Here is a 144,179-nt window from a genome sequence, read left to right as displayed (position 1 = left end):
CCATTATAACAATATTTTAAATCAAACTGTAAGGGAGTTAACCCCATAAATCTGAAAATGGGCTAAGCCCTCCGGGAACGACAGTACTTTCTTGATAGGCCAGATTCTGCACCACTGAAATCAAGAAAGATTTTTACTTTCCTGGGAAAAGATATCAGGAATTTATGTTGTCAAAGTTCAGCCCACTGTTTTAAATGACAGCAACGCCAACTGAACATGTTGAGTGCTGTATTATAGGCATTTTCTCTCATCAGTCAAAATATTTTCCTGAGAATTTTAACAAAATGTTCATTAGCTCAGCATAAAGAGGTCCCACTCTTGCCTACATAGGTCCAAATCAGGAGGAGTCCCATTGGACTAACACATCACTGCACACCTGATATATGAAAGGAGAATCGGGTAAAAGAATGAAGCAGGTGTATGTGACTTGCCATTTAATATAAACTACTCCAGGAAATTTCTATTCACCTGAGAGACTTCTCAAACTAAACACCTGTTCACATTATTGTTATTCAGCTGTATTATATGTAGTTGAAAAAAAATCTGTATACATATATATGTGCTTGGCATTTTAAAATACAGTTTCTTTTCCATTTAAAAAGGGATCAGTCTTTCTCACCCATCACAAGAAAGGTTCTTTCATCATCCCAGCCCCAATTTCTGGTGTACAGTATGGGTTTCCCAACCTTGTGGTACTGCAGAAGTGCTCCGTGAATTAGCAGTGTTTGGGAACAGGAAGCAAAGAATGCCAAGAAACCCCAGTCCCAGTTTGGACAATATACCAGCCGAGTAAATCTGGGGCCCAATACAGAAACTTATAAAGATGACCTGAAACTGAGGTCAACATTAATGTAAAGAAGTAATGTCATTAATAAAAATGCATTTAACATTTTATGCTGTGTGTGCTACCTCCATCTGGAACTACTTTATATCACGTGCAAAGGTGCTTCTAGATAAAACCTCACAGAAGTTAATGTGTAGTTACCAACATTATATCATTCTGGTACTACCCTCTCTTTTTTTCTTATAAAGCTGTCAAAATAATATAGTAGATATAAATCTTTGGGTTTGGCCCAGTTTTTGCCTCCTTGCCAAGGCTGCATGAGCAGTGTTCCCTCAACAGCTCTCGACTCCATGATGGGGAAAGCAGAAAATCCCATTCACTATTCTTTCATCACATACCTGCTGTACAGCAACCAAGTGTGAGCTGCTCTATGAGCTCATTCTGAAGCATACCCCACTCTCTGACAGCCATGGTACAGGTTGGATGGGGATGGAGGAACTGGGAGGAGCAAGGGGCTTGACCCCACTTATTCCACGTTTGCTCACCAGTGAATTTAATTTCTTGCCTACCAAAGGACTAATGGCCAATTACTAGCCCAGACTGCCTACACATCTGCCCATAATTGCTATTCCTAAGTCAAAGGTATTTCAGTTTTCCTCTGTTAGATCCCCTGATTCAAAATAAAGCCCTTCGAAAGGCTACCACTCACTCTAAGGAATAACCTTCCCCAGGAAGAACTGTGAAAAGTTCACAAGCAGGGGTGAAGATGAATATATGGAGTGAGGAGAGGGCAGGACTGGAAATCAGACCTCCCACCCACATCAAAAAAAAACCACCCGAAAATCCTCCCACCTCTTACTACACCACCACCCTGTGCCCAAGTAAAGCAGGAAAAATCTAGGCAAATGTAGGAAAATCTCACCTATGCCTTTGTATGTCCCTCTCAAAGACAGGAAAGTTTCTGAACTGGCAGGGAATACATCCACAATTGTTTTTCTCCCAAACGTTAAGGGTTAACATTTAGTAGTAAGACAAACTGGAGGGGCAGACAAACTTGTAAGCAGAAGGCGCCTACTGCAACCTTCGGAGCTATAACATAAAGAGCAGCAGAACTTGCCCAAAAGAGTCTAATGCCAGTTTGAACAAGGGTTTTATGCTGCAGGTCAGACCTGGAGAGGAAGACACTGGCTGATGGAGTTTGGCATACGGGATCTGGAAATGGGAAACTGTCCGACCTTATTTTAGAGCTATGTCCACCGAGAAGGAACTTAGAGCAGCCAGCTCTAGCCATCTACATGCAGGTACCCAGGCTGAGTTGGTTGCCTCTGTATTCATGGAAAGAGAGAGGTGTCTCCAGAGAGCGATTCAGGAAAACACTTAACCACATACTTAACCTTTGAAGTGTGCTTAAACAATATTGAATTCTCTAATTAAAAGCCTGGGTATGTTTCCAGGGTATAGCCATAGTGATGAGAGACAAATCAATGGACACAAAATACTAAAAGCATCAATCTACTGTTCCCTCCTGTTATAAACTATTTGCAAGATTTCTCTTTAGAGCACATGCCTGCAATGCCTTTAGCTAATCTGGCCTACTGCAGAAGTGGAAGCAGGATCAGGTCTGTAAAGAAGTCATCAAATAAGAAAGTCTTCTGATTCAAAGGCTTGTTGGACTTGGTTCCCAAGGGGAAATCCCTGTACACTGATGAGTGGGATTAACAATAGCACTGTCAACTCTTCTTGTAAAGCCTCTACAGTACCTCTAAAATGGTTTACTTGAAACACTATAAACAAGATGGCTCTTTGTGCTCCAAGCAAAAGAAGTGTTTGCTTATGGCGAAGTGTGTGTGTCTCTCTCTCTGATGCTCTTTTGAGTATTTCAAGCTGAAATCCTCTATGCAGTATAATGATTATGTTTCTCAAAGAATTTGAACACACTGCTGGGTATTCTAGGCACCTTAAAAAATAAAAATAGTCCCTTGACAATGTTGTATACTTAATTTCACTACCAAAAAAAAAAAAAAAGATGTATTATGTAAATGCCAAGGCATACTTACAACATTTTATAATCATTATTTAGAGCAGAGGGTGGGAGGTTGTCTTGTCTTTGACAGTTCTCACATTTCTGCAGTCTGAGTAAATGTGAAACAACAGGAAGCTCTGACACCCTGTAAAAAATATAGCATAGCCAATTCTTGTACTTTCATTTTCTTCTGGCCAGTGAGGGTTCATTTTGCCTTGCTTCAGGCATCCAGTCTAGGAATTTATTTAAGCACTCTGGGATACAGTCCATGGAGGAAAATAAGTGTGCTGAAGTGGCCTGAGCCTGTAGTTTTTACACATTATTTTATTTTTCCTTGGGTTGTCATGCTTACAGCAAAATCATTTTCAAATGTGTCCTTTAATTATTACCATTCAGTATTAACAGAAAATAATCTGTGTACACATTTCAGCTTGAAAAAAACCCAAAACAAAACCAGATAACAATGAAATTTCCGCCCAAGGTGCCTTAAAATCTAAAAGTGTATTTGTGTTTCCTTTTTTTTGGAATAAATAGCTACTTGTTATAGGGCCTCACCACCTTCAGAGCAAAGACTGCAAGTTTGCACACCGAATACTAGAAATATGTTTATCTTTCCGAATTTGTAGTAAGGCTTTGGTAGTGCTCCTGGATCTCAAAGCCAATGGTCTGACAGCCACAAAATGACAGTAAAACCTAGTGTGCACAGTAATTCAAAGTAAAAATTCTCTCACTGAGCATTTAATAAAGCACATTAATTTTTATTGTTTGAAAAGGTAGGTGTTTGAGGAATAATGTATGATTGAATGCATAGAAGAGTATCATAGGAATAGCTGTCTTGTGTTATACTACAATCTAGGTTTTATATGTTGAAAGTTCTTATGTCAATGAATATTGCCTTAGGAACTGACCCTGCAGTCAATGAAATCAAACAGTATTTTGTCACTGATTTCAGAAAACCATACTCTAAAAGAGTAGGCATTTCTCAAAGTGAGACTTTTTCTTCTTCCAAATCTTGTAGATAACCTATAGGAAGATGTGGAAGACTGGAATAGCAATCTGTTGAATGCAAAAGTGGAGATGGCTCAAGGGTATAGACAAAGGCACCAGCACTCACCAGCACTCCTTCATATTGGGCTAATCTTGAGCAGTGAGTAATATAGCCAACAGCACTTCCAAAATTTTATCTTTGTCCAACAATCTGTACTCAGTGGTCCATTATTTTCATCCTCCTCACTCAACATAAGAACAAGGAATGTCAATAATTGTTCTCTAAGAAACAGATCATGGAAAGCTCCAACAAACAATACTTTCTGCTATTGTGAGAAACTGGGAAACTTAAATAAATAAATAAAATCAGCTACAGCAGTGTAAAGGCAGTGCTAGCTTTCCATTCGTTTTTAGCAGAGAACTATTTTGAATCAAGGTGCAGTACTGTCCTAAGGGTTTGCTCTGCATTGTGAATGCAGCAAAGTAGTTTGGTTCCTTGAGGTTTAACATTGGGCTAATAAAACCTTAGAAGAATAGAAAAAGAAAGCCCTGCATTGCTTTTACTTCTGGGTTGCCCACAGCTTTGCTGATGACACGCTGCAATGGTTCTATAAAAGTCTTAGTTCCTTTTCCTGCAGGTATCTAAAAACAACACAAACAATATAAACCTTCAGAGAGAATCCATTTCATTTAGACAACAAATTAGCACCTCCTGACATTTTATAACCTGCATATCTGGAAAATTATTTTGCCCTAATGTTGCTGAGATGCATGAATGCATTATGATCTATTCAAATAAACAGTTGCATTTATTTCAGTGCGTAGCACTTCGAGTCTATTCCTTTTGTTCAAAATCTATTCCTTTTACTCAGAATACTGATAATAAATTTAAGATGAGATCACTGACTACACATACATGGTGGGTGCTTTCCAAATACCACAATAGCAGAAGAACAATAGGGTCCTAAAAAAGACAGTGTTTTTAGATTATTAAGTACCAGAAAGTACTGAAAAATGCAAATGAGGGAAAATAGCTAATTCCTCTGGCATGGATAATTGAAACAGAATTATACAAATATTTTTTGTGTTAGACGGAAAACATAATTAAGCCCTAAATGTGAAGCCATCATCCATCCCATCGTCTTATCTGTACTATGAATCTTTTATTAAAAACAATGTAAAGTATGTTACAAACTTAGCCTGGGTGTATTTTCCCCCATAAGTACCTCTCAAAGTTGTCATTTATTTGCTAAACAACACATAATGCTGGGATTTCCTGAGTATTCTGATAAGGTGCCAAATGTATATATATATGTCACATCTTTTAATCAGATTTTTTAAAATTCTGTTAACAACTTCAACTGTTCTACAAAAAATATACCATGAAAAGTTAGGGGATCACCTAACTGGAGAGACTTGGCTTTCATCCCGGCCCATACTTACTCTCAGTCCTGCTCCAGCCCTACTCCGACTTTGGCTTTAAGACTTAGCAGCTCTCTAACAGTCCCCAGGAGGTTTTTCCGTAAGGACCTGCTTGACCCTCACTGTCATTCACTCCTCAATTCCTGTCCCGCTTCTCTTCTGGCTGAATACAAACCCAGCAAGCTGTACCTACAAACCAGCAAAGCCTTTCCCAGGAGAGTGGGAAATGGCTAACAGCATGAAGTGGCCCAGGCAAATATCACCATCCTGCTTCACTTTCTAAACAGTTAAAGCAACAACTTCGTGCTGTTTTCTGCTCCAGCTAGTTAGTGTGTGTGAGCAAACTCCTATTTATATATACATCCTGCTTTGCATGTGCACACGTATGCCTGCACAGACACTTCAACATTTGTTTGTGGGTCCAGTTGTGTTTGCACGTATCTGAGATAGGCAAACAGTTTGAAATGTTTGCCCCTTGACCTTTTCTGCTGAGAATAAGCACGGCTCATCTTAGACAAAAAATCTACTTTTTGGCGGGCTCTAAGTGGCTGGAATAGGCTGATACAGCAAGTATTGCCTTAGTCACTGTAACATCATTTTCATGATGCTATAGAACAGTTCAAAGATGTTTATTGATTAGCATTTATGTAATTAAAGTGGAAACTTCTGTTCTTCAAAGATTGAAAAGTATTTGCTAATGCACTGCTCCAGGGCTACAAGCCTGCAGTCGTTCCAGCAAGGAAACCAGCAAATTGCACAAAACAAAGAGCCAAAGCATGTTAGGACCACACAAGCATACCTTGTTAGGACTGGAACGGGTTACCTTTGTGCCATTCCCATTCTCATTTACAATCATTGCCCCTAGAATGGATTCATGTTGTGCCATTTTCTCCTCTGGCTACAATAAGAATGAAGCTTGCAAATCTCCGTCCCCTCTTTGATTTTGGTGGTCCTTCCTGTTCCCCCTTTTATACAGTCTGGCAGCTTGAATAGTAAAATCGCCAATGAATCAAAATACTCCTTTTCGTAGGGAAAGCTTTTGTTCTCCACTTTCTCTTTTCAACTTTCACCTTTGCCTTCACCATACCTTCCAAAGAGGGCCCGGGGGGAACCACCACCCAGCTCCCCTGAACTGACCCCAAACTCCAGTCCTCTCTTCTGCTGCAGTGGTTCCCACTCTCCATTAGGTGGCATTAGTTCAAATTCCCTCTTGGAGCAAATTGCTCCAAGGACTGTGCTCCCCACCGAAGTCCCTCCTGCAGCTGGCTGGACCATGTCTTCTTTCACTCCTAGTCTCAGGCCTGGATGCCGCCCACCCCCAGAGCTGTTAATTCTGCAGGCTTGCCAGCGTCCCCTGCCAAAAACATGCCTTTTGCAAATGTATACCATTTTAATGCATAAATAATCTTTTAAAACACACAATTTCCTATGAGTTTCTATAGCTCCTTTCAGTGTGTAGAAAGAACTGCGCATGCGCTTATGTGTTTAATAGAAAGCATGTGTATAAAACCAACAAATGAACTGTAAACTGGTGTCCAATATTATTCTGCTTGCTTCCAAAGGGTAAAGACGTTAGAAGGTGAAAGGGAAGCAAGTGCTTCCCTATCTCATTCCTAAATGACCCCCAAAACAGAAAAAGGGAATAATATAAATCCAGCAAAACAAGTTGTTTCTGTGTTGTTAGTTCTGTGAAACACAGTGTTATATAGTAGAAAGACTGGGGTATAATACACCCTGCTTTCTTATGCAAAGAAAAAAAAAATATTTCTGCAAAATATGACCTAGGAGATTCCTAAGTTCCCTCAAGATAAGCTGAAGCCTGAGTAAGATGAAATGGGAAGGCCAAGGTGAAGATACAGAGGGGGACATGCTGGCCGAGGACTGTGGCTTGCTGCAGACCCTGGGGAAGCTGAAGCTGGCAGTTCTAAATTAAGGTAAAACAGAAATAGCTTTCAAACATTTGTATCTCCTGTTTACTTTTTACACAGAGATTGCTCTTTAATTTCAAAAGTCAAATTTCTTCAAATGCCCTTGAGCTTGCCTCGGGGGGGAAAACACTAACATAAGGAAAAAAACAGTAGATCTCTTCTACTTCCCTTTAGAGTTATGGGAAGAACTAAACACAAGACTAACAAGGGAAAAAACAGTTATGAAAACAACAGCTCTGTGCTGTCCTTTGCTCTAAACATGCACTATGTTTACTGTCTCCTCTTCCTGCACTTTTATGCAAGTCTTTTCTTTGCAGGTCAGAACCCCCCAGTTCTTAGGGGCAAAGGACCCCCAAAGTATGTCAGCTTTATGCCTTCAGGCACAGCATGTTCCTGCTGATATTCCTGTACCTCAAGCACGGTAGAAGTGTTCCTCTGGAAAAACCTCTTTCAAAGGCTGCATTTACACTGAAGATTTGACCTAGCATCTCAACTTTGACCTAGCAGCTATGGGAGTGCAGTTTCTGCCAGCACTGATACTGTAAACCTCATTTTCTAAAGAGATTAAATTTATGAAAGCAATCTGCCTGTCCCTCAAGCTTGTCCCACCCACTCAGCTCCCCTGTAATTTTGGGATCTATTAGCCAATGTCAATTAGAAAGGAGTAGAAGTCTTAAAGATATACTGATGCTCTCTCCTCCCATGTAGGTGCAGGGCTGTAAACAGGATGACCTGATCACATCCTCTGGTTTTGTGTACTTCTCAAGAAATGGGATGAAGGCAAGGGCAGAATTTTCCATAGGAAAGAAACAAGTGCAAAGGATGGGACAGCCCAGAGAACAAGAGGCATGGAATGACAGGAGGCAAAGGCCATCTTTTCCAGCAACAACACTGGCTTCTTTCATGAGACTCCAGCATAAACAAGGCTGACATGCATCATCCTGGCAGCCTGTGCTTCTCAGGATTCACTTTCATCTACTTTCATAGGGTTTCCCTCAATGCAAAAAGTAGCATCATCCCCTTTGCTTTTCTGATGGGCACAATGGCCAGTGCCCTCAGGATGGTGAGCTCCAGCACTGCTGCTCCAATCTCAGCAGCAGCAGTGCATCTGCCGAGGTCAGCACCATGGCAGGGGACACGTGCCCTCCTACCCCATGGAGACGTGCATCTGCTGCCCCTATTACCTATGCTGATAGTATATGCAAGAAAGAAACCCTCCATGTATCAAGGGGATGATCTCAGTCTTGTTCCCAAATATTTCCAAAAGCATCAAGTCCTGAATCAAGGTGTTTGAAGGACTCAGTGCCTGTTTTGTAAAAGGTCTTCAGCGAACTGGGGTTTTCTTTCTTCTCATGCTCACCTATAATGGCAGCTATCCCGCAAGGTCTGAGTTGTTTCCCTAAAACAAATTTCTAGCTTAAACTCATTCTGAAAGTTAGTTCTGAAGATAAAAAGATCTGCTCATTTTATCACAAAGTGGGAGATTGCCTCAAGAGGCAATCCATTGCTGAGGCAGCCTAGTGTAGATGGACGTGCATTTGGAACCCACTGAATTTGGGTTTTGAAAAAAAAACCCCACCTTTGCCTAAGAAAAAACGAAAACTTGAGAGCTATTTTCTGTGCATGCAATCACTTGCTCACATTTAATAGCAATTGGGAAAGAGAAAAAAACTTTGACTTTACTGCAATTTGACAACTTTTGCTGAAAACCCAGTGGACTGAACTGCCACAATCTATTAAACCGAACATTGCCTAAGCCCACTCAGTCTTGCAATAATTACAAAAGACAAATCAGATCTTGAAAAATGTTTTTATCAAGAGAAAACAGGCAATACCAAAAAAAACCAAAACCTCTGTCTTGTGATCTTTTCTTAATGGCAGCAGCATTTTAATATAATGATTTTAGAGCTGATACCTTTTGCCTGTGAAAAATTGGCAGATCCTACTAAAAAAAAAGAAAAAAAGGAACTCCTGATGGCTGTTCATTAACTCAATAAAATCCATCTTTCATTTGACTGAATTAAAAAAAATGCAATCGCAAAACAAAACTATGAGAGCAGGTGAAAATGATGACAGTAGCATGAAAATTGATGCCGTTAGCATCAAGTAGCAATTTTTTCTGCTACTATCCCAGCTCCCCCTCAGAGGTATTGAAGTTTTTACACGAGCAAGATTGACTCACCAGCACAGTTCTCCTGTATTCAGCTGAGTCACTCACATGTCTAAAGACTTTGTGGTGCCTTTACTATTACTAGTTTAATGAAAGTCAGCATAGGATCCCTGTCTATCCACTCCAGAATACGCATCAAAAGCCAGGAATAGTCTTTCAGGGGAACTGAAACAAAAAGCCATGTATCCCTCCTTTGCGGCACCTAAACTGGGAGTGTCTACTTGCTTTTCTGTCGCAACACTGAGAATATGAGGCCATGACTGCTGTGACAACTGTTCTAGAATAATAGGATAATGGTGGTAGGTTAGTTAAAATCTAAGCACACTGGAGAAAAATCAGAATACCAAGTTTTTGTTCAAATGCATTGCACATGTCTTATGCCAAGTATACTTCTTGGCTCAATGCTATTTGCATCTTCTGCATGTAAGGTTGACTGCATTCTGGCCTAAACTTCATACTATTTTGAGAAGAATGGGAGCACCCATAGCATAAAAACAGCTTGAATTTTCTCTATCATTGTATACTGCTACAGAAGAAAAGGGAAAGATCTGTGGTCATGCCCATACATTTGTGGTCAAGGTGGAAGACTGTGTGATCCCAAGCACAGTTCTGTGTGCAGTGGTACATAGTTCTGAACTAAAACTCATCTGCTGTTATGAGAGTTGGATTATTTAGAGTAAGATGACTATGTCATGCAAGATATTTCTCAGACACATTGGATTTTGGAGTCTGAAATTGTGTTTTACATATCGACTATAGCCATGCATATATTATGTCCTGTTGCCTTGGGAAGGTAGAACCGAAAAGCAAATGGATTGTCTGGGTCAATTGTAACATTAGGTCTCCAGTATTTTCTCTTCTTTGGCTGGCCTTCAGTCTGCGCCGGGGTTTCATGCCCCTCAGCCTGTGAAAGCCCTTTGGCAGGCTCACAGTTGACCCCTGTTGAGTGACAATTAAAAAATGAAGAGAGAGAGAGAATTCTTAGAGAAAACCGACGGCTTTGCTCGTATGTTAAACGACAGTTTTACCAGAGCCTGTAGCCCTCTCCCGCAGCCTGGCAGGCAGCCTCCCTTGCTCCTCTTTGCCAGCACCCCGAGGCCGGCGGCGGATGCTCCTGCGGCTGTGAGCGGGACCTGGCCCCGCCGGGGGGCTCCGCGGCCGGCAGCGCCGAGGCGGGCCCGGGGCTGGGGCTTGTGCCCCCCGGGCAGCGCCCCACCCCGCCCCTCCTCCTCCCACCGCCCCTGCCACCAAATACATACATAAATAACGGGACTGACACATAAAAAACCAAACAAACATACCCAACACCCAACGAGGAACCGCGGTTGTTGGTATTTTTCACCGCCCCTTCGCATAATTAATATATTCGCGTTTCCTCCCACTCTCCCAATGGGCTACCAGCTGCAGAGGTCCTGAATAGCGAGCTTAATTGGGCTTTGTCATGCAGAATACCTCCATTTTCTATAGCAGGTTACAAAGGGGCCCTTGGCAGACGTGGCGGGCTCCCCTGGCCGCGGGCCCTGCCCGGCTGCGCCCATCACCTCTCCGCACGCCGCGCAGGTAGCGCCCGCCGCTACCGGTGCCCGGTGCGGGGTCACCGCCAACCCGCCGCCCCCCGGTGCCCGGTGTAGGGTCACCTCCAACCCGCCGGTGCCCGGTGCAAGGTCACCTCCACCATGCCGCTTCCCCCGTGCCCGGTGCAGGGTCATCTCCGCCCGCCTCTCCCCGGAGCTGCCCGGTGGAGGGTCACCTCCAGCCGGTCGCTCTCCGGAGCTCACCGGTGCAGGGTCACAGCTCCCCGGGCTGCTCCCAAATGCCCCCGGGACACTCCGACCTGTCTGGGCCGCTTTCACTCACGAATACGGCAAGAGTCTCTCAGCCAGGTTTTATTTCCGACACGATCTAATCTTTTATTAAAACTCGGACCTTATGAACAACTGTTCCCGTTTCATAGCAAATCGGGGTGATTAGGGTTAATTGGCAAACCCCGGACTCAAAAGAGATTTGCCATTATAGGCTAATCATACATTCTCTATATGATATATATAGCGTAGAGTGTGGCTATTCACCGTGAATTACAGCTAATTATTATTTGGATACCAAGCTACTACTTCTGCCCGTTGATTGGCACTGTTGCCTTCAGAGTATCTTTTTTCCTCCTCTTGTTTCTTGTTTTGACAGTTTAAATCCAGGTCTATGTGACATAGAAAGCTAATAAAATTCTCATTTCATTGTTAATCTGATTTCATCGCAGTATAGGTTTTTACCCTCACACCTGCGTAGCAGGGTGTAATTCCATTAATAATAATAATAAAAAAAAATCAACATATTCATTGCATGTCTTTTCCCTGATGATATATTGTGAGCAGTGTGAGTTGAAAAAGAGCCATTTATTCTCACCGTGAATGAGTCTGCCTGGAACTGAAGACTTCACCTGCCTCCTCAGTCAATTAGGAATGTATCGAAAATTCTACCAGAAAACGAGTTAAATTAACCGTTAGCTAATTTCCTTGTGTCCCTCCTACATAATCCCCCCTTTTCAGCTTGCCCCAGAAATTACCACATGTAGCAAGGTTCAAATAGTGCCTAATGAAACAGTGACTAAATGGTTCGCTCAAACCCACAGTGAAGCCGTTTCGCTGTGCCTTCAAAGCCTGGGGGGCTGCGGCTGTCGCGGGTCCCCATCTTAAAAAAAAAAAAAAAAAAGAAAAGAAAAGTAAAAAAAAAATCCTCGGGTTTGGCAGAAAAATCTCACCCGGTAGGGCTGCGCCCTCCCTCCCTCCCCGCCGCACACACACCGGGGCTGCGGCACCCTGGGCTGCGGCACGCCGGCTGCCCCCCGGGCAGAGGAAAGGTGTCCTCCCACCCGGAGCAAGGCGCCCCGGGAGACGGGAAGGGCCGGGGACCTCGGGGGACAAGACCCGGGAGAGAGGCCGAGCGTACACGCGGGACCGCCGCCGCGCGTGGGAGCCTGCCCCCGCGCGGGTGAGAACACGCGTGAGCTGCCTGGGGGATTACATACAACTTTATTGTCAGCACCCCGTGTTGGTGCTTTCTCCGAGGGTGTGGAAAGTGATTTAGAAAGGACCGCCCCTGTATTGCCGGGGTCTGCCGGGAGGCAGCGTTTCTCCCCGGCATTTCGAGATCTCCTCGTCGCTTTCTTTACATTCATACGGAGCCGCAGCGTTTTCTCTCTTTTGCACGTAAATTGTAAACCTTGATTTTACCGAGGTTCCTTAGTTTGAGGACGGAAAGAAAAAACAGCCCCGGGTCGGCAATCTTCTTTGCAAAACCCGCCCGAAGAGGAGTTTTGCCCCGCAGTTACAAGCTCTTGTTCCTGTCTAAAGCGGCTTCACTGAAGTGTCATCTACTAAAACTCGGTGAATTCCGCAAAGAGAGTAGAGTCACTTATTTGAAACGGTGAGGCTAATACAAAGTCATCAAAGCACTATGGTTCTTGTCTTTAAGTGACAAGCCTCTTTATTGAACTGTTTGAAATACGCCTCCTGCTTTTCAATGTCTCTCTATCCATCTTTGTCTGCTCTTCAGAAAAGTAGACAATATAAAGCAAAGCCTGGCGAGCTCCCCACGCTCTGGCTTGGGCAATGCCAACGTTAGCCTTGAAATTGTCACTCCTTCATTAATCTGAAACTACTTATTTTTCCAGAGCACACAGCACACGCTTCCGATCTCTTTGGGTTCGCTTCCAACAGCTTAAATCCCCCCGGACACGCTGGACGGGGTCGGGGCAGGGGGGAGGCGCGGAGGGGCCGGGGGCCGGCGCATCGCCCGGAGCGGGGCCGGCTGGAAGGCGCGCAGGGGGGCGGAGAGGGGCGCGGAGCAGATCCTGCGTGAAATCGGCGCTTTCACGGCGAGGGCTGAGCGCGCTGCAGCGCGGACACACACCCCGAGGTTTCCCGAGTGGCACATTGGATTCAGGCTGTTTATTATTCCGCTGTCATGCGGGACTCCCCGGCAGCTGCCCAGCGCACGGCTTTCCGCCCGGCGGAGCGGCCCAGCCACCGGCGGGGGCCCGGCGGGGCGAGGGCGCCTTCCCAAGGGCCGAGGTCCCACCGGGCACCCCCGGGCCCGAGCTGCAAACCCGCCCCGGGGTTCCTCCCCCAGACCGAAACCCAGTTCAGCCGACGGAGGTGCGCGGAGACTGCGGGGTGCGGTTCCCGCACTATTACTCCGGATCCTCTTCGAGCAGCCCCGGAGACTTTAATAATACTAATACGAATACTAATACTAATAATTAAGTAATAATAATCCTGGGGTTTTTTGGCCGGGTTTCTTTCCCGAAGGATTGCGTGCGGTCATCTTCAGGCCCGGGATGCGGGAGGGGAGCGCTCCCCGCCCTGCCTGCGTCCTCCGGGCAGGGGGCAGGATGCTCGCCGGGTTCCCGGGGCGGAGGCAACCGGACTGGCCCCTTCCCGGCCGTCTTATCCCTGTGGGCACGACAGAAACTCCCGAGTGGGCCTGATCCTTCCGGCCGTGGCCTCATCCTGCGGCTGAACCGTGGGGCTGAACCTTGCAAGAGGCGAAGAGAGCCGAGCGCTGCCCGCGGAGCCGCCCAGCCCCGCGCAGCGCTGCCGCCGCTTCGGCCGTCCGTGCCCGCAGGGGCAGCGCCAGGCACCGGGGAGCCGCTCCCGGGGCAATGTCCCAGAAGGGCCGGGTCAGCGGGAGGGGCGGGAGTAGGAAATTAGGACAAGCTAGAGATGAATGAAGGGGGATTAGATAGATCGTCCCCTCTCTTTCCCAGCTCCAAAAACGGAGCTACTGAGGACGGAGAGTTTGCCGCAGTCCCCTGGCCTGGATATCAGGGGCCCTGCGCTGCGAGCCCTCCTCTCCGTGAGCTCTCAGGCCCTGACTGACGGGGCTGAGCCCGCTCCGTCCCCCCCAGGGCGGATCCGCAGCCGACCGGGACCGCTGAGCCCTTCGGTCTGGGGGTCCCTGTCCCCGAGGCGCGGGCTCAGGACGTGTCCCGCCACGGTGCCCCGGCCACTCGGCGGGTGGGAGCAGGGAGCTACCACCAAGGGCTGCGCTTCCCCAGGCCCGGGGCGGAGGTGCGAGACGCCGGTGACGGGCTTTGCGGCAAGAGCTCCGACAGCGGGGAAAGGTTTCAGCAGCGGCCGGGGGAAGTCCAGGGCAGGACTGGAGAGAGCGGCCGGGAGAGAGCGGTGCCTTCAGCACGGCAAAGCGCCGGCAGCCCGCAGCCGGCGCTGCCCTTGGGCAGACAGGTCGGATCAAAGCATGGTAGCAGGTTCAAATGGTGGATTCACAACCGGAGAGGTCGGTGCCGTGGATCTGACCTCGGCCGTGCAGACCGAGGTCAGGGAGACTCTTCAAGACGGATGTTTTCCTCCTCCGAGTTTTTTAATTGGAAAGAGTTAAATCGAATTAAAGGCAGCAAATAAATACCCAAGGAGGGAAGCTTCGTTGGAGGAACGCTATGTTTACTCATTCAAGCCCCGAGAGGTTACAGAAGGTCGGTAGCGGGGTCACTCACACAAACCTAACTCGCATCCCCCGTGCAAATGCACGGGCTTTACTTGCGCGACCTTCCCCTTGCGGGTCCCTGCCTGCGGGGCGGGGGCGGCCGCGGGGGCGGGCTCAGCGCGGCGGCTGCCCGGCGGGTCTCGGCGGCCCCGGGGGGGCGGCCGGGGCCTCGCTTTTGGTGCCGTCCCATACCTGAAAGCCACCCGGGACACACACCGCCGCCTGAAACCGCCACGCCGGGGAACAGGCAGCTCCCCTGCCGTCGAGTTGTGCCAAGGTGAGTGGCTCCAGCAGCAGCAGCGGTCGCAGCTAGCCGCCACATGCTCCTCTTATCCTGACTGCCCGGAGTGGGGCGCGTCTGGTGGATAATGCGCAGTAAGTGCAGTAACTGCAGCTGGAGTATGTCGGGACCGTGCGTGGGTCATATCCGGTGCTAAAAACGGGAATAAGGCTGGGAAGTTGGATGGAGCCTCACGATGTGAGGGCAGTACCGCAGCGGCGGTCTGAACCTCTCCGAGGCTTCGTTCTCGACCTCTAAAGAGAAGGGAATTTAGTGCTCCCACGGGAGTGATAAATGCAGTCATGTTTCCAGTGCTGTCAAACATCGTCGTGACAAGTACCAAAGAAAAATAAGAGAGTAGCATTTGTTTCTTATTCACTGCACTTGCAACAAATAGGGCTTGGGATCACACTGAATGGTAAAAGGAAAAAGCTGTTATTTGGGTGCTGTCCCATGTTCCCCAGGCCCTTCGGCCTCCTCTATAGCTTCTGTTCCCGGCCCTGTTGCTGACCATACCCTCTGCCTCAAGGTCTGCCTCCGTGATACCATCTTGTTCCCCCTGTAAACATCCTCTTCCAGCAGACTGTTGGGCAAAAGACATCCCGCTGCCCCCCAGTTATGGGTTACCTGATTCCTGACAGACTGGATGGTGGCAGCTGAGGTCTCTCCCGGGTCTGTCCCCCCCAGCCCGCTGCTGAGCTCTGCAGAACTCATAGGAACTCAACATCTTGGAGACCCTCGCAGAGCCATCATGTCAGCCTGCTGGTTGGTATTGATCACAGGGCTTAAGAGGTATGAGGGAATGAGGGTTAGTGGCAGACAGATAAGCAGAGCAACTGCATAATCCTTATTTCCTTAAAAAACTAATGATAAGAGGAATATTAAATAGGAAGCTGAACACTGCCTGTCTTGGGCACTGAATGAGCAGGGGGAAAAAACTGCACTTCGCACTTTGTGGGAGAAAAAAAAGAATAGAAAGAAGAAAAAAAAAAAGAAGAAAAAAAACCCCAACACATTATAGTGTCAATTTGCCTAAATTTCTAACCGTTGAATGCTGGACTTCAACACCCTACAATACATTTACTGCAAGTTAGGGTACATAAAACTTCCAGCAGTGCTCCTGTCACACTGGCTTGGACTCCCCAGTGCTAGGTTGAGGTCGAGCTGGTTGTACCAGCCTTCTGAGATGTGTCAGGGCAAACCGTTGCATCATTCCTCTTTTCCAAACTTTTTGACATGAAACATTTACTTTGAAATAAAAAGAAATCTGGTGATGACAGCAACTGTCTCAACAGTATAGCTTGTATGTGATAATAATATGCCACTATTTGCTTTCAACCCTTGAAAGATACATGCAGACATTGATTACTACAAGAAATAGCAACTAATTTCATTTTCCTTTTATTTTTAAGAAATTGTTAAATACTGCAATGAAGAAATCCCGTCTTGTGTATCTTCTAGAAGCAGAGGGAAATACCCATTTATTCACTGAGGTGTATATTTCCACAGAGTTACACTGAGAACAGATACGCTCTACCAAGAAATATCTTTGCAGTTTTAAAATATCTTTGAGTTTTGCAATATCACCCAGTCTTAGATTTCAAAGAGCGTGATGGTTTTTCTCCCCCAGCAAAGCTTTGCCTTCCTAGGCTGCCGCAGGCCTGTTGACTCCCCCCTGTTACAGGACAGGGATGACACTGCCGAGAGAGTGAGCAGGACTTTTGTGGTGCTAACGCCTCCTCCCAGAGCTTCTAGGTTGGAAAAGACCCGGTGGGATTAAAGGAGCAATCTAGACATAGGTGAACTGAAGCAGAGGAACAACAGTTTCCAGAGGCCACCTCAGCAGATTTTAGGGTAAGAGGAGGCTGCCGCCTCAGCCAGGCCCTCCATGAGGTCCCCTGGGAGGAAGTCACAAGGCCCACAAACCTTTGGCCCTCTGGTTTCCCCAGCCTGGCAAGTGAGGGGACTGCCACTTGGCTAAACAACATCCCCACCGCTTAGCTGGAATGTGGGCTGCTAGCCTCTGTACAGGCCCTCAGCTGAGGCAGTGAAATGGCTGTGATATGGAAGAGTGAGATTTTGCATTTCTTTTCCAAGTCCAGGCTAGAAACTTCGGTCCTGCCTTTCCTTTCCCCTCCTGTTACACTACGGGTCTGCTGGGCGCTGCCTCTGCCCTAAGCCCTGCAGCTGGTCCAGGCTGTGGGGCAGTGCCCACACCAGGCCCTCTCCATCCTACCCCAGACCTGCCCATGCACCTGACCTCTCCTCCAAGACGAGCAAGCAGCGAGAGTGTCACTGTGCTGGGGCTGCATCTCTCTCCAGCATTCAGGGTGCTTGGGTTATTCACATTGCAACAGAAACCCCAAGCAGGCTTATTACTTGTTTTCTGATTAGAAGCAGAGCAGGCAAGTGAAATTGGAGACATACTTCTGAGCCGAAGCTCCGAGGTTAGGGATCAAACATGAGAAATGTAGGGATTGTTCAGGGAGTTATTTACCGAAAAGGTCTTGCAATAGTTTCGGAGGCTGAAGTCAGAAGTGTAGGTTGGGGTAGCGGGAAACCCACCCAAGGAAGAGGTGTGAGCGGGGAATAACATAGTGTGCAAAAGGCGCTTCTGATCTGCTCATATGCTGTCTGCCAGGACTGCAGGAACTAGGAAGAAAGTTATGAAGAGGCTCATTTGGGACTGACCAGCTCCAGCTCCATCCCACTCTGCACCAGTCCCCTGCAAGGAGCTCAGGACCAAGGCAGAGGCAGGATGGGGCCCGTGGCCAGGCGGTGCCCAGCGCAGACTGCAGAGAACTTCAGCCCTGTCTCAACCTGACCCCACGAGCAGGTTTGCTCTCGGATCTGCTCCCTGAGCCCGGCCAAGGCCCCTGAATGAAACCAACACCAAAAAGACTGGATGCCGTCCCAGCGCCTGAGGAAAAAAATGTAATAAAAATGTCCCTGATTTCTGATTAACATCATCCCGGGATAACCTAAGCAGTGTTTCAGCCTGGCGAAGGGCTGATGTGCGCAGGCAGCCCCCTCGGTGGGGGAAGAGCCGGGTGGTGCCAGCCGGAGCAGCCGGGCCGGACAGCATCGCCCCGGCGCGACGCGGTGCGGCGTGGCGTGGGGTGGGTGTCCCGGCGCGCAGCCCCTCGTCCCGGCCCCGCTGCCGAGAGCGGCGGCCCCGGGCCAGCGGCAGCCGGGTGTTCCCGGCGCGGTGCCGCCGGGCGAGCAGACGGGAGAAAGCTGTCAGCCGCGGCCAGGGCGTGCGCTGGCTCCGGCTGGAAAGTAACACAAAGCTGCTCGGCTCAGAAAAGCGGCTTCATTTGCATTCCGCTCGGCCGGAGCGGGGTCCCCCCACCCTCCTCCGCCCCCCAGCCGGCCCGAGTCACAGGGGAAGAGAAAAACATACTCGGGTTAGTAGCCGATGGCATTTATTTCTAGTCTTTACGGAGGTCTGACACATATACACCAATGGTTTCACCGTACAAAGGACTGCGAAGAAGCGCACCCTGCCCCAGCCAGTCCACCTTCGCTGCTTGGACTAGCCTGGCACTTGGGGAGGGGTGGAAGAAAAAAAGATTAAATTCTCGTCTGATCGTATTTATTTAAATAAATATAAATATATATTTTATATAAAAACTATTCACAAACAAACCGCCGTCCCAAACCCAAACGACCGATCTTTATTTCTTTTCTTATTTTTGTTAAGAAGTCCGTCCAGGAGGTTCTCAGCCCTACAGGTTTTTGTTTGCTTTTCAGTTTTTTAACGTCTCATTTTTCGGTTCCAAATACGTTTCTGTTTTTCTTTCCTTTAAATCGCCTGAGGGGAAGGCGCGGGGAGGCACCCTGGGCCGTGCGAGTCCAGTCCCGCGTTACATGTTAGGAAGAGCAGGTGCCCGCTCCTGGGGTTACATAAATAACGTTTTAGTTGAACTCTCACGACTAAAACATTTACGTTCCAAAAATATATTTATATATCTCTCTCTATTACTGCGAAGGGATGAAAATGAACCTCCCGGCCGGCGAGGGCCAGCCCGCTCCAGGTCGGCGGGCTGCTGTCCCCGGGGCAGCAGTGCCAGGTGAGCTGCTGTGCCGCCGCCCGGCTCCGGGCTGGGACACGGCGGCGGGAGCGGAGCTCCGGGCCGGGCTCATAACGGGGAGATCTCTTTATCCTCGGTAGCCGATGAGGGGGATAAAGACTCTTCGTCCTCCGACCTGGGGTAATGCCCCTGGCTGGTGCTGCATTTGCAGCCCCCGTGCGAGTTTCGCTGGGTGCCTTTGCCTTCTTTCTTGTGCTTCACCCTCCTGTTTTGGAACCAGATTTTCACTTGCTTCTCGGACAGGTTCAGGTAGGTGGCTATCTCGATCCTCCGCAGCCGGGACAGGTACATGTTGGAGGAGAATTCCCTCTCCAGCTCCAAGAGCTGGGTGCTGGTGAAAGCTGTCCTCATCCTTTTCCCGTTTTGAATTTGGCTGGAATCGGACCCTCCTGGACGGGAGAGAAGCACGAACTTTAGCGGGACGGGGGAAAGGGAGGAAAAGAGAGAGAGAGAGGAAAGAGATTCTCCCGCAGCTTTCCGCCCCGGGGCAGCCGCTCTCCCTCGGGCACCCTCGGGGGAACCCGTGCTCCCGCTGCCCTCCCCTCCCCGGCGGCCGCAGGGCTCCTACCCATGCCGAGGCAGTGAAACCTCCGGGGGTCGCTGACGCTGTAGGCGGTGGCGGCGCAGGCAGGTGGGTGATGCGCCGAGTGCCCCAGGGCGGCGGTGGCGGCGGCGGCGGGCACCGAGGCGGCGGGCGGCGGGTGCTGCGGCGGGTGGTGAGCGTGGCCGGCCCTCGGGCAGCACTGGGCCTCGCCGGCGGCGGCGGGGAACTGGCTCTTGAGCAGGGGGATGGCCCCGCCGCCGCCGCCGCCGCCGCCGCCGCCGCCGCGGGAGGAGTGCAGGTGCGAGGTGACACAGAGCGGGCAGACGCAGAAAGCGCCGCTCTTGCGGGACGGGCAGCCCGGGCCCGACACCGACATGACGAGGGGGGAAGGCATGCTGAGAGGGATGAAGAAGTCCTGGCCGTGGTGATGCTCAGGCAGGGACGGAGCCGGCCTCGAGGAATCTTTGATGATTAAGGAGTCGACATAGAAAGAGCGGGACATTTCGGGGGGCTGCCGAAGCCGGGGGCGGCTCTCCCAAAGTCGGGTTTTTCCTGCTCGGCCAAGTTGCCACTGAAGTCCTGGCGAGGCGAGAAGGTGCTTATGTTTGAGAGCTGAACAAAAGGGTCCCTGGAGAGGGCTGGTCTTAAAGTCCCCCCGCCTGGATCCCCTGTGCCGGGGTTTTATATCAACTATTTAAACACGTGATGGCTGAAAGCCTCGCAGATCTAAATCTCCCCGGCTTCCCAGGCCGGCAGGAGAGGCTGCCGGGGGGGGGGGGGGGGGCAAAGCGGGGGGGCCCCCAAAGTGTGCGTGCTCGCTCGCTGCCCGATGACTTCAGTCCTTCGCCTCCGCCTCCGCCCCAGATAAATTATAGGAGCGGGGAAGCCGGGGAGGGGGCGGCTGCCCCGGGCTGCGCCGCGGCCCCGTCACACGTCGCGCTCGCAGGCACATCCCCCTGTCAACACACGCGGGGGGGGGGGGGGGAGGTAAAATCAGTCGGAGGAGTTTCTGCTCGGGGGTTTTCCCCGAGGAGCACGCTCCTTTCCCCCGCAGGGAGGGAAGGAGAGAGGGGAGCAGGTGATGCGCTGAAACAAGCGGGTCAACGCCGACCCCCCCCCGCCCCCCCGGGTAAAGTATCACCAAGGGGCCTTGACTCCCACGGAGGCGTGGGACCAACACCTTTCCCCGGTCCAGTCCACTCCCTGCACGCAGGACTCCTTCAGGAGGCCCTTTCCGCACCAGAGGAGCCAGGGTCACAGATACAGACATAAATATAAAGTTAGGGATCGCGCGCGTATGTGTGTGTGTGTGCACACATATGCATGTCAGGTGGGTTGTTGTTTTTTTTTTCTCCTCGCCCTTTTCACCCCGAGTGACTCTTGCCAAATTGGCAATTACTCCAGCGGACAAAGCCTTCAAATATCTGGACACTTCTCAGCCAAACGGTATCAAAACGGAAAACTTCCAAGTGAACTTCCCCGACCGCTTCAGGACTGCAGCGCGCAGCGCTAATGAAAGGCGAACATGTCAGGGGGGGATTCTTTGATCTCCACCAAGTTTGCTGAAGCAATCATTCAAAGTAAAATTGGATAAACAGCTAAATACGGTCGGTGGCTCCGGAGCATTTCAGATTGCATTAAAAAGCCAAGGTATTCACAGCATATTACACGATTTTCCAATGACCTGTTTTATGGGAGTTTAAGAAGAGACTTATCGTTAATAGAAGGGCGATCGCGTTCTTGTTTGGCAGATGCGAAGCGGCGTTTAAAACCGACTACGGATCCCATCCCATTTGACTCGGGAAAGGGAAGCGACAATTGTGCTCTAAAGCAGAAAAATACAGACTACGCCTGATTACCAGAGGCTGAGCAAAGGCTAGGGAGTGAATCAATAGCCGTAACGTGTTTAGAGGCGGTTATCGTGCCGGGCCGGACGGGGACGCGGACATCCTACCAGCCCTCCCGCACACCCACTCTCCTGCTGTTAAAACCCAGCAAAATAAAATTGCTGTCTGCCTTCTGATGGAGACGGCATTTCCTCGCCCCTGGGACCAGCGAGGCTCAGCGGTGCAACTCGAGCCTTGTTAAGAGAGGGACCAGGTCTCGCCCTGCTGTCCCGTCCTCGTCCCCAACCTGCCGCGGGCAACGCCGCCCTGCGGGCCCCCCCCCCGAGCAGGAGCCGGCTCGACCCCAGCCCTGTTCGCCTTCCCCCCTCCCCCGCCACCTCCCCGACGGCCCTGAGCAGGCACGATACAACAGCGTTTTTAGGGACACTCCGCACTCGGCGATCTGAGGATTTATGGATGGCAATTAAAGTTTTATGAATTGCAGCTGAGGCTGGTTATGGAGCTATTTGAATGTGATTAGAATTCAATTAGAAAGTGTTTACCGGCCGGCGGGGCTCCGAGGTGTAAACAGACAGCTATTCCAGCAATGCGCTAATCCCGCGTCTTGTGACAACAATTAGGGACTCGCGGGGTTTAGGCGGGTCGGCTCCGACCTCACCTACTTTTCCCCAAACCGCTGCCGAGGGCTCAGCCGAGGCCCCGGAGCCGCCAGTCCCCGGAGCCCCGGGCAGCGGCGGGGCCCAGGACCGCTGCCCGCGCCGCTGCCGGGGCCTGCGGCCGCCGAGGCGCTGGGGACGGCGGCCCCCGGGATGCGACGGGTGGGTGCCCCGCCCGGGGGCTCTGCCGCCTGAGCTCCGGTGAGGCCGGTGAGATTTTAATCACGGTCACAGTGCACAGGCATGGGATTTTGCCCGGCTCTTCCCGTTTAAAACACAGTTCATCTGGCGGAGGTTTGAATTAATCTCTGCGTTTTCTTCCCCCCCCGCCACGAGAGGCTATTCTGGAAAAGAATAATATAAAAAATACCCATCGACCTCAGCGGAAAAAACTGTCTGCAGTGATAGAGTGGATCTGGGGAGGGGGCTGTCGTAAGGGAAGGCAGACAGAGCAAGAGTCGAATCAAAATTGCAATTTGTAATTGTTATAATAAACCAAGTGCAGTGATAAAAGAGACGAGGGGGGGGAAAAAAACAAACCACCAACCAACCACAAAGAAAAACCCACCCCTGAAAGCCAGAACAAGAAAAGAAGTCATTTGAAAGCAAAGATATCCCAAACCAGGCGGAATGATGCAAGGCGTGCGCCCACATCACATCGGCCTCGTTACAATTTTATTTTTCAATAATTCTGTCCGATAAAATTTCATTGTCCATTAAGTAATCCCCGAAATGAGAGCTCTTATGAGCCTATAATGAGCTCTAATTGCTACGACTGGGAGAGCCACGTGGAAGGATTTAGAAGGTATTAAGCAGTTGGGTACAGAGCACAGGCTGTTACCTAGCCATTACTTTCATAATTCAAGGAGAAAATTAGTCCTTTTAAGGGAAAATCCTTTGATTCCCTTCATTCTGCTCGGGGTGACAGAGTATAGCTTTGTCTGCCTTTAGTTCAAGACAGTGTAACAAATGAGAATGTAACGAAATTGCCCCCTTTTGAAAGTGGAGCAGTTCAAAAAGAACATCAGAGCCGCTCCCCTGGTCCGCCGAGCGCAGGACTGGGTGCTGGTCCCTCTTTTCTTCCAGATGTCTCTAACACCTTTATGTAGAAGAGATTCACGGCTTAAATGACAAAAGCAACTCTTTCCCTTCCCTCCCCCAGCCTCCGCAGCTCCCGGCAGAAGAAAAAGCCATGCCCGCCCGGAGAAAGCGCCGGCTTTCAGGCGCGCATCTCCGCTGAGTTCACGGGAGGAGCTGCCTCCGTGGAAAGCGCCGCAGCCCGGGGACACGTTTCGACCAGCAAAAAAAAAACCACACACCCCAAAACCCAGAACAACCTCTGCAGAGCAACCGTGGTCGCAAACATCACGCCGGGGTGACATGCGGTGGCGCTGGGCAGGATGCGCCCCGGGCTGGGTCAGTTCCCAGGCGGGAAAGCACCGCTCAAAATAAAGCCGTGCGTGGGTAAGCGAGGGGCCGCGGGCTCCTGCGCTATAATCGCATTTATTCGCTAATCTAACATTGATTTCCTATTAGTTTCCAAAGCGATCGGCGATCTCGAAGCCGGGTTTTGTGCAGTGAACGGAAGCAAAAGACAGGACTTGCCCCCAGCTCCCATTAAGGAGGTCATTATAAAAGCGTGAACAAGTCTATTAATGTTTTATTGAAAGCGCATCGTTAACTTGTATCCATCCTTTTCTGAAAGTGGCATTGTGATATTGCTGTCTGTGGCACATCTTACCCAATATAGCCCGAGATTTCTCCATTATCTGTAACCAAGCAACACTTTCTGAATACCAAAAATTGAAAAGAACCGCTTAGTCTTCAAGAAAGTCCTCAATAATAGTGGAAAAGAACAAAGATCCAGGAGACAACAAAATGCCACAGGGGTGACTTTTCATGAGCAATTATCTCTCATTAATCAGAAGAACAGCTGCAATATTAATTTTCTCTCTTTCTTCCTCTCTTTTCACAGTCCCCAACATTTGAATAATCATAAATTTTGATTTCATGGAGCAGCAACATTGCCAGCGACTTCGAGAGACAAGCTACCTACGCAGGGCGCACGCTTTGCACATAGCTCTTATTTTAAGGCTGCCAAAGAATAAAGTGAAGAAAAGAAAAGAGAGGAAAAGTTTGGGCTGGGCTGCTTCTCCCCCCGCCCTTTGCCTCGGAGCACGGATTAAACCAGCAGCCCCTTCCCTCCACCCCTGCCTCTTTCACTCATGGAAAGTAACGGGCGAACGTACCGAGTGTCTGCGCTAGCGTAAAGCGTGGGAGTTTCAACAACCTCACTGTCCATTTAACTTCCAAACATGAAGCCAAGCGTTGTAGATCTGTCCAAAGAGACAATCTTTGGGCGTAACACGCATTGTGAGACATCAAAAGGCCCTGGCGTTATATGCACTAAGAAGTGCATTCAGCAAGAAGGGTGCAATGCCTCTCTTTTCAGGGGCTCAGCCGCTGATTGTTTAACAAGTGACGTCGCCGCGGCAAGAAAACCGCGCTCCTCCGAAGATAAGGATGTAACATTAAAACTCGCTTTTTTGGATTTCAAAGAATCTCATTAAGGGCAGGGGCCGGCGACCGCCACGCCGGGGATGGGAGCCGTGCCCTGGGGATGGGAGCGCGCAGTGCCGCCTGCCCAGCTCCTCGCAGCCGGAGGAACAGGGCAGAGCCGAGGCCGAGACCCCACCAGCCCTCAAACTCTGCCCACCTCCGGGCACCCGCATTTCTGTCCTCGGCCCCGGCGGGCAGAGGAGCGGAGCCTCTCCCCGGAGACCTGCTCGCAGCCCAAGGGTTTGCGGGCTGACCGCGGGCGGAAGAGGGGGGAGCCTGCTTCTCCCCCTTCCCCGCAGATGCAGCTCCCCGGTGCCCTTCCCTTCCGTGGGAGGTTTCCTTTGCCCCCATCCCCGGTCATAAATTGCCCCGCCTCGACTTGGCACGGCTGCCCCCCCGGGAAATCGGGCCGTTTCCGAGGAAATGGGGGGGTCGGCTGAGAGACCTGCGGAGCCCCCCCCCCGCACAGAGGAAGGACAGGCCCCTGGCTCCCCTTCCTCGGGACCGCCGAGCCCCTCTTGCCCCAGCGCCCTCCCGCACCGCGCCGTGTCTGCCACCGGCGGAGCGGGGGTGCTGGCGGGCGGCGGGGCGCGGAGCTCTGGCGCGGCAATCCCGGGTCCTGCCGGAGCGTGAGCGGCCTCTTCTTGCTGGGGGGAAACCTGCCCCCTCCTTCACCCCCTCGCAGCCCTTGGAGAGATGACGCTGCTCCCGCTTCACGTTGTTGGTGCTTTTCACGAAGTTTTTTTCATCCCATCAGAAGCAAATTTCTACGTGAGTCCTTCAGGGCGGCTGTGATCACTCGCATTTGAGTGAGTGCTTCAAAAAAGCGCCAGCAGCAGCCTTCAGCCTGCTCTCTCCCTTCGCAGCCTGACTCCGTCTCTTCTGCCTTCACCTGCAGGTCTACCGTGATAACTGTCTTTAACGTAACGACCGACCAGCAGGCCTTATTCTGCTATCGCTTTTTATTTGGAGTGGGAACTTTCATTATTCACTTTGCAAGGTTCTTCCTAAGTGAATCAGGTCTGTACTTAAGTACGTGGGCGTAAGCCTTAATTCTCTCCCTCTTCAACCCTCTTAAAAAGAGTGTCAGCTCGTTGATGTGTTCCCTTCAGTCTCTGGATGCAAAGGAAGCTTCTCGTTTGTGCCTAATCGCCATAGTGAAGTCTACAACGATGTTTCTGCACCGTCCTCCTACAAGAGATCATGTGGAGGAGCCAGAGGAGGAAATGCCCAGTGAGATTATTGTTATCCGCAGTCTTGTCTGGTATTTCTCTGAGCCTGGCTTTGCCATGTCCCTAGTACTCCTCAGATATGGGGCAACGGTGGGCCAGACACTCCAGGCAGTCAGGGCCCTGGTTTCATTAACAACCTTTGTTTAGAGCTCTAGCAGCTAAAATTGTTAGCTGCTACAGATGGCCTTTATGAGGGAAAGCTGTGATGGTGTATCTTCAAAGGGGATAAAGCTAAACCCCTGCAACAGCCTCAGTGGAGGTTTATGGTGGGAGATGGAGCTGAAACTCCATGCTCATGTGAGTCAGAACAAGGATTTAAAACGCTGCTGTGGACTCTGGAACACGCCAGCCATGACCAGTTTTGGTTTTACATTGATGTATCACAAATCAATACAAGAGTGACACTGTGTAGTAATACAGGCCCCGATCCAGCAAAGAACATGAGATTCTGTGTAATACTAAACATCCTATTCCATTTCTTTCCTTGAAATTCAACCCTCATGCATTTCGATTGTTAGGGGTCATGCTTAGGTTGAAGCATTCTGCTTGACAGTGACCAAAAAGCAGTCTTTTGAATTTGCTACCAGAGGAAATGCCACTTTTTTTCTAGTCAGACTAACAGGAATGGGCATTAAACGCTGCTTGTGAGAAAAATGAACAGGTCATCAAACATATCGTCACATTATAGGAGCTACCTGTTTCACAGTCTGAAAACTGTATGAATTTTGAGTTCACTTCATCCAGCCTAAACAAATAAAATGGTTATAATTTCTTTCCTTTTTCCCATAACGAAAGTATGGATGTGGGATAGTTCAAGAACTGTAGAGTGATGAAGGAATGACCTAAAGGAGAGATGATACTACTCCTGCAGACTCAGGAAGCAGAGGGGAATACAGCTAATGATAGAGTTCCTCAAGGACAAGTCTCAGAAGCAGTTGAATTACTTGGTTTAATTTGTTTTCTTGGCACAACCAATAGGACTTCACCATTCATAGGAAAGAGGTGAAGTCAGTATCTGCGGAGACTGGAGTGTCGTACTGGAAGAAGTGGATTCTCTGAGAAGCCGAGTAATACAAGTGCAATGACAAAGCCAATACAAGCTAGGAGCTCCCTGGCTGAACATGACATTGTGACTGAGGCACCTGGGCACATTAATCCATGTTTACGAAGCATCACTGTGGCATGGTCAGGTGACAGGTATCACAGAGCATAACAGGCAAGGCCATTCCGCTAAGGAGATGGAAATACTAAAGCCACCGTGCATGGGGAAACCTTGTCTGGGATAGCAGACGGTTTTCCATGTCCATCTCAGAAATCAGACTAAATCAGAGCAGGTCCAGAGAACAGCTTTAGGAGTATAGTATTAGAGGAACATGGACCCTCATGAGAAGAGAAGACTCAAAGAGAAGAGACATGACTGTTGCCTATACCAGTGAGGTAAATATCCACACGACAGAAGAGCTATTCCATCTGAAGAAGAGTATCACCACAAGAACAGATGGATATACTCTGGCCATGCAGAAATTTAGCCTGGAAATAAAAAAAAAAAAGCTTCTAAGTATGAGAGAAATTAAGTTATGAAACTCATTGTGGGATTTACCAATGGGAATATGAAATGGAAGTAGTTTTAAGAGAAAACTTGACACATTTCTGACTGTTATATAACAATGTCTGAAGGTATGGAATTTTTTTCTGGAGTGAAGACACACACAAAGACTGTTTAATATCTGTTTTGACATAGTACTGACTTAAAATTAAGTGGCTGATTATTTGAGGGAATGTATTTTCTAAGAAAGATGCTGGATTGGTATTCGTAGAAACTAAGGTCCACAGAGCAGCTAGAGCATGGCTGGAAGCAGCACTCCACTGCAACTTCCCTATCCTCTAGCCTGTACCATCCATATTCATTGCCTGATTAGTGTTCTGGATACCACCTCTGCTCCAACAGGAACTGGTTTTGGGTTTTTTTCCTTTTTACATTTGCTATTAAGACAATGGAAGACAAAAGCCACGTGTGCCAAAACGGTTGGGTTTTTTCAGATGTCAGAATAAACACTGGTCTGATTTTGATATGATCTGGAAACCTCTACAAGAAATAAACTTACCATCTCATTTCATCAGCTCCCTTTTCACAATATAGTCTTAGCTTTGTCCCAAGCAGCTGTTATGTGAAAACAAATCTCTAATGCCTGTGGCTGGAAGCAGCCATTTTTCAGTTTCACCCTTTTATATGTATTTGTATCCTCAATTTAAAATACAGGAACAAACCCCAAAGTTTCAGGAAGCAGAGTCTCAGTGAAGTACAGGCTAGAGGTACCCTACCTCTTGCTTTGCTAGGAAGAAAGTAACATATTAAAGAAGCACACAATGTGAGCATGTCAAAATGGAACCAAAATGAAGATTTGTATTAAAACAATATCATAAAGTTTTGCAGAGCCTGCCTCTTCTTATTTATAATGAATACATTGTCCAAGCTTGTATTCGAAGCTTTCTCTTTGAAAAATCATAGAACCAAAGTAATTTCACATATTCTATGTTCTTGTGTAAGTATATTAGTTCAAATCTTATCTAGTCTGCTATAGTGTTGAGGCTACGCCAAAATCTAATGGAAAAAGAATGACAGAAGTCCTGAAAATTGGTTTTTAAGGTTCAGAGCACTATTCTAGTGAAAAAGAAAGACATTAAAATAGAAAAAAAAATACAGTATGAAGCTTCTGAAGAAGGAAGAAATATTGGAACCTAAACTGCCAGAAGATGTAACCAGGAAGGTATAAGTCACAATTTTAAAGTGCAAACAAAGTATAATTGCTATTATACATTGACGAGATGAAAAAACATCAGCCAAAAAAAGAGTTCAATGCTTGAAGAGCAGCTCAGACTCAAGTATCTCCACTTTAGCAGTCTGGGTTCTCTCTGTTAAACTGCAGCTGAGCCAAAGAACTAATATTCCTATTAAAACACCTATACATCTAGAATACAGTTAACACTGCAGTGTATAAGAGGTATGACTCTCTGCACTCTCAGACATACTGAGACAGACTTGTTACAAGTCAGAAGATGGAAAGGTTTGGGTAAAATACTACTCTCAGTTACAGAGCTGTAAGACAGAGTTACTCTGCAGCTATTCTGAATGGTGCAGTGGGAGTAGAATTTGGCCTGGTGTTTTCAAAGGTTAGTTAAACAAAATATGACCTTTTTCAGGCTAGGGGAACAAAAGAGGTCAGCTCATTCTCCAGAGCTACAAAAGGTCTTTCAAGGGTACCAAAGAAATAAAAATAAAAGCCATGATCACACTTCCTAGATGCACACATAGAAACAACATTTGTATGTTAAGGTATCACCCAGTGGGAAAAACCCTGGGAGCTTCCCAATCAATGAGAGTCCTGCCAGTAATTCACCCACTATGGGAATGGTGTACAGATTCAAACAATCAATTTTGTCCAAGGGCCCAGAGCAAGATAGTTGCGGAACTGGGATTTGACCCAAAGTCTCCTATCTTTCAGCATCTTGCAGTAAATCACAGTGCTTCATAAGGGATCTTGCAGAATTGCAAAGAGTCTGCTGAATCTGATTGCACTTTAATAACTCCTTGGGCAAAGGAAGCCTAACGCCGCTTCCTCATTCCTTTGTGGGCAAGAGTTTATACAGGTTACTCTCCTGCTCACAAGGACATTCTGGTACAAGTTGTCCATTGCGTACAAACAGACCAGTTAACCAAACTTCACTGATTTCATTCTCTGCTGCAGGTTGGAATTGTTACCCTAGTCTCTTCGAGGAGAGAAATCAACTCTACTTCAACGTCCTAACCAAGCTGCAATGAGATTTACAAATCTGACCACAAAGTACCTTTGAATCGTGTGCAATTCTTTCCTCTGCAGCTTCTGCACACATGCATCAAGAAACTGCAGCATTCATATGGTGATGGAATAAAGCAACAGATTTTCACTCTGCTACGTCAGGCCCGATGCTTAGGGCGAGACTGCTAGCAGCCAAAAACGAACTCAAAGAAGGAACTGGATCCTGAAGAGAGGCAAATCCTTTCCAATATCTCTCTTGCTTTGAAAGGAAAGTAAGTTTCTTTTCAGGTTGCAGATTATTCCCATCTCTCATGCTTTACCACAGAGGCTGGAATTGTTATTTGTTCTTTACCTTCCTTGAGGACCTCACGCTCTAGGAATGTAATATATTCCACTATAAGTGCTTTTGTCACACCTCAAACAACTTCTCAGAACAAGAGCATCTATTTTTTTCATGCTTTGTGGATCATGCCTTATGCTATCAGAGAGAAAATTATCTACTTGGAAGCAGAAGAGATGTTATTTTAAAGATATTCGAAAGGAAATAAAATTGTCGTATCTGGAAGAGACAGGTGCTAGAAATCTCTGTTTGCTTATAGACAATAGGAATGAACATGTTAGCATGCCCAAATATTAATGAACATTAAAGTGTTCAGAGGAAATCTCAATTGCTCATGTTTTGATGATTTTAAATGAAAGACGTCCTTTCCCATTCTCTTTAGATCAACATTTGTCACAGTAATTAATGAGGAAGTAATTATAATGTAATTTGTCAGAATAATCTGACAGGCAAAGAATTATGTTCTCAATCCTAAAGGAATACATAGTTCTAGTTTTCCAACAGATTGGGTACATGTGGGTGGCATAGCAGAGGGTATTTGCCTTTAAGCAGGATAAAAACTTTGGCACTTTCTGTTCTCAAGCAAAAATGGACAGAGGCATTGTCTAATTCTCTAAAATATGTTACATGAAGGCATTTTATCTTAACAACAGGATAGTAAATCTGATTTTAACCCTTTCTTCATATAAAAGCTACTTCTTTTTATAGGGGCTTCGAGATTTGCAGTTCTGTTGCAGTAGTTGTCACTTGCTGTTTCTTTAAGATGGTGAGTAAACAACTTAGTCATTCAGTCATATTTACCAAGAGAAAAAGAACTGTCCTTGAAATAAACATAAACTACGAGATGAGGCACCAAAGGATGGAAAAACAAAGAAACAAGGAAAAATAAAGACATTAAATTAAAATCCCTGCTGATGTTCAGGGAGGTATGATTGTTCACTCCAATAGCAGCTAGAAGAGCCCCACATTTGTCATTGGCTTTCTTCTTTGTTTTGTATTGTTTTTTTAGGATAGAAGTTGACCACAGCTTTACCCAACGAACAGCATCTGTATCTCTAACCGATACAGCAGAGGATTCAGCCCACAGTATTCCTTGATACTTGTTTTCAGCACTTCCAACAGATACTGTTCTTAAAGGTGATCTTCTGAAGAAAGGTTTGATACTGTGCATTTGCCATTTTAAGAATGTCTTAAAAACCTAGAACTTGCTGTTCCATTTGCATGTTTATATGACTTTGTTTATGTTTGGTTTTAGTGGACTTTATGCTTTTGTACTTGCAGCATTGAAAACCCCCATCGATTTCAATGCTACATCTGTCTCACATAAAATGAAAACCAGAGACTTTTTGTGTGTTTCCGTTTAATTGATGTGATTATAGAAAAAAAAAAGCACCAAGGATTCTGCTATATTAGATTCTCATATTGCTGGGAAGGGAAGAAACAAGTGACCACACATATTTCCTGTGTCAGTGAGTCCTACAAGAAAAAAAACCTCAATGTCATGCCTAAAAACAGCCAAGAGTTTATCTTGCCTGTAGGTTATGTGGAACACAAGTAGGTCTTTAAGTCGAGCATATCACAAATTCTTTTTGGGTTAGGAGGTTCTGCCTTCAGTCATGTGTTGTTACGTGGTCCCTGAAAGAGCAGGAGTATCCAACCGCACCCATCCAGTTTTAACAGACTTGAAACTACAAGGACTCTATTCTTCATTTTGTTATACGTTAAGGAAATTCTGAAAAGGAAGTATCTGCTTTTCTCTTTACATGAAATCTATGCTTTCTCTACTTTATTTATGACCTAGTCTCTTTCAGAAATACTATTTTCTATATAGAGGTATCTTTTGCACTCTCCTCATTAACCTCATATAAATGCAATATAGGAAGCTGGACCAAAAGGAAAACGAAATAAATTGCTTGACAGGAGCAAAAAAGGCTAATAAAAAATAAAGTGAATTGGAGCTATTTGACCTATCTTTTTACTCTAAGAGCTCACTCAATTCTGCATCATAAAGTCAGCAACATAACTCTTGACTTATTGTAATGGTTTAGTGTCAAGACTTCCCTTTGCTTTTCGCCCAGAAAACCTTGGTTAGTTTACCTGTGGTTTTACAGAGATTTTGCAAAATAATCAGTTAATCAGCAAGAAACAATGCAATGAAACTGGTCAGAGAAACAAATGCAATCCTGTGGCTCTAACAGTAAGTTCTGCCGTGTTATTTGTAGCTACCTACCCGTTCCTGACTTTGCCTTTCCACATTTCTGCAATACCGTAACCAAAATCTCATTTTTAGGTTTTGTTTTGGTTTAATTTTGTTGAAACTCAAGGGGTGGTGGTGACTGATGCCATTAGCAGGAATGTTTACATTATCAGTAGCACTGCAGCCAGGCTTGTCAAGAGCAATGGGACATTTAAGCAGGACAGAGGAGCCAACCCAGAGACGAGAGGCTCTGTGTCAAGGGAAGGGACTGATGTGAGAGGAGGTCTCAGGGCAGAAAAAGCAAAGCACAGCCTGATGAGAGTATCCTTGGAGATTTGCTAGAGTCCTGTAGCTTTGCTAAACTCCCTCTCTGGTGTCAATGAATGTATGTTATAGTCTATTATTTCTATCTTCCTCTCTCTGGCTTCTGCACCCTCCTATCCTCCCCTGATTGCCCTCTTCCCTTGCTATCACCACCCACTCTTGTTTTCCTTCTTACTACCTCTCTTCTCTTAATTAATCAGGGAAAGAAGAAGAGAACCTGTTCCTGCCAGCTTGCTTTGCTGTCGAGTGGTGGTAGGAGTTCAAAGCCCAAGGTTACCCCTGCACCTGCTGCTTGTTCTTTGATGCCCTGTTGTGTAAAACAGTTTCCTTCAGAAGTCCAACAACGTACTAATTAACAAAGGAAAAGTCAGGGAGAAACAAGCCAAAGATTGTGGGAGGAATGAGGCGAGTGACAATGCAGAAGATGTTAGAGGGAAGCAGGCGGAAGAAGCAGTAACAAAGGGGGAACTGGGAAAGAAACGCACAGAAAAAGAAGAGGGACAAACGATAAAGGACAGGAAAATAAAGCAGGCAGCAAAAGAGAAAGAGAGGGAACTGGAATAAAGAGCTACAGAAAAGGAAATGTGACAATGGTCTAAAGTCCCCTTTAGATTACAGTACGCAGTCCTTACAGAGCAACTCTGAGGGCAGCGAGTACCTCGGTCAGAGAGAGTTGTGCATGGCACCAGTTCTCCCACACTGAACTGTGAGGTGCAGTAAGCAAATTCACTGGGGAGGGCACTCCTACCTGGAACAGCAGCACAGTGCTCTTCAAGCTGGACTTTAGGCCTACCCTCTTTTATTTAGATATAAAGAGAGTAAGTCGCTTAAAAATAGAATCAGTACCGCCCTGGCATTACTCTCACTATTCCCAGAGAAAGGACAACGCGTTGTAAACAGGAGAGGTGTCCCACCATTTCAGGTCAGAGTACACACCAAAACAGCCACAAGCAAACGCTGTGATGTGAAGGTACAGACTTGGGAGCACGTGGCTGGTGGGGCGTCCGGCGCATGACAGTGAGGTGACAGCACTGGAGAAGGAGTGACTACTCACGTGATACTCCTTGAAACAGAGGAGAGGCCCATGGTAAGACCTTCTTCAGTGTGTGGTAGGACACCAGCTGCACAAAACGGGGAGTTCACTTACTGCCTCTAAGGGTGGTCCAGTACTGCTGAGACCAGTACTGAAGGTGTCAGCACCAATGAGACAGACAGACACAACAATCTCAAGATTAAGGCAGTTAATTTCTGCCTGAAAAATAAGACTCTAACAGTGCCCATTTGAGATGATGAAAATGTTACTTAAACTGAAGTTTTCACAGGTGGCTGCTGGCTGTGTGTACTTTGGGTTTAGTGCCTGTCCCAGAAGTCTGACACGCTGAAGTACCTTGCACTCACCACTGCAGTCAGTCGCAGCGCTTTGAGCACATCAGGTGCTACAGAACACATGCTGAAACGTCACAGGCATCTCAACGTAGAAACTTAGCACTTCCACTTAATATCTGCCACAACTCTTCATCTGTTAAAGGCTGCCACATACTGAACAACTGGAAACAGCAGACCATGGAACAGGTATTTGTTAGGCAAGTGATGTACACCTAATGCAATGAACTGATCGAGGGTCCTGGGACTTTCTTCTTGTCTTATCTCAAACCCATCAAGCGAGCTAACCAAGCTTGTCATGCCATGCAGCACAGGGATCTCGGACCTCAAACAGGATAGCTGGCCCCTGCAGCACTGCTACAAGGGCTCAGGTGTGACGTAGGTAAGCCCAGCCCTTCAACGTCATTTCCAAGATTTCCAGCATGGTGCTGCACAGCATTAACTCTGATCACCTGGCTGCTACTGTGAAGTAGTAAGCTGAAAACAAACAGGTTACCAAATTCATCTGTAGAGTGAGCTAGCACAAGGAGGCATAGCTTCACTGAAACTAGTGGGCTTCCTCTTGTTTTTGTCAGTATTTAATTTGGTCCATTTTCTCAATTTCAGGACTGTTAGACGGAAGCAATGAGTCATCCGTCCTGCTAAATCCAATTTCCGTGTGTGAGACATACGTAAGAACAGTAACTAGGTAAAAAAACATGCATAAGCATACTAGTATGAAAGCAAACTATTACTCAGGGGAATTCTGTGTTATTCTGTAGAATTCTGTTATATGGGAAATGAAACCTGTTACAAGTAGCTCATGACAGAAATTCTGTCATGCTTTTCCAGTGAGACAGTAAAAGATGCGGTTTTTTTCCTTTACAGTAAAGACAGTGTCATGGACCATCTCACAACCACACTGCTTCTACCCTGGTTTTACGTAGAGCAGTAAGCACCATCACATCTTTGTATACGCTTCATTCCTGAGAAATACACCACGAGGATCTTTATGAGTAATGGGGATTAAGCGGCAACATAGTCTTTCAGAAAATAAGATGATCAGTATATATACTGTAACAAGACAGGAAAGAAGAACCGCAGGTTTCAGAGGAAAAATGATCTAATATGAGAAAGGGGCTATTGTAATTAAGATATACAGAGTAAAGTACTAGGAAAGAAAAGGGGACTGTAGAATTCTCTTCACAATCATGAAAGGCAGATTCAGCCCCGAACAGTTTCTTGACTGTTTGGGGCTGAACCCCATAACTGACATTATCTATACATCAAATACTCCTGCAAGTACATGATCCACCAGTCCACTGTCAAATAAAAAAGATCTGCTCTCCCTTTTTAAAATGTCACCCTGCTACTGCTAAATCCCATGTCAGCGCTGCCTTCCCCTGTTGTCACAACAGCCGACGGCCTACCCGTTGCTAAGGCCATTATGCTTGCACTGGTATATTCCAGCCTTTGCTTTAGGTTTTGGTTATGACAAATACCAAAACTGCGGAAAACAAGAGTCTCGTTCACTTTTGGGGTCTTCTGGCTAGCTTTCACACATATAGTCCTAAAAGGGGCCATTCCTCTGCAATGTCATTGTGTGTCTGCTCTGCACGCCATACAAACAACAGTCTCGGCGTGGTGCTTTCCATGGAAGGCTGAAAGGCTACAGGAGGGATGGCGGACCCAGACACCGACAGCACCAAGGGACACGCGAACATTTGGCACCAGCCTTCATCTGAACAGGCCAGCCTTGGTTAGGGGCTGCTTCCCTCACATCCCCCTAAACTAAGCCAGAGGGCCCAGCGGGCAACCCCTCAGCTAACAGCAGGCCCCCAGACCCCTTGGTTGTTTTCATGGATGCCCAAAGAGGGGCTGAAACGAGGGGACAGAAAACACTCGCCTCACACGAACCAAAGAAACCCCACGCAAGGCACCGCTGCGGGTCACAGCGAGGCAGGGCCCTCAGCACGGCAACGCGCGCGCCCACCGCCCAACCGCCTCCCGCTGAGGCGGGCGCGCGCCCCGCCCCGCGCGGCGGGTGGGCGGGGCGGGACCCGCGGCCGGATGTTGTTGTTGTTGTTCCTGCCCCGCCCCTCGCCCCCTCCCCCCGCGGAGGGTGACGGGCGCTTCCTCGCCCGGAGCCGCCGCCGCTGCCGCCTCAGCTGCTGCCGCCGCCGCCGCTCCACTGCTGCCCGCCCCGGCACCGGCGCGTCCCCGCCGGCCCTCTCCCGCCGACCTCTGCGGTCGGCCCCGTCGCGTCGCCCCGGCTCCTCTCTCTCGGCGGACGCCCGGGCCCGGCCATGGCGGACTTTGACGAGATCTACGAGGAGGAGGAGGACGAGGAGCGGGCGCTGGAGGAGCAGCTCCTCAAGTACTCCCCCGACCCGGTGGTGGTGCGCGGCTCCGGCCATGTCACCGTGTAAGGGCCGCGCCGGGGCCTGCGCGGCCGGGGCGGGCGGTGGAGGCCCGGGCGGCGGGACGGGGGCGGCTGCGTGCCGGGCCTGGGGGTGCCGGTGGCCGGTGGCGCCGAGCCGGCGGTTACAACCTGGGGCAAGTCGAGGAGGTGGGCGGGGGGAGCACCGGGCCGGTACTGCTTCCCTTCTCCCCCTTCCGCCGACGTCCGTGGGGATGCGAGAGGGCTCTTCTCGGCTCCGCCGGGCAGCTGGATGCCGCCGGCGACTCGCAAGCGAGTGCAAACCTCTAACGAGGCGCAGAGGAAACAAGGCTGACTTGGGCTGTGACGGGCAGAGGAATGCGAAGTATTTGTTCAAAGTGATGAGCTGTCAGGAAGTAAGGTGCCTGGTGCCTGTGTTCCTGTGTATAACAGGTATGTGCCAGCACATGACCGGCTGGACTATTGCTTAGGGTTGTTTATGTGTCTGTTACCCACTCCCATTTAACATGTGGCCGCTAATACAGCTCCGAGGACTTTTAAGAAAGAAAAGGCGTCCGTGAGTCAGATAGGTACATGTAAAATCTTGTTAAGTTGTGATTGATAATGTGTTGTTTCAGTGTGTTTAACATGGGAGTGACTATGGGTTTTGTTTTGTGAATGTTTCGTGTCTCTGACGTAACAGATGAGGGCATCTTTCCTTCAGTCAGTTCTGTCAGGCTCACTCGACTGAAGTGTAGTTGTTGTCAGTTATGATGTACAGTTTCAGAAGCTGAAATATCAACCTGGAGACAAAACGCAGCAGTGCAAACGTTTTTTTTAGTATTAGTTGTTTAGTAGGACTAGGCTTGTAATAGAAGCATAACAGTTGAACGTATTGTGGTCTATTGCTCCGAGTCCCGTAAACTCTACTGATTTTCAGATACTGACCTGTCCAGAAATCCGGGGTTAAATTTAAAATAGTTTTGTGGCACTTTGGTACATTACTGCTTTAATGTTTGCTTGACATTAGGTAATACTAACAGCAGGGCAGTGCAGTTTGCTGTCTGGTTAAAAACAGGAAGTAAGACGTGATAGACTGGGAGAGGTTTGGAGGCTTGGGAGGACGTGGATGGGCAGGAGGCTGAGGAGGCCCCGTAAAGGAACAGAAGCGTGTAGCCAAAGTGTTCAGCATATGACTCTGTTTATTGTGAACAAAAGTTGTTACCATCCAATGACTTCTCTGAAAATAAGCTGGTAGCCTTAGTCTGTTTCTGGTAAACGGAGCAAAACCACAATTAGATAGTTTTCATGTTAGCAAATGCGAAAGTATGAAGAACTGAAACAGAGGCAAACACTGGTTTCTTCTCCAGTACTGGAAGGTAAGTTGTGCGAGACATGATCAAGGCCCGTTAGTGGACTTGTGAGGAAGCTTGTGTACCATGTCTGTGACTAGTGAGGGTGTTGTGGTTGAAGAAGGATGGTTGCCTCATTAATTTTTCATTAATGGTCACTAGCTCATTATTACTTTAAGATCTTCCTTAAAATATTTGTTCTTTAGGTTTTGGATGAGCAATGAAATATGAACACATACCTTCAAAATTAGGCAATTGATCTTCATTTGCTTTCTTTGTTGCACCAGGTGTAAACAGTTCACTAAATAGCAGCAGCCACTTTTACCTTCGTACAGCCTATAACTTTTTTTCTCATTGATTGAGAAGCTTATTATTAAAAGTTAGATCACTGTCAGAACACTCACTTGGCAGATTTAAGGAATAGGTCAAGTCCTGTGTATATAATGAATTAGTCTTGCCTGGTATAAAAGCATGTATGTGTTTTGAAGGTCTGACAAAAATTATCAGCAGTTAAGCAAATACTGGATTGATCTGTCCCTGGCTCTGCAGTTTCAAGAGTTGCTGACTGCTTCTGCCATGTGTGTATTTAAACAGAAGCTCTCTTTTCATAGTCTGTTGTCATATCCTCTCTGATCTTACATAGGAGTCATAATGTTGAGTTTGAAATATGTCATTTCCATGACTACAGATTAATGTCAGAAAGACATTTACTATTACCTGATTTCATCCAACAGACAATGGAAGTGTGTGAGAGTCCTTTCTAAGCTGAGTAGTTAAAAGCAATTAAAGGAAAGCAGGTAAATATTATCCAAATAAAATGTACGAAGGGCTTGCCTTTCCAGGGTGTGGGGCTTTTGGTTAGCACTAAGAGTTTTCTTCTTAAGCTCAATTTGGAGCATGCTGCACACAATTCTGAAACTCTTGGGGTTTTTTTAACATTTTTAAAAAAATATTCAGTTAAACTGTTTTCACACCAGCAGAGTTTGGATAGCTCAGTAGTCAGGAGTAATATTTGACCTGGTTTCTGATAACTTGAGGTGATCTCTTCTAACGGCAAGAAACTTGAAAGCTGAGAAAATACAGAACTTTACTTACTTGGAATTGAAAGTCCAAGGTATTTCATACTTGTTTCTAAAATCGTATTAGGGTGGAAAGAGAGGTGCACGATGAGTTTGAAATTGCGAAGAGAATATTTGTGATAGATGTCTGATTGTGTTTCTCAGTGGCTGTTTTCCAGTGCTTTTCTGTTCCTCAACCAGTTGAGACATATGTACCTTATATATACCAGACTGTATTAGCTAGTAATATTGGATTTATTAGTCTTTTGCAGTGCTGGAATGATGGAGAGCTGTTGTGATGTGCTAGTGAATGCCTTTCTGTGCTGTTTGTCATCTTAGGGCATTGTGTGTTGATGCAAGATAACTGTTTGGAGGGGAAAAAAAACCCTCACAAAATACATTTTCACCCAAGTCAGTTTCTTTAATATTAAACTTAAGTCTGCTTACGTATTTTTGAACCTTACTATGTATCAAGGACATATGAGTGAAAACAGGGCTATGTGAGAATTATGGATGGAGAGTGTTAAGATCTGTGGAATATATATTTATTTTGTAAGGGTTGTGAACATGTGGAACTGAAGAGTATGGTTGAGAGCAGTGGAAAAAATGGTTTAGTGTCCTCATAAGAGAGGACAAAGAGGAAGACGATAGCACATGTCGGTTTTATGTGCTAGGAAAATTTGAGCTGCAAGCTGAGAAAAGGTTGCGGGTTGGCTGTGTCCTATACTGTAAACTTCTGTACTTTGAAGTTTCTACCTCTCACCATTTCTTTCTCCACTGTACACAAGGGCAGGAACTCTGCTGAACCTTTCAAGCAGAGTCACGTTCAAGAAACACTTTTCTAGGTTCCAGGAAGGTTAAAGAAAGTACTCGTGCATGAGGTGAGCACGGATCTGTTGAAGACATGATGCAGAATGGGAAGGGCATAGAGCAAGCAAAGAAGAGTACGTGTCACTGAAGATATTGTACAAAAGAAATCTAGTGCTATATGAGGACAGCTGTCTGAGGAAATGCATCTCCAAAATATTGATTTCCAGTGTTTGATTTTAAGACACTTTTTGCTGCTTTTTTGTCAGAGCTGTTATGTCTTTACAGTGAACATGTAGTAGTGTTCTGTGGAGTTTCTAATATTTTAATTTCCAAATTGCAGCCTGCAGTCAAGAGTGATAATACGCAGATCACATAATTACTTACCAAAGCTTTTAATATATGGAGTCACCCTTTTTTACTACCTGTGTATGGTGACAAAACTGTAATATGGAAAGCTCAGAATGACGTTGGTAGCTGGCTGAGTTAGCTTTGATGTTTCAGTTTCGCTACCCCACCATGTATTAAACGTTGCCACAAGCCTTGAGTACGGAGTCTGTCTCATTTGCTTATAACTTCACCAAAGTGTAACTGTATTGGTCAGAAGTTTCTGCGCCTCACTCTGCCTCATCGCATTTGTAAATTCTGATACCTCTAGAGCTTTTCCAGTAGGGTTGTCTTTATCAGGCATCTTTTGTGATCTCCATGAATATTTGCTTGTGTTTGATGAATCTGTCAACATTAGAATACTTTTGGATCATGCATTCACAAAAAAGCCTTGTTTCTGTCCTGCTGATTTCCCAGCCAGTCTTCAGCAGGAGACTGAGCAGGGCTTTCCCTGCAATTAGATCTTTTTGTGACTTAACTGAGAGCAGGGAGTGCTCTCAGTTGTGCCTTTGACTTACCTGCTCATGTCTCAGAGTAAAGGGCTTCCTTAGTATTCTGGGTAGAGGGACAGCTGAAATTCTGTCTCATCTCTTGATCAGGGGCTCAGCTTCATTTTAGTTCTTGCAACAAGTGCTGCTTTAGACTGAATTATCCTTTAGTTTGCCACTCCCTTATTTCTCAAATTTATATTTAATTCCATTATTCATAGTAAATATCTTCTGGATGTTGAAGCATCAAGTACATGAAGATCATTCTTTGAAGAGACATCTCTTTAGATATCTGTCTGATTTGATGAATTAATTATATAGTAAAGTGGTGTGACATTTTAGTTTTGAGACTACTGATGGCAGCAGTGTATCTTGAGCTTGGAGTCCTCCAGGCTTGGCTGCTTATGAAATGTGTATGGATCCAAGGGATTTTTTCAGGCTTTGGTTTCCACTTCAACCTACTGGCAATTTTAAGTAGCTTAACTGATAGGGCATGATGCTTCTTTCTGACATTTACCTCAGCACTTGGTTTCACTCAGGATTTTGGGAAAAGGGTGGATAGTCCTCCTATCATGGAGTATTCAACAGATTTTTCAATGGTAGAGGTATGTTTCTAGTAAGTATGGGTTTTCTTTGTTCTGTGTTGAAGGGGTAAACTTGCCATATATTTCTCTGGTTAACAATTTCCATTTGTTACTTCACCAGTTTTGAGGGATTTGTAGGAGTTGCAGAGCTACTATTCTAATTACAAATACTCAAATATGCTAGGTAACTTATGTGTAAGTAAGGTCTCCAGGGAGACCTCATTGCGGTCTTTCAATATATAAAGGATGCTTGTAAGAAAGATGGAGAAGGACTTTTTACTAGGGCCTGTAGTGACAGGACAAGGGGCAATGATTTTAAACAGAAAGAGCGTAGATTTAAGTTGGCTATAAGGAAGACATTTTTTACGATGAGGGTGGTGAGACACTGGAACAGGTTGGCCAGAGAAGTTGTGGATGCCCCCTCCCTGGAAATGTTCAAGGCCAGGCTGGATGGGGCTTTGAGTAACCTGATCTAGTGACTAGATGATCTCTGACGGTCCCTTTCAACCCAAATCATTCTATGTTTCTATGATTCTACTGCCTGCAGTCAATGATAGGGAGATGGCTTTTTTTACTTAAGACCATATGTAAAAATCACCTCCAGCATCAAATTCGTAAACTGTCTAGCCCAGCGTGCTGTTGCAAACTGTAGCAACAGGCGTTGCTACTTACGGGTTGCGTGCAAGTCTAGCTGTTTCCTGGTGTCCATTCTTGTACTCTCTGGCATCTGCAGTTGTGAGGTGATGTATACTTCAACATCGTCTTCCCTTTAGTGTCTGTTTGTCAGGGAATTTGTGTAATCTCTCTTCAAATCTGTTGGCACAGTCTAAGTCACTAATCTCAAGGGGAAACAAACCCAGAGGTTTGCTACTTGCAGCTTAAAGAAGCACTTTCTTTTATCTGTTTTAAACCAATCTCCGACTAGCTTCAGTGGGTGCCCTGAGTTGTGGGATTTGGTGATTAACAGTTAATCGTTCACCTTATCCACTGCCTTCCTGAATCTTTGCACTTTGATCATATACCCCCCTCAGCCTTCTCTTTTCCAAGTTTGTGTCAGCCTTGTTAGTCTCCTAAGGCAGCTGCTTTATTCCCTTAATTATAGTAGTCTTCCTTCTCTCTGCTTTCTCTTAACTTCGCTAAGTCCTCCATGAAATGTGCATGCCAGAGCTGCACCCAGTACTGAATATGTGGGTATATGAGAGTTTTATGGAGAGTCAAAACGATGCCCTCTGTGTTGTTCTTCATCACCTTCCTAGTGGTGCCCAGTATTTTATTGCTATTTCTGGCGGCTGCTGCTTGCATTGAGGTGATGTTTAAGAGAATCATGAGTGGTGATATAAGATCTCTCTCGCGAGCTGTAGCTGCCAAACTCTAGTTGAGTGTCACATAAGCATAGTTTAGCTTTCCTAAGATTCACCACCTTTTATTTATCTATGCAGAAGCTCATCTGTCACCTTTCGTCCACTGGGTTTTGTGAGGCCCTTCCACAGTAGCTCACTATTGGTACAGCATGTAACTGCCCATTTGATTACTTGGACAAAGTTTTCCATTGGCATGCAGATCATTCAGTTCAGTAAGAAAAAAAAAACCCAAAACAAAACCCTCAGAAATACCTAGCTGCTCAATAAACATATTATCAAAGTGAACTATGTCTTTAAAATCTTCAACTATCAGGGCTCAGGTAAGCTTTTCTACGTACAACTGAGCAATGTGTGATAGGTCTTGCTGCCAATATTCAAGTCTTCAGCAGTTTAATTTCTGATTTGTGTTGTTTGTAGTATCTAATAGTAAGACTGCTTTGGTTTCTATTCAGAAGGTTTTTAATTACAACTTAAATTTTACACTGACTGCTGTTTACCAAATTAGTAGCCAGTCATACGGTTTTATTAATGACTTTGTTAGACTGTGTAGTCCCAGTTAGAAGTTATTGCCCAGACCAGATGCCAGAAAATATTCAAACTTTCTTTGAGGTTCATCCATTCCTGAAGCCAACCAGCCAACTGTAGGATAGAAAACAATTTATTTTATAGACAAGGTGAAACTCTTCTAATCTTTAGATCTTCTGAAACCCAGAATAGTCAGTAACTCCAGTTCATCTCAAACTACTTCATAGCTTTACATTCATAATTGATATGCTTTTTTCAAATTAGTTATCATTTACATCATGTTTTTTTAGGTAGTATTTTGTGTTCTGAAAGTTATTAGTGTATTTTTTTCTGAATAAACAAGCTGGTATTGATTCCATTTTTATGCTTAGAACAGTTATTTAGCATGACCTGAGTGGAATAGCACTGGATGAGCTTTTCTTCAAGATACATCTGTACTGGTGGAGGAGGGGGCTAATTCAAACTGTGGCCTTAACTTACTTCCCCTTTCCCCTTAACTACTTCTCTTCACTTTTCACACTTGCCACTATTGCGTATAGAGATTTTGCTGAGTTTGGGGAAGAGTCAACAGTATCAACAGAACTTTAAGAAGGGACTATAGGCAAGGTGGATTTCAAACTGTGTACAATGGTGTCATTTTGTCAGTTAGGATAATTTTAGGAATTACTTTTAATAACAACGATTTTTTCCTGAAATTAATGCTGTTGTGATACAAACCCTGAGAGTATTGTGAGGTGCTTGTAACTTGTGGCATGGATTGGGGTTATTTATAATTTTGATATGATCTTCATTTTGTTTTTGCAGGTTTGGACTAAGCAACAAATTTGAAGCAGAATTTCCTTCATCTTTAACTGGAAAGGTGAGTATCTGTGAATATGAATTCGGAATTAGAGTTAAGATTTTATTACAAAAACAAGAGTTCCAGGTGTAGACCATTGTAAGAGTAATAAATCGCACTGCTGTGGTACTAGATTGGTTTGTTTTGTTTTTTTTTTTTCCCCGCCTTGTAGGTTGCACCTGAAGAATTTAAAGCCAGCATCAGTAGAGTTAACAGTTGTCTTAAGAAGAACCTTCCAGTTAATGTACGATGGCTACTATGTGGATGCCTTTGCTGCTGCTGCACTTTAGGTTGTAGTATGTGGCCAGTTATCTGCCTCAGTAAAAGAGTAAGTTGAACTATTCATATAATTTTTGATAGTTAGAATTGTACTGGGCTTGTTCTCATTTGTTTTGTTTTGTTGTTTTTTTTTTTTCTTCCCCACCTTTAAAAACTGTGTGCTAGAACTTAAATCAGTTTGATTTCATACATTTTGGTATCAGTTGTCTGTCACTAGTTAAAGTTACAACAGACACCAGTCAGAACTTTGAACTTATAACTCAATGAGTGGTAGTATAGATGAATGTCTCTGCTAGAACCCTGTACTGTACAGCACTTATTGAAGTAACTTTCAACATGCTTTTTTAATAGCTGCATGTTCTCTGTGATACACTGTTTGGGATTATCAGAATTTGGCAGTGATTGAGTGGCAGTTTGTTTTGAGGAGCTTTTGATTACACTGTGGCCCAAATAGCCATACATTTTTGTTTAAAAAGGCAATTTTTTAAAAGATAATTGATTTTTCTTTCTGGATTTTCCTTCCAAGCTGTAGATGAGTAAGATTTTTTTTTTTTACATTAAGAACTAGAAAGTAGTGTGCACTTGGCACTTAGTGTATTGTTCAGAACAGAAGCTCGTTGCACGTGCTTGTTTTTCACTTCCTTTCCCTCAGTGCAGTTGATTAGGCTACCCTCCCATCTCTTCTGTTTTCATGTGCATAACAATTGTCTTTGGCTAGTCCTATTTCACTACTTTGCAAGAAGTCTCTGTGCCACCCCATCCTCTCCTTACTATTAGTACTGTTCATCTTTCCATTTCATGGCAAGGCTTGTGTATATTCTCTCTTGTGTAATACCTCTTAATGCTACAAATTGTGTACAATTCAGTACGCTGAACATCACCATGATTTTCTTTATCAAAGTCCTCATTTTACAAGGTCAGTAAATCAAGGCATCCTAAAAAAAATATTTATAGGTTGAACACTGATCATAAAAAAACCTGTATGCATTTTTGTATCATCCAGCTTTCTCGGTTAAGGTCTTAATGCTTAGTCCCTTTGAGAGATTACTTAAGGCTAGTTTTAATTGTATACAAAATAAGGTAGAAAAGCCTCCTGGTAACGTTGGAGTCAGTGGAGGAAAAAAAAAAAAGGCTGGCATCAGTGTAAATTATATCAAACCCTAGGTTTTCTGTCTTTAAGCTGTCACAAACTAGTAAGTCACCTGTAGCATGATCATATATCCGTATCCTGAAAGTCTGTTACAAGAAATTAGAATTTGCTGATTGCTTCAAGAGATAACTTGGTGACTTAACTAGCTTGCAGAGAAGACTACCTTTACCATTCTAGGCCTAGCTCTGTTCGTTACAAACACAAGGGAAGCTTGCATTGCTACTGTCTGTGTTTAACTTCTGAAGGAGAAAGCTTGTGGTGTGCTTTAGTTTCACCCATTTTTCTCACATAATGTGCTGTTGTAGCAGGAAATGATAGCAGGATGTAACATGGTAGGGGCTGATGCCACAAGCCCTCATCTTCTAAACTGGGGCTTCTTGATCTATTACCAGAAGTCACAAATAATCAACTTCTTATACATTCTTCAAGTCAGAAAAAAGGCAAGGGCTTGTAGCATCTGGGGCCAGAAAACAGAGTTTGAAGCTGAGGAAGGAGGCTCTGTGTGGGAACCTGGTGAAGCAACAGTTAGAGAAGTGCTTCTGTTGAAGTTTAAGTGGGATAGGAGTTAAGGTAAGCTCCCTTCCAAAAGCATAAATCTGGAAAAAAACCCCAACCATGGATACTCTGTTCAGAGGAGGCTGGAAAGAAGTTAGTGGTGTAATTGTTGCTGTAATATACAGACTGCATAAAAACAAGAGTCTTGGAAAGAGAATGAACAGCAGGAGCAAGGACAGAAACTTGGGATTGAAGTTCCGGAAGTCATCCTAGAGGTGTGGCCCAGACTGTCAGTAAATGTTGCGTTTTTCCTGTTAAAGCTGGTACCAGGAGACATTTAAGGACCTTTGCACCTTTTCCTGCACTTAAGATTGGGTGTCTCAGGCTCAAGCTTGGATGTCCAGCATTAGTGAAACTGAGGTTAGGACTCAGCTGCCTAAACACAGTACCTTGTGCCACTGTGGATGGTACAGTGGCGCTAGACACTGATGGCACGGAATAGCTGTGTTTAGGCAGTTTGATTATTCCTCCAGAATGGAAATCATTTAAGTCAGTCTGGAGACTTCAGATCTTGTGACAACATCGTTTGTCCATGTCAGCGGCTCAGCAAATGGATGTCTGCTTGGAGGGTTGTCTGTCAGACAGGGAACCCAGAACTTGGTGTCGGTTGGGCATCTGGAGACTATAATATAGAGAAGAATTAATTAACTTGTGTTCTTAAAGACAAACCAAAAGGGACAAGAATGCTTTCCCAAACTATAACTCTTAATCCTGGACTTGGCTGGGAAAGACTTTTTTTCTGGTAGAGGAGGTAAGGAGGAAAGCTGTGGAATATTTTCAAGGACATACTTGCAAATTCTAGTATAGGAAAGAAGCAGAAGAATTTGTAATGATTCTAGTCAGGGCTACTACTCACCGAAAAGCAGTGAAAAGTTACTGACACTTGAGTTGCTTGAATTAGGTATGGGTGGATTCAACTTTATTTCTTGGTAGACCCAGATCAGGAAAGGTACAAAGTGATTTAAATCCTTTAAATCGTTTTACCTGGAATTACAGGTTTTGTACCCTTTAAGATCTCAGTACTGAATTGCATCCACAAGCTTGTAAGATTTTTCTTTTATGCAGGAATTTCCATCAGTTTATGTCAAAGTGCTATGACAAGTGCAGGAAACTAATCGTGTACATTTTCTTAGAAGTGGGGGAAGTGACAGACGGTGGTGCATGATGTGAATTACCTGGAGCTGCTCAGCAAATTGACAGCAGTTGTAAATACAACCTGGTTCATCTAGGTTCCAGTCTGTAATTTGCTCAGTAGATTCCAGTAGAACTGTGACAAGAAGCAACTCCATATTCTTCCACTAAAAAAAAATTTAAATCCATAGACTACTTTGGTTTGCTGCTAGTGCCACAGTTTTGCTGATACATAGCAGACTAATGTATTCGGTGTGAAATAATCACTTACATTTGGACTCTTGTACTGCTCGTCTCTGACTTTACTGTGTCTTGGAAGAGAGTTGTGTTGATCAAATGATCTTCCATGCTTTGACTTCTTCAGATTATCTTTTCACTGGCCAGACTACAGCCATAGGTATAGTCACAACAGCCAGGATTCATTTCTTGAGTAAACAGGGATCCAGGATGACATGTGCCTGTTTCTTCCCCTCAACTTTTAGATACAATGGATTCTTTCCCACTGACACTCATAATGTAAAACAATTATAACAAATGAACAATAAAGAAAAGATTACTTATTTTACAGTACCTGCGCTTGTCTGACAAGTGTTGCCCAGAGAGCTTTGCTAATTCAGCCATGTCCTAAGTGATTCCTAGTGAAAGGACAGTTACTTGGAACTGGCCTGTGTTACATCCTTTGCTGCAGTGATCACAAAAGACTCCCAAGACCATATAATTAGAGAGTTTGATTTCTGAAAGCAGGATGCGAGTGTTCCAGTCTTCCTCTTTGCCCTTTTCTACTGAAATAGAAGACTAACAAATTTGTTTTGTCAAATTGCATATACAGTGAGCTAACAAGTGGACGTGTTTCTCAAGTATTTTATTAAATGAAACAACAGTTTCAACTATACAATTGCTTACTTTTAATACAGAAGACTAATTTTTCTCAGAATGACCAGTTAAGAAATGCCTGTTTTAGTGAGGCTGAATCAATCTACCATGCTCTGAAATTGTTGGTATACTTTGCAGCTGTTTTTCAGGCAAATGTTTTTTGAGGTTCATGTAGACAAAATGAAAGCTGCAACTTCAGAGTTTGTGAAGTTACAATAATTCTCTTAATCTTTCTCTGTATGCTGTATTTTTACTGTCTTTCATTGACTTTTTAAATTCTAATGTTGGAATGTTATCACAAATGTAAATAAGGTTTTTGAAGTTACAGACAATTATTGAAAGTTTGTGTATAATGGGAATATATGCTTATTTTTGTGCAGTGAAAAATAAGTTATGGATTTGTCTCCTTAAATCAGCAGGTGCTTCAAACTAGGAATTTATTAAGTCACAGACATTTGTAAGCTTAATTGTTAATTATATCACTTTAATGCATTTCCATGCAATGAAAGCTTTCCCTTCACTGTATTTTTCTTTTCAGTGCTTTTGTTCAGTGCTAGTTTTGGAAGTCTTTGTACAGTATTGTTTCCTTTCTTCTTTTGCATTGAGGTATTTGAGAAAAAGCCTGCTACTCTTCACCAGTAGAATAAATGTTTAATTTGGTTCAGTATCTTATTGCCTCTCTGCTTTTATGTGGTCTTGATTCGATTTTAATGAATAAAAGCTGCAAGAAAGTTACAGGAAATACAGTCTCTCCTTTTCAGATCTAGATTGTCAATGATCTGCAGCAGTTTTACTCATAGATTGTACCATCCTTTCTGGGACAAGTTCCAGATTGTACAAGTGAACATTAAGTCTTTAAGTTATTGTTCTTTAAATAAAAAGAATGACATAGTGAATTATAATTCAAAAAGCACTACAGGCTGAGGTGCCCATTTGAAGCCACTTTTTCAAATGAATTGACACTCATTTTCAGTATTAACTAAATGCTGTAGTTCCCGATGTGTAAATAGGATAAATAATTTCAACAGAAATGGTCACAATGAAAGCTATGATAGAATTGCAGTACTGCTAGATTTCTTAAAAGCTGGTATTGTGCACGTAAATTGCATGTTTCAGAAAGTTCATGGGCAATCTCTTAAAATGAATAGAATCAGATATTTAATAGCAATCTGTACTAATACTTTCAAGAGCTACTTGTTTGTTTGTGAATTCACACAAAGCTGATGAATGCTGCTTAAGCCTCATCATTAGTTGTCACTTTGTAGCAGTTTACATCTTCAGAGTGCTGTATAAACATAAGCTAATTACAACTTCCAAAGCATTGATTAAATTAAATATGTGGTGGAGGAGCTGGGATGAATTTTCTTAAATACAGTAGTCTTGCTTGGCAGTGGAGGATACTGATGTTAAAATACATTAGCTCAGTTTATTGAAGCTATGAATACATTACATTTATTTTCAAAATTGAAGAAAATACATATTTTTCTTCTCTGCTTATCTGCCAGGGACTTGGCACTGGAGAGACTCTAGTATCATAATGTCTTTCCAAGCAGTTCCTCAAGGCAATTACATAAGATGGAAGGTGCCTTGTTTTTGAAGTCTCTGTTGTGACAATTTACATTTTAATTCAGTTTGGAAGAATCTTTAAAATTGTAATGTATTTATTATGTTTATCCTAACCAGAACATGTGATCTTTATATTGTGTCTAGTCAGCTTAGTAAAACTTTTCTAAAGTAGAGCTTGTATGTATCAAATATATTCAGAGGTCTTTAAAATCATCTCTCTTTTTAGTATTAGCTATGAAATGAAAACTTTAAAAGAATCAGAAGATTCAGACCTGGTATATTTTTCTTCAAAAATTGTTCACTATAATTTTGGTCAGAAGAGTCACTAAGTCTTCCACATACTGAACTTCAAGTGGCAAAGCTTGTAGAACACTAAATATGTGAAATCATCATGTGTATAGCTCTGTGATTATTTTTTTTTTCCTATCTCTGAAATGAGATTTTATTTCCTTCAGAGCACCCTGTAAAGGTTTATCAGGTTTTCATGTGCTTTCCTAAAGGGTAGAGTAGTGAGTTGGTCCATAACAAGGTGTGGGAGCAGATAGTTCTGCCATGTCTTTTGATTTGCAAACCTGCTTGGGGGGCAGGGCAATAAGACTGGTATGAAGAATACTTAGAAATGTAAGTGAATCACAAAATATTAGTTTGTTTCTTTATAGGTCAAATGCAAATCCTTTAGTATTTAAAAAATATGTATTCTAAAGTTAAATATGTAATTTCATGTATTCTTAATAATGGGGTTTATATTAATCTTAAATGCAGCATATATCTTTGGTTTCTATAGTGAATATTCTAAATGCTATTTAAAATTTAATTGCGTTTGTAATTGGAATGATATCTCTGAACATTCTCATATAAATCAAAATAATACATGTAGGATTAACATTTCCATGTTATAGCGCCTTTTACGTTGTGATGGCTGAGGTATATAGAGGGAGCCATAGATCGTGCAGTGGTTTGATTTTAATAATGCTTTTTGTATTGCTTTTCATGTCCAATTTGACATTTCTGAAAAAACATATGTGAGCTAGTTGAAATTCGCATAGAGCTATTTTGAAAGAGCATGCTAAAAATGGTCAGGCTAGTTGTCAGATTTGGAAATCAGGTTAGGAAGGGTCATTTTTAGGATTCTGTCTTTAGCAACTTGTAGATGATGCTGAATAGGGAACATATGCAAACACTGTTGAGGAAAGAATTAGAATGCAAAATTATCTGAAATTCATATGGTAAAATTAAAATAAGTAGAAAGCACTTCACTGAACAATAACTTGTTAGACTGTGTTACTGTAAAACAAACATAAAACTAGAATGGGCTGCTGGCAAGTGTGAAGTAGTGACACTTCTGTGCCTCTTCCCTTTTTTTCAAAGTAGTCTTGCTCTGAGATGTATTCACTTTTTCACTTTATTAAACAAACCAGGGTAAAACATTATTTTCTGCATAAGTGGAACACTCCCAGTAACTCAAGCACTATGTATAAATAAAGTAACTTTTTATTTAACAAAAAAAATAGTTCAAGAAACATGACTGCTGACAAAACAGTTGGGAGGCTGAGAGGGGCAGTTCTCTACAAAAGAGAAGACTGAAAGAGTTGATAAGTCTTCTACCATACCAAACATTCAGGTAAAGTGGAAAGTGACTAGGTACTTTTCATTTTGTTCCCCATAAAAATTATTTTTGCTAAATTTTGGAATAAATTGTTGAATTTGGAACAATAATGATGATGGTGATGGAAAATATTTTTTTTTAGAAAAAATAAATCTGGCTACTTAATTGGTTAACTAGCTACAGGATCAACCTGCTTGGGATTCTGTAATTTTCTGGTTCAATCCTAGACAGGCAAGGCACTGTAGAGGCTGTCCCTTTCAGAAGAATCATTCTCTTCAGCATGCACACTAGTGAAGCGTTGAATTTTACAGGTCCTTCTAGAGTTATTTTAAGTTGTGCTGCCTTTCAGTCTTTCTGGCCATGTAGCTTCTCTTCCGTTCTTGGCCCCTGCCCTTAGACACTCCTAACAGCAGGAGTCAAAGGCTTCCTACATACTAATAAATTAAACCTGGGAGTGTTCCTAGGAATTGACGCTTTACAATTTGTACTCTGAGAGGTTCCTGGCAGGCTCTGAGTCTGTATTGTGTAACTATTCCTAGGCATTATCAGAATGCTCCAGGCACTATGAGTGGTTCGGAAGTTATGAAAAGTTACTGATACAGATGTAAGCTGTTGCCTACCAGCTGGCTTCAAGTGAATGGGAATGTTTTTGGGCACAGTTTCATTTCCCAATAGAGATGTAACCTGAGATTCTTTAATTTCTCCACCTGCACTGGCCTTGAACTATGTTCCATAGCATACTACTGGATATTTTGGAAATAAATGATGGAGACAGAAATTAACATCTCTGTAACCTTAAAAGGTTACAGAAAAGAAGATGGAGGTGGACTTTTCATCCACGTTCAGTTTATAATTTCCCACAGTGGATGACACCAGATGAGTTATTTGGTGGAGATTCAGTCCTGTTTTCATCCCTGTTACGGTCAATTCCATCTTACATGTTCATTTCGTGTGGTCCTTTCTGTGAGAATGTCCTTCAGCAGGAGGTGGATGTTTTAGATTGTCATGGCCAGGTTTGAATAATTTGTTTGGAGGGAACAGAGCTTCATGGTTTTTGTTTCCTTATAATGACAGAGAATCAGAGCTAGAATTTAATCCTGGAATAAAAAAGTTACAAATCTTTATTTACAAATTCAAGTAACAACATTAGTTATAATCCCGATGCTTCATGGATCAGTTCAACATCTGTCTGCCTGTGAAATGTGTTTTTCCACATCTCGGTTAGGTCTTCTCAAGGGAAGTGTGTTAATTTTGCCAAGGTTAAGACCATTGCTTCTACAAGGCTTCTCCATAGTATGAGGTTTCCACAATGATTAGCTCTAGTTGCTGTCACCTCATTACAGAAAGTAGCTAGCTACCCTTATTTGGTGACTTAGCTCTTACAGGACAGCTAAAATATCAAGTTAGCATCTTGAGTCTTTTGGATTGTCTATATTTGAGAGGAAATTTATATGAGACTTTTGTAATCAACTTTTAGGAACTTTCCTTGATAATTTCTCTTTGCCACTTGTTTCTACTGCAGACCAAAATGACTTTGGAAAATACTCATCCAGTATCTATCAGTTAATACGTTGGTGATAATACTACAAGATGTTCTCCATTGTACTCCTGGATACATCACGGGGTGTATGTTTCTGTACACCTTCTCCATTTTCCACATATTTCATGGCTTTTGTGCTTTCTTAAACAGTCTAGGAGTTCGAGAATCAAGGTAACCAGAGTCTCTGAGGAATTGTCTTTGGCTTAGATATTAAAAACTGTTATATGCAGTAATGTCAAATAACGCTGCTCTCCTCTTTATATCAGCAATGTGGTGGAAGAGACCTTTCCAGAAAGCAGTTGATCTGATTTGATTCGTTAAGCTTTAAATTCATCTCTCGGTGATGTACCAACCCAGGGTTGAGACCTGTACAAATTAGGTCAGTTTATGGATCATGTGAGGATAGGGGACCATATCCTCAGGGCTATATTTTAGAACGGGAAGTTTCCTGAGGTCAACTTGATGTTGTCAGTTCTTCTCTTCCAGAATTCTGCTGATTTCATTTCTCTTTGCCTGATCAGGAGCTTTGATCTGTGCTTTGGTCTGGGCTCACTTTCTGCCCAGAATCATCTGTAAGGTAAGACAAGATGCAGCAATAGTAATCCTGTTGGACAAAGCAGTTATTGGAAAATCGTACAAAAAGCACCAGAATGCTACATTTATTTCCTACATATTGAAAAGTATGAAGATACTCTTCAATCCATGTAGTATGGGTTTCACTCACTTTCTTGCATGGATGCTACAGTGGCTTCTGGGATAAGCACCCTTACAGTAGTCTCTAGTAAGAAATATCCTAGCTACTAATAGGAAAGATGATGCGAGATACACCTATGTGGTTGAACAGACACCTTTTCAAACTACTGTACATGCTGAAGCAGGTATTCCAGGATGTCAGGATCTGAAATCAACTCAGGTTTCACCTTTGTCATCTTTGCCCTTCACAAATAGAGAATTCCTCAGTAAGATGGGAATCTTACCAATTTACAGTTTCTAAAGGGTTTATTTGTGATACGGTGTTCAAGGTGGGGACTTTCTCAGCACAGATAAAGATATATGTAATTCAGTTATGCATGTTCTGAGTACAGCTTTGGCATTTTTGTGGCACCAATATGGGCCTCAAAATTGACTTGGGGGATGTTCTGGCGTGTTGAAAGTGAGCATACAGTTGTGTGACTCAGTTATCTTCTAACTTTATATTTCATTGTTTGTGCTGATAACGAAATTACTTGGGTATAAATTTTGTAGTCAGGTATATCTTTGTTTGGAGAATGAACAGAAATTCCTGTTTCCATCATTTCTGTCTTGGAGTGAGCGGAGATGGTATAGTTCAGACCTCTGATAGGATCCTTTGCCTTTCTTCCGTGGGGTGTAATACAAATTCTGGCCACCTGAGAATCAACAAAAATCTGCTTAAATTGGTCTCTTTGTATTTTGACATTTGAGGATAAAGTGTATTTTTTCAGGGCAATATGCAAAATTATTAATACTTGATTGTGGTAAAGTTTTATATGAAGTAATTTGAGAATCTCCATGTACTATTTATTTGACTAATGTTGCACTACATTTACATATGTTTTGGAGTTTTCAGATGAGAAGTCAAAGATCAAATGCATGTAGTGGGAGGTTCTTCTGTTGTTCCCAGACAAGTATGAATAAAATTGATAGTGGAAGATCATGTTGTTACTGTCCATGTTTCCCCACTTAAATAAAGACAAAGGGAGGTACTCAAATTAGCACTGTTTTGGGAGTCATGTAAGATCCTTTTGTTTAATACTGTACCAGTCATTCACTGATTTACAGCAGGAGTTGAGGGGGCTTTGGCCCATTCACTAGTACTGTTTAGTGTAGCGTGCATGTTCCCCATCATGCACTGCAAGAGGGGGCCCTGCGGCTGCGCAGCCTACCAGTCCAGATCATAACTACATCTGGAATTGTAAGCTAACTTCACTAGACACTGCAAAGACATAACAGAAAGGTCTTGCAGTTGGTAATACAGGTAACACACTGTTTGTATTCCGTATTGCCTTGTTTCTGCATGAAAAGTTCATACTTAGTCTTCCTTTTTTTTTTTTCTTCCATGTTTAGGGGCAAAACTTTATTTTACTTAATTGGGAGCAATAAGCATTGGTGAAAGTGTATTCTGAGTTGGGCTTTTTTGGTAGTCTGATTTTTCAAAAGACACTGTCAAACATGAATATCTTTAAAGAATCAGTTATTTTACAGGAATGTTTCATTAAACATTGCATCTAGGTAGTTGATTGAAGAGGTCTATTTCCCAAAATTCTGTGGATAACGTTAAAGACTATCTGCTTTTTTCACAGATTATGTTACAAAGCATACTTTATTATCATTGGTATGCTAAAAAGTGTACTTGAATTGCAGTTTTAGCTTTACTCAAATATTGGATTGGGTTTTTTAAGAAAAAAAATTTAAAAGCTGGATAGTATTAAATCTTCCTAATAAGCAAGTCTCTCTTCCACTTAATTTGTGCTTTTGTTGCAGCTAACAAATAATTTGCTGTATGGGTTTTTCTGTACACCATTGATAGAATATATAAGCTTGTCATCCTAGTGTGCTGGAAATGCTACACTCAAATCAAGTGTTCCTTTCTGGTTTTGTATATCCTCACCTGCTCCTCACTGTAAATCATTGAGATGTCAAGAGCAGTGATTAATTAAGCTGCACGTGCAAGTGCTTTTTTTCACCTGTCAAGTAGGAAGAAAACTTACTATAGTGAATTGTGTGATGCTGTTTAATTCATTTCTTTTTATTCCAAGCTCTGAGGTTTGTAGAAATATTTTACAGTCTAATTTTCATTAACATTTCTGTAATGATAATATGGCATGATCTGGGAGCTATGACTATCCCAAATTATACTACAGGAAGGATTGTATTTAAGGCTCTGGGAACATAAATAATAATGGTCTCGAGGCTGCATGTGTTTTTATCTCATGCTAGTCAAATGACTTTAAACTGGCTTCTTATTTAAATAAACCAATTAATAGTACATAACTATCTATCAATTTCTTATTTATGTGTGTGTATTGTAATATATATGTAATTTTATTGGAATTTGAAAAGCTTGGATGTTTTTCACACTCTTTGGGGCAAACAATGAAATTAAATTGTATAGTGATCTTAATCTATTATTAAAAGGTCCTGGAAAGGAAGATTACAAGGTAGATTCAGGTTTTGAATCAGTTTTGCCATTGGTTTAGCAGCGGGTGGGCAGGCAGATGCCTGCTCAGAGTAGAACCTATTGCCATTTTTCACCATTGATAGAGTAGCCTTTCAGAGTCAATGAGCTCTGTCAATGTGAGCTTGTCAAGGCTACAACTTCATAGACCTGAGAGGCGGTTTGAGAGGTCAGCCCTTTTCAGGTTTGCTGTGATGCAAATGAACTTTAATGCTTAAACAACTATTGGAATTTTTATGTCTGCTCCTTGTTCTTTTTTCTTCACAAAGTCATTGACGAGACATTCAGTGCTTTTTAAATTGGAAGTTGCATTGTGCTAAAGACCTAGTACAGATTTACGGAGGGCTGAAAGCAGTTAGATCATGTTCTTTTCATGGTGCGATTAGAATCAAATCGATTTCCCTACAGCCTTCAGCATTCAGATGGCAATTTTAACAAAGCTTGGGGGCTAGACAAGGGACAAAACGACTGAACTGAATGTTAATTACACTCTGCAGCCTTATTTTCTTTTGATTTGGAGCTGACTGGCAACTAAATTAACAAAAGTGTGACCATAACTGCTGCCCTATTTTCATTTAAAAGGAGAGCAGACTCTAAAAGGCTATCTTTACAAAGAAACAAGTGAGGTCTACTGATTATTGTTAAAGGGCACTGTCTTAAAAACATAATAATAACAATAACCCCCAAAATATTCAATTCCCAGTTGATGTGATAAATTAGTCACTGGCACATCCACCTTCTGATAATTCCTTGACTTGTGCTTTTTAAAATAAAAATTCAGTGTAATGATTACTCCTAGCAGTGATCTAATTTTTAATCATGTGACCACGGTACATGCTTAGATGTGTTTCCCCACAACCGCTTTGGTATTAAAATAGAGAGAAACTGATGTTTGAAAACCAAGATGTTAATATTTGGTGGGAAATGAATAATTTGTTATCTAATTTTTATTTTACTCAGACATTCTTGTTTCTCATGACAGCATTTAGTTTGGTTTGTTAAGGTTCATTTACAGTACTTGTATTTTGTAGTAATAACAGCAAGATGCTTTCTCATCCCTTCCCCTCACCCCTCTCTGCCTTGTAAGGAAGCTGCAGCTGCACTAAGTTGTATTTGATCCTTGTCATTGCTCCGTCCTTTTGCACCTGCAGCTCTGTTGGTCTCATCTTAACACCTGGCACCATGAATTATCCTCTTTTTATTCATAGTCAGTAGCAAATCCCATTTAGAGCTAAGCAGTATATATTCTGGCAGTCAAATGACCATAAATGTCAGAATGTATTTCTCAAATGTAAATATAACTGAATAATTATATTCAAAATGCTGTGAAACTTTACAGCACAGAATATCCTTTAATACTAGCATGCATAATCTTAAAAAGCTGTGCAGAACAGCTTTCAGGATTCTCTATCTGAAGTGTCAAGTGTGGTCAACATAGGCAGTAAAACTTTGCTTTAGAATCCTAAATATTGGGTTTGCTCTTTATACAAATCACAGACTTCGTAATATTCATTTGTGCAATTTACTGTAACTTTCTGCGTTTGTTTTTCAGTCTCTAAAATCTGGATGTAAAAGTAACAAAAACTTCTCTTTTCTTTAGTGTTGCATATTTGTACTTGACCTACAGCATTGCAAAATAGTTTGCAACATTTGTCAGTTTAGATGCCGACCTTCTTAGAAGTAGTGCATTTAGACCACTGACACTGGGGGAGCAGTGTTCCTGCTTTTATACTTAGATCACTTCAAAATTTCTGTGGTTTTAAAGTTATAGCTGCTATAAGAGCCAGAAAGCATATATATGAACAGGTTTTGTTCCAAAATGGTTGAAGATAGTTATTTGGGTGTCATAAAAAGTTGTTTCTGTTCTAGTTACTATTCAATACCAGAGAAGTTTTGATAGTACTACAGACCACCCTGTACTCAGTCACTGTCCTGTACCTCTCTCCTTTTCACACAAAAGCAGCTGCAAAACAAAGTTTTTCTAAAACCAGTCAAGAGTAAAATTCTTTCTCATTTGTCTTCCAGACACGAAGATCGATTGAGAAGTTATTAGAATGGGAAAACAATAGGTTATACCACAAGGTGAGTGCCGCAGGGAGCAGCTTCGTACTGTTGGAGTTTGAATTGCACAGTATGGAAACAGATGCTTTTGTTGAACGAAAAATATGAAAGGTGGACAAATGGGCTAGTCTGTGTGCTGCAATAAAATACAGCTCATTTTTCTTCTTTTTCTTTCCTCCTTGTCTAGCTGTGCTTGCATTGGAGACTAAGCAAAAGGAAATGTGAAACGAATAACATGATGGAATATGTAAGTTAAAGGGCTGTTTTGTGAGTTTCTCTATTAAATGATCATTTATTTTGCTTCTGATCTTATTCTTTTCATGATTATTAATCAGTAAAGGTGTCAGGAGCTTAATCGCCTGAGTGCAAGGATTTTCTACGGTTCACAGATGCATGGTTTCATGTGCAGGACTGATTTATAAAGTTATGAATGACTTGAAAACAAGGCTTCACTGTGTTCTGAAAAATAATAAATTAATTGCCAAGATAAAATAGCTTGAACATGTGCTGATGGAGTGTGAAATTTTAGATGCTGTATAAAGAATAACCACAACTTTGGTTACGCAGCAAGTCAGATATGGCTGTTTTATATAATGCTAATCAAGTCTAAAAGTATGGAAGGAGACCTTTCAACTAAGCTGTTGGAGCTTAAGAAACCTTTAGCCTTTTTAGATTTTAACTGCCCCTTACCTCAACTATCTTGAAAGTATCTTTATTTCCAATTGGTGTGACTAAAATATTTTTAAGTCAGTCTCTGGAGTTTTAACTTACTTCAGTCTTTGGCTGAGACTCCATAAGCCCTTCTTGGAAAAATACAGTGAGAAGTTATATGCAGTTTAAAATGAATGATGTCCAATGTGGGATTTCAGTTTGTTTAGCTTGCAACCTTCTTGCTCTTTTTTGGTGCTGTTTTTGTTTCCATTTTCAAAATATCTTGGAGGTACATAGAATAGGATGAAATTAAGCTGCTAAAATGTAAGAAATATTAGAATTTGCATAATTTCTTTTAATGCTCTAGGAAGTAGGCAATAGGAAGGGTTAACTTTTTAAAAATAAAGATTAGCCTTTGAGAAACATCTACTGTATTAGTTCTAATTTGTCTATGATCTTCCCTTACATGGTACTTTGTCTGTTCTTTGAAACAACAAAGCTATCATGCATATGAAAAATTTAAAAGTGGTTAGTTGGAAATTATATTAAAAGAATCTTTTAGTCTTCCCCCTTCTCCTGTTTCTACATTAGATCTTGTTTCTAGCCTGAAACATAAGATCTTTAAAATGCGTTTTTTACAGAATGGCTCTATTCGGTTCACTGAATAAGTAGACTTTTTGTAACATCTATTCTACAAAATTTTTTGGTTTAGATGTGTGAGATGTGACTGAAAATGGAATAAAGCAAATTTCAGAAAGTAGATTTGAGCTTTACCTAAATTATTTCACTGAAAATTTTGTTTTTCTACAGGGAAACCTTGTCACATCCAATGTTTTGCAGATTCAATGGAAAAAAACATATACAATGCTAGTTTGTAAAAACTATGGCTCAGCAACATTTACAGATGAACATTCATTCTATTAAATACAATTTAAAATCCGTTGACCTGTTTACGTTAATAATATGTAAGCATGGGCATGTAGATTTACTGGATAAAGATCGAAGATTTTATTTTCAATTTGTGAAACATCTAATATGTTATCTCTGGATACATTTAACGAGAAAATTTTTACAAAACTTCTCTGTACCATTTTCTCATTTTCAGTGAACTGATTTGCTAGTCTATTAAAAACTGCCCTCAATGTTGTGTTCATGATTTAATTTTAAAAAATAAACACTTATCCTCAATTTTTTTCAAAACAGGTGATTTAAATTAGACTCTTGTACCCAAAACTTGGTGCTTTGCCAACTTGAGGTTCTAAGTCCACTGTTGTAGATGCTAAATTGAATAAATAATTCAATAAAGAAAATAAAGACAAGATAGTCTTACACCTTTGGCATAAACACAGTGTTCCGGCTTTACTCCGTGCTCCCTTTTTGAAACCTTTCCTGAATATCAGAAGCCCGATATCTCTGAAGCATCCAGTGGTTGACTCATGTCAGTGATCAATGGATTTTGAGCAGTTTGCATCAGTCCTGAAAATAAGTCACTTCTGAATAACTCTAAAAATAAACTTATACACCTGATTTTGATATTCATTGTTTCAAAAGTGTTTGCCTTAGAAATAAAATCAGACTTACTTCTTTTCTGATGTTCAATATGCTATCAGAGATAGAAGCGTTTACCCTCTAAGCAGTCAAGTTGTGTTCTCCTTTACAATAAAAAACATTTAGAAATTATTTTTTAACTTCTTAGAAAGGCAAGCTTCCCTTACAAGTAAATAAAATCCTTAGTTATGTTACCAGATGCATTTGTTTATGAATACAATCATGCTGCTGTATTATGACTGTCTCTCTGAAGAAAGAAAATGCACAAGTGAGCACTTTCTTTAAGCTTTCTATTTAAAGTAGGATAAATACTTGGATTGTATTCTGGAGTGTACCTTACCATGTGTACGTAGCTCAGAAACACATAGTTTAAATTTGAATCAGGACTGTAAGAATAACCATGCGAAAGCATTAGTCAGGTTTCTTATTAACTACTTGCAGATTTGTTAGATATGGGAACTTTGCAAAGGTTGATACACCTTTATATACAAGTTTTGAACTATAAACATGATTTAGAATCCTATATTAAGTGGAAACAATTTTGAAGTAAAGGGAATTGCATGTGTAATTGAAAATTAACTTTGCATACATTGTGCCTTCTGGTTTTTTTAAATGAATATGTTTATCTCTTTCATAATTTTTTCCTAATAAAGTAAATGAATTATGTTAAAGAATAATTATGTAGTAGCTTATTTCAGTTTGTTTAGATGTGTTAGGTATTGGTAGGCAAACTTTTCCAATTGAATTTTATTCTTTAAGGGTTTTGGTTTTCTACCCCAAAACAATTAAATCGAACAGGACTTTTCTAATGGTCTCCTACCTAAGAAAAGCACTGTGATCTTTGATTGTCATCACAACTTGATGTACTAAAAAAAAAAGAGCATGTGAATTATCGTTGTGATAGATAATAGGATTGCTGCCATCTTCCATTTAATACATATTTGTTTTCTTTTTATACAGGTCATCCTTATAGAATTTTTACCAAAGACACCGATTTTTCGACCAGATTAGCATTTGATTTATTTATAGAGACTTATTCAAGTATGTTGTCTTTCCAATGGTGCCTTGCTTGGTGCTCTCCTGGTGGTGACATAGCATTGGTTCTACAGAATCTTGTGGTGTTTTCGTTCTTTTTTGGGTTTTTTTTTGTTTGTTTGTTTTGTTGTTTGTGTTTTGGTTCTTTTTTTTTAAATAAGAGCATGTTCTAAGTGCATTTGGTCAAACTGCAAAGTAATTTCATGCAAATGTTAACTACTACTTAAGTTATTACTTTTACTACTTCTGTTTGTTAATGTATCTTGATTTTCAAAGAGTCTTTTATATGTGCGCGCGTGCGTGTGTGTACATATATATATTACTATAAATACACAGCTGAAAATGGTATACAAGTGAGCAGGTATTTTTTTATCCCCAAATGACACAACTAGTTGACTGTACATTGTCTAAGTTCTTTTAATCATTCATTTACATGCTGAAGTACCTTCTGAGATCTTCCTAAACTTTTGTCAGTGACTAGTCAATTGTAAATATTTTTATTTCTTTTTGGGATATTGGCTAGCCTCTTCCAACAAAAGAAGGAGATAAAGTTCTTTCTGAAACTGTGCTTTTTCAAACCCAAATGTCATTGCATTAGTAGAAATCTCTGTGCTTTTCATGAAGAAGTCCTGTCAGCTGGTTCTGAAAAAGTTCTTATTTAAAGGTTAAAAAAAAAAAGCAGCACAATAGAATAATTATTTTACTCAGACTAGAAGAATCACTGAGAGAATTGTATGCATCTGGTTAGTAGAACTCAACATCACAAAAAAAAAAAAAGTATGGCAGTTTATAATGTAGCTGTTTTACTTCAGGCTAATGCCATGTATCAGCTTTATTCCTACTGTTTACCAGATCCTGTACACAGGGGTGCAGAAGGACTTGTTTTACTAAAACTTACTGTCCAAGAGGACCTTTCAGGGTGGTTGGTTTTTTGTTTTGTTTTAAAGCCACATAAGCAGAAAAAAGTTATTGAAGAAACCTTGAACAGTACAGATGCAGATGCTGTGTATTAAAAATAATCAAAGCAGGGTACACTGGGCAACAGTGTAAGTTTAAATGTGTTAGATAATTATTTATTGCACCCTTGCTTCTGCTCATTTTGGTTTACAAAGCTTATTTTCTGCACAAGTGTAAGACTTTTTTAACTGGATATATGATGTATGCTTGGGTCAGGCCAGTTGTATTTTGTTTCTTCTACTTATATCTTAGTTGTACATATCTTCACACATAGGTTTTTTTAATTGCAACTCAATCATATTTTTAAATTTGCTTTAGGTATCTAAAATTACTGTACATGAACATTAATGTAAGTTAAGAATATGTTCCTTGTACAGTTGTGGTAGCAAGCAATAATGTGAATATATGAAAAAACAGGTATACTCTGCTTAATATTTGTATGAATGAAAAGTTAATACCACTACAAGAATAATCTTCTCTTTTTAATCTTTTAAATACAAGTTTTATTTCAAGGTAATACATTACAGGTACCTTGATGCTGTGAACTATTTTTCTATGTCTTCAAAATATTTATTCTCTGTAAAATATTCTCTAGTGAGTATTATATTCCTAAATTGTTGATAGTGGGAGTGGTCTAGAAAGTTTTAAGTTTTCTTAAATCTAAGCCTTCTGTATCTGTTCCCAAAACTCATCCTTTGCTCAGCTTTTGTCTGTGGATTCCTGCTGTTTACTTTGAAAATAGCTCAGCTATGCTTTTCATACAAGCCTACAAATGTGTTTCTCTGACTGATGGAATATGATTTTTAATTAACAAGTACCAGTTTTGTGCTGCCTCAGTCTTCTGGGTCCCACAACTGTTTCTCTCTGAAGTAACTGGTTATAATTTTTTTAAAATCAATTTCAGCTTCTTTAGTGCAAATCTGGGTCTGCAGCAGTCCTCCTCTCACCCAGAAGTATTAGTTATAATCTCGGACCAGTTTCAGCCTGAGAGGGAGGCCAGAAGCCTAACATTGATGGCAGCTGAGGTTGTGGAGGTTGGAGGTGCAGGGGAGAGGCTGGAATTGAACAGAAATGATAACTGGTGATAAATACTGATGACCGGAAATATATGTTGATTTCTTCAAGTGTCAGTTTTCAATAAAATGAATACTGAATCATACAAGGCCTAGATTTTATTATCAAAATTCTCAGTTGACTGTATAGATAGGTTTGTGTCATGGATGCAGTTTTCCACTGGTAGTTCATTAGTGTGGAGGGGTAGGTTGGATACGGCTTGTGATAGGTTCATAGCAGCACTCTATTCAGTGTGAGCTATTTGCCTTAGTTTACTACCCAAACTTCCCATACCATGTTCTGTGACACCACAACTACCTTGCCAGCAGCACCCAAACCTACCTACAGTAAAGCTAATTTGAGCGCGATGTGTGCTGAAACCAGAGCAGCGAATAGAGTGTGGCTTACATGTTTACAAAGAGTATCTTGTTAGTAAAGCTTCCGCATAAGCGGTAGTGCTGGTTAAGATCTTGTCTACTTTTAGGTGCATCTGCAGTCATCTGCTTGGTTAGCAGGCATTTCTGTATTTTAACTATGACTTTCTTTCTAAGAATTATAGTATAGGGGTCCAAAGTAGAGCTCTGAGCAAATAAAAAGTCAAATCCCTTAGTAAGGAGGCCAGACTAATTGCCTCTTAAAGTATTTCTGATATTTCATTAAAACAATGTCTCTGACTTAAAATACAACCGGAAAACTTGAGAAACTGCATATATATATATATATATATAAGTTTAGCTCAAAAGTGTTACTGTCCTGATGAGGTAGTACACTCGCCTAGTAAGAATGTTGTAAAACATTTTCATACAATCCCTTTCGATTCATTAATTACAATGATAGAAATTGAACATGGCAGGAACTTTAATCAACTGTTTAATGCCTGCAGCAGTCATCAGGATTTTCCTTTGATGTTGTTTCTAAAATACTAAATCTATTTATTTTGTGTGCTAGTGAGAAGACATATATTACCTTTTTTGTCCAGTTGGCAAAGAATGACGTTGCAACAGTTGGAGCAGGCCAGAAGCTATAGTAGGACTTCCAGGATATAGCCTACTCTTTGCTAGAATAAATATTACATTGTACTAACTTGTTCAGCTTCTTGCAACTCAGCAATTCCTACAAATAATCTTATCTATTTCCAATTTCCTTGAATAGTAAGAGTTAGGTACCCACTTGATATTCATCATTTAACAAGTGATGCTAATTATGTCTGTTTCACTTTTAGCCTGAAAGACTAATGGTAAAGGCATCAGTGACTCCCTGTGCAAGCTAATTATTATTTTTAGACATAGTGGCCTTTAACTGGGCAATAAAGATTTCTTTCTTACTGTAATATAATAGAAATAATTTTTTTTTTAATCTTTTAGTGATAGGTAGAAATAAGTCCTGAGGGAGAAAGGCTTTCTGTCTGACCCTACATGAAGAATTCTGTAGAGCTCATCTGCTGTTAAATAGCTATGATTTGAAGTTTATACTGGGATTGGCAAACTTCACCAGAAATTGAAATGTTTATGGAGATAGGTTACACGAAGTCAGTGAATTTTTTGTAATAGCTCAGTAAGAGTCACTTTAATAAACTATGTAAGCAAATCCAAAATTTCCCACAATACTCAAACTCGAGTAGATTGTAAAAACTTATTATAATTTACATCTAAGTACTGTAAACTCTAAATCAATTTGTTAAATGATACTTTTAAATGATGTAAATCTCAAGACCATGGTGTTTAAATGTAATATTCTATCTCTGAGATACATGCTTACTTTAAAGTCAGTTTTCATTTTTTTTCTAAAAGTCATTATTTAGCCCTGAAGATTGTAGGGAAGAGCTTTAAAATGCAATCTGTAACTGCTCAGAAGCCAGAAGGCAAAGAAAAAGAACTTGTCTTTATTCCCTTCCCTCCACCCCCGACCCCAAAGTCTTAATTTTAAATCGGTCCGCTTGTTTTGGGAGCCCTAGCTTATGGTTTTTGAGCAGCTGGCAATAATGCAAATCGTCCACCAAAAAACCCCATTTGAATTCTGAACAATTTAAAGAGATCACTTTAATTGAAGAGCAAAAGACTTGTTAAGCAAAGAAAATCCCTAGTTCTTTTAAGTCCTCCCAGCACTGCTGTTGAGTAATTAAGAGAAGGATCATGATGACCCTACATTAGGTCAAAATCCAGATGATTTTATGTAAAGGAAATGCTCAATTAGAGAGGTCTGAGAGCCCCAAATGTCTTGGATTCATAGTAGCGACTTATTAAGGGTAAGTGGCGCTGGCTAGTTTTGTATCCGTGACTAAAATCATTTATGTTGCTCTTCAGCAACCTTGCTTATGAAAAGAAAGCATTTTAGAAATAAGATCTGTGTTCATCACCGCTAATTTGCTGTAATTTCTGTGCTTCTTCTCCCTAAAGCCACATTGCATTTCCATCACAAACAGCTAAGTGTATGATCGTTATAATGCCTTTAATAGCCATATTGCAGGTAGAAATATTAACTTCTCAGGGACTAATAGGAAATATGAAAATGGAGTTAATGAGCTGAATGCCTATCTGCATGAAGGCTTACTTTGCAAGCGGCACCCAAGAAAACTTCTGATTGTAATATGCATGACCATTATGAATGTTATCAATATACAGCTATGAGAGCTCCCTTTATCCTGTATTATTAGGCTGCTCAATGTCAAAGTATGTTGGATAAGGATGAATGAAGGTTTTTTGCTGGTTTGGATAGAGTGATTATTTCTAATGGTGCTACCTTCTTAATTCCTCTGTTTGTTCTTTGTAAAGTTCTCTCTGTAGGCTGGGTGAATCAGGGGATACTGGTGTAATGAGAAAACAGTATCATTCTTAAGGAAGTAGAAAAATTGCAAGGGGAGAAGTACTCTGGAAGCAAAAAATTTCACCGCTGAAAACATCATGCATTTATTCTTCATTAGTTACAGATATCCATTTGGGTTGTTTTGTTGGTAACAGTATTCTGCAGTTCATTAATTTTTGAACTTCCTCTTTTTGCACACCGATATTTCAGTCAGCGTGGGCTGAATTAGAGACTATTTTTGAAAATTTTAAAAACAGGAATCCTTGAATGAAACTTCATATGTTGACACTTGTTGTGCTGGTGCGTGTATCTCCACCACATGACACCTGGGAAATACATCTTTTATAAACTACGTTTTATTGTTTTCATGGAAGATGTCCTTTTAAAAAATTCTTCTGCTTCGTTTAGCTCATTAATATTTCATTAAGATTTATTTTCTTGAAAAAACATTCATAAATGCTTGACTCCTCAGAATACAACAGACCATTAGGAAAGATTTAGTGAGGCAAAAGATGAAACATAGGAATTAGGAGAAGCAACACCTAAACAATTGCATTTGGGGATTAGGTTTGGAATTCTCTGAGTGTGATGGAAAACAGTTTTGAACTGAATGAAATGGTGCTGAATAATGAAAGTTAATTAAAAGCTAGCAATCCATTATTTCAACAATTATGTAGACTGTCTTAATTTCTATTACATTTTTTTATTTTAACAAGTGTGTTATTAATTTATTTTGGTTATGCCCTAATTGGTAGACAATTCTGCTATTATGCAGATTTTGAGGTAAGCTTCCTTCTAAACTCAGCATCTCTTAGTTTAAAATATCCAGACCAAAACAGAATCGCTGATGAGAGCTGTGCAGCGAGTACAGAACAGTCTTTTCCTAAGCTGGAGCCTGTAATGCATGGCTAATTGTTTCCAAAGAAAATTCTTGACTTGTCCAGACAGCTCCTGTCATGTGACAGTATATCTAAGGCCCAGGAGTAGGATCCAGTTAGGATAATTTAAGTTCAGGTAAGTAAAAGAGACTTTTGTAGCTAGTTGTAGCTTTTATGGAGAAGGGAACCATTGACAAATGCTCACTTTTGGAGGGCAGATAGTAGATTTTATAATGTTTATTGAAACATGCTTCCCCCCCATTTATAATTTCATCATTGAACGTTACTTTGCCTGGTGTTGAAAACTAGACTTGGTACTCAGCTGAAGATTTTTTTCTGTTACAGTGTTTTAGGTTTGTGAATCCATTTTTGAAATCATGTTTAGAAATTTTTTGAAAAGTCAGATATCCTGATGCAATATAACTGATATTTTTAGTGGCTGTATGTTTAAACTGATTTCGTTGTACCAACGTAAATATCTCACTCATCCACTCTAAATGTTTGTCTCTGATCCTTCTGTGCTTGCACCAGGCTTTCTAACTTGTTAGGATATGCAGTGTACCTACTTGTTAATATTGTCAATGGCAGTTTGGTCCAGTGAGATAATCAGGAATGCAGAGTAGTTCCTGATCTGAAAAGTGTAACTTGGATTCTTGTTTCCGTAAAAGACTGAGTATGGCAATCAGAATACGAAACTAATTCCAAACATACATTTTAAAGAGAACAGTAAACTACAAAACAGTGCCTAAATGTTGTGTGCTAAATAAGTCCTGTGTAATTCATGTTGCTTTAAAAGAATTTGCGGAGAATTGCATCAGATTGTTTGTGCTTAGGAAAAACCTGTTAAACCTACAAAGCAGTAATGGTAAATAAGTCACTGAAAGGATGTTATCTTTCAAGAACGCAAACTTAAAAACCAACGTTTTGTACTGTGTTAAAAATCCATTTCAGGCAGAAAATGTGTAAGCAGTAATTTAACCTAGAATTGGGTATTAAGGAAGCTGCTATTTATAGAGAGACTTGACGGTAATTTTGCCAGTTGGGCATCTCTTCTCATAAAGAGTTTAGAAAGATAGGGTTGCTGCGATTTCCACTATTGTAACATTCCTCTTCAAATATTTTAAGTCCGGGTGAGACTGAAAGCTTAGAGGCCAGTACTGTGTTCACAGTACGCACGGCTTTGGGAGGAGAAGATAGGAAGAAAAGGACTTTTTTTTTAAGGCTGCACAATTGTATATATGCATATTTAAGAGTATTTAACCATGTCTGCTAAATTACTGAAGTTAATCTATTGTTGAATTATAGAATATTATTTAATACATCAGCATTGTTTTTTCCTGACCTGACCCAGAATTGGAATGGACTCCAATATAAATTTTTTTAAAGCATTTCTTAAGTTGTATGTATTATAAACTAATAAAATAATTGTTAACCTATCTACTAAGCCTTACTGTTTTTCATCTATCCAATATGTTGGGGGGAGGCGGGTAGGGAGAGGAAGAAAAAGAAGGAAAAACCCCAGAAACTTCTGCCTTATGATACAATGCTCTTTTCTAATTTCCAGTTGATACTTTTAGTCTAAATTAGGAAAAAAAATGACAAAACAGTTTTGGGTACTTTAGGTGACTCTAGGACTAGAGTTACCAAATTTAGAGGCATTGCCTGCCTTAGGTGTTTCAAACTGGCTTTTCATGAAGTCCGCATTTGGAGTTCTTTAAGCTTTTCAAGCCCTAATGGTAGTAGGATTTATTATATGTATTACCGTTATGGCTGAACAGTAATGTTGAAGCTGTTTGTACGCTTTTTTTTATACACTAGTGCTCTCAAACAAGATCTACTTTCCATCTAGTTAAGGCAGACAGCATTTATTCAGAAGGGAATCATTCCTGTCTATGTAATTCACGTATTTTTAAGATGGTCAGATATGAAATGCTGGTTAACCTGAACCTTGTGAACAAAAACTAATCCTGTGCTCTCTGGTGCACCGAGGACGGTCTTGATTCTCATCAGCCAGCTGCTTTTCTTTGCGTGAAACATTTTACAGCTCTTTGGTTACTCTAGTGTGGAAATCTTAACAGCCTCTTTATAATGTGCATGTGTGTAGTATATATAATATATATGCGTGTGTGTGTTCTATATGCACATGTATAAAAAGTGTGTGTGGGGAGGGGTGCTCCTGCGAGGCGCCGTGAAGCATTCGGGGTGTTGTAATTTGGGCTTGCAAAGCGGTATGATACAATGTTGCTGAGCAGAAAAGCGCACGATAGATTTAATGTAGCCAATTGTGTACTTTTGAAAAAAAGAGTAACTGTTCAGTGTGAGTTAATTTTGGATTTTTTCAGCATCTCTCTTTTAGGCTTTGTGCTGCATTCTTCTAGACAAATGCGTATTCCATGTGGGCCACTGTTCTGCTAAATGCTCTCAGTTCTCCTTTTGCAATCAAGATTATGTTGCTAAGGAGATTTTGCTTTTATTGGTGCCATTGATTTGTGTTAATACGTTTTGAATACCTCTCGGTATTCTTCCGTAGACAAGGCCAAAAGAAAAACTTCCCTGAGTTTCCCGATTTACATTACAAATGGAGCGGTGGTGTAATGAAGCCGATATAAAGTGGGCAGTTGAAAGGGAACTAAAGAAGGGCACTCAAGTGAGAAATGAAGAAATGTGCCGAGAGCGGTCTGCGGGCCGCCTTCGGCCCAGCTGCGGGAGCGGGCCCGGGCCGGCGCAGGGGCAGCGGGGAGAGCCCGCGCCTCCGTCCGCGCAGACCACCCACTCGCTGCGGCCCGGCTCCGCGGATTACCCCGCCGCTTCCGACCGACCGACCGACCGGCCGCCCGCCGCGGCGGGGCCCCGGGGCCCCTGTGCGCCGCCCCGGGTACCGCGGGGCCCCCTCCCGCCGCCCCCTCGGGGCTGCCGCCATCGCAGCCAGAGCCGCTTTTCTCCTCTGCGCCAGGCAGCCCCGTTCTGCGAAAGGCACGGCAGGCCGAGGGGAAGAGGAGGGAAGGCTCTGTGGAGCTGCAGAAACGTGGCCTCAGCCTCTACAGCGATGACCTGGGCGCCTGTGCCGCCTCTGGGGCTCACCGCCTGCCTTCCCCCTGCCCTCCGGGCAAGGGCCCCTTGCACAGTGCCCCAGTTCCCCGGGGCTCTCAGATGGGGCACGGAAATGCAGCGTGACCTGCTTTATCGATGCACCGCCATGGCCAGGCTGTGCTGAGAGCCCCGCTCTCGGCCACTCCAGCTTTGTGGTGCCCTTGACGAGGGGGTGGTGGGGCTGCCTGGGCACTGCCCGATCCCTCCAAGTCTGCCTGCACTTTAAAACCAACCAACCAAACAACACCCCCCCTCCAAAAAAACCCCACCAAACAAAAAAGAAAAAACAACACTTTAAAATAAAAAATTAATTTAAAAACACACAAAGCCTTTTAACCTTGTGTTCATAGATGGCTCCACTGAAGGCAAGCCCCAGGAGGACATCAGGCTTCTTGTCCTCATGTACGTGGACAAAGACCTCCCTTGGCTGCTCTCGCTCTTCTGTGTTACATGGATGAGCTCCTGAAGGACTCAAAGACCTGGTAGTTTTTTATATGAAAAGATTATTCAGAGAACATTCACACCAAAAAGCCAAAGAGCGTTCCCATCTTCCAGGTTTTGCTATCACAGAAATCTTCTGCCAGTGGTGATCTAAACCCCTGCCCCCTGCTTGATGTCAGGACAGCACCGAGAAGGCCTGGGTCTACATCCACAAGGTAAAGGAGCCTTTGCTGAGTGATGTCTGTACTTGCAAAGCACCTTTGTGGTTGCACTGCAGATATTCAGAGAGGAGGACTTCTGTTACACAGCCCCCCCGGTGTCACAGCGAAGCGGTGTGAGCCCCATGCCATGTGCTAGTGAACGAGCTGGGATACTAACTGGCTTCAGGCACCTCGTTTAGGTTTTGGTTTTCCCCTGACGTGGGGAGGTGACCCAAAGTCATGGCATCGCCTGACTTCTGATCCAAAGGAGCAAATGTGTTTTGAAATAGAAAGGGTTGCTCTGCCTTTGGCATTGGGACTAGCAGTCTGCTTTATGTTGTATAGTGCTTACTGCAAAAATGTCCCATTGCATTTACGGAGGCTCAGCTTGCTTCTTCACGTTGCTCCACACTGTTCAAGCCAGAGGACTTCATTCTTAGGCTATTGATCACACTATATGTAGCATAAACTTTCCTTCTTGCACTCTCTGCAGTATTAAGCCCCTGCCAGTAGGATGGGAACTCAGGCTTGTTGAATAGATGGGAGGAGTAGAAAAGCTCAGCCTCTTTACTCGTTCTCTACGTGACCTTTTGAGGACTTCAGGTATTAAGTGACTTATTCCTATTTGTGTGCCTTTGAAGATCTGGATCTTGAGTAGTTATTTAATAAAATGAGAGAAATGTGTAAGGATAGCTATTCTATCCAAATTATGCAAAGATCATTTTAGCAGTGGGTCTTACTCAGGATTTTGTGCTATTCTGTATTCATTTCAGAGTTCTAAGTGAAATCCTTCATCGTGTTTCAAGAGCATGTGCCCAAACACATTAATATGCTTTTTCATACCTTTTCCAACACGCTGTATGGAAAGGGCCTGTTTTTATATGAGATAATGAGTTTTGAGGTTAATGAGAATAGGGCCCAGAATTCCTACTGTATTGTGTGCCATTGAGTATACAGTAGAAATAAATTAAGAGAGGCAGACAGTGTTTTAAAATCCTCTTTCATTTAGGCATTTTGTTTAGCATTCAGAACACAGGCACATTACATGATTAGCTGATTTTAATGAGTGTCCTCTAATCAGTTAAATGAAAGTGTATGGAAAACCTAAAAAGATTACTTTATATTTGCGGAGGCAGTCTGTTTACATTGTTATACCTCAGCTAAGAGGATACTTGGCATGTACGATGCATCTAAGAGAAAAATGTGGAAGGCCGAAGAAACCTTGAAGACAATTGGATCCAGCCCATTCTCTCTCTCTCTCCCCACAATGCAAGCTCTGATGACTTAGTATTTTAATTAATGTCAACCCTTACCATCAGTGCTCATGGGAACAATCATTAAACCAACACAAAAACATTTTAAATGGCTGGCAACCTACCAGATACTGAGCTAAGCATTCCCATGGTAGAGTGGACGGTTTCATAGCCAATTCTGCACTGGATTAAATACGTTCTTTAATAGTACTGGCTCGAAAGGCTATTATTTTCATACTAAACAATGCAGTATGGTTTCTAAGTTCTTCTATTTTAAAATGTTTTTATATTTACTTCCCAACACTAGTATCAATGTTATTTATATGGATGTGGTTGAATTTTACTCTTTGTTGTTACTAAAGCTTGTTTTTCTTTTTCCTCCTGTTCCCCTCTTTTGGTTTCCTTGCTGCTAAACCAAAAGCATTTTTTTTTTTTTCCTCTCAGATAATTCACATGATCAGACACAGCCTAAACCAACAATCGGTTTCCTATGTAGCTCTAAAAATTGCTGGCTGAGTGAATTTTAAAAGTGGACCACTTATATATTTTTGGTTTTGTATTATGTTACTTTTGCACGGTAGGAACTGGATCACATCTCTGACTACCTAGTAGGTATGCTGCTGTCCTCACTGCTGCAATATTTGCTTGCCAAGTGTACTAAGTAGCCTGATCTTTCTTATTCCTCGAAGGCCTTTTTCCCTCCTCCCATCTTCTGTGTTTGCTGTTTGCTCAAATTGTTTAAACATGGAGCTCAATGACAGGCTATTAGCGCTGACTGGAGCCACACATAATGTGGCCACATGTTGTGTAAGCTTCACAACTTGTCTGCTAATTCGCCTCAGGCCTGACCTGAAATACCCTTGCTATTCTAGCTCTTAGCCCTTCCCCAGCAGAGACAGACACTGATGCTAACTCGTATGACACATCGGTGAGGTCTTTGATTTGGGGCCAAATCCTGCCTCGCTTTCTGCTGGAGGTAGTGCCATGGCAGTCGGTGAATCTGCCTGAGGAGAAGAGGACAGAGCCAGCTGTGTTGTAAGGATGGGGATAAGGATGAGAACTCTTCCCTCTTCTGGTGCGACCCGTCGGGAGTGAAAGCCTGCGGTTGCAGCGCATCCGGCAGGCAGTGCGAGAGACGCTGCTCTCCTCTGCCCGCGGCTGTGTGAATCCCACTGACGACTCCCTAGGGAAAATACAATTTCCATAGAAAGTCCACAAGCTATGGGGAAGGAACATGGCAGGAGAAGCCCAGGCTGGCAAGCAGAGAGTGTTCTCCGTTTCATTCTTGTCATCAGGATCTCTGATGCTGCTGTGATGGGTACGGAAAGGAGGGAGATTTTGGTCAAGTGGGCAAAAAAAAGGGCAGCCCATTTAGGAAGAAGATGAGGATAATGAAATACATAGTGAGGAGCTCAGAGAATTTACTTGTTAGAAGAGCTGCTTATTGGACAGAAAATAAATGAACCTGGAAGGATCTGAGTGGTGGAAAGTCAAAAGATCAATGCAGATGTGTAGCACTGGTATCCAAAAAAGAAATCAGTTGGAGAAATGGATTTCAGATGATGAGGTAGATTCATTAGGAAGAAGGGTGCATGGTAGATTAGGCTATAGGATTTATGGGTTGATATGGCTGATCAGAGAATGGAAATAAATAAAGGAGACCTTAAAAAGGCCATGGAAGCCCCAGCAACAGCATATGAACAGTGTTAAAAAAGACTGTAAAGCCAAGAACAAACTAGAAAAGGGGAACAAGAAAGTTTTGGAAGGGTGGAATTTAGGAGAACAGGGAAAAATAAAATTTAGTGAAAATCAGCAAATTATGAGCAAGGGAAGACAAATAGCACAGAAAGAAAAAGTAAAAGAGGAAATTCTGAAGACCACGAGGGAAAGGATTTAGGTGAAAAAGTGAGAGTTATGTGAATTAAAACCATGGGGGGAAAAAAGTGAGGTGATCACAGAGGAAAGGGGGAAAAAAAAAAAAGGAGCGGGAGGAATATACACACAATGTACAGTCTGCATACAGTCTCTTTAAGAATACCTTTAAACCTTCTGAAATGTGAACAGCTTTGGAAACAGCAAACCCCATGATCACCAGCTCTGTTTCAGTGTATCCATCTTCATCCTATAGGATGAAAAATTGGGAAGGTCCTTACCGTTGCCATTTAATGAATGCACTTTCACACTCATGCAGTTTTTAAGCTACAGGAAGAACTCTTGCCCCATTTTATTGTTCTTTCTGCATCCTGTCACCCTGAAACACTTCCAATATTCAGTCCCCCATCTGTCTTGGAGATCAAGACCCACAACATGCTCTTCCACTGTGTTTTCAGATCCTTGTCGAGCTTTTCTTCATTCACAACCTGAATTCCCTGACACGGAGAGATATGAGTAGCAGGGGAGGCTGCATTTTACCCTTAATAAGCTGCTGCAAACATCTTTGCCCGTTAAACTGTGATTATTTTTCCTGAAGATGAAGGGTGGTTTTCAAAAGCATTGTAACGATCTAAAGGTTTTTTTTCCTTCAATTCAGTTTATGACCCATATTACAAATGTAGGCTGTAAAACCTTCAGTTGCTACAATGTCCAGAAAGTCTCTGGCAAAGTCATCATCTGTTTCATAAAGGTGAAATTTGCTGCAGACAGATGAACAGAGTTTCTCTAGCTGAGGCATATAATTAGACCAACAGAATTTTCATGCAAATTCCTCCCCTAGGAATAATGAACAAATATACAGAATTTAGCATGCCATGCCATGCCAGACCACGGGCTAAGGACACATGTTCAAAGGATCTATAAAAAATTGAAGCCAGGCAGCTAAAAACAATTTAAAGTTGATGTCACCAAGTCTGTGACAAAGATCTTGTCTTTTCTTGAAATGCATGTATGAAGTGTGCGGTGCTCTAATTTGCATAGCAAATAGGTGTTCTTATTTATATAGTAAAGCTTAAAAGTTCAAGTTAGGATAGTAAGCTTGTTTTCCTATGTGCTGTACAAGTATGTGTGCTAGAGATGGACCTTGTTTCAAAGAACATACAAGTAGTTAAACAAGAGAGGCAAATAGAAAAGCTGAATACAAGCAAAATATCTTGTAAATTCCCTTAGAAATAATGGTGCTTCTTCATCATTTACCCCTACTCATTTCAACCGTGCCAAAGCTAGCCCTGCCTGTCACTGCTAATGCATACCAAGCATCCTCTGTCACCTCCACAGCAAGGATTTAGTTGGGGGGAGGTGTGTGTTAATCAACAGGATTCTTCTGTGGTTTTTTTTTTTCCTTCTGAGAAGTGATTGTCTTTCTCAGGTCTGGTATGAATAAAAAGAAAGAGTAAAACCAGTATAGCTGACACAAAAACCTCAAGACAATTTGGTTTTCTTCCCAAAATGCAAGGCATCTCACCCCTGAAAAGTTTTGCTTCTGTCTAGCAGCATATAGATGTCTTGCTTTTCCCCATTCAGGTTAGTTGAATGTTAAAACTGATTTTCAAAGATTCTTTTTCTTTCACCCTCGTCAGCAGAGAACTGACTCAGCATCCCAACAACAATGCATTTAGAGCAGGCATTAGTTTTGAAAATGTTGTTTCAACTCTGTGAGAGACCATGGCAACAAAGATAGGATGAAGACCTTTGAAGAAACCTTTGAATACTGTTTAGAAGAAGGAGAATGGGTAGGAAAACAGAGGGAAAGAGAGTAGGATTCATTTGCTTCTTAGTGATGCTACCATTTTAAGGGGCAGGACTAATTCCTATAATAGATTTCACTCCTGGGCAAAGAATGCTACCGAAAAGCCCCAAATGAGTGCCACTTCCCATTGAGATAATGTCTAGGGTTGTACTGAGGGTTTTTTTCCCCCGTGTTTGTTTTGACAAGTAGATTCTTTTGCTTTATCTCTCTTAAACAAGAGAAGTTTTAAGGCTTAAAGATTTGAGCCCTCTGAGAAATCAAAACTTCAGTCTTTGAGATTGCGCTAAGTATATTTACTCAAGATTTATGACAAATCCCACAGAAGTAAGGAGAATGCTTAATACAATTCAAATAGGCTGGAACTTACCATCTAAATAAGGACTAATCTACTGCCTGCCTGTGCTTCCCTAGGAAGAGACACCACCACTCCCAGTGTAAAACAAAAGAGGACTTTAGGGAAATAGAAAGTCTGAAAATCCTCATAGTCTATTCATGGGTTGTCTCCTTTTAACTGACATTTCAAAAGTTATGCCCGCTCATGACAAATGCACTTTTCAGGTTTTGCAAGTTTCATTCTTTTTATGATTTTCAGTCTGTGCTAAAAAAATCCTATAATGCTTTATCTTGCTCTAGCTATAAACATGGAAGAATTTTGATCAAAGGAGACTATTTTAACAGCTGTCTTTCAAGGCAACATGTGCAGCTCTCTTGGCAGCTTCAGCTAGTAAGGTTTGAAGAAAACAGAAGTCTTTGCAAAGTCTTTGCATGTTTGAGGTGTCAAAAATATTGAATATATTGCCTTTGCTTAGTGCTTTCTGGGATCTCAAAGCCACAGTCAGGCAATAAAAAAGCCCTGCAGCAGGAACCCTTAATTTAGTTCAAAGAGATCAGAATTATTGCTTTTGTGTTTTTTTTTTTTTAGTATTCATAATCTGCCTTATCCAGCTATTTGTCAGCAGAAATAGAATTTTATTTTCTTGGATAAATATAGTCTGGGATTAGTTACAGGAGAAAAGGAGGGACTGTTGCTCTTTTTGCCAAAAGAGAGAAGAGGGACTCCCCTCCCATTACCTTTTCACAGCCAGGGAAATGAACACTTCCATTATGCTGGACAATGAGGAGCAGAAGTAGCAGGTGGTGACTGCTACTAATCAGGAAGTTAAGTAATAGCCATACTTGAACACTTTCTAAAGGATTACTGTTTATGGGAAGATTTGTCCCCTATCTGGGCACCACTGGAAAGAAAACAGAGTGAGAAAGATGAAAAGATGCCTATTAGTTACAGATTTCCCATCCCCTCCCCAGCTCCACACACACGTACACACACTGCCTGCTGCCCTCCCTTTACTGCCCCAACCTGTTCAAATGACTCCTGCAGACAACTGGTAAACCCATAAGAACAGATCCTTTACTTAATCCCATCCCTGCTCCTACTTTTCTGCTTAGAAAAAGGCCAGCCTGTGCCTTGGCACACCGGCTGGTGCCCCTGTGAGCTGTCACTTGGCTGACCAAAAGGAACATTGATTCTTCTGGGGTAGGCTTATAAATCCAAGTCCTCTACTTGTAACAGCACTTCTTGGCAAGGAAGGGAAAGGAAGCTGTTATTGCCATTTTTACTCCAGGAATTACTCATTTATTATCTGACAGATGCCAATAAAGAGGCCTAGATTTGCTGAAGAGATGTAACCATATGTCCCAAACCCTCCTCCATAAGGTACCACAGTGCTAATTCTCCACCGTGAAAAGAATCACAGAATCACAGAACGGTTTGGGTTGGAAGGGACCTTCAAAGAGCCTCTAGTCCAACCCTTCTGCCATGGACAGGGACATCTTTCACTAGATCAGGTTGTTCAAAGCCCTGTCCAACCTGACTTTGAACACTTCCAATGATGGGGCATCCACAACTTCTCTGGGCTGCCTGTTCCAGTGTCTCACCACCCTCATCGGAAAGAATTTCTTCCTTATATCCAATCTAAATCTACCCTCTTTCAGGCTGGTCCCACTGATCACCAAATCTTGTTGGCTTCATTGTTGAAGATGGGAGGAGTTTTCCAAATCCTCAGGTAGGTCATAGTTTGAGTGACATTGTTAAAAACCTTTACTTTTTCTGTCTCTCACACTTTTCTCTGATCTTGAGTCAACAATGACATGTCACCCAGACATACAGATGCAAAAGTAGATCAAATTCAATATACAAATCCAAGCCCCAGAACTGCAGAAGTCATGAACCTCGTCAGTCTCCTAACATCTCAGAGGCTGCCCTCGGGACCCAGGTGGGGATTAGGAGCCCAGGTACTTTGCTGAGCCAGGACCCAGCAGCTGTCCTGTTAAGTTCACTGCTTTTCATGGACGGAGAAGAGAAAGTGATAGACACAAAGTGATACAGCACTGCCCCGCATCTTGCCAAGGAGAGGCTAGCTTGCATATATTTTGTATGCCTTCTTGAATTTGTCCACAGGTCAAAGCTACCTCAACAGTGTTTGGTAGGTTTTTTTTGTTTGGGGGTATCTTTTTAGACTGCGCTATGTAGGGCTGACATCTTTTAATTTTTGGATCAATACAGGGCATGTCATTCCTTCATGCTATGAACTGCAGTTTTTCAGGTCTCCTCTCTGGACTAATGCAGTTAATACAAATTAGGTATGACCCCTGGACCTCGCTACACTGCCAGCATGTCCTGGAAGCATAAAAGAATATCCTAGAGATCACCAAGTACAAAGCCCTCTGAATTTGCCACAACTCCTCCAGGACAAAACCTTCTTTTAAATACCGTTTGCTCCAGCCATTTCAGTACCACTGTTTGCTTTCTTATCTGTTGACATGGTGGCTTAGCTTCCTCAGAACATTTTTGTCTGAAAGATCATTATTTTCTTTTCCAAGCGTCCCATGAACAGACCAATTGTACTTCATCAATTTTAAATTTTGACTGTCTGCCAATTGCTTTCAAATCTAAAGCCAATCAAAATTTAAGGAGATTCAGAGAACAGTGAAAGAGGAGCACATCCACTTCAGAAAGGCTGCCCAACTGTTTGTTGTTGTTGTTTCATTTTTTCTCAGGCTTTATAATGATGGCTTTCAGCATCTTGGCTCTGTTTATGTGTCCTTGTTTAAAAGTCAGGGCTGTGCCTGCCCTTCCCCAGGCTACAGGCACACAAGCGGGCTGCTGTGCGGTTCGTCATTCGCATTCGAGCCTCTGCTGACTCTAGAGTCCGGTCTGATGAATAATTGCCAAGAAAGATGCCTTCTGCATTTATGCGGAGGGACTTCACTTTCACAGCTGCTGATTATCATAAATAATGTGGCTTGGAAACACCATATAATGTCTGTGGGTTTTTATGGGTGTCTAATTTTACTTAACAGACTACAGATAAGCCTGGTAGTTGGTTACAGGTATTTTATGAGTAAGACTCTAACGTAGCTGCATGTCAGGGAACTAATAAATGCCATTAGTACCTAGAATAACTAAGGCCCAATGCTACTTAGCTTCTCAGGACTGAAATAATTCATGCTATAACACCTCTGACATCAATATGATCCCAGAAGGATGAATTTGCTGAAGTTTTCTTCTAAAAATTGGAAACTTCAATAGAAATCATAAGAAACAATGTAAAAACCTACTGCTGTATCTCAGGTTTTCAGGCTGTGCTGCTTTACTGACCGCAGGGTCTATATATTCCGAGGCCATCGCCTGCCTGAGCAGACCTGCCAGCCTCCATGGCCATCAGGAAACCTTGTACCAGTAGGAGGTGGGGGCAGACGGCTTCCCGCTTTATGGTGACACCCTGGTTTCTCTGCGCTCCCATATTGGCATCCTACCGAGAATTTGAAAAATGAGTGCTTCACTGCAATGACTTGTGGTTGGTTTTCATTATCCAAACTAAGGCAAAAATGTTTCATATGGACAGCTTTGATTTTTTCAAAGTTGCTAGTCTTTGTACTTGTGATTGCTTTGTTATATACTAAGCATTTCAGTGCTATTCACTTGAGACTGAAAACTTTAGAAAAATACTGGGTTTTGAAGGTTTAAAGAGCTACTTTCCTCCTCCTATCAACAATAGGAACTGTTTGGAAGGTATTTTGGCTGTAGAGGAAAAAACAAACAGTAAAATGGAGTTGCTGCTTATGTAAATGTAAGACAGGCTTTTGCCATATTTTTCATGTTGAATAAAAGAGTTTGGCAACAGACAAAAGACTAACATTACTAGCAGTTTACTAATGAAGAGTACAGATAATGAATGCTGCTGTTACTACAGTAGTCGAAGGTGACAACACACACTTATAGGGTTCCTTTTGGGGGCCATAGAAAATAAAAAGTAACCGAGACAAATGAGTTCACTCTGTGCTCTGTATGCTTGGGTAATGGCAAGGCAAAAGGAGTGCTAGGAGACAATCTCAGCTCTGGTAAGTCAGGTTTTGTACACGGAAGGTAGGCATGCATGCTGAAAGAGTGGAATGAAAGTGGAAAATTACTTTTCAGAAATCGGCTTAAGCCATAAGACTGCATCTATGTCCTTTGGGGGAGGAAAGAAGAGCTGCATCCCGCTGCTTTTCTTCTGCCAAACTTGAAATGAGAAATGTTGCCCTGGTTCCAGTGTCTAGAGGAGTATTTCCAGGCTGTGAATCTCAGCCTCAGAGAGAGGAGATGAACTCAAGCTGCAAGGAAGAGCCTATGTCTCAGAGAGGGCTGAATCGCAACCATACTTCTCTCTCTGGTGTTCCCAGGGTGTTGTCTTCAGCTTCTCTCCAGTCAGTGTGCTGGCGGTTGCAAGTCCCATTCAGGTACTCCAAACTCTCCCTTTACAACGTGTTACGTTATTTTCTGCAGGAACTATGGTGTCTAATTCAGGAATTTAACTCTGGAAAACATAAGCTGAAAGTTATGAGTGGCAATGAAGAATATAACCCTTGTGGTTCAGGCTATAAGCCAAGGTAGATCTGCTGTGACTGTACATGGTTTGTTTTCCTAGGAAATCAGTCTAACTCTCCTTATTTTTTCTTAGTGTTGACAAAGTTTAAAAGAGAAATAGTGGAAGAGTACAAAATACCTAGCAAAGTGAAGGGCATATGATTTTAGTTATAGATTAATTTTTAGTATAATAAATGAAATATGAATGATCGCAAAGTATCTCCTAAGTAAGTATTTCTATATTTAAACTGATAGTTTGTGGGATGCCATTTTGAAGTGCTAAGGTGAAAAGATGACTAGAGTTGTAAAGTGTTTAAGATAGTGATTTATATAGGTCTAAAAAACACCCAGAAGGAGACAACTTTTTCCATCGAATTAATGGACCTCTATTGGGGGTAAAGAAGGCTTTCTTTCTCTTCATAAAGCTTTGCGTAATGTGAACAGATTTTGTATAGACAAGGCAGACTGCTGGAGGAACAGAAAGTTGGGTTTGTTTTCTTTGGAAGAGTCAGTTTTAGCCTGCCTCTGACAGAAAACAACCGGGTTGTTTGGTCTCTTGTTCACTTATTTCACTGCTGGGGTTCTGTGCTTTTGCCCTCCTGGGAGAGCTCTTGCGTCCCCTTCCCTATTGCTGTCTCTCAGGCTGTTAATAGCATCATTAAGCACAATAACACAGTTTAGAAAAAATAGCAGTGAAGTACCAATTGCAGCAAAAATCAGATATGAATCTGTAATGTTCCAAGCAGTGCATGGTTCTTGTCTAACTGCATTGCCAAGCTGACCAATAAGATATAGCTTTTAAGTTTGAAATGCATGGCTATTTTTAATCAATATTCAGTATATCCTTGTTAAATGATGTTTTGCGATACTGTCTGGGAAAGTATCTACCCTCTAAAGTAACTTTATAAACATATTAATAGTAACTACATAAGAAATCTTAGCCTGCTTTTACTTTCATGTGAAGGACAAAATATACTTTTAGATGTGGTTTAGGTAGTTATCTGATTGTGATGTATGATGAGGCAAGCTCTCATTAGTATCCACACAGTAAGAAAAAAATACGTGAATCCTACACCTACAACCTTAATTGAAGTTAAAGGTTGCTAGCCTGCATGGACCACCAGTATTATCTACAGAAGAAAAAAGAAACAAATGTTTAAGCCATTGAGCATCCCACCCACGCTTCCACTCATTAGTTCCACTCAGCCTGTACTAACACTGCAGTTGTGCATCAGTAGTGCGCTACGACCATCTGGCTAACCCCAGAAAGACATGTGGGCAGCTTATCTTCAAAGATGAATACCGGCTTTTAGCAACAGCACTAACAGCTGTATCAAGCCAAAGAATGGAAAATAGATCTCCTGAGTTCATCTTCTTCCATAAAGGACCGAATGACCTGGGTTTGACAGTGCCATTTTAAATGAAGACACTCGGTCAGATTTGCATGTACTTCCCTGTCTCTTTGTAAAATGTGCTATACAGCTGATTATAGTTACAGAGCATCAGTTAGGGCATGAATCTATAGGATATATTAGCAGATGGATAATTTTTCCTTGCCTAGTGGAAATGAGGAATACTCTATGGAGATAAAAGATGGGAAAGTTACCCGTAACAGTTCATATGATCTTTAGCTTTCTCTTCCTAGTAAGCACTACATAATTACTGTGAGCTGTTTGAAACGCTTTTTGGAGATGTCTCCTTTAACTCTTGCAAGTGTACATCTACAACATTTTAGAAAACAGTTTTGGTCAGAGAAGTAGAATATTTTTATTTCAAATCAAGGCCATGTATCCCATCCAGCAATGAGAATTGTTGCCTTGCTTCCTGGATTACTCAGTGTCTTCACTTCCTGCTTACCTGTTGTGAAACTAATGTGTTCCAGAAAGGACAGTTACTTGAGCATCTGAATTGCTACAGGGAGTGCGAGGGTGAAGTACTTTTTAATCGTTTTGACTCGACAAATGATGCAAAACCAAGTACACGGAGGAAAGACTTACATATCGGGAAGTGTGCTGCTTCATTCATCACCTTAAGAATGAATCATGAATCACGCATACAAACTGAGATTTGATTCTTTCTGCCTCTTGGCTGTGATATTATTTTTCCCCATTCATTTTATGTGAAACAGGAAATGACTTTTCTTCTCCCTTAAGAGAGCACCTTCATGTCATCTGCTTTGTTAAATGATTCCATAAGATTAATTCTCCTTATGAAAGTGTAGCCACAATAAAGATGCTGAATGCATACTTACCACTAGCAAAGAATAAGGATGATGCAGAATAGTTATATTTAAAATAAAAATGCTTCTCACTTTTTAAAGGGGAATCCCACTGTTATCTGCATATATATGACTGTGGTACCATACGGTTCTGAATGGACTGTAGTGCTGTGAGCTCGCAGTGGTTTTACAACTACCTGGTCAGCCACCCTACAGAAGTGTACATGCAAATATATAAATGTTCTTTGTACAAATGATATTTCCAGTGACAAACTTGCAAATAGATCATTATACAGGCAAGGTCACTCCCTGCACATAACCGAGACAGAAAAAGAAGATGAACATTCATAATACTTTGCTAAGCGATTCTTTCCATCTCAACCCATTCCCTTTCTTCTAAGCTCCATTATTAGCCATACACATGGCAGCTACAGATATATGACTGTGTGCTAGGAAGATAAAGGGCAGGTAGAAAAAATTCCTCTGATCTTTTCTTATCCCCCCATCTGCAGGGTGCCCTGGAAGAAGCAGATGGAATAAACAAAATACACAGATCCATCTCCAGACTGACTTTCTGCAGTCATGACTATCACCAGGCTCTTGCTGGTGTTCCCCAAAGAAACTATGCCTAGCTCACACACCCAAATTCAGTATCTTCTGCTGTGACAACACACTTTTTTTTCAAACCGAGGATACTGTCCCCCAACCCTTCAGTAACTAACCACAGGGCCTTTTAGACAGATTGTCCAACTGTCACACTGACAGCCTTTTAACTCTACACCTTCCTCCAGCATCACTTGTTCTCCCCCCAACCCCACTTCCTTATACAAGACCCTAAGACCCTCCCTCTCCTTGTTTGCTCTGTAAAGATGAATCGGGAACTGAACCCAGCTGCTTCTTGTTTCTGAGGTAACTGCCGGCATTTCTACAGCTGCTTCAGGGATGGGCTGAGGTTTTAAATGGCGGGTGGTAGGGGTGGTTTTTCTTTCTTCCCTGTGCTCAGTTTCTGACCTTGTATGCTGATACCTACTGGCAAAGCAGTAAGTGTCTCACTGACGATGTGAAAAGACCTTGGTCCTAAGCACCACTTCTTTTTCAGAAAGCAACAAGGGATTCGTCACATCCGCAGCAGAAAAGGTACAGGTTAAGGGCTGGGTTTTATCGTGAGGTGTATATGCTAACTTGTAATCAGACACATATGGCATGTTCATGCAGGAGGTTAACTTGCAAGCGTTTTTATGATTTCAACTTGCTTTAGCAAGCTTTTGGTCACCATGGAGAAACAGAAGAGGCAATTGAACTTTATCTGAATAACACTGGGGAAATTGCTCCCTGATTATCAATATATGCTATGTGGTTTAAGTTGCATAAATGATGAGTTGAAAGAGCTACATCAAAACTGCAAAGCCAAGCAGTCAAAAGATTGACTTAAAATTGCCTAATTTGGCTTCTAAGTGTATACTTGCTGTGGTGCTCTCTAGTGATTTATGATTGCATACTGTTTATTTTCTACTTCATCCTTGCTCAGAACACTTTAAAAAAAATACTGTAAGCTGTTTGGTATGAAATCTTGTTTCATGTCAGGACTTTAGAGTAGAGACAAAAATCCAGTGTTCCCAGCAATATTCAGTAGCTTTGACTGTATGACTGTCTTTGCTCTTGCACTTATCTCACAACAGCTACTTTAGCATGGGGTTCTGCTGCACTGCTAGAAAGTGCATCCCGTGCACTGGAGGGAGGCTAGGATCCTGTGGATTAAAATTCAAGACTGTCAGTTCAGCTTGAATGCAACAGGCACATTAAAGCTTCTAAATGATTCTGTATTAGAAATGGCTGGTGCTCTGCTGATTTAGAATATGGACAAATCTGTTGTACGGCTCTGTATCCTTGCTCAGCAGAAATCTTGGCCAGGACACGGGATGCTGCAGGGCTGGTTATGTAAAGAAGCTTTGCTTATCCAGAACTACACATACATCTGCAGCTGCAACTGCTGTCTTTGCCTGTTTAGCTTTGTAAAAATAAAGATAAGTTAACCTTTGTCTGCAGACAGGCTCCCCGACTCTCCCTGAGTCTTTCATTCTTGAAGTCTAGATCCCAGGGAGATCATTGTGTAAGAGCCACAGGCAGAGCTTTTGGGGGGGTCACAAAGTGCAGTTAGGGTGCTATTACACCTGAATGCAAGCTGAATCAACAAAACTACAAGTGTGCCCTGTTGTAGGCTCTGGCTGGTGTCTGCCTGCCTTGGGGCTGGGAAGTGGGAGAAGTGCGGAGAGCAACGCTCCTCTGGTTCACTGGTCTGACACAGGGGAGAATTAGCTGTGCACCATTAATATTTGACTTCTGGTTTTCTTCTGTCCTTGTTATCTTTTTTTTTTTCCAAATAGGGCATGTTTGATTGTAGGAGTTAACTGTTCCTAAGGGAATGGTATTTGGGTGAATACAGCAGAGCTAAGCGTGCCCTGAGAAATGGCTTTAGTCTGAGGGAGTTACTGAATACCAAAATAAAGAGCTGCCATGGGTGGTTTTGTGGAAGACCAATATGCCATGCTCAATCACAAATACAAAGGATCAGAGGAAGTCAGAAAGGTGCATTAAAGACCTGGTTGCCTCCTTTTGTGTATTAACCAAAAGGTGTTTGATACACTCAGTTTTTATGGCATTGACATAAAAAAGATGGCCATGGGTTTAAATACCACAACAGGGTCAGCTGACTGCTAATTCTACCAGTTTGAAAAATTAACCCTGATAGTGAAGTGCAACAAATTTACTGAGAAATTCTGATAAGGGAAGAAGGATTTTTTTTTTCTTCTTTTAAAATACCTAAGTCTCTTGTCTTGTGGTCTCTTTTTTTTCTCTTAATAACTCTGTGTATTGGTGTGACTACTTTGGAAAAGAGAAGGATAAAATGTGTGTTTGTACAGGAAGCCACAAGGTAGCTTATGTACAAGTATTTTATCTTAAATACAGAATAGTAAGAAATACTTCTATTGACTCTAAGTGATTGTGGTGGGTTAACCCTGGCTAGATGCCAGGTGCCCACCAAAGCCACTCTATCACTCCCCCTCCTCAGCTGGACAGGGGGAGAAAATAAAACGAAAGGCTCGTGGGTCGAGATAAGGACAGGGAGATCACTCACCAATTACAGTCACGGGCAAAACAGACTCGATTTGGGGAAAAACTAGTTTAATTTATTACTAATCAAATCAGAGTAGGGTAATGAGAAATAAAACCAAATCTTAAAACACCTTCCCCCCACCCCTCCCTTCTTCCCAGGCTTAACTTTACTCCTTATTTTCTCTACCTCCTCCCCCGCCGAGTGGCGCAGGGGGATGGGGAATGGGGGTTTGGGTCAGTTCATCACATGTTTCTGTTGCTCCTTCCTCCTCAGGGGGAGGACTCCTCACACTCTTCCCCTGCTCCAGCGTGGGGTCCCTCCCATGGGAGACAGTCCTTCACGAACTTCTCCAACATGAGTCCTTCCCATGGGCTACAGTTCTTCATGAACTGCTCCAGCATGGGTCCTATCCACGGGGTGCAGTCCTTCAGGAACAGACTGCTCCAGCGTGGGTCCCCCGTGGGGTCACAAGTCCTGCCAGCAAACCTGCTTCAGCGTGGGCTCCTCTCTCCATGGGGCCACGGGTCTGCAGGTCCTGCCAGGAGCCTGCTCCAGCGCGGGCTTCCCACGGGGTCACAGCCTCCTTTGGGCATCCACCTGCTCCGGCGTGGGGTCCTCCACGGGCTGCAGGTGGATATCTGCTCCACCGTGGACATCCATGGGCTGCAGGGGCACAGCCTGCCTCACCATGGTCTTCACCACGGGCTGCAGGGGAATCTCTGCTCCAGCGCCTGGAGCACCTCCTCCCCCTCCTTCTTCCCTGACCTTGGTGTCTGTGGAGTTGTTCCTCTCACATCTTCTCACTCCTCTCTCTCTGGCTGCAACTGCAACTCCCCTGTAACTTCTTTTCCCTTTCTTAAATGTTATCCCAGAGGCGCTACCACTGTTGCTGATGGGCTCGGCCTTGGCCAGCGGCGGGTCCGTCTTGGAACCCGCTGACATTAACTTTATCGAACATAGGGGAAGCTTCTAGCAGCTTCTCACAGAAGCCACCCCTGTAGCCCCCCTGCTACCAAAACCTTGCCACACAAACCCAATACAGTGATTAATACCAGTTTTCTATTCATGGACTTATATGGCCTTAGAAAGGAATATTTTCTGCAGATCCCTTAACTCTCAGTGGCTTGTGACTGTGTAATTTTGTCTTCTTTTCACAATAGAACACAAAATTAGTATTGAACTCCTGACACTTGTTGCACTGACTTATTGATACCTTTTCGTACTAGAAGCTTTTCCAGGTGCAGCACTTGTGTAAGCCGAAGCATTTCTGGAAATGATAGCAACTATCTGATTTTGTACATTGGTCCAGAAATGGACTGTCTGGCGGTGTGAGCAGGTGCCTTACCCTCCTTTATTAGAGGGGAAAAAAGGGAGTATGTACTGCTTAGTTTTAGGACAGCATTTTTTTAACTTTCACATCCCTCAGAGTATGTTTTATTTTCCCCCAATAATTGTGAACATAGTCTGGTAGCATCTTTAGTTGCTGTTTGTGAACTTGCTGCTTTGTGATACTTTAAAAGAAAAAGGAAAAGGAATTCTTCAGTAGGTAAATGGGTGTTTTCTATGAAGTAAATCTATGAAAAAAACACTTTCAATTCTGGATCACTTAAACATAAGTATTTAAATTGGTGCAAACCAATGGAAATTTCACTGCAGTATATATATGTATCTAGGTCACAACATAATTTAGAGCTCACATTTCTCTTCTAGTTGATTATTTTTAAAGACTCTAGCTAGTTTAAGGTCCTAAAAGTTACTCTTCAAACTATGTTTTAATAGTCTTGTTTTACACTGTTTGAAACTTTACCTAATGAGTGTCAATACTGCAAAAAGTAGTGATTATATATTAGTCTTACCTATGAGCACAGGGTAAAGTAGATCCATAGGGATATCTAGTGCAACTTGTCACCTACTCTCCATGCATCTGTGTGAATCACATTGCTTGAAGTAAAAGGCTTCCTTTCTCCAGACATATGCCTCTGTATACCTTAGGCAAATTCACCACTGGAGAGAAAAGGGAATTAATCTCCAATATCAAAACAGGAGTGGTTGTGCTCTCAAGAACAGTGTGCATCTGACTAGTGAGTAATTCTTAGGTAAATGCCTACTTGGGAATATTGCAGAAAAAGGCCCTTCAAAAAAAACCCAAACTGTGCAAATGTACTCAAATTCTCCTATTTTTGAAATAAATTACTTCCATGTGTGTTGAGAACCATTTCTAGGTGGACCTCCTGAAGTTATTCCAGTATAATTCACTTCCAACCTATATAATACATTAAAAATATCTCATCTGCTAGTATATGTCCAAACTGACCCAGAATTGCACATTCAGGACCACTTTATAAGGCAAACTTGGTTGAGCAAAGAGAAGCAGATGTTTCCTGCTTCTTAGTAGCATGAAGTGAGTTAGCGTGTTGGAAAGCCAGCTAAAGTTAGTGGAAGGACATCTAGGATTGCAGTTGCCATGATATTCTCTCCAAGCAGCTTCAGGACTAAAGATTTTGATTTTTAGCAGCTTTAGAAGGGGGCTAGCATCCACTGTAGATGCAATTGCAAAAGCAGAATGAGAGAGGGGAGACGAGGATTACTAAGTCAGGAGTCGGCAACAGGTGACTCCGAATACCTGGAGGTTTTGGTCTTGGTTAATGTCAGTCCTTGGGGGTGCCCACCTTGCCAGATGGTGGCATGGGCTCTCAGGTGGCATCATAGCTTCAAGCACGGTGGCTTAGGTACCTGTGCTGCCAGGATGCTGTGTTGTGGTGGCTTGTCAGATGCCAGTACCTAAGTCAGCTTACTTCAGGCTGCCTTGCATGTTTCTCCCTGACCGGAGGCGTACTAAGAGTCCTTGAAAATCCAGACTAAGGAGTTTTATGGTCACAGAAACAATATAAGAAGCTAAGGGGGGAAAAAAATAATGCAAAAGGCCACCTGTTTCTCCAAAATGCAAGGCAGCTGTGGCTTCTCCTCTGGCTACATGTTTTCTTCTGCATAATGTCCCCCCTTTGTAGGCTACTCTTTTTCCCAAGGCCACTTCTGCTGCTCCTGGACTGCTGTTAATATCTAAAGCTAAATATCTAAGTTAATATCTAGTATCTAATTAATATCTGTTAATATCTAAGCTAAAGTGTCTGGAAACAGAGGTTCAAACCCCTTATGTATAGCACAGGTTGAAATCTGCGTATCCCACTTGCATGGAGAGTGCCACAGATGCCTGTTTATAAGCCACCCCCAATATATTCACTCTCCAACATCTCAGAATGCATAGAGGAATATTCAGAGTTCCTCAGGCAATATGGGAAAAGTTCATGAGGCAACAAGACATGGAGCTGTGCATTTGTCCTGGAATGGCACAAGGCTTGTGTTTCGCACCTACTTTTACGACTGCTTCTGTATTTTATTGCATGAATAATTTTAGAAAGATGATCCTTTATTTACCATCGAATTTACTGCTTAACTTGAAGAAGCCTATGCAACTTTTGGGTTTTTTTCCAGAGGGAGCTTTTACTCCAGATTATTTCTGTGACAGAATAGTGCAGAGGAGTGATGGGTTCAGAAAAGGTGAATCTTGGCTTCATCAGTGCTGTATGCAAATGGAGTGACTGGCGCAGTCTGGAGCTCTTTCCTGAAGGCATCATGCAGGAGGCTGGTTGCTGGAAATGGAAAAATGAATAGAAAGATAGTGGGCAGATCAGCACCCTATAATCACTGCTTGAGCTGATTTCTAATGAGTTTGGGATTTCTGTCAATCTTTTGTTCCCACAAGGCTTCCTGAAAGAGACTTTACAAAGTGAAACCAAGGAAGGGGGGGGGGAAGTTAGTGAAAGCCTACGTGTGTGAGGGCTTTTCTCTAATGATTGATGGTATGGCTTGCAATTATACTTTGAAAATGGTGACAAGAAAAACTGATACAGTGGTTTCGTTGTACGGTCTCCATCCAGAATAAAGAGTAGTCTACTTTGACTTTTTGGTATTATTTTATTGGGAAAAACTCTTTCACTTTTATAAAGCATTCAGGCAACTATTGCTTTCAGTGATTTGTGGTCATTTGTGGTTTTAAGAGTTGAGCAATAGGCACGTGGGGAAAACTGTACATTACAACTATGTTATGTTGAAACTAAGTCTGACTTAGGAGTAAAAATAGGGGTTTTTTTGTTTGTTTTATCTGTGAACACTGGAGTGCATTTGCTTTAGTCATGCTACACTGCATAAGGAAGAAGAGGTTACAGTTGGGAAATTGCTTAGCGGGATTAAAAGACTGAGAAACAGTTATTTTTAGACTCAAGTTTTCTGTTTTTTCGATATTTTGTCTGGGCAAGAAAAGTGGAAACGACTTGAACACTAAGGATTCATGAAGAGAGGAGGCTGCTTGTAACATCCTCATGGGGCTGATGAAGTTTTGTGAATTGCTACCACTCATTTTACTTGTTTGAGTTTCCAGGGAAGGCCAATAGATGTGAATGCACTTTTAATGGGCTGCAGCTCTCCACTGCTGTTACCCCCCTATGTGCATATGACCTCGAGGTCTCCCACCCCTGTAGTAGGGAGATAGTTGCCTCTGAGTTAGCTGATCTGTGCAACTCCAGAACTGTGTTATCTGGCAGATTTCTCTTTTCAACTATCACATAAAATAGGTGGGAGCAGGTGGGGCATCTTTCAGGTTACGGAATAAGAAGGTGAGGGAGCAGATGACAGGATAGGAAAATACAGACCTTTATTTCTAACCCTGGCTTTTCAGTAGTGCAGCGAGCAACTGGATCCAGTAGACAGCAGTTCTTAATTTATGACAACAATAGTAAGCTGGAAATAATGCAAATATAATAAAACTTTCTTACAGCTAACTAATACTTAAAGAAAAATAGAGGAAAGAGCATTGTCTGTTAACTTCTGTTTCCAAACCTTGAGCCATTACTGCAATTGCACAGCCACTCCTTGTTCTCAGAACAATCCTGTGTACTGTTATGGTAGATCCATCACAGTCTGTTTTCTGCTTCTGATTTTCTTCGAGTCAGTAACTGAAGACATTGGTGGCTTTTGCTGGGAAAAGCGTGAAGATTGGGAAAAGCTTGTATTTAGTTGAAATGCACTGTGCTTTCTCCTACGGGTTTATTCGCAGGAGTTCCTGTGATGTATAAGCTTAGTATTGACGATATAGCTGCTACCTTGACAGGTTGTGGTGGCTCTGTTTCAAAAGCCACCCTTTCTCCAGCCACAATCGGGGTAACTGGTGCTCTCCAGCTATTCTCTGCTCCTGTTTCCTAGGGTGTGGCAACTCTTCTTTGGTAACTTCAGAGCTTATTTCTGTCTCTTGATTTCTGAAACTTCTAAAAGCATTTGTCACTTCTGCCCATAAGTCTGCTGAGAACGTATTCATAAAATATAGATGGAATCAGTTTACTGAATTGTTAAATATTCCAGTGACTCTTCTACTGACTTGTTTACCTTGGCTTGATAAGTACATACATAACTAGAAGGAAAAAGTCCCCAACCGAACTCTCCTGGACTGACTAACCCCCGGTGCACGCTGAGGCTTGTACATTACTTCTCGGTGTGCTGTGCAGTAGCTTTGTTAGAAGTTCATTGCTACTGTGAGGGATATGTATCCTCCATCCTGATGACAGAAAAGAAACCTTAGGCTGTCGGTATTGCTACTGGTGTTTTTGTGGAGGTAGGAATACAAGCTGGATTCCACTTAAAGCTGGTGGCAGTGGGCATGGGGGTCCATGGGAATGGGGTGAGGGAGTTGCCTAGAGCATGCCTCAGCTCCGTGCAGCGGCTGCTATCTGGTCCTCCTTCCCGTGCAGGCTGGGGCACAAGGGGGTGGCACCAGGCATCACCCCAGCCCAGCACACACTGATCCAGGAGTGGAGAAACTCTTCCAGCAGCTCGTGAGAGCATGCCTGTGAAGGACAAATGCAGTGGTGGGAGGAGGAAAGGGCTGTCTAGCAGAAACTTTGTGTTTAGAAAGGTATCAGTGAAGGGAATTAATGTTTTATATTACACAGGACACATGAAATCATTAAGTCCTATGCACCATCCGCATTATACATCTCTAGAGCCACCAGGGTTCTGGTCACTTAACATGGTATTGATCCTGCATTATTTAGGAACAGTTTAAATATGCAATGGAGAGCATTACATTTATGACAGTTATACAAGTCCTTCAACAGATTACTGCAATTACATGAAAACTACTGCCACTTAATCTAGTCACAAAACTGCAAAATTATTCCAATGCTTATCATAATTACGATGACATTAAGTCATTTCTGTTTGTTTTTGTTTCTTTGCAAATGAGACTGAAGTATCATATCCTATGAAGATGGCACATCTAGCTGCATGACTCCCAGGTGTGTGAATTTGGTTTGTTTGCTAATCCCTTGCTGCCTCTGGGCTCTTTGGCAGCTAAGCATTTCCTGGGGTGCACTGTAATAACAGACAGCTGTCCTGTCAGCTCCACTGAAAAAGGAGATAATATGGCAGACAATGTTCACTTTCTCCTAGACCTGTTTCTTACAGTTCTCCAAATTGATTCAAGTAACTGCTCTTAGCTGATGATGTTGTTTGTGTAGGACCAGGATGGATTTTTAGGGAACAAACTTACGAATTATCTGCTGCAGAGGAGACAGCGTGCAGTAGTTTGCAATCAAAACACTTGTAAGGAGTCAATGTGTTTGCATGGAAGAATGGCTGTTTGTTTCAATACAGCTGAATGTTCCCACTGACTTTTATCTGTGAGAAGGCTCTGTGCAATGATGAACAGGCCCTTCTGGATTCTGGCTTTTCATCTCTGCCCCAGTCATCTTGTCACCCTGGGGATTGAAAATGAAGAGCATATCTAATGAGGTGTTGAGTTTTCTGGATATCATTTGGCTTAGCGTCTCGCTGGAGTCTTTGGTATCTCCTCTGAGAGGCTGAACACTCTCAGCAACCCGACAGAACCCAGCTTTTTTGTCCATAACGGAAGTTAACATTAATACCCACAGTGGCACAGAGCACTCTGTGCTGGCACATACTTCACCTGCCATCATTCTGACTTGAACTCCTCTTCTTGAACCACCCATGTGAAATAGGAGGTGCCCAAGGCTAATTAGAGCAGTTTAATGCTTTGATATGTCTAGATGTTAAGTGTTATGAGGAGATATTGTTTCAAAAGTTTAAGTACTCAGAAGTTAGCCATCCTGGGTTTGATGTTGCATGCAATCAGTCCTTTGATTTATGTATCTTAAGTAGCTAATCCTGATTACAAAATTTCTTCCAAAGTAAATCCTTTCATTAAAAAAAGCAGTTTCTGTATCTCTGTTTTCATCCACAGACACAAACAAAAGTCTTTTAAGCGAAGAAATTGTGATTTATTTGCAAAACGTGTTTCCACATCCCAGTCCATCTAGCTTTTATATATCTCTCTAAATTTAACTATATTCTTTTGCACTGAAGTGAGCTAGTGTTTCATTATCCCCTGGGCTGTACCTGGTGACTTTTGCAAAGTTATATCCAAGTCCAGCTCATCTCCAGGGCTGTAGTGTAACAACTGACTTTAGGACTGCACATGGCTAAGCTACTGCTTTAAGTACCCTTGGATCATCGGGATGGAAACCATCTGATGAACTATTACTCAGTGTTTGTCCTTTTATCAGCTCTTTTGTTGTTTGCACTTTTATCAATTTACTGCTCTTCTCTAAGTGTAATGTGTAGGATGGTGTTCAGTATTGTTGTAAGCTATAGTTGTGCAATACCTGAAGTCTGTAAAGCAATGATGTTAGCCCTGTAGCTATTCAGTAGCAAAGCAGTTCTCTCCTTTGGAAATGAAGGCCTATCTTCATTTGGAATTAACTTGTCTTTCCCTAACATGGACTTGATTTTGTCCTGGAAAGTTAAGAAAAAATTAAGCAATGTGGGATTTCTTCATCCACGTGTTTAGGACTACTTCTCCTTTCTTTACTTTGTTCCTTCCAACATAAGTTAACTAGTGCTCAAGGTTTAAAAAATAGACACCTTGTAAGCATACCTGTGGGCAGAATACAATTCATACGGGGGAGAGGGTGGGATTTCAGCCAGATCTGACAAACTGGTGGAGAAGGGAAGCACAGCTGACTTGCCAGCTACTGAAGTCCTTTAAGTTGATTTAATCCTGATGTCAGGCACTCTTTCCAATGTGGGCAAACAGCCCATAATGTAAACTCTGGGGATGAAACTGAAATTGGTGGTCACTTGCATATCTTGCGGCATGAAAGCAAACTTGTGGTTAAAGCATCTGTCGAGGGATTAGGAAGGTCTAAAGTTGAAAGCAATGATCTTCTAGGAAAAAATAACAAGCATGCTCTTAGCAGAAAACATGTATAGCTGCTCTGCTAAACACTGGCAGCGCATCTAATCACCTTATAATGAATGGGTCAGACCCTTGGGTGGTGTAACGTGACTCTCCTGACTTCCATGCAAGCAATACCAAGTTACACCACCTGAAGGCACAGTCCATTGCATACTACTAAACGTGGGTCTGGCGTGGGCTGGGGGACAGGTTTCATCTTTCTCATAGCACTGCAGCAGGCTACCCCCTCTAACAGTATCCTTGTCTGATCAGAGACTGCAAGACAACATAATTCATTTTTAGATAGGAAAGATGTCTGATAGTAGCTTGCTGGTTCCCAAAGAGCACAGGGATGGGGTAGTGAAGTCTTGTTGCCCCTGAAGCCCGGGGCATATCGCCGCTTCCCATCACGCGGACAGCCTTTGAACTCTACTTGTAACTCTGCCCATGGCTCAAACGTGAAGTTGAAACTCACTTTTTTGAGAGTTTGTTTCCATTTTGTTTTGTCAAGCTCTTGGAGGAGCTGAAAAACACCTTAGGAAAACAATATACCTGAAGCTGCCTGGACTTTGGTCTCAATATGAAACGAGGCCAAGGAGATCCTAGGTACCTCAAACTTGCATGCTAATCTTGAGTGAGCATAAAACCTGCTTAATAACATGGGCTAAAACCTCTCTGTACTTCAATCTTGCTCCTGTGTGAAATGGAGCTCTCTGGTCCTCAATTTTGCAGTTTAAAGTTCATGGAGACCTTGCAGTGAAATATGTGATGCTGCTGTTACCGGCTCCAATACTTCAGGGAACAAGCGGGGAGCAGCTCAGATGGACTTCTCAGGCATTTCCCCTCAGCAGAGGAGCTGACAGTAGTGGTAACAGTGGGTTTGAGACTGAGAAACATAGAATAAGGATTTCCTTGCTTTTTAATTCCTTGTGGCTGTTCATGCATAGGTGTTGGTCAAAATCCACCTTGGGCTTTTAGTATCCTTTCCAACTACCCAGCAAGACTGCATACGCTTGCTAATTTGTTGATACCATATTCTGTGGCTCTTACAAAATAGTGAACACATTTTAGCTTGTTTGCATGACTTCCAATGGAAAGGTTAGATCCAAAGAAACTCTAATACACTAAAGTGCATGGATCTTGTTTCAAATATCCCAGGCAAGCTTCGTTAGAAGCAATTATCTTTCTTTTAGCCATCGTGTTTTCCAGACTATCCCTTTAAAACATGACATGTGTAATGCTGTTTCCTCAGTGCATTTTCCCCAGATGAAATTCAAATATTTTGACATCAGCTGAGTCTCATAGCTGTAAGAGAATACCGAGATAAAAATAAATGACTGCACATACTGTGAAGATTTGTTACAGAATAGAGCTTTCTGTCGTGTATCAGAATATTGCATGAGTGCTGTGAGCAGTTGTGATACTGCTAACATAAAATTTTCCCTTACAAACCATACTATTGAAATTGAAATTCAGCCAGAACAGAATGTAGCCCAGTGCCCTAATGACCAGCATGTCACAGTCTCCAGCAATCAAAGGGTTAAGCTTCAGTCCAAAGACAGCACCTGCAATGGCAGTGTCATCTGCCATTGCACTGGGTGACTTGGTGCTGGTGTAAAGGGAAGAATGCTTATCTAGGGAAATCGCTGTGTTTAGTAGTGCCCACAAGCCTCCGGGGGATGCTTTATCCGGCAGCACCCTGTTTAGTTTGCGGGTGCTGAGATCATTACATCAACAACCCTGAAATTCTGGTGGGCAGCGCTTGCTGGTGGTCTCTCTTGAACTGGCTTGTCTGCGTGTTTCCAGCTGTTGACTGCATTAGAGACAATTGAAAATTTATGGACACTTTCCAAATATTACTTATCCGTGTAAGACACTGTTCTGGTTGCCAAAAAGATGTACTGGGATCATGAATAAATAGAGATATGGTCTGTGCAAATGAAATGGGAGATTTCCACAAACCAGGGTTTTTTTATTAAGACTTTGTCTACACACTATATAATGTTGAGGAATACCCATATTATAACATAAATTGGGATATTAATGGGCTGTATTGCAGGTATGCTGGTAGATAATACGTGGAGTTGGTTGGCTGGACATTGGTGTTTGGTGTTATTGGTTCTCATTTGGTTTTATGATCCACTCTGTGGACTACCCAGTTACAAGGATATTTTTTAGACAGCAGAACTGCTCAAAAGCCCTCTTGACCAAAAATGATACTTCTATCAATGTTTTCCCTAATGCACAAAGCATTTTACCTTCTTACGGTAAACAAAAGAACATTTGTATTTTTCTGTTTTCTGGGCTTTTGTGAAGCCTGAAGGCTTCAACACATGCTGGAAGTTGCAAAATGATCCTGTGCTTTGATTCAAGCCCACTTTAAAAAAACGAAACAAATAAAAAACAGGTCCTTGCAGGTTCTGAGGAGGATGCAGACCTCCTCCTTTCTGTCTAACAGGTTCACAGGTCCCTTAGCCCAGGCTTTAGATTTCTGCTTGTTTAGGGTCTGAGTTTGGGAGAAGAGGCGTAGCCTTTGAAGGCTTTTTGACATGTTAGTTCTGGTGTGAGCACTCTACAGTTTTTTAGGACGGTGGCCCTGGTCGTTTCAAGTGCTCTATCTAAATTGCCACTTGCCAGTTGATGGAAGCCAGAAATAACACTTTACTGAGTGAAGTTACTGGAGAGATGTTTCACAGAAGTAACTGCCTGATTTCAATTCTCCTGCTATTCCTCTCCAATTAGCTAGTTTCAACATCAAAAGCAGCATGAAAACGCTGAGTCAAATTTATCTGCCTGTGTGACTCCAAATACATATAGCCGTCTGGAATCTGGCACTGGGACCTCTATGCCAGCAGTTTAAAAATGGTGGTAACAAAGAGTATGTCACGAGAGAATGATGGGCCTTCTAGCTGACTTCTAGTCCTTCAACTCTGCACCTTTTAATAAGGATAAGAGAATGCATAATAAGAAAGACCGTGGAGTGAAGTGGTGTGCAGGATGGGATGCTTCCCTGCATCACTCAGTAGTTAACTCTCCGAATGCAGGACTACATGGGTTATACTGATTCAAAGTGGTCTGAGGTGTTTTCCTTTATCACAGAATAGAGAAACAACAAGCTAGATCTATGTAATACCACCTCTGATACTGGCAAATGTTCAAAATGGTTAAAGTAGATTTTGTGCAAACCCAAGGTACTCTAAAGCAAGCTAACTGCACTATTTCATCTAAACTTCCCTGCACAGATAAGGCCTATGATCTCTCGCTGCAGCTTCTGAAAGCCAACTGTGTTCAAACGCACGCTCTGCAACCCGCTTGGACTCATCTCGGGCTCTGGCTGATGTTGATGGAGCTCTGCGTGGAGAGCTGATAAGATATGTCAGTCTCTTGTCTCCCTGCTTTACATCTGAAAGCATGTGGTGAAGATTGCTTATAAGGCTATGGAGAACATTTGATTTTCCCAGTTGCTTCACAGCAAGAGTAGAAGGGAGTAGAGATGTATCACATCTCAGCACCGCTGCTGAAGGCCCCCAAGAGTTCATAAATAGGTGAAATCACCTGAGACAGGCCTGGACACAGCACTGAGGTAGGAGCCTTGTGGACTTCCACCTGGGTGGAAAAAACATCCAGTAAGTTTTTACAGGCTGGGACTAATGTTTGATATGAGTGTTCTGCACAGCTGTAATATTGCTGTGCCCCACAATTACCTGAGATGACCAACGAGTCAACTGAGGAATATAAAAATCACATGTGTGACTTGAGATTACATCACTCCACCAACAGAGTAGAAGCTGACATCTGGATCTGAATGTAGGAGCTGTCATGTCTCTGCTTTCATCATTGAGTTGGCTGAATTGCCACCTTTATTAACTGTATGCTACATACAGCGTGTGTACATATATATGTCACTGAGGAGAAAGTGGAAAGAATGAACTGCATTTCCATCTCAATTAATTTTGTTGGTAGGGCTGATATAACCCCCTGAAATTCAGGATCTAAGAAACAGTGAAGATTGTATCAACATCTAGAGTAACAGGTAATTTTGCTGCTATAATGAAATCTGACTATTGAAATAAAGTCTCAAAACAGTACTGAACTATTTATTAAATAATATCTATCCCCTAATGATGAATTCATTTTCAGTTAATAACAAGTCTTTGTGAAGTATAATGAAAAATACAGTGCCATGCATAGTAAACTGGCCTCTGTTTTTTTTGACAGCACGCCAGTTCCTCAGCTGCAGCACTACTATACTATTCATCTCCATAAAGGGCTCTTTCGAAAGCATTATTAAACAGCAGGAAGGAATGGTATATGACAGCTTCATTAGTCACTAGGAGCCAAACCTGGCCACTTTCTGCTGGGAATTACTAGCACATTCCAAAACATCTCTGGGTTGATGGCATCCAAAAAATCTTTTTTCCAAATTTTTGGAGTGTGGCCAAATCTCAGTTTGAAAATCCTGGAATGGCAGTTGTACTATCAAGTCCTCTCTGGGTGAGGTTAGGCTCTATTTGCAAGGAAAACATGGACTTCCCAGTCTTAGGAGTCCAGAAATATTTGCAGTAGGCTATTTGGTTTGAAATACACAGACTTAGGAAGTTCTTCTCTATAAGTGCAGAATGTGATCTTGCTGAAACTGCAAATGCCCCAGCACCACCACTGCAGGCAAGCCCCTACGTACCAGATACAAGATTTTTTCACATTTCTGTGCAGTGTTCACAAAAGGTGCATCCAGCAGGCAGGGTGCTCTGATATGTTAAAGATGCTCACAGTCCCATTGAGACCAGTAGATGTGAGGTTCTGAGCTAACATACAGTGTTTCAGGCTCTGTGTTGTTAGCCTGAGATCAACTGTATATAAAGTGAGGTGCTTCTGAATCTTGCTCAACAAGAGCCTAAGCTACAGGATAAACACGAGATGCAGAATCAAGCTCTTGCATAAATCTGTTGCATGATTTATTGCTCTTTCGAAAATATCACAGGCTGTTTGTAAAGTGAATTAACTGTCTAAAAAAAGTAAAACGAGCAAAGCCTGTGAAAATCCTGCTGTTAGCATGAATGCTTTATCTAGCTTTGATTCCAAGAAACCACCACCTAAAAGCCAGTTCTTTTGTACTGAGGCTTCGCTGAACAGTGAAGTCCAGGGAATTGATGGAACTCATATTAAAACCACTGTATACAAAGAAGTATTTTACAGTCCAGCTGTTCTTAATTTCCTGTATATTTGTAAAAATAAAATTATCCCTTAATACATAGTTATTTATGCTTTTCTACCCACATGGAACCTTCTGCCAATATTTTACAGGTAATGCTGTTCATAATTAACAGCAAGCCAACAAATGCCTGGTGGTTGAGTGATGACTTAATGTACACTTGCAGGCTCGGCCAAGATCCTGGTGTGACTAAGCCAAATGCAGGAGGGGAGATTGTGCAAGAACGTGCCTCCGCATGCTGTTGGAAATCCTGACTGTTGCTATCTCCGTCGGTGTGACCATCCCACTTGGACTGCTGGGTGGGCTCAAGCCCAAGCAGCAGGCTCACCTCAGAGTCCCTGGAGGCTCCAGTGCTTGCTGAGCTCCCCTTGCAGCATACACTGGGCCATTGTAGTTGCACAAGTGTGCAAGCTTCAGCTTTGGTGTCTCCTGTTGCCAGTAACAGCTGAGATCCTTCAACGCAGAGAAGATCACAGGAGGCAATTCTCTTCCAACCTTTTTTTTTTTCTTTTAAACATAGAGTATTTGGTGTGAGAGTCAGTTCTCATGATTCTTGGGGGCTCTTCCTCATTCGTGCTATCGCAATGACAGCCTTGAAGTTAATGTGTGTTGGCCCACAAGCCTTGTAAGGGGTTTACTGGTAACAACAGCCGCAAAGCCACAACTGAAAAGCTGTGTGCTTAATCTACAGGATTAACACAAACAAGATGTCCTTGAGCAGGATAGGTTTACAGCAGTCTAGCAGGAGTAATTTTCTCCGAGAACAGAAAACAAAACCTTTACAGCCTGTGCCCAGGGAGACGGGAGCAGAGCAGACCCCCAGGGTGACTGTCAGCAATGGGCTACTGGCTCTCCCTGCTGCTAATCGAAACGAGCCGCTCCATTTCAGTAGCGTGTGTGTGATTCTACAATGAGGAATCATTTCCAGTTCTCTGCAAGCTGGAGCCATTGCTGCAAGTAGTTTTTAGTGTAGTTTGTTCTGGTGCTCTGAGGTGCTGGAGAGTAGATCTTGGGCATGGACTACGAGATACCTCCACCTACACGCTGAATTCACACATGTCCTTTCTGGCTTCCCTCAGTGCGTGAAAGCCAGTCGCTGTTGAAAGACAGGATTTGCTGCTGGTGGAAATAATATTCTGCTACTGAGCACCAGAGGGTTGGAGAAGAGGGTGATGCCCACTTGTGAATGGCAGCTGGTTAACTCCATCTCCCACCGTGGCTTCCAGTTCCACTCCAGCAATAACAACGCATTTCTTCCCACACCTCATATTCATTTCTCCCCTTATGACTCTGCATTTCATTTGTTCACTGCACTTTTGTTTGTGAATCTGTTTTCGTTTTCTTTGCCTTTGCCCATTTGTTCTTGCTGTTGGGCCTCACTGAAAGCCCCCTCTAAACATAACGGGAAGCCAAGGAAGGGAAAAATGTTTGATATTTTTGTACTGTTTCCAAAGCTGCCACTTAAAGTGAGCTCATCTAAAAGCTGGTTTAAAAGTATTAGACCGTTTTCTAGTCCTCTCTGAAAAAGATACCATCTCTTGTTGATAGTATTCATTGAATCTTTGCAGACTCAGAAACTTGTCCTGATTTATACTTTCAAGTCTGTCTATGCATCCAAGAGGACTAAAAAGTCTCTATTTATGAAAAATTAAAAGATTTCTTTTGAGGTTAAAGGGAATCCCTAACATGCATGAACTAAACAAATTCATGCTCTCCAAAAAAAAAAAATTATTTTACCGAAATACCATATAAAGCATTAATTACATAATCATTCTTCACCAGTTGGAGGAACTATGCTTATTAGGAAAGGCAGTACTTCCTGGGATAGCATGGGTTTACAGCAGCTTCCTCGGTAGCTGCTTTCTGCAAGAATACAAAGGGAAAAGTGTGTGTGCATGAAATGTAATCCTACCCCAGCAGTTTTAGTGGGCTCAGCGTCTACGTGCCGCAGCTTTGCAGGTGTGATGGCTAAATTAAGTTTCACAGCGCTCCCTTGGGATGGTGCCCAGGGAAAAAATCTAGGCCCAGAGATTTGAAGCTAAATCCCTCTGAATAATTTTAAAAGCAGATTGGTGGCACTCTGGAGAATAGTGAAATAAAACAGGGGAGGAAGGGAGGTGGGGTGCTGCTATCCAAGTAGGACTGAATCAGAGGGGTAAGGAAGGCGTATCAGTAAAGAGGGGAAAGACACAGGAGTCTGAGTTAACAGGTGACTTGGGTGACGTTAGGGAAAAGATTATTTGCTTTTGTAATGCTAGGGAAAAGATTAATCATTTCCTAGTGCTGTGTGTAAAGGCAGATGGAGCAGTGGTGGGTGAAGAAGGCAAGTGTAGAAAGGCAGTGGGTTTCCCATAAGTGTTTTACATCTTCCAGTTTCAGAAACTGTTTGTCAAAGAGATCAGTAGAATCCGTACGCTCTTTGGAAAATGCTTCCAGCCTTCAATACTGTAAACATAACTTAAATGCTTTGTACGGTGAAATAGTACATTACAAAACAATTTTGGCTTCTCTCATTGTGCATTATGCTCCCCTTTCATTTACAGCTCTCTGTACAACATAGCAATTACTATCTACCTGTATCAGTTGAGTCTTAAGCAACAGTAGTGTAAAACTGTGCTTGTGAAAAATGTGGTGACCCTGGAGAGTCAACAGAATATTTCACTGGCAAGACCTCAATAGATGTAGGTGCAGTTCTCCTTAACTTGAGTAGGAAGACCATATATGAGATCAATTTTAAGAAATAGCAAGAAATAACGTTAGAAATGCTGGTCAAGAAGGATCTCACTTAATTCCAGATATCTGGCAATAAGACTTCTGAGCTGGGCTTATAGAAGTATTAATTCTATGAAGGATTTCTCCCACAGTCTCTGAAAGTACCTAGGTTGAGTTTGGACTCAGAATCTTTTCTGATTAAGATTTTGCCTGATTTTGTCTGTCTTGATTTATTAACATGTAATACATGACCTGCCACATTGACCTAATAACTAGGCTTCTAGCTGAGATGCCATAAACACCTCTACACTATCATATTGCAACAGCTATGAACAATTTTGGAGCACACTAATTGCTAAAATAAGCATGTTGACTCTGAAAAACAGACCACTTTGAAGATCTGTTGTCCCCTCACTTTTTTTAAGAAACAGTCAGCATTGACACGTCTGCAGGCTTTTTATCCAGGTTGCAGGTTCACTATGCTGTACGCGGTTTGGACACGGTTGCCTCAGAGCCAGCCCCAGGCGCTATCACATCTTTGTCCCACAGCTGAAAATGCTGGTGAGACATTGAAGTAGCTGTGCAAGGGGTCAGCCCATGCCCAGCATGACCAACCCTGCATTTGGGCTCATAGAGCTGGCTGGACAAGATAGTGCCCTGTGGAGCCACCTGACAGTTTGAGCCCCTCTCCAATACCCATATTACACAGATATTTCCCAGTATGTGGAGCAGAAAAGCCTCTGCTCTTCTGGATAATGCAGTTGATTATTTCTGAATGATTTCTTCTCCATCGGTTGTAAAGTTAACCAAGTATGCGATGACATCTATTTATTTTGAGAAGGCTTAGGAGGAGACTGAGGCCAGTACAGTAGCATTCAGTTAACAGTGTAGAAAATGAAGACTCCAGTGCAGTGCATCAAAGACTTTGCTTCCATTAAGCTCTGCCAGTGCTTCACATGACCTTTCTGAGTGGAGAATGATGAATACATAATTTGAAGTGTGGGCCCAGTGTCTAAATACAAGAATAAGCTCTCCAAGGCAGAAATGGCTTCTTAAGCCAAAATGACCTCTCAAATGACACTGCAGGGCTACTGTGCAAATGGGTGCCAGCCATCTGCTCCTCAGCTGGCAAATGTTGACTGTGCTTCAGGAGCTGAGTGTTCCTCCCATGTGGTTAATTTCTTCCCTGGCAAAAAATGCTGATGTACAGTTTGATTTTAAATAATGGGAACTACGAAACAAATGGTCAGAGGAGCTCTGTTTCCCTCACTTGGCTCAGTTCCTAGCCTCAGACATTGCACTGCGAGAAAAAAAGCCATCCTGATAGACTTCAGGAGATACCTCGCCTGACACTTTTTCAAAGGCTGTCTGAGAGCTAGCCTGTGACTGCACCAAACCAGTGCTGCAAAGAGAGCATCTTCCCCTGAAATGGAAACAAGCTGCTCTGCTCATAAGAGGTTTCTTTCCTTTTGGCCTTGGAATCGCTGGTGTAAGGTCAGCGATTGCAGGGACGGGGTGGTGAGGTCTGCACGATCAGCTCCGTTTGGGGACTTGGGGCAGCCTTGTGCAGCTCCAGGATGGTTGAAGACGCTAGGCTTCCCAGTGCAACCTCGCTGGTCAGAGGGGCTTCCTGAACTCCACACCACTCGCCCAATGTATCGAGTCACTAAAATGCACGTGATCTATGTAAGCACTTTTTAACCTTTTTTACAAAGATACGTACACCTTTGTCTCTATCTCCCTATTCTTATGCTTTATATTTTGGATATTTATTGTACAGTTTAAGTACTTGCTTTAAAGAAAATGTAATTCAACGTCTCCCCAAAGATTTGCTATTCCCCATAAACATTGCCTAGAAACATCTGCTTCCCTCATATGGATCTCATAATTTGTGCTTTGGATTTCATCCAGTGCTCTGTGGAAAAGTGATGCCTTCCAGAGACAGAAACCTGATTATGAGAAACCTCATGGACAATAGTGAGTGCCTTTGTTGTAACTGATTTTGAAGACAGAGAGAGAGAGAAACAGAGATGGGAGAAGCGGTTTTTATGAAATGTTTTTTGCGGAGACATGCCACACACTCTTTTAGTCTCTTCAGGCAGACACAGAGTAGTCTCTGCCTGTCCGAGTCTCTGCCTCTCTGGGTTTTTGACCCTTCAGCCATCTCCAACCACATCTGACAGACAGAGGAGTCTTGAAGTTAACCATGTTCTTGAAGTTTCACCAAAGTAGGTGAGTGGAAAAGGAAAAGGGCCATTTTCCCTGAGTGCCCTGACTGCAGCATTATATTGTTAGGTATTGGAAAATCTATGCAGCAGAAAGAACTTGCAAAGAATATGAGAATTAAACAAGCTCTAACCAGTCACAAAATCCAAGTCTGCAGGACACCAGACTTTCAGTTCCAGCACTGATGGAAATAATTGGAAATAAAGCACCTACAGACTCCAAACATCTTGAAGAACAACAACCTATGCTACGTCCTGTACCAAGCGGGAGCTGCGCAGCCAGTGAGAGATATGACTGAGGCTCTTCCTCTTCATCTCCCTCCACCCCTTCCATGGCTGTGGAAGATGATCCCTTCTGCAGAGCAGCAGTCCAAGAAGGAGGTGGAAGAAGCCCTGCTCTTTCACCTGCCTTCCCTTGCACCAGCCGGTGGTACATAGGAAGGACAATGTGCTCATTACCAGCCTATGTACTTCTGGGGCACAGCCTTTTTGACATTCCTCAGGCCTTGTCCTTGTGGTGAAGAATAACAGCTTAGGTTAAAATAAAACAGATGGAGACTAAGAGGTGGCAAAAAATGCTGAAGGGAGGAACTTGCCAGAAGAGGCAGGAGTACAAAGTTCCTTTTAGGTGTTCAGTGTACGGATCTCATGCACCTAGCCATTTGTCTTCGCAAACACAGTCTGAGGAGGAGACAGTAGTCATTACATACAGATCTAATGATTAGAGTGTTTGCCCAGGGAGGCAGAGTTCAGACATGTCCTCAGCCTGAAACGCCTGTGATCCCTCACCTCCTGCTTCCCCCCATCCCCAGGACAGTGCCGTAAAGTGTTGGGGTCTGAGTGGAACCATTTTGCACTACTGTGATTAAAATCTGCATAACAAAGTCGGTTGGGCCAAATTTGCAGTTACTCAAGTATTTTATTGGCTTCAGCTCTGCATTTAGCTTTGCTCCGCACTCGTCATCAAGCTCTGGATAAATAACCAATCTGTGCTTAATTGTATTGACCTCCTAAACGTGTCGCAAGACTTAATAGTTCAGCCTGTGGGAGCAGGAACTTCACTTATGTTTCATGCAGTGCCAAATCCTTTGACAAACATTAAGAAATGGTCCAAGATTACCATTGTCTCTGTGCAGGAAAGGTTTTACCTCTGCTTGGAGAAGTGCTGTGGGTCCACCAGGCTGTACATTCACTTGTGACGTCCTACACTTCTTGGCTTTTGGTAGCTGCCCACACCCTTCCCTTGTGTTTGTTGTAATCGGTTACATATGTCGGTTTGTTTTTGTACGCATCCTGACCTCAAATAGGAACAGGAAAATCTCTCTTTGGGAATAGCTGTGATGAGGTACATATCCTTTGTATCAGTGCTCACGATCCTCAGTTGTTTGGTTTGGGCTCACGTCTCCATACACACATTTTGGTTTTGCCAGGCCTCTGGATTTTAATTCTTCTATTTTGCCCAAACCTACTCATAGGGAGAGGCTTGCCTTCTTGAGCAGTGTGTTCTGGATGCTCCCATGCGCTGCTATGTCCAAATAGTGTTTCATAAATGCATCTACATGAATTGTGACTTAAAATTGCTGGGGTTGAGACCCTGGTACCATGCAAACCTGGACCATGGTGAATGTAGCCATTGCATCTTGATTGAGCAACAGCTTCATTCCTCCACTATCTTAAAACATTTAATTTTATTCTAGTGCCTTATTTCTAATCCTTCATCCTCTGGTCTCCTTACATCTGAGGAAAACTCTATCTTCTTGCCCCCCCGCCACCCTCCAAGAACCCTACTGCAAAAGGGTCCATTATTCTCAGTGGTTTAATGCTAAACTAAGTGCTGCTCTCTCGCTCCATCTCTTGGTCCCTCCTGGATGCCCCAGAGGAGCGTGCCTGGGCACACACCACCAAGCAGCCCCCAGCTGAACAGCATAATCTTGCAAGCACGAGCAGTAACGCCTTGCTCAGGGATCTCCTGGCTCCAACTTTGCTCTACGAGGAACGGAGCTGCCAAGTTCCAGTCAGAGAGTGGAGAGAGGTCACTATTTATGGGGTCTGAGCCTTATTTTATGTCACAGGAAGAAAAATAGAGTAGACTATGGTCACCAGTCCACTGCTGCAGCACAGATGCACAAGAAGCATTGTTAATGTTTGAATCCAGCAAAGATCTGATTTGTTTACAGCGTAGCTCACCATCTTTTTCATTTCTGGGGAATAGGTGTCTGCTGTTTTTTAGTCAAACATTCACCACATGGTACACTTAGGAAAGAAAGAAAAAAGGTGAAACAAAACAGGAATATGAGTACAGCTTGCAGTCTGCCTCTTCAAAATCCAAGTTGTGCTGAGGTAAAGCACTTCCCGGGACAGCAGCCATCTCTGGGTGGGGTTGTTTTGGAGGAGGGAGTTTAAGTAGGCATGGACACGGATGAGGCAACTGCTGCAGTTTTCCTGAAATCTGAACGATGTTTTTAAAACTCACATCCTCCCTCAGAGCTTGGGGTTTGCCGTGCATCTCTGTTAAGCAAACATGCCTCAGCTTAAAATCTAGCATGAAGTTCATGCCCAAATGGCCTGCTGGGTGTAGTGACCGTCAGCTAAACGCTTACTGATTTCAATGGGTTTGGACCATGCATCCGTCTCTTCAAGAGTCTGAACCTTTCCTCACTGCAATCCAGCCCGAAGTCTGTTGCTGGGTGGGAGCGGGCTCTGGGTTTGCAGTCGGATGCGGTGCCAGACGATGGTGATGTGGCTGGGTTTGGGAAAGCCCAACATGTGCTCCCTCACACCCTTCCCGGCACGCCTCTGCTTGCTTACCAACCCTGCTCATCCTTCATTTGTTTGTTCTATTCTTTATAATTATTATTATTTTTCCTGGAATTGAAGAGGCGCCAGGCAGGAAACATGGGGCATTACTGCTCCCAGGCTGCCTTCTCTTGGGTAGCAGCGGTGGTGCTGCGCCTTCCCAAAGTCAGGCAGCGGCAGACACTTGCCAGGAGAAGTTTTCTCACCAAGGTCTGGCAAGCCAGCGATGCTGAGCATTGCCTGAGCTCATTCGGTCACCACCGGGATGCTGCTGGAGGCTGAGCCTCGGTCCTGGCTGGGCATCCAGGAAGGGGACACGCTGATGTGGCTCGCTCACGCAAGCATATAGAGCATCTGAGTCCCAGGCAACTGGACTGCTAAAGCACCACAGCTTTAGCCGGTCGAGCTGCCCGGTTCTTGTAATTCGATCTTTATTGGTGTAATGTACCGGCTGCTCTGAGCCCAGGGAAGGTAAAGCTTGGGGAATGTAGTCAAGCAATAACGTGATGGAGCAGAAACGTGTTTACCTTTTAGCTGGGCAATCCAGGGGTGATCAGGGAAAGGCAGAGCCCTGTATGTTTCTTCATTTTTTGTAATAAAACCTTATCAAAGATTCTTTTTTTGCCAGTCTCCACACTTTAGAAAAAGGGGGGCAAAGCCCTCCAGCTCAGTATGAAAAGGTGACTTCTAAAGAGTCACTATTTGTTTGGAAGAGAAGGCAAATGGATCTTGTTTGCTTGCTTTTGTTTTGGTTTTTTGGTAACAGCGTTGCTCAATATCTAATCTTCTGCAGAACACATACTTCTGTTTCCTGTGTTATGAAATCCTGGAAACAGCCCTGAATTTTAAGGAAACCAAGTGCAGTTCTGCAGAGAAGATGCAGCAAAAGAGCTCCCTCTCTTGTCCATTATACGTTTTGGCCAGTTTACTGCAGTGTAAGAGGATCAGGTTAAAACCAGGGTGAAACTGGCATGAAATTACATTGGATTGAGTGTTTATCTGGAGTATTCTGCTTTATGTCAGTTTAATTCAAATGTTTGGACAAAGATGAGTAGCAAGCATTGGCATTCAACACCCAGCTGAAAAAAACCCCATCCAACTGTTTTTGATAAAGTACTAAAATATTACTTCTGAAATAAGTCCTTAAAAACACAGTGGGAGATATATCTTTCATGATATCTATAAAATATTCAACAAAACATGGTTTTGATTATATTTTTCTCATCAGCTTTCATTACCAGTAAAACTGCATTACACAGGGTAAAAATAAAAATCTCTTTAACCCTCACTTTCACAATCAGATTGGCTGGGCTAAATCTAGTTGTGATATAAGTCCAAGGAAAAGATGTTTTAACAGGAGCTATTGAGCCACATCTATTTCTAATGGTTAATTACTGTGCAAAGCTAGCAACAAATCATTTGGAAAGTATCACTTTTTCAAGGTAGCTCTAACAATCTTGCATATATGAAATATGGCTCTCTGGGCACAACTGTAATAAGAGCTGCATGTTCAGTGTTAAAGGCTCCACTTAATTTGTGCAATACCTTGTAAAGTCAAGTTACTGCATTTGTGTGCTCGATTTTCCAATCAGAAGCTTGCATTTAATGGGAAAATGGCTATACTAAGAGGGCAGTTAATGATACAATGCTACTTCTAAACTGTAAATGTTCACTGTGTTTGGAATATGTTTTCTTTTATGAAACACATTCTCACCCTAGATTTAATGTCCTGATTAACTGCATCACCAGTTTTATGACTTTAGTTACATTTTTTTTTTCCTACTGAAATAAGTAGATAATTTTTTTAGAAGCTTGGATCTGAAAGCTTTGCAGAAAACCACTCTTATGCCTTAGGAGTAGCCAAGTGCTTTCTGTTGACAATTCGTCTGACGTGACAAAGCAATTGCAGCCTTGCGACAGCCTTGTAACTTCTGCCCTGCAAGAAGACCGAAACCAAGCAGTGTATAAATCTGCCTCCAATTTTTCCTTAAGCTCCATGCAGTCCTACCCAAAGGTTCTTATAGATTTTCCTTGATTTCTCTTCACTCAAGGCCAGACTGGTGTTTGTGAAGATGCTTAACAGCTATGGCTTGGACTGAAATCTGCCAGTCTTATCAAGGGTGGGGATACTGACTGCAGAAAGACCTGAATGACTGTGAACACCATTAAATGGATCCCTAGTACTCAAGATAAATGATGTTGCTTTAAAACAGTGGGCAGAAAGGTCTTCAAAGTCTGAGACAGGGATTAATTAAAGAGGGAAAACAGATCTTCCACCCAGCTTGGTTTCTTGCTTTTCTTAAAGAAACATTTCACTTAAACGAAAATCTGACGATTCAATGAAAAGCTAATTTCATTGCCTTATTTGAAAAGGCTACTTCAGCAATTTCAGATTTCTTGTTACTTCAATAAGATCAGGCATGATGGAATTTTTTCTGCATATTATATATTTCATTCAGCCTTTTCATCATATAATCACACATTTTTAGGATGGTACTTCCACAGTGTTTTCAAATCATGTGGAGAGTTCTGTTGCCTTGGTTTTAAGTGTTATGCAGGCTTTTCTACTGCTGGAAGACAGATGAGTACAACTTGGGAACCTGCATGTATGTTAAGAGGAAAATTCTTACTTTAGTGAACACAGAGTATGCAAAGGTAGCAAAAAGCAGGTCTTTCCTAGAAAGGAAAACACTTCAGCCTTGCAATGAAAATGGTGGGAACTTCTTAATATGCTTGTTTTCAAAAGTTCTTAAAAACATTTAACTTAATCTTTTCTAATTACGGCCTCAAAACTTCCTTGTGTTTTTTAAGTGGGCCGTAACATAATGGAGATATACAGTAGATAAGAAATAAATTATAAAAACCAGCCTAGTCGTTTTAATGTGCTAGGTCCTCCAAAGAGGAAGCAAAACTTCAGCTGAACTGAAATGCGTTTCCCTCCCTTCAGTGATGGCCTGTGCTGCTGCGAGCCCTCCCTGCCAGAGGTGGTTAGGGGAGATGGGCATCCTCGCTGGACCCCTTCCGCCTCTCCTCTCCATCCCGTCTTCCCCTCTGGGTGAGTGTGTGAATACATCTCAGCCAGCCCCAGCAGGGCAACGCTGCTCCGAACCCCAGTTGCTACCTCCTGGGAAAGGCAAGGGATGGCTGGGAAAGGGTGGCTTTCTACCAGGAAACTCAGTTTTACTTCAACAGATACTGTATTTATTTTGAAAGTGACACCTAGCACACTGAAGGCGGCCTTGCCAGACCGCTGGCTACTGTTTTGTATAGGCTTTACACTCCAGTAGTCTGCTGATAAATCAAGTAAAAAATAATAACAAAACTAGAACAGATGCCTATTTAAAAAAGGAAAAAAAAGAAGCTTGTTTAGCTGACCTTCACACAGAAACCCAGAACCTGTCAGGCTTAACTACTCAGTCTTTGTTGGCACCAGAATAGTTTTAGTGGCATTGTGCTCTGGGCTCCCAATGCTTTCTTTTTTCATTTAAATCTCCATGAGCTACTGTGTAAATAAATAAGGAGTACAAGGCTGCACTGTCTCTTTCCAGAGCGCTTGGTGATGCTGTGCATGGGGCCAACGTGCCGGTTATCAACCACCTCTCTGAGCAGTCACCCACTCCATCTGACAAAACAGGTCTCCCAGCCTGGCTTTGAACTTAATGTCAACAGACAGAAAAGTATGGGAAAAGGGGTCTGTGGGGTGGAGGCCCCCAGCCCCTGCCGGGCTTTGCTGCGTATTTTCCTGCAAACCACGGTTAACGGCATGGGAATTTTCTGAAAGCATTACACAGGTTTCAAAGTACTGTGATGTCGATTTCCAGTGTGGTGCTTTTTCAGTTTTTCTATACTTGTTTGGTCTTAAACAATTTCAGGAGAAATTCAGAAGTAAACAAATGGCAGGATGCTCTGGCTGAAGCTCTCAGGGAGTCACGCTAGCTGTAGGTCAGCTCGAAAACAGCTCAGACGATCGCTTTTTTTTTTTTTTTTACATCTAAAGAAAGCCAGCTCACAACTTTGAAGGCTGTAATCCGTATAATAAAACACAGGGTGGGCGAGGCAGATTCGGCAGCATCTGCTGAAAAGTCCCACACCATCCAGAATGTACAATAATGGATGCTATCAGGCGGTGAACTCTTATTTACAGGGCCATATGCTTTACAAGGAATGTTGATAGGTTGCCCTTATCTCTGTTTGTCATCACTCCTATCCTTCATTTCACTGCTTCCAAAGGAAAACACTCCAAATTGTTAGTGTCCTCCACTGAGCCACTGCCATTTCTTATTTCTTATGTTGGCCCTTCCTCCCTGGAGCTTTCTGCCCCCAAACCTGAGCTCCCTTGTCATTTCACTTTAAAGATGAGGAAGAGGTTAGCTTTACACAGCACGGTGGTACCCACACAGTTGTCTCTTTATAACTGGCTAGCAAGCTTGTCACCTGGTGCCAACATCTGAAGACAGGAGCTTAGAAAAAAATGGCACAATAAAGCACACAAGCCCATAAAACCACACTTAGTGATTTGTCATGCTTCTCTGCATCCTGTTAAAAACGGGCCCTGTTTTCACCAGCAGTCTGAGGGCTGCTCCGTTTTCCTGCATGCGTTCCCCATATAAACCTGATGCTAGCCCTCATACATGCCAGCAAACCCCACAGCAGAGAGCACTGCTATTTTGGGGTGTCCTCACCTGCAGGACAGTGCACCAAGGTGATTTGCCTTGTGTCCTGGAGTGCAAGCAAAGAAATGGGACCAGCAGGACTCTGCTGTGGCTGGGTTTGCTAAATACCATATCCTCTACCAACTTGTAAGACTTCATTGACAATGATTTTCCTTCTCCAAACAAAAAAAGTCAAGTATGGTGTGGAGGTCCCATGGGACCTGGAGGGGACAGTGGAGAAGGCGTGTTCCCTGGTCACCTTCCCTGCTGCTTCCCCAGAGCGTGTGCAGGACCTCCTTGTGCAAGGACCTCAAGGCACTGGGCTCTCGAAAAGCCTCCACCCATGGGTGCAGAGCCTGGTCAGGGGAAGACTGGTCAACCAGGCCCCAAAGCACCCAGCAAGAAGGAGAGCAGCCAGTGCTAGGGCTGTGAGTTGGCTCTGGGTTCACTGGTCCTTGGTCAGATCCATGTGGTATAAATAGATATTTTCTCCCTCTAGGTTTTCCACTGAGCAAGCACCAACCAGAGCACCTGGTAGGGGGCATTCCTCTTCCCATTCCTTTGGGCTTTATCAGTTCCTAGACTCACTGAGTTTTCCAAGTGATTTTGCACTAGGAGTGACACAGAGCTGTGGACAAGGACCTGTGCTGCTGTCTGCTGTTCTCATGTGTGAACAGAAAACAGCATCCTGGTGCTCTCTCCATTCAAAAGGGCCAGGTCTTTTGCTGCTTTCATTTTCTCTCCTCTGCCAAAATTTGTGCATGTGGCTTGTTACACAGCGCAGGAGGCTCTGCTTTTTGACATTGTAAAGCTCAGTATATCAAAGGCAGCTATCAGTGCACAGAAATTTGGTAAAATGCCTATGGTGTGTACAGGGAGAAGGGACTCTCCATGGAGCCAGCCCAGCTCAGATGCAGTAAGGCAGTATTGCACAGGAGAAGGGGGACACGAGGAGTTTCTATGCTCAGGCAAAAAAGCTGAGCAGACTAACAGCCCCCTGGAAAGCCTCAGCTGAGAGCAACACCAGGAGCTCTGCAGGAGGTGGAGGAGCAGGCGAGGAGGGGGCTGTGACCTCCTCTCCCCACACTGAGCGGCAGAGCTAGTCTTGCAAGGATGGGCGGTATGAAAGGACATGGTGAAGCCACTCAAGGGGCTGGCTTTGCAATGCTCTCCTCGGCCAAAAACGCAGCAGAGTGGATGATTCAGGAGGTGTCTTTAATGCTGTTTTTTTGTGAGGTTTCATTTAATTCCAAATTCAGAGTATTTTCTTACTCAACCACTTTTTTGTCCTTCATATTGTGTCGTTACCTCACTCTTGCAGGGAAAGCAGTCCAGAAGCTCTGGCTGCCTAGTGCAGAGGGTGAATTGCAGCTTGCCCTGTACCACTGCAAAACATCTGTATTCATAAAACATGCTTGTTTTGCAAAAATAGGGAAAGGGGACGGGTGTTATTGCCTGTAATGTTTTGTCTGACTTTCCAGTATTTTAGCTCAGATGGTTTTATAAGGTTAGGAGAGTCGCACTTTAGGGATGCATGGCAAACGAGCTGTTGTACGAGCCTTGTAGGAAAAGATTGATGGCTAGATTGGTTGTTTTGACACATCTGAGAGTCTCGTCTCCCATGTGCTTTTAGGAGTGCAGAATGTGTAATTTCCCTCATTACGTAAGGGCTCAGAGGATCTGCTCTTCTGCGCCTCCTCTTTCTGGAGCAGCTTTCAGTAACACGGCTCGGGTATCAACTGAACTTATGGTCATGCCTGAGCCACCTCCTGGGGTTGGCTCATTGCAAAACTCGGAGAAGGGGAGGTGTGGGCTGGGGGCAGCAGCTGGAGACACAGAAGGAAAACTGTTAATATGGGAGAGACTGCCTGTAAGAAAATAATTGCAAAATAATTGGAGAAACTGGGATTCCTTTGCTGGAAAACGATTTTTGTCAGCCTCTCTGATGTCCAATCGCATAAGAAGAAAGTAGTAAAGAAACTTGACTCACTTTTTTATACCAAACAAAAGTGCCTTCCTTCCTTAATAACATACCAAAGGTATGTTGTTTGTTTGTTTGTGTGAGGCAAACAGATCTTCCTGTGGGAGCAGGAAACTGCAGGGCTCGCAGCTGTGCAAACAGAGGGCACGCTTGCAACTGCCCAGCACACGCAGGACTGCTCCGTACGGGGGCAGAGGTGGAAAAAACGAGGCTTCAAGGTTTCTTTTTTGAGTATTCCACTTTGTTCACTGTTAGCTTGAAGCTAAGCAGGGAGTGATGCTAAGCACATTTCTTCTTATGGCCGGGGTTTCCACCTCTTGCCTTGTAGCAAATAGGGGATTATACTGTTGTTCAGGAAGAACAACTATATTTCATAACAGCAACTGTGCTTTCCAGAAATGTGGGCAAGGTCCAGTTCTCCCCTCTCAGCTCCCTCAGGCAATCAAGGTGCAGGCAGCCACTGCTCCATCCCCTGAGAGACTGCGTGCACTAACGTACTCCATAGTGCAGCACCCCTACTCTCATGGCCCAAGTGTGGGCAGCTACCCCATCTAATTAGGTACAGGTGCCAGAGGTGGTGCCTTGCCTGGTGTGTGTTGCTGAGTCTTGTGCTCACACATTTCTGTTCCCGCCTCCTGTCTTCTAGTCTTGCTTTCTTCTCTTGGTCAGGTCCCTGGGCCTCAGGCAATGATGGACAGGTCCCACCTTGGGATACTACCTCATATCTCAACCTTTGCCATGCAGTGAGTGCGCCCTTCCTTTGGTTTCTCCGGTGTTTGATCACAGCACCTCTCTCAGCTCCCACCCTCTTTCCGTGTCTCCACAGTTGTCCTTATCCAACTGCCCACATCCTGGCTGCCATTCCCACCATTGGCCTTTGCTTTGGCAAACACTGCTGTAGGTAGATGTCCAGGCAGCGCGACCGAGGAGCACCGGAGGCTACTGGAAGATGGCGAAACAAAGGGCTGACACATGGCAAAATGCCACTGCAGAAAGATTCCCCGCGGTGAGTGCGGTGGCCTGGAACGGCCTCGGCCCCAGGGCTCAGGGGTTGCTTTTTCTGTGCCATGTTGACTTAACTTTGTAAGAAGCCCATCTTGACGGCATCTGAGCATCCCTGTGGAGTTGTCTCTTTGTTAACTGTGTTATCAATTAAAGCCTCGCTGTAATCCAAAGAACCTTTCTGATTACCCTTCCTGGCACACTTTTTATTAGAAATAGCCCTTACCCATTCTAGCCTGCTACTTCTCCTGCTGCAGAAGATATCTGAAGCTTTTCTCTCCAGTTCAGGGCCTCCTTTTGTCAGGTTTCCCATCCCAAGGTAGGAAAGGAGCAGCTTACCTGCATTCCCTCAAAGCTGGCCAACGGGGAACTGCAGACCTTGGGCTTTGTCGCAGCCTTGTCTGGTATAAAACAACAGAAACAACAAAACCCCAGTGGATGTGTCTTTTTTTTCCATAGTGGAACATTTTAAAAGCCAGACGGGAAGCTTTTCCCACGTGATGGCCTGTAGCAAAGACAAACTGACTCCTGGTGATTTTAGGAGAGCTGCTGGGTTTGGAGAATTAATTTCCATTGTATTACTTAATTCAATTTGCCTGCACTCGGTAAATGTATTTTTGCTTTACTTCTTCTAGCTTATGTTTGAATAACTTGATAGAGAAATGGGGTCTGGCTTCTGCAGAAAAAAGAAAACTCCCCTGTCCTTTGAGAGCCGATATTCATTCATTTCCTTGCCCTCGGTGCATTTTTCTGTCGAGATCCCCATTCTCTGAGCTCATTACATTCCCCATCTCCTCTCCCCTCCAGGCCCCAGCAAACATCTCCCACTAGCCCTGCAGTTTGACCTTGGACCTCAGTTGCTCTCCCTATCTGACCCCAGCTGTGGATCCTGGCAAACCTCCAAGCCGGGGAGCTCCGGGACAGAGAGGAAGAAGGACAGAAGTTTGCCTTTCTTGACTCCTGTTCTCCCTAAGACGCATGGCAGCTGCAATAAGAGGTCATCACTGGGCACACGGATTCACGCTTCCTGAAAGAATAATCTTTTTGGGAAAACTTGCCCAAAATTGAGGGCCAAAGTACTACTGCGTTCTGTACCAGTTTGTAAGAGTACAGCGATGTAATGTCAGGTTTTGGCACAGGATCCAGAAATCGTAGGAGAGCTGGGAGGGACGGGGGAGATCAAGGGTTTGGGAAACAAGAGACAACAAGTCTAAGTGCAGCTTAGACATTCAATTATGCTTTAACCCAAACCATAGCTTTTACCAGTCACCTTACTGCTTTCAAGAATGCATTTTCATTCCTAGCTATAAATCAGTCCTACTCAGTAACTGGCAGTTTCACCCAACAAGCAACTGGCCAGTGTGTGGTAGAATGCAAATAGCAATTGGAGAAGGGATGATATTAAGATACAATAACGAAAGTTGACATGTTTGGGATATCTGGGAACAGTGACCTACCGGTCATCTCTCTCTCTCTCAGTAATTGTAATTGACAGGCTACTGCATTTGCAATAATTTAGGAATACTACAGGAAGAGTAATCCAAAAGATATTTTGCAGGAAGGTCTTGGGAAAAATTGTCTCCATACACACACTCCATTCTCTGAGAAGTTGAGTAAGCAACTCTATTCCTATTTTTTGTGAAAGTAATACATCCCAAAGGTTAAAGGATCTTTGAGATTTGTGATGAAAGGGCAGTGACTGGCTGCAGAAAAGGGTATTTTATAATTCTGGAGTATTTTACCCACTCTGCTGGCCTTTGGCAGGGCTTGGTCTGAGAGACTCACTGCTATAATTAATACAGCTTGTCAGCTCCCAGTTTCTGAAAAATCTCAGCTTTCTTTTTCCAAAGTAGGAGAAGTACAAATCTCCTAATTGCAAAATGAAGCCGCAATGAGTGAATGGATGTCGTTATCCACAAAGGTTGCTCTGAACTCTAGAAATCAGCATGTTTACATTAAGAGCGTTAGCACTGAACTCTAATGATCATTATTACTAGCTATTTCTTCACTGATTTTACAAACAACTATTCAGTACTCCAAGATTATGGACAGTTTTATTTCCTGGGGAAAAAGTAACCATTTGGACTTTTTTTTGCCTTTAGACTTTTTCCCTCCCTTCCTCCACTCTGATGCTTAGTTCTAGGAAACAACCTACAAGTAAATATCTGCACTGAATAACTTTTTCTCTGATCACTGGCATTAATTAATGAACATTAGCATCCTGGTCAGATATTAAGATGAAGTCCACACTGTGGCCCTGTCTTCGTGCGCTCCTGACCTGTGCAAGTAGCTGATCAGTATTTGTAAATCAGGCACCAGCACAAACACATGCCCAGGGGTTGCCTCACTGGTGGCATCTGTACAGAAATGTCAGAGTGGATACAGATGAATAAACAAACTGGGCATGTTTAAACATATGTCTGTGGTTATACAATATAGATTTTGAAAAACCTACCTACTGTTTCGATAGAACGGGGACAGAGAATCTCCTGGGTAAAGCTGGGCTTTGCCCCAATGCCAGTTTGTGTGCTGAAAACCTCTTTCAGAAGTGCATTTCAAGTTTGCTTTTCTGGGAAATGTCACAGGCAGCTTTCCTGTATCACAAGGTAACTTTCAGCATAGCTAGACATCGCTCCAGTTTCCTTCTCCTGTAGTAGCTTAAAATCTTACAACTGCTGTTCCTCCAGCAGGAAAATCAAGCAGAGTTGCTGTCGCTCTCCAGATGGGAACTGACATATGCTGCTATAACATACAATTGCATTTAAAGCAGGGAACCGAGAAGCAATGCGGCATTCCTGGGAGTCTGGGCCCACCATGACTCTGTGTCAAGGAGAAATTCAGGTGTGCACCTTGCTCCCAGCAGAAAGAAATCCACATGCATTCACTGGGAGAGGGCCAAGCTGCACCAACAGGTCCCAGTCTGGGTTCAATTTCCTCAGGTTCTCCTATGAAGTTGGGGACAGATAAAAGAAAGGGAGATTTCCTACTTGATTGTTTATTTTGTATCACTTTTCCCCTCTGCTGGAGAAGTGAATATTGCCTGGGACCTTGCAAAGAAATTTGACTGTGGGAATACAGATGGTACTTGAATGAAGAGCTGTCTTGCTCTGGAATTTGTGGATCAGTGCAAATAGCTGTTAAATATAAAACATTCTGTATATGTACATGTACTTATGTACACAGGCTCTTTTAAATCACAAACTCATTTTAAGCCAAACTTTGAAAAGGATTTTGCAAAAGAAAAAAAAAGTGAAAATGCAACTATCAATAACACAGCCAAAATGTGTGCTCCGAATAATCACCTCAGCAGAAGACTTGATTTATTCTGTTTAAATGTTGTTTTATATCTGGATTGAGATCATTCTTAAAGGGTGATCCCTTAAAACTCTTCTAGTCTGCCCAGTAGCTTTGTGGCAGGTACTTTGTCTGGGACGAAACAACTCACTTCTATAAATCAACTGTAATTTGGGGGGGAGTAGTATCTTTTAGTGGACTTGGCATTAGTTCATTCTCTCACCAAAATTCTAAATCCTTTGAACTTTCACTGATCATTCTGCACAGTTTTGTTGAATAATAGTTAAGGATTTCAGCTTAGTATTTCTACTTAGAAATTTATATATTTTTTAATTTTCCATTTGACTGCTCTAATTTGCTCCAGTATGACTGCCCCTTAGAGGCCAGTTTGGGATTATCGCAATAATTTGCTCGTCCCTGTGTGGTACCACTTTGACAACACTTCCTCAGCAGCAGCCTTGCTTGCTTATCTGGTGCAGCTTTCTAAGGCACCTTAAATCCACCACTTCACATCTATTGACTATTGCTGTTCAATTCCTGGTTCCTTTTGTTCTTTGAGGCTTTTATGTGGAGAGGCTACAGCAAAATCCTTTGAAATATGGGCTCTGTTCTGTAGAAGTAAATTGGGGCAGGGGGAAGGGGGCAGAAGGAGGGGAAATATCCATTAATTTCATCGAAGATTGACTAACCGCAATGACTTTAGCCTTTTCAGTTCTTGTTTGTTTGTCTAAGCTTCATTATTTCAAATGGGCCAAAGCGCTCTCTCCAGCAGGAAAACGTTAGGGATATAATTAATTCAAGGCATTTGAGATTTCCTGTCAAAATGGCAGACATTCAACAAGCTGTGAAGATTGCTGAGTTTCATGTCCACTCGGAGCTGATGCTCAGACAATTTTCCCCGCGTACCTCTCTGCACAGCTCGCACATCTCTTCGTTTTGAATTCTTCCTCCACAGCCAAACCCAGTTCCTCATGCTGACCCTCAATCTCTTCAAAACCTCCTGTCAAACCCATTGCTACCACTTCTCCCTACCCTCTCCGAGGGCAGTGGTGACTCCGTGAGAAGTGTCTGGAACTTGCCTGGCTGCCCGTGCCCTGAGGAGGAGCAGCAGACTACCAGCATGTGCTACGGGGATGCTGGGCCACCTCCCTTCATCGTGGTTGCAACGCCTGAGCGGGGCAGTGGGCCTGGAGTCATACCATGACCTTGTTGCTGGTCACTGGTGGGCTGGCCAGGAAACTGCAGCAAAAGGGGGTGTAGGAGCAAGAGGACAAGTAATGGAAAACAGGGAGAAAAGAGCTTTGGAGACTTTAAAGGAACAAAGCCTATGGCTACATGGCTGGGTGCAAGCCAGCTCCAGACTTTCAGGCACATTAGCAGAAGACTGTTAAACAACACTTAAACAGCAAAATAAAGAAACTCTTCTTGGCAGCAGGGCTCTTCTGTGGGGTACTATGCCCCCCAAGAAAACTTCCTGGCAGCTATCTGCCTCGGGCTGCGGAGACACACCCGGTGACAGGGAAGGGCTTGACTACGAATAAAAACAATGTATTTAAATACTTATGTGATTTGGTAGCATTTGGATTCCTCCTTTGGCTTTTTGTCTGTTCTGGCTCTTTGCATACGGTCGCAGCTTTCACACTGCTGTCTGGAAGACGCAGGCTCGTATTTTTTTTCCCCCTCTGTTACAGCAGAAATGGAGTGGATCGCTCAGAGAACACGTCTGTTCACAAACACTTGTGTTTCAGAGATTAGATGTCAATGAAAGAGTGAAATGGTTTTCTGATTTGTCAAAAGTCCAGCAGGTTAGACTTTAACTTAGCAGAAAATGATCAAATTAGATGTGACAGAAGCATGAGAAGTCCATACTATGGCCCTGTCTTGTAACTACACTGAAATTAGGTGAACAAATCTGGTTGATAATGGCTTTAGAAAAGTAAACGCAGCATCTAAATTTGACAGCTATGTGGTTGAACTGATAGATATGATGATTATTGTTGGCACGCAGCGGAAAAATAGAATTACATTGTGTTTAATCAAAGGGACCTAGTCTGGGATAAGCCTTGGATCCCTCCTCTACATGAAAAACAGCCTTTAGAACAAAGGAAGTTCTGCATAATGTTATTTAGTCTGCATGAACCACTAACTGTATGTCAGAGCCCTGATGAAGTCACTGCTTAGAAACCATTAAGAGATAGCGTACAATCGATGTGATATACTTTGCTTTAGTTGGGAGTCATGCTTCTGGCAAGTAATCCAGCGATCAGGTCCAGCGTGCACACACAAAAATTACCAACAAGCTAAGGTACACCAGATACAAAACCCTGAAGCATTCTGCCACCCTAAAAAAGAGTTTCCTTTTAAAATGTGCTGGAAGACTGCTCTTGTCTCTCATCTGTAATGTGAGTCAGAATAGTAGATTTGTCTGAAAGGGCAAATCTCCAAGGACCAGTTTGATAGCAGAGAAAATATGCCTTCTGGCCTCCTATCAAATTTTAATATGCATCTAATGCTGACACTAGTGGTCAAGGGAAGAAGCGTATTCTTTGCTTTGGTTAAAAAATCGTATTTCCTGCAGGAAAGGAGCCCTCGCAGAATGAGAACCACTGCCAGTAGAAATGGATACCTGAGCCCTAACAAATTATTTGCCGGGGGAAACATTTTAATTTAGTCACATGGTTCACCCCCACTCAAATTCATTAAATCACGAAGGTAAGGCAAATCATGTGCTAACAGGGGCTGTAGCTATAGGAGCGCACAGGAGGAGTGAGGAGTGAGGAGTGGAAGGGTGTGAGTGCCATCCATTGCCTATCACAGAATAAATCAGAGCTGAAACCTTTCTTTTGTGCGGTTTGGAACAGACGTGGGCCTCGAAGACAGAAGATTTGGACCAAAAGACAAGTCATTCCTTTATCTAGTTGTAATTAACTGCAGGTGGTTTCTGCTAACATAATGCAGATTTGAGTCTCATTTATCTTTTTTTGGAGACAGCATAGCTCTCACATTTTTGGGAAAAGTCAGAAGAAAAAAATTAATTGTTTTCTTATTATGGCAGATCACATCTTTCTGTTTGAATTCTTGGCTAGTTTTTCTTTCTTTTGATAATGATAACACTGCCTGCCACTCTCTGACAGATGAGCTGAACATGACATGGGACAAACCAAAACTGGTGAAGACCTGGGCCAACATTATTAAAACTGAGTCTTGTCTATCGGAACAGCTATGAAAATAGATGTTTCTACTGGTGCATACTTGTCTCCCTCCCTGCCAGTAAATCAGAACCATCAAATCCTCTTGCTCAGTCTTACTCTGCATTTTGTAAGAGAAAGATTTTTGTTTGATTTTTCCTTCTTGCTTCTTGGCTGTGTCAGCTACAAAACCCTGTAGCCCTGACACATCTCTTTTTCCTCTCTCTCTCTTTTACATCAGTGTAAATCAGGAATAACTCACTGGAGAAGCCAAGGCAGTATAAAGCTGCTGGGACAAAGCTGGGGCTGTTGTTTCTACTCCATGCCGGCCTGAGAGCAGACACCTAACACCGTGTTGCCTGAACGCTGCTTGTAGTCATTCCTCTCTGGAAACTTTATTCTTCTTAAGGGAGCCCTGAGCTCTGGATATTTGGCCTCTTTCTGGTCCCCTCAGTCTCCAAAGAGAGAAAGGGGCTCAAAGACCAATGGAGAGATTCAGAGGTGCAATTAATTGAAATGGGATAAGATCTGCATGGACTTCTTGCATGACATGGCTCTGCACTGATGGCTGAGAGGAGCCGGGGGTAAGCTCCAAGAAGGAGCTTGTGCTTCTCCTGGAGGGAGAAAAATGTAATGTTATTCTCTCCTTGTGCTGCAGCTGAAGCTAGTTTCAGTGGTCTGGGGCAATAATGCTCCTTAGCACAAAGCAAACAGCAGCAAGAGATGCTGGGAACTCTCTGGATCCTTTTTGTGTTGCGAACAGCCACGACTTGCATGTGTCCATTGCAACAGCAGAAAAGGTGAAACATGAAACTGCTCCCCCACCCTGGTTTTTAAGGAAGTATCAGGCTCTGGCAAGTTTGGACACCTGCAGCAATTGACTTCTTTCCAGCACAAGTCTTCCAGCAGAAGTCCAGAGGCATTCAGCTTCCCAGCAAGTCATTTTCTCCTAGGGAAGAGGCATAAGAGAAGGGGGAAAATGGAGGGAAAGTGAGAGAAGATGATACAAGGACAAAATGTTCCAAAAGCAAAATGCTTTGCAGGCTGTGGGTTGGGAGGAAGGAGGAAAGAAACAGAACATGCAAGACAAAGTGTATGTTTGAGGTAGCTACAGCTGTCATGTTCTGTTTCAGTATTGGTTGTTATCTTTGGGAAAAAATGGTGAGTGGGAAGATGTGCTAATGTGTTAAGGCTGTTAAGATGGGATGGAAAGTCTCAAAGATGCAGGGTAGGTATACAGTTGAGACTGATCATATCGTCGTTTCCTTCACCTCCCCAAAAACCAGCAATAAGACTGAGAGAACTGAACATACCAGAATAAATTCCTGTCTTGGCTACTTGGGAGAAACTCCAGGACAACCCTAATATAATCAGGGTCAGATTTTGGCCAGAGCTGTAGGATGCATTAGGAGACCACTGCAATACTTCTGATAGGCGGTGGGTCGGTTCATTTAATACCACAATGAGGTGTTCCCCCTTGCTTAACATGAGTATAGACCCTGCTGTCACTTTGGTGTATAAGCAGGGTTTCCAACTATTTAGTTTCTCTTTTAAGTGCTTGTGTTATTTTTGAGAATTATGACCTGTTTTCATGCTTATATTACGATTTTTATAAATTTAAAATCAGCCTCCAAAGCATTTTAGTCGAAACTTTCCTGATGATTTCAATTTGTTGGTTTTGTCTACTTCAAGAACCTACATGCTTAAATCATTGAACTTCTCAAAAAATGCATTTGAAGACACTAACTGAAAACTTTGAGTTTGTTTCAAGCCAATTTCATTTCCAACAGCTGAACTTTCAGCAGTGGCTGTGAGGTGATGTTATTTATTTAGTTTATCTTCGGTTGGCTAAAGCCAAGAAACTGTGCTTGTCTGGCACATCAGCATGGAAACCAATACGAGGCATAAACAAGCACATGATCTAGTCCCTGAGGAATATTGTATTATATGGCATGGATAGGCATATATGCAAGTACACACACAAAAAGCATTATAATTGCTTAATACAGTGTGTACAGATGCATTTGTAGCTGACAGTTAGTGACAAAAAATTAGATGCATAAAGTCCCTAGAATGTGTTAGAAAACAAAAACTCAAAAAAAGAGAATAAAAAGTGGATAAATATTGCAAAACTTGGATTTAACTCCCAGTATTTGCGGAAAATCTTTAACCTTTTTGAAGACTATATTACATGTTTACAACGGACTTAATTTCTTATGAAGTAGAAGTTATTCAGTCTTCCCCACTGCACTAAGTCACACAAATATGATTTGTGCTTGAAATTTGTAGTATATGAATGGATTTTAAGTGGTTCCAGCAATTCCATTAAAAGAGGATGGAATAAATAAGTGAATGGTTTGCCAAAGGTGGAGACACCACAGTTGTGAAACTAGCCAGTGGTTTATGTCAAACACAGTCATTTAAAAAATATAGTGGTGAATTAAAGTAAAAGTGACTTAAAGATTAGGTACTCTACAAAGTGTTGCTCTAAATGAAGACAGCGGTATGGGCAGTAACATCTGGATGAAATAAAGCCCCATCTGAGAACTGAAGTAAAATAACATTATTTGAACAATTTCTGTGTTAGAAAGTAGAACCTAATACCAGGAACAAGGGTCTCTGGGAGTTTTTGGAAGAGGGACAAAAAGTTGACAATTGATACAAAATTTTCAGCAGCTCTACTGTCCATTTTAAATTAGGCACTTCTTAGCTTTTGCTTATGACATGCCCATTGCCTGACCACCCTGCCTGCTTGGGGCATTGTGGAGGTGTAAAGTCAGCAGAAGGAGATGTAAAGCCAGCTGAAAAGAGAGCAAGGGTGGGACAGCACTTAATTGCAAATGTATTGTGAGATAATCCCTTCTTTGTAACTCCTCTGCTTTCACCTGAGGCCACATGGGGACTGAATGTCCCACTGTGTGTGCTTTTGCTTGTGAGAAAACACACATAACAGCCAAGTCTAGGTTTTCCTTTTGTTCAGAGTTTTACTACTGACTTGGTTTTAGTCACTATGGAGGTCCCATATACAAAGAGATTTTTACTTTCGTAAGAACCGTTGTCTTGCATATAATAATTTTCTCCTTTTGGCCAGCTTCTTCCTCATTAACCTACCAGGGAATTATACACACTAGGGTTTATTTAGATGATCTTTCAAGTGTCCTTCCTGTTTATAGAGTGATCAGCCACATGCACCAAACAAAATATGAGGCCAGGGAATGGAGGATACCATGCTAACAGGAAGCACCTTCATGTAAATAATGGTGATGCTCCACGCCGTCCAGTAACTACATCTTCCCGCAGGATGTGACTAGCTTTGAAATACTTGTTTGGAAACAGAAGTATTTCTTCTATTAACAGGATTAAGCAAAGTGAGAGATGGCCATGTTTGCATTAATTAAAAAAAAAAAAAAAGGTGGGTTCTGAATTGGAGTATAGAGGTTTTTCTTTGGGTTACTGATACTATTGTATCTTTGGAAGAGTTGAGCATTCCTTTGCCTGATGGACTGAGATAATTTCACCTTGATATTATTTACTGTGACCATATGAATGAACCTTCAAGTATGCACTGGGGAGAATAATACAGGTGATAGAACAGGCTCCTGGGAACTCACTGTTATACTTGCTCAGACATCTATTATTCCTAGGGTACCTATTTATGGTGTGATTATAGTTGTGGTTATTACTGTATTTGTGCCATTATTTAAGGACACATATGGACACCAGAACAGAGACATCCCCAGCATAAAGTCTCGCCAGATTGCTTTCTGAAAACAAAAGTGTCTGCACGTTCAAAAATGCTTGCCAAATAAAAAAGTGAAGACAAATTTGTTAGTTTTTATTAAGAAGTTTTTTTTCAATTTGGCACTAAATGTTGATTTAAAATGAAGCTGAGAGTTTCTGTAAAACCTTTAGAATTTTATGGTGCTGCCCAGCGCTCAAGGATGAAATGTTTGTTTCTGCATCTAAAATGGACCTTGGTGGTCCCTCAGTAGGTGACAGTTGCCTGTGACCTCCTGTGGGCCCAGGCCTGCATATGGTGCACTGACCTCACCCGCTCACAAACAGACAACAAAGATGATCTAGAAGCTCCTTGGTGAACAAAATTAAACACTGCAGGTCAAATGGAAATCAATTACAAGCTGTGCAGAAGACTGTGGAAGTCAGCACCAGCTCTCACCCACGAACTGGGATGGAGGCAATCAAATGTTAGGTCAGTTCAGGTCACCCTGTGGCTTTGGTGTCCATTTTTCACTCAATATAGGGTAGGGAACTCTAAACATCTGAGACAGCGGATGAAGTTAACGGATGACTTGGATATACTGATAGATCCTGCGCTGAACACATTGTGCCAGTACAAACAAATAAAATTATTTAAGCAAAAAAATAGCTCTTTTTGTAGTAAGCACAAGCATAGTCACATCCATCTAAACAAAATCTGTTAATTTTTGCATTTAAGACTTTGTCTCCGATTTATGTATGAAATCTATTTGGTATCATCTGTCTAATGCAATTAAACAGTTTTCAGCACTGAGCCTCTCTTAACATTTAAATGAACACAGAAACATTTTTTCTCCACAATAACAATTGGCAAGACTTTCAAGAAAAGCGCCTAAATGAATTAGAAACCCAAAACCTACTCACTTGTGTTTCTGTATAGCACAATGCTTTGAAATGGCCTATGGACTATCTTAAGATGTTATTTTATGCCACTAATCTTTGAAAACAGCTATGAGCTGAGATGGCATCAGTGCTTCAATTTAAAATGCAAGTCATGACTCCTTGTAACACTCATGTTACACGTCTATAATATGTACAAAAGTATCCTGAATGAAGAAATAAATTTTTAGCGTATCTAGTGGTTATTGCAGACTTCTGGAACTATGACAAGACTGAACCCATCATAAATTAACTTTGCGTCTTGACATGATGGAGTGACTTTCAACCTAAGTTGGTAACGAAAATGCAGGGTATTGCAGGCTGGGTCAGTGTACAATGGCGATGATGGACATGGATGTCTTCACCACAGTCCTTTTTATTTCCAAAGCATGTACAAAAGTCCCACAGGCACACATGGGATAAAACATTGTTGACTAAGCACCTGACCCAAAAACTAAGGACTGTCCTACCAATGTTTTTTTGGCTCTGAGTGACTTCAGTCTCTTTCTCTGTGCTTTTCTTTACGTTTCCTGCTACTTTTTGTTCTTGTTTTCTTAAAAACCTACCCTCACACAAAACAAGGCTCAGCACAGCCCCATCATACTGTTCATCCATTCCTGAGCAGATGTAACACGTGTAACTCACCGCTGGTTGGGGTGGTGATGAATTCCTGTATCTTGAGATCTCTGGGCTTTGCTGTCTGTAACCCACAGGGAGGCTGCCTATCAAACTGGTTGAAAGTAGTAAGCATACCCAGATTATAATTATTTTAGTGTGTGTGTCACACAGTTAATGATATGTGTGAGCTTTTGAACTGCCTTGTTTAGATTGGCATTTTGGGACAAGAACTTTATTTCTTGTGCCTGATACAGAGTTGAATACTTATGGCATTTAACCAACAACGATAACTTTGCAATGGGGAGCTTGCTGGATTTGTCTGTGATTTGGATGTTCTTGGGTGGCTGGGTATTTTCCAGCAATATTGCAGCAGGTTTATCTCTTTCATGGATAATGGGATTGATGCAGTAACAAAACATAATTTCAGTCTATGTAAGATGAAAAGCAACAATACTAGTAAGTCTACATATTAATGAGTATCTCTATGCTGCATTTATTTGAAGAAAGACTTCTCTTTCACATAATTATTTTATGTGTAGAAGACTATGGTATCTCATGTAAGTCTTCCCCTGGCCAGGAGTCCTGGAGGGACAAGTTAATTTCTATAAAATCAATTTGATAACAGAATCTATGCTTTTAAGATAGGAGTGTGTCCCAAGGAGGTCCTGGGTCATAGCATTAAATATTCTCCCTTGATCCCAGGGGCTTGGCTTCAATGCATGCCGGGATCTGAAGTCTCCATTGATAGGTGACTGCAGCTGCCTGCAAGGAGTCTCAACTGTGGAGTTTTATGGCCGGCATCTGGCTCACAGCTCATACCTTAAACATTCTCCGGGGAGCCGATAGTCTAATTTTTGTTCTTAACACACAAGAACAAAATTAAAATGAAAATCTAAAATGCAAACCTTTTTCCCAAACCATGTGAAGGTCAAGGAAATAACCTCTTCTGCAAAAACATCAGGAAAACACATACAGAAAAGCAGCTATCACAAATAAAAGTAAGCTGCTATTATAACACCACTAGCAGTCTCCTTTTTAAACTGGCTAGGAAGTGTGGAAAAGTTGAAAATGTTCTTTCAAATGACTTCCAACAGCAAAGGATAGGATATTGCACTGGGCAGGATATTCTAGCAGGTGGGTCCCTCTACCTTCTGCTCACACGTGTTTTCCATAATATGTCAAAGCAAAGAACTACTTTCCATATTTCTGTTTTTAAAAGTGAACTTTCAAAAGAAAATTCCACCACGGCTCTTCCATCACAAGTGGTCTAACGGCAATGATGGGGACACACGCAGAGTCCAGAGCAGAAATGCTGATGGTGTCCTTGGGAACAGGGCTCCCTACTTACCAGCAGGCCCTTCAAGAAATGCGTGAAGGGCTGGAGCTTGGGGGCTTCGGCCACCAGTTCCTGTTTGTAAGGAGGTTATTTGGCAGCAGTGTTCCCACACCCCCCTAAGGCTTCTGAGCAATGCAAGGGGAGATGATTTTCCCTGCCCCAGGATAAGCCCTGGCACCTGCCTCCTTGCACAGGAGATGCCATGGGAGGAAGGACAAGCAAAACTGAGTGTGGACAGAGGTGTTTCTGCCAGAAGCTACTCCATCCTCTCCCAAAAGCAGCTGCCACCCCATGCACCCTGCCTTGCCCTCAGCAGCTGTCAGTTGGCCACGTCTCTGGCATAAGTGACAGAACCAGGACTGCTTTGTTGCCAGAGGCAAAAGCCTGCTCTCCCTGGAGCTAGAACCAGTTCTGGGGCTGCCAGGGGCCAACTGAGTATAAATGCATTTGAGTAGAGAACTGCAGCCTCTCCCCCTACCCACAGGTCAGGAGAAGTTTGATCTGACGGCTCTATTGATGCAGAAGAGCAATGATAATTTCATTACACACAAAATGAACTGCAGCCCGGTGACTCAAAAAGCCCAGGTCTTTGTTGCAGCATTTGGTGCTGACTGTGTTTCTGTGTTTTTATGGTGCATACGTAGACTGCAGATCAAAGCCTATTTCTAGGTCATTTTACCTATAAGATTATTGAGGTTTCCTGCTAAATCACTGAGAACAGTGAAAATTTGCAGTATTTTTATTAAACTTGCACAGTCAGCACACAGCAAAATTAGAAGGTATGACAACTTGGGTTTGAGTACCTCAAAGAAACCAAAATGCTTAAAAACCAAACAGTTAAACAAAAGTCAACTTATAAGTCTCTTGAAGAGTCCCAGAGACCTTCCAATCTGTCTGCTGACACCTTCTGCCTGTCTCTGACCCTCCTAAATCAAAGCATTTATCTAAAGTACGAAAGTTGACAGTTTGCATTTAATAAAAGTTGCTTGTCTTGTCAGTCTGCAGAACTCTTGTTCCCGCTGGCCATTTCCTTGATGATGTGTTACAGCAATGCAATGGCCAGCAGCACTTACAGAAATAGATGCAAAAAGTGGCTTGATTAATTTTAAATATGTTCATTCTTGAATACAAAAAGTAGGTTGTATGAGAAAAAGAGGGGAGGGTTGTAAGGAGATGCTGTGTGTTTCAACTAGCAGAAGTTCCGTTTTAGGGGAAAGATTACTGTTCCTGATAACACACCATGGTACAACAACAAAAAAAAGACTATGTTTTGCTTATAGGCATTTTCAAGGGGTTTGTATTTAACAATGATTCTGAAACAGTTTCAAATTCCTGGGCAGAATTCTGCTCATCAGTAAAGTTAAAAGTCTATTACACTTGCAAGCATCAGAAAAAAACCTTTATGTAAATATGTGCTGCTTTTGCATCTCTGAAGTTTTACAGACTTAGGCTTCAGTCCTGTGTACTTGCACATGGGGCTTTTCTTTACCCATTTGCCTACATTTTGTAGAATGTAGAATGGCATCAGATTGTAATTTTGAGAAATATATGTTTGCTTGCATGTCATGTACCATGTCCTCTTCATAAGGTAATGTTAGTATTTAGTGCTGAGTACCCCGCCAGCCATCACGAAACAGCCTCCTGTTATGTTTTATGGGTACTGAAATTAATTGGTTGTACTTAGTTTTTCTCTTGTTTAGAAGAAAGATCTTTTCTGATATACTGTAGAGTACACATCAGATGGAGGCAGTCCTAGTTAATGCTAAACAATATTCATTTGTTTACAAGCATTCGCTCTTCCCTGGACTGGAAGGGAACTGTAGAGCCTTCCCGGTGACCACGGATGGCTGCATCATCTGAAACAGCCTCTGAAATTTTAGGCTACTTCAGGGCTGTAGACCCTACTCGATAGCTTGGAGAGGAGAGCCAAGTGTGTTGAGACCAGTTTAGGCACCAAGCAAGATCAGCCAGGGTGTAGAGAGCATCAGACTGCTGGTAGCAGCCTAAGATCACCTGTAGGTCCTGCTGCCTATTTTTCCTATGCTGAGCTGTTGCATCTTCTTCAAGGGAGGGAAGAGGTAAAAGGGAAGTGGGCGAGCGTGTCCAGGCCCAGCAATAAGGAAGGATGGGCAGGATAGTTGAGGAGCAGCAAACCTAGCTGAAGCCCCTCAGCCTCCTCTTACCTGCAGACCCACACTGATCCCTTTCTGGAAGGCTGTGACAGGGTGTAGGGGAGTGGATATGTTAGGAGGGGTGGTGGCATGGCCCGTGCAACGTTAGCAAGGCAGTGCGGATAGAAACGTGGCATGGCGAGCCTGCACAGACAGATGTGGTGAGACCAAACTGTGGTTGAGGACATTTGTGTATGGTCCATGTGTGTAATTCCTGGGTTCATTTTTACCAACAGCGTTTATTGGCGACTCCAGAAATGCCCGCATAAACCTCAGTCTGGGTCAGAAGAAGCACTCAGGTGTGCCCACCTCTGTTTCTCAAGACTTCGTGAGTATCTCCTTCTGTCCAGCTCACAGGTACTTTTTGAAACTTTATTTCTATCAAATGTAGATGGTAATAGAGCTAATACTCTTTTATTGTCCCAGGCTGCCAGAATAGCTTTAAATCTATGTATTGGGAACTTCAATCAGGTATTTTTATTTAGAATAAATTCAGTTCTAAAGTCTCCTTGATTAGAAGCAACATGCTTTAAATACATACTTTCTTTCTTTATTTTATGGACTACACTCTTCAAAACAAATATTCCTTAAGAAACTACAGAAATGCAAAATGCAATATTTTATATCTTTATCTTACTGTTGTTACTTTAAAAGGACCAAAGTAATAAATATGAGTTTTAAAAAATAATTGTTTCTGAGGTGGGGTTCAGGCCTGTAAATTGAGTTCAAGTTCAGAAGATTATGCTGGAGGTGCATGGAAAAGCCTTGAAGTAGGTATTTTAAAGAAACTTACAATTTAAAATTGAAATAAATGTTGTATTGAAAAACTAAGTATGCAGACCATGGCATGGGGCTTAGAAAAATGCAGGTGAGCTTCTGTTGATAGAAGTGGAAGGTGGCTTACCTTGTGCTCCTCTCCTCAAGGATGCTTGTGGGAGGCCCAGCTCACAAATCTCACTGTTGGACAGTACTGAATCCTGACCTACGTGTGGTTATAGCAAGAGCAGTTCTTTGGACAGCTTGGAAACTCATGACCCTCTGTTTGCAAAAGGCATTTTTAAATAGCAGCATTTTGGACTCTGCAAGTGATCTGTGCTTCAGCATAGAAAAGCATTTCTTTAGTTCATTTTTCTCTTAAGAAACTCCATTCCAAGTCAGCAATCTCATCTTCTGGTCCTGGTTAAGGCATCAGGCAAGGGAGTCAGGCTTTTACAGTGAAGCTTATACAAACACGCGCACCCCCACGCACCCTGGTTTGTTTTGTTATAAGGCAAGTGAGGGTCACCCAAAGCTTTAGCAGGGGAAGTTCAGAGCCTTAGTCCTGGTACTGACTGTGTTTTGAGAAGATGGAGCACAGCAGAGTTGCGATTTAGTTGCCTGAGGTGTTAGTAGTTTATTAGCTGTGTTTGTGGAGCCGATGAGAGCTTGGCCTTTGTGGTACCTGGTCTGCAATACAGAGCAGACCAGCGGGGCGGTTTCCTTGGTGAGGAATCTGCCCTTGAACAGTAGCCTGGATTGTGCAGATCCAGGTCAGCGCCCGCCTGGGTTAGCGAGTATCGTGCTTTAAAGTCATTAGAGAAGTCAAGTTGTGAGATACTGCATTTCATTTGGGAGTCCCAAAACCAGCACGGCCGGCGAAGCTGGGGGAGGCCAGGGGGATGGTGTGAACCCCCTCCCGGCCATACCACAGGGCCCCTTCCCAGAGGAGGGCTGCGATGTGCCCAAGCAGCCTGTAGCCACCCGCTGCCCTCTCTGCTCTGCAGGGGTTTTCTGAGCGTGGCTTCAAAACCGTGCTGTCTGGACTGAATACGTAAACCACACTGCGTAGCCTTAAACCCTAGGCTCAGCCTCCAGAGGGAAAGCGTGGGGGTTTCCTCTGGTAACAGAAAGCTGTGTTAGCAGTCTCCGTGCCAGGCTGCGGTGTGGAGGGAGTGTGTGAAAATAGCCAGTGCCAGCTGGCTCACATGCCCTCAGGACCACTTTTTTTTAAAATAATTTATGGTATAAAAAATTGTGTGAGCATGGTTTAGAGTAGCCCTGAGCTCCCTGTTTTAGGGCTACTTTGAATAACTTCTGGGAATCACAGACAGCCCTCAGGAGTCTCTAATGCAGGGAGGCAGCAACCAGCTCCCTTGTATCATCATTTCTATGCTGTTTTTTCACTGGGAGGTGCAGATGGCCGTGCCTAATGAGGCAGTTCCCTTTGCAAAAGCTACTCTGTCAGAAGACCAGATTTCTTCTTGCAATTCACCCATGATGGCTGAACAGTTCAGCCACAGAGTGCGGGTTGGACTGAGTTTGGTTTTAGCTGTATTTCCAAATCACCCTAATATGTAATTTTAATATATATGTATGTATGTGTAAATATATAATATCTATAATGTGTGTGTTATATACAAATCTATAACATACATCTTATATACATATTATCCTAGTTTTTATATATATATATAAGAATATGATATTTCTACTGACAATCTTACTGAAGAGTCAGTTATAGGCTTCCACAGTGTGTCGTGACACAGAATACTGCTGACAAGGCAGTAGCCTGGCATTGATTTTAAAATCAGATTCTTCTTTAATAATAGACACATTTTTGGTATTGATGGCATTAGGCTCTGCAGTGTCTACTAGAACCACTTTGTTCTGGTTGCTTGCCAGATCACTGACCCTATTGTTTCTCTTACACCTCTGTATTAAGTTTTTATGCAGTACTCAGATCCAAAGCAAAAGTTTTAACAGGACACTGAGCCTTCTATTCTTTCCACTTCTCTCTGTAACTCCAACTGCAATGCACTTCATTTAATTCACTGTAACTGCTTCTCCATTAATTGACCATTTATAATCCACTGGAACCATAACAATGACCTATGCGTTAAAATGAGAGTGATGGAGTATCCCCCCAACACAGAGTCAGCCCACCTTGAAAGCCCTGACATTACCACCACCCCACTGGATTAGAGGAGATGTGGTTTATATTAGTGACCTGAAGAAGGTTCATGCCCTCTGGGAGAAGGCTGTTCCCTGGAATGGCAGTGTGATTAATGGTTTATTTACAGCACTGACATCAAGGCTGTCAGGACTCTTCATCAGTCTTTGATGTAAAACACACTAAGAGGCCCTAGGTCATTCTTATCTGCTCAGAGAAGAGAAATCAGAAATGAAGAGTGGTTCAGTGTGGTTACCATTCTGGTACTAATATTTTCCACAATGGCAACAACAGAAGAAAATTACAATGTCACTTCTACTTCACTGGCCTTACTGGTGAGATGCTGTGACCACAGAGAGACTGTGGCTTCTCTTTTTTGCCTGGGGGGAGTGCAGCAAGAGAGCACTAGTGACAGGTAACGTGGTGAGAACATACAGATGCCTACATCAAATCCACAGGACACTGTGAGGGGTGAGTGCTTCAGTTCTGCACAGATCACAAACCAGGATGGATTTTTCATGTCCTGGGTGAAGTTGAGCTTAGACAGATATTTTTAGTGATTAATGTGTAGTCCCCAGCACTATCTTGTATAGACATTTCCAATTTTTAATATTTAATACTTTAATACTATTTTAGAAAAGGCTTCCGCTCCTGAAAACTTCCTCTGTTTTCTTGCTGAGTTGGCTAAGCATGGTCTGATTTTCTTCAGCTCTGTGTGCTGGTAAATCCCACGCAGCCTGCTGCTCTCATGGGCCGGCTGATCAGTGAGATAATATTGAGGCAGCGTCAGCCCTTTCCCTCAGCCCACTGGTGGGAACAGGCTTGCTGACACCCAGCACGTTTGCACAGGCAGCCACCTCCTTCCCTGCCCAATCCAGCTCCTGTGGTGCAGGACTCTTGCAGGAGAGCTTTTGAGTCGGGGGCGTTACGCAGTATTGTGCCTGTGGTGCTTCGGTTCTGCGTTGTCTTCACAGGGGATTTGCTTAAAAATGACTAAGATGCCTGAGAAGTTCTCCTGGGCCCAGTTGAAATAATAACTGGATGAAAACCAGTTACTGAATCTGAGCCAGATAAGACTGAAAATAATGCTGGGGGGGAAAGAAAACTATGTTGGAGAGCCTCAGCTTCACCAGAATTTCCCTCTGTTAAGAGGTCTGGCACTTGTGCTATCGGCGTGTTCCAACCCACTTGGCTTGGTGTGGGCTCCTCGCTATTTCCTGGTGCCTGAGCAGCACAGCCCTGTGAGATAGCTCTTCTGTGTACGATAGCCTGGCAGGCTGTGCTCTTTCTTACTGGGTTAAGATCTACAGATAGCAATCTATGACTTGCAGGAATATGCATAGGATATATGCCTGTGAATCAAACGGTTGATCTTAACAGGGCTCTGGTTTGTTCAAAACCCTGTTAATAGGCTTGCTTGGCAGAGCTGGCTTCCCAGAGCACATTTTGCTGGGGCCAGCTCCCTCCTTGGCTTCTTGTAGAGTACTGTATGGAATTAGTGTATGCAGTGAGGACCACCCAAAGCAAATGATTTCCATTAGAGCTAACGAGTCCTTAAACACAAGAGCGTAGCATCTACGTGCAACGGGACCCAGAGATTTCTCCACAGCAGGTGTTACTTACAGGAAGTAAAAAGCCCCAGGATGTAGTAGGAACAAACCGCCCAAATAAAGCAATCAAGAAAAAAATACAGAAGCAAATTAAAGTTTGCGCACAATGAAAACAGAGCTAAACAAAGGTGCACTTCCCTGTCCTAACTTTAATCCTCTAAAAGGTCTTCAGACATTGCAGTAGATGGCTTCTAGCCCACATGTGAAGATCCTAACTACCATTAGGCAAATGATTGTAATTAGCAGTCTAGTTGGTTTTACTTCCTGAAAGTGCAAATTGCAAATGCTTCACATATTCATCATTTGACATTTCTTCTAAGTTTCTTAGGGGAATAGTTCTCAGCTGTGGACCATTTGCAAATATTTCATTCTCAACATTTGACGTTTTTGCTGTTGGCAACTTAAATAGATTTTTCTTTCTTTCTTGGTTGGATGCCCCTTAATTAGTCAAAACCTTGTACAGCCAAGATGATATATGAGTGTAAAATCTTAGATGCCCAGCTCTGGTTAAGCAGGTGAAGTGAGCGATACTCAAACATTTCCACTAGAATACTGCTAAGGAGTATGTACACACATCTGTGCCAAAAAAACCTGCTTTTGATGCATACATTTCACACAAACACAAAAAAAAAAAAGTGAAAATTTTGCAAGAAGATGCAACATTGCTTTCCAGCTTTACCCTAAAAGCTATAGTATTTTCATGGCAAGTATTTCCATTTGATTAGTACAGTTCTGTGTACAGAACCCAAAACAGAAAGACTGGAAAAGACAGGAGAAAAAAAAAATACACAGAAAACATGTCTTTGTTGATGACTTTCCCTGTTTCTCTTTCCCCCCATTTCATGGAAGATTTGAGGTAACAGAAGTTTATGTGGCTGGTGAGTCACAACCAACAATCATTATACTCAATACACACTATACATATATTTTGGTATTTTCCAGCTCCCAGAGAAAGTTGCATCATTTTCTCATTTTCTAAAACTTTCCCAGACCACTCCCTTTGTAAAGTTTGTTAAAGGGCTTTTAGCCATTTTGTGGTCAAGGCTCTGTCCCCTGTGCAGCGTGCTAGTCCCAAAAAACGCTTCAGTAAACTCAGAACAAAGTTGGGCTACCCTCAGAAGCCCCCACTCCCTTTCTTCTCTCCCTCTCCCATCTCCATATGGGAACTCAAAAGCCTAAATTATTAAATGCTGCAGGGTTTGTTGTTGGTGATGAGCAGCTGCAGTGTAGAAATCAGCAAGGGAAACCTGGATTTTCTGGCACCCATCTTGGGAAACACCCAGACCTGCAGCCTGGTCCTCTCCCACAGCTTTTGTCTCACTGTTGCTACCTGAAGCTCATCCTTGGCCACACGCATCTCGTGGTTCCCTCCGTGCCAGCCGGAGAGATCCCTCTGCTCCTCTGCTGCCTGCCAGCCTGCCTACCTGCTGGAGGGGACACCTGCAGCCTGAGCTGCTGTGGGGCTGTCTCCTACAGTGCTTCAGTTGAAGTGTGCTGGGTGAGGAGCTAGCGAGGGTTAGGGAGCACTCGGGCACCAGCAGCCCAGCGAGCAGCAGGGGAGCTCTGTCCTTCGGGTGCAGGGACAAGGCATCCAGAGCTGCTCTGGGCTGCTGACGGTCAGATCAGGCTAAGGAGCTCCCCATTTTTGTCCAGCTCTTTCCTGCCTGCAGTGCCCCGGTGGAAAGCAGAGACTGTCCTCCCCTCACAGGGAGAGCACAGGGCTCCTCCCAGGTAGAAGCAGGTGATGTACTTGCATGTTTTAGGTGACCAGCACCGCAAGGGTTAAAATGCAGCTTTGCCACAAGCACTATTTTAGGTACAACTCAATAAATCATTAGCAGCTGAATCATATCTGCTTCCCGGATCCCCTCCTTGAGGGAAAGGCAGCACTGCCAGCAACCTGCGTGACACACAGGAGGACCTACCGGTTTGCTGGTCCTGCTCGCCAGCCTGGAGCCAGCTCCCCACCCACCCTGCCTACGGAAGGAGGTGCAGAGGCTTTATCCAGCAGTCAGTGCAAAGCAGGAACAGGGGACTGTAGGCCATTTTACCCATTGGCATAGGTTAATGGGATGGGCCACAGCTTGTTTCTAAAGCCTAATTTCTGCAGCAGAAGTTGCAGCTTGAGCAAGCCGCTTTGCCTGTGCTCCCCCCTAAGCAGCATGTCAAATTTCTATTCTGTCTGCTGTATCCAGAGTCTGATATTGCTTCTTGAGTCTGACATAATCTGCTTTGCATCGCACAGAGTTCTTGCTGTGGGATGTATTGCAGGGTCTGACAGTCCTTACATTGTATGTAACAGTTCTTCAGGTGCCAAATTTTTCCAGTTTAACATGCAGCAGATGTGCTTGCAGTCTTTTCGGAGCTGTTTTAAAAAACAGCTACAGTCAATCTATTTTCAAAGCTGGCTGGTTAACTAATACGTCCTTGCTTAAGGGTGAATATTTTCATAACTAGCCGCAAGAATGGCTCATCATTTTTTCAGTGCTCCATCTATGAAGCACTTCATTAATGGCTATTGAAAAATCTACTGCCAGATTAATTTGTTGATATGATATGTTCTTTAAAAGTTTCTGCATCCAGCTGGAAAGTTAATGGTTAATAGTCAACCTTTGACAAATGCACTGATTCATTTTTGCAAGAAGGTATTGCAACTTTTTAATTCTGTAGGCGTTTCAGTTATCAAATACCTATGGGTTTGGATGAGGTGTCTGAAACATAGCTAAACTAAAACCTAAATGGATATATAACACTGACAAACTGAAAAGCAGAGCAGCCACAATACTCCAGGCACAATATCCCCTAAGAGTCATAACAGGCTTCTATTGAATAGTGCAAGTGTGGAAGGGGTATAATGCTGCTCCATCACAGTTAAAGACAAAACTCCCATTGACTTAACTGGGAACAGCATCAAAGCCAAGCAATAACATCTGATAATGAAGCAAATGGGAACCTTCTTGCACTGGGATAAACAAGAAGTGACGGCGTACTGCGTTGCTGTGCGTGAAGTTTTGTTTGACAAGAACTGAGTGTGAGGCATCCAGTCTTGTTCCCTGCTCACAGAAAGAAGCAGTGTTGACACAGGAGTTTTTACCATACTTTGGAGCTGTTTCTCCTCCTGTTGAAGTAGAAACACAACAGTGTTAGCTAAATTAGTGTCTTTTTTTACACACCAGACTGCAGAAGTGGTTTTCTGCAAGGATCAGCTGTACTGTAGTCAGGATACAGGAATGGAGCTCTGGTATGAGGTGATAATGTTTCTCCCCATTGGCTTGGTGGGACATTGTTGCCTGTTCTAGGGCTGGATCGAGAGGTGTAAGTTAGCTTTCAGCTCCTCAGTGTAGTGTTGGGGGTTGTCGCGTGATGCCTCTGTGGGTGGGTTGTGTGCCTCTTGCAATGCTCAGCCATAGCAAGTTGTGTTACTCAGCCTAGAGAGACAGGAGCATTGATGGTGCTGGGCACCACGTGAACAGATAAAGCTTTCTCTGTCTTGGACAAGCCACTTATGATAAGATCAATGGAGGAGATCTCACAACTTGAGCAGGATCTGGGACATGTATGGGAAGCCCAAGTCCATGAAGACAACCCCCAAAGACCCTGCTCAGCTACTCTCCCAACCTGGAGGCACTCAAATGCCATAGGCCTCCCCCCCTTCTTTGGGCTCTCCAGGCACTTAGGGCTCCTGTGCTTTCCCAGTAGCGCCTAGCTCCCTGCTTCAGGGCTTTGGCCGGACTTGGATCCAAGACTAGACGCTCCTCTGCTGAAGTCCCCTGGGATACTAAGCATGCTGAGTCTCACAGTGTGCATCTAACAGCCATGAGCACAACAGCCCTTCGTAAAGCAGCGGAGGCTTCTTCTGTCTTTTAAAGGATAGCAAGAGATGGCGAAGCAAGTGGCCTGCCACTTTAGGACACCTGGATCTAGCTCTCTTCTCAGTTTGAAGGCAGTCAAACCCACTGGTCTTGTTGGGTGACTGAGAAATGTTGCCCAGCTCCCGACTTGCTCTGCAGCACGTACCCACCTCGTCACGCCGATGGGCGAGCACCAAAGTGAGCATGGCTCTGATGAGAGCGTGTGCGCGGGATGGAGTTTGTGGTGGTGTAGCAGGCATGTCCTGGGCAGCGCAGGGGCACAGCCTGATGAGGAAGCCTAGCTGTCCTACACATGATCTCTGCTCTGGAGGCACGGGACTAGAAGTCAGAAGCGCCCAACAGCTGCCTTCAGGATACCAAATTCACAGTCTTGCCCTCTGTCTTCTCATGCTTTTGCTCTTGTCTATTTGTGTCACAGGATTTAATTTAAAAGCAATTTTACTAGCGTAAATGCTGATATTACTCAAGGGAACTGCGCTTTACTGGCAACGGGTGAAGTGTAAAGTACAGCTGAAGGAACAACATCTCAGCATAACATGTTAGCAAGCCCTGAGTCAGCACAGGCGCAACACTGTAATCAAGAACATTGCCTGTTTACTTCAGTGTGAGTAATATCAATCGTCTGTTCTTCATTAAATGGTTAGATCCTTGATAATAGGAAATTTCCTGGAGTTATATTTGGAAGTCCCATCCATCTCTCAAGAATTTACCTGCTGGCTCTTCACCTTGTGTGGCAACAGCAATGGCTTTGGCACCGGGGTGGCCAGCGACGAGGCTGATCCGGCTGGAGATGCTGGACACTCAGGAAATCCCAGAGGCGAATCAGAGCTGAAAATTAGTTGCTTTTTAATTTAGCTCAGATCTACAGGCCATGTGTGAGATAAAATAATGCCTGAGATATTAACGGTGTTCCCGGTTATGCTAAACTTTAAAAGGAACCTCTTAGCCTTATGCAGATTAGGCCTGGGTCTTTGACATGGAAACAATTACTACTTGAATGTGGTCTCTTTTTCACTGTCATCCTGAATTGGCCTTGCCTCTTAGCAAATGAATGCATGTCGAAAAGATTAATGGATTAAACATGGCCAGGGATAAGCCTATTACACTAAAGCCCTTTAAAATCAATCCATAGCTTGTAAAGGAAGAGATCACCTGAAATACAAGCCTTGGAATATCTACAGGGTGCCGTGACCATCCCTATACCATGGCTGCTGTCGTAGGTACAACTAGACCGGACATGCCAGCTCTGAGTGTCACACAGGCCACAGCCAAAGCTGGACACTGGGGCCCAGGGTGAGCTTCTTGCTACCTCACCACCACCCAAGCCATACCCTACGTAGGTAGTTTTAGCATTGGGAAAGATTTTCTCTCAGATGACTTTACTGGACTGTGTTTCCCTTGACTTCCCAGAGGCTTCTTTTGCAATTCGTGGTCTGGGCTGAGACCCTAAAGCGACTGCCCCAGAGGATCTCGCCAGTGTCATCTTCCACTCTGCCTGCCCCGTGGAGCCTGACACTTCCCTGCAGCTCCGCGATGTCTCTTTCAGCATTTTCTCAAGAGGTTTTGAAGAATGTTTCACAAACAATTGGCCTAGCATGCCGAAAAAAATACCCATCTTGTTTATCTACTCTCCAAATTATTTACCACAACTGGTCATTTTAAAATACAGTTTACACAGCATTCGAACAGTTTATTCCATAATTTGAGGGTTATCTTTAGAGATTTTTAAACATTCTGTAAACTTTTCTTTTTAATAGATAATTATTTCATATATAAAAATGTAAATGAGAGGGACAAGAGAGCCTGACCCTCAAAACAGGGCCTTTGGTAAAGAGAAGGAAACCACTGTCTCGAGTCCAGAACTGGCACTACCTTTCTGCTCCAAAACACACACTGTGCCTTAGAAGACCTGCACCTGGGGTTTGCATCCACTGGAAGTGGCACAAATGGGGGTCAATAGAGATCCGATGCTTTTGAAGCCAACTTTGCATGCGTTCATGCTGAAGCCAAAGGGATTGCCTACACAGTGGGCTACTGCTCTGTTGTTTGCAGCTACGGCCAGGTAGCTGAGGCTGAACGTCTCCAGTTTCATGCTACCTGTTAACCTTGCAGTGGCAGATAAGCCTTATAAAGAGCCTTATAACCTTCTCCACGGTTTGGCAAGTCAGCAGCAGTTAGCCCAATACATCAAGATTTTCGCAAGTCAGACTCTTAATTTGACCTCAAGCCTGCAAGACCTGCCCATATCTAAGAATGGAAGTATTTAAGAGAGTTTCTCTTACATGTGGGGAATATAATAATGGACCCAACTGGAGGCAGCGTAAACAAACACTGCACAGCTCCCAGGGCATGGTGTTCAGCCTGCTCCCAAATTACCTGGTTGTGTTGCAGTTATCTCACTTCAGCTGACTGCAAATTACAGTCGTTGATCTCCTGTAACGTGATGGCTCTATACTAGCTGTAGCTCTTTCGATATTGGAAAACCAGATGAACAGATTAGCTGCAAATAAGATACAGACCAAGATAAACTCTTTTCAGGAAAATCACTTCGATGTCAAAGGCAAACTAAAAGAGCCCAACAAGCAGGCCAAGCAAAATGAAGTGAGAATCACTGATCCTAGCACGAAATACAGAGCCTTTGGGAAAGTATAGAGGCTCTTGCGGCCTTGAGTCAACCAACAGTTAACTAAAACAACAAATTATTTTAACCATCTCTGATGTTATGTTTTCAGATATAGGAAGCTTGATTTTTAGAGGTGCTTTCCCATCCTTTTCAGAAAAATTATGTCTCTTGAAGGCATGCCAGGTGGTAAAACCCTCACACTGAAAAAATGAAGATGTTTCCAATGTAGAATCTGCAACTATTTAAATAAATAATATTACAATTTATATTAAAAAAATGAAAGAACCTTGCTGTTTTGGACAGTGTTTACATTGCACAGATTTGACTGATGAACTAGAATCTGATTGATGGTCCAAAAATGCTCACCATATGTCCCTTCTCTGTATTCCAGGAGACTGGATAAACATACAATGCTTTCTTGAAATGAAAGAAGATTTTGTAAGAAAGAGCAATGTACATAAAACACAGTACTTTGTGAATAAAAGAGATTTTATCTCCATAGATATTCCTGTCTTTAAAAGCACGGTATCTTTTCATTTAGTTAGGGGCATATAGGACAATTTGTTTGTTTCACTTCGGCCACATTTGTCTTCAGGTTCTTAAGGAAAAACAGGGCTTTCTTCTTGCCTGAGAATGTTTTTCTGTCTTCTTTTGTCCTTAATTTTTTCAGGATGAGCTTCATGATGTAAATCATATTGACAATTTGAAGTCACTGTAAAAAACAACAACAAAAGTGTTTTGTCTTACTGCAGTAGCAGTGTAAAAGTTTAGACACTGGCAGGAGCACACAGGGACTCTAAAGGGTGTAAGGTCATTTGTTAGGTTTTTTTAAATCCATTCTCTCTTCATTTCAGATGACCACTGGAATGTCATGAGCATTTGGAAATCACTGCTTTTGCCTTGAAGGTATGTTGAATCTTTGCTGTGGAGAATGACCATAATGCTTTAAAATCTAACTGACCATCAACATTTCCAGATGTGCAAGGAGGACTCGATTTCTCTCTCAAAGCTCCTTTTCAACACACAGCCAGCCAGCAACGGAGTTCAGAACATATGGAAAAGGCACCAAGCGTCTGACCTTCTGCTGGAAGAGACCTTTACTTGAGATTTGTCCAGTGTGTATCTTACATAGAAACTAGTGTTAAGTATACAAAGCAAAACCACATTTTTGGCTTTAGTGAAACAAATTGCAGCCCCTGACACTCCAAAAGAATGCAGGCTACAGAAAAAGGAAGAAAAAAAAATTAATGCATCCAAAGTAAAAGAAATCCAACATGCTTAAATCCAAACCCTCCCAAATGTTGTATTTAAATTAAAATATCAAGGGAATAATTTCCTTTGATAGACACAGTATTTCTGCTCAAAAGGTCCTGTGCAAGTCTCTTTCTGCATGTACATCTACAGTAACATTGATTTTCATGATTTTTAATTATTGTTGATTCTTTAATAAAAAACTAAAGGGAATAATATTATTTATTTTTGAGAATAGAAAACCCTCATACAAATTAAATTATACATGTGAAGTGGTAAACATTATATGTGTTTGTTCTATTACACAGGTAATGCAACCACTAATACTGTATTTCCTCCTTCAAAACAAGAGTCTTGTTCTTTGTCTCTTTTTCCCTCTCCATATAACAAAGCAAAATGAGGAAAATTCCCAAAGTAACAAGCAAACAAAAACCTAAAGCTTGATTTAGTGTTGTAATGCTATGGCAGTAAATGAGGACTCAGGAAATGTCCTATTCCAAATGTATAGCTAATAACAGAGACTTAAGGCACTGTTATAAAATATAAACTATTCACCAATTCTTCACTGGGCTGTACTCCAGGGAAACTGTATTCTGCTTTGCAGAATTCTAGGGCTGACAGAAACGTAAACAGAGTAGATGTCTATATTGGAAGAAGATTTTGCTTTTCCACATTGAAACTCTCTCAGAGAATTTATAAATCTAAGAGTGGATAACACATTCTTTTGCCAAACCCCAGGTATGATAAATGTATCCTCTCAGAAAAGCATTTTAGCCATTTTTGCTTTGAAGCAGCAAGAGCAGAATTGGTAATTGTATGAATTACAACTTATGAACAATACAGGATGCTTAGCTAGTGAAGTTGCTTTAAGGTTTTCCTGCCAAGTACAATGCCTGTATCAGTCCAAGTATTGTTTGATTCTCTAGTGTGTGACATGCCATTTCATTTCATTTTGTGGCATAATTTGGCTCCAGAGCTCAGGAAGTACAAGGTGGTTACACAGCTCTTCGCGGTTATCGCTTTTGCTGCCAATAAAATTCTGTGGATCCTGCCATAGGCTCAGCCTTTTAGAGATGTTTGGAACGAATGTATTTCAAACTATCAGAAGCTATTTTTACATTGGAAAAAAGGGTGTAAAAAGAACTTTTTATGTTAGTTTAACTGGATCGGTTTATAGGACTAGCCATTTGGCAACTTTCTTCTTGTCAATAAATCCTCCACTTGGCATTAGACCCCATTGAAATATATTCTGTCTTTCTGCCATGGATGTTATGCTTATATATTTTTGTCTCGTTTTGACAAATTCATCACCTGATGAATGAAAATGTGAAATCATTCAAACACAATGACTGAAAGACGGCTCATCCAAAGTACTAACTGCACTTCCGTTTTAATGTTTGAGCCATTCCAAATTCCTGCACATCTTGTAAAACCCTGTCGGATATTTTCATTCTTCGACAGATGCACAGAGAAACCTCTTTGCAGAAGCTCTCCCTTTATCTTCAAGACGCTAGCTCAGGCAGGAGTTGATGTCCTCGTTTGTCTTGTCCGGGTTCAGTATGGGGTTTGTCCTCAAAGAAAGGTTCCTTGTATGAGGCATGGCAAACAATTAAAAATAGCTGTATCCTGAGGGCACTTGGTGAGGGGTGACACAGGCGAATGCAGCTGTAGCCACAGGGTACGTGAGAGAAGCACTTATGCACGAAGACCGGACAAGAAAGTGAGAAAGGGGCCAGAAAAAATCCAGGGGGACTTCAGCTACCAGGACCAGCAAAACAGGGATGGGTTGGGATGGATTTAAAAAGGCCAAAAGCGAGAGGTAGAAATTCTAGGTGGTTATATAGGCTGCTGAGTCCATTCACAGCTATAGGGAAGGGACAGATAAGATTTGTTCCAGGCAGCCTTTAACCGTACAATAAAAAGTTACAAAATATTTTAGGAAAAGGTGTTGCCCAGGGGTGTTTGTAGATGATTCTCCAGGGGGGCAGCAGGATATAATGCCAGGTCTTCATACAGATACCTCTCATGCTGCAAAAATCTGTCTGAAGTTGATCCTTTCATCACACTTTGTTGGCTACTTAGATGACTTCTCTTTACACTTGAAAAATGAAGAGGATGTAAAAACAGCAATATGC

The 144,179-nt window shown here is 42.8% G+C and overlaps 2 protein-coding genes and 1 long non-coding RNA gene across 3 annotated transcripts; 2 read left to right on the top strand and 1 right to left on the bottom strand.

Moving 5' to 3' along the window:
* Nucleotides 1–19,235: 19,235 nt before the first annotated feature.
* Nucleotides 19,236–20,233, bottom strand: GSX2 (GS homeobox 2). Its single transcript, XM_050895443.1, has 2 exons — nucleotides 19,756–20,233; nucleotides 19,236–19,576 (listed from the first exon to the last, which is right to left on the bottom strand). The coding sequence occupies exons 1-2, from the start codon at nucleotides 20,231–20,233 to the stop codon at nucleotides 19,236–19,238; spliced, it is 819 nt and encodes a 272-aa protein (XP_050751400.1).
* Nucleotides 20,234–36,247: 16,014 nt separating this feature from the next.
* CHIC2 (cysteine rich hydrophobic domain 2) lies at nucleotides 36,248–68,136 on the top strand. The gene is made up of 6 exons (XM_050895445.1): nucleotides 36,248–36,470; nucleotides 43,792–43,846; nucleotides 43,998–44,153; nucleotides 57,747–57,803; nucleotides 57,970–58,029; nucleotides 60,942–68,136. The coding sequence occupies exons 1-6, from the start codon at nucleotides 36,352–36,354 to the stop codon at nucleotides 60,990–60,992; spliced, it is 498 nt and encodes a 165-aa protein (XP_050751402.1). The 5' UTR covers nucleotides 36,248–36,351; the 3' UTR covers nucleotides 60,993–68,136.
* A 15,401-nt stretch (nucleotides 68,137–83,537) lies between these two features.
* On the top strand, nucleotides 83,538–142,190 carry LOC127015479 (uncharacterized). The gene is made up of 4 exons (XR_007766352.1): nucleotides 83,538–83,633; nucleotides 129,996–130,116; nucleotides 141,648–141,699; nucleotides 141,770–142,190. It is a non-coding gene; the product is annotated as an uncharacterized LOC127015479 (long non-coding RNA).
* Nucleotides 142,191–144,179: the final 1,989 nt, after the last annotated feature.

Source organism: Gymnogyps californianus, chromosome 4 (genome assembly GCF_018139145.2).
Source record: "Gymnogyps californianus isolate 813 chromosome 4, ASM1813914v2, whole genome shotgun sequence".
Classification (NCBI taxonomy): Eukaryota; Metazoa; Chordata; class Aves; order Accipitriformes; family Cathartidae; genus Gymnogyps; species Gymnogyps californianus.
The sequence above is the reverse complement of the archived record's forward strand: the minus strand, read 5'-3'. Positions and strand labels throughout refer to the sequence as shown.

Excerpts from the sequence above, each read along its gene's own strand:
- CHIC2 (XM_050895445.1), top strand. The coding sequence starts at position 36,352 with ATGGCGGACTTTGACGAGATCTACGAGGAGGAGGAGGACGAGGAGCGG. Across the intron at positions 36,471-43,791 it reads GGCTCCGGCCATGTCACCGT|GTTTGGACTAAGCAACAAAT; the intron begins GTAAGGGCCGCG and ends TTGTTTTTGCAG. Across the intron at positions 43,847-43,997 it reads CTTCATCTTTAACTGGAAAG|GTTGCACCTGAAGAATTTAA; the intron begins GTGAGTATCTGT and ends CCCGCCTTGTAG.
- GSX2 (XM_050895443.1), bottom strand. The coding sequence starts at position 20,233 with ATGTCCCGCTCTTTCTATGTCGACTCCTTAATCATCAAAGATTCCTCG. Across the intron at positions 19,577-19,755 it reads GTTTCACTGCCTCGGCATGG|GAGGGTCCGATTCCAGCCAA; the intron begins GTAGGAGCCCTG and ends TCTCCCGTCCAG.